The following is a 101,173-nucleotide window of genomic DNA, read 5'->3' as shown; positions in this document are numbered from 1 at the left end:
GCGTTATCTGGCTGCGGCATCAAAGGTGGCCAGTTTTACAATCAGGCTGCTTAGAGACAGCACTTAGGGAGAGACAATTTCAACCCCCCCTCCTTTCTTTCTCCCAGGGAGAGAAGAGGAATTGGGAGTAGTCCAGATTTATTTTATATAAAATGCACAAATCCACACTGTTGGTACACAACAATATTTACAGAAATGCACAGTGGTGGAAGAAGTACTCAATTTTCATACTTCATACTACGCAAAAAATGTTTGAGTAAAAGAAAAAGACATCCAGCATAAACCTGCTCAATTAAAAGTAAAAAATTACCTCGTGCAGTCTCCCCTTCAGACCGTCTGACAGACCCAGAACCCCGTTTGGGAGTTTCGGTATGTAAGAATGAGACAAGGAGGTGGAAACCAAAACTAACTATAAACACTTGTGATCAGGCAGAAATCTCACCAAAATCCAAAGAGATGTTAGCTTCCGCACTGCCGATAAAGTGCAGCTCACAGTCCCAACAGCGCAAGGGTGGCTTCAGTTTTTAGACGTTTAAACAAACTGGCTGCGACTCACAGTGCAAAAACAGAGCCGGTCTGCTGCACGCCTGACACTGCAATATTCTCACTACAATCCTCTCCCTTTAACAAGCCTGAATGGAAAATGGAAACTCTTCTAGAAAAATCCATTGCTGGTTTGAACAGACCTCTGCACACTTACTCAGTCCTCATAGAGTGTGTTGTCTGGAGGACAAACTGCTGGATCATTTGGTGGAGCAGCAACTGTTTCATTAGGGTCTGAGCTGCTTGTATCTGATGCTGGCTGTACATCTCTGGCTGTGCTCATATTGGCTGCTTGTGTTTCACCTGGGTCTGTGGGACCTGCTCTGGACTTGGTCTGTGCTAGTACTAGCTGAGGTTGGATGTGGATCAGCTTTGCTTTTACTGATTGATGATCCAACTATATCTAGATATTTTCTAGATATCAATGTTAACAGCTGCTCCAGGCCCATTCAAACTGGCTCCCCCAGATTCCTTCAATACATTTTCAAATAAAAAATACTAATTATAAAATGACTCGGCTGAATATGTGATGCTTATTATTTACTGAGATGTGCATCCATATTGTCCAGTCTGCCCCACTAATCAACATTTTAATAGCCAATAGTCAGTGTGAATTCATTGCTTTCTATTGTGCATTAGTCCAGAGTTGTAACTAATTCTGAACTGAAAGATTGATAATGTTGTGGTGGCAGCCCGGCTGACGGTGAGTGTCCTGGTTTTTTCTCCTTTTTATCAGTTATTCTGCCTTTTCCTTGGTTTTCTGTTCTCTGCCTGCCTCCCTGTGTTTTCTCCCCTGTGTGCTCTCTCTCCCTCTGCTCCTGAGCCCAGCCAACTACCTGCACCTGCACCTCATCAGCCACCTCGTCAGCCTGCCACACCTGCCAGTAATCAACCTCATCCCTGCCTGTATTTCAACCCCGGTTCTCCACACCATCCTCACTTGATCGTCATTGCTTCATACCCGGTGCCTCCTTCGTGTTCAGGCTTTCATGTTTCTTTTTTTTTTCCCCACACTTTCCCTGTGCCTTGTCGCCGTCCTCCCTAACCCTGTCTCTCTGTCTGTTTCCCGCCCAGGTTCACTCACCCTCGTCCTCCGTTCAGTCGGCTGGGCTCATCCACCGGCCCTCTCCTCCTCAGACTTCCCTCACGCCGTCCTCCCTGTTCTCCCACCGCTCCTCGCTTCCTCAGCCCCAGTGTTCCCCGGCTCCCTGGCCCCCTGTCTCCTTGGTTCCCTGTGCCTGTGTTACCCCAACATCCACCTCTTCCTCCACTCCAGTCCCTCTACCCCTTTCTCCCTCAATAAACCTCCTTCCCTCCGAACAGTGCATTTGGGTCCTCTCTGTCCCCACACCACACAACCCCATAACAGATAATCTGTCTTGATTTCAAATGATGTGTGCCTGTGGATTACCATCACATTGTGTATTATCTGGACTGGGCCACACGGATGTTTCTTGCTAGAATGCGTTTGATTTCAAGCATTTGTATATGGATGCATTTTGATGCGCACTGCGGTTATCTTTTCCGAGCTACAGTTTATAAACACCATGGCCAGTCGGTGTTTATCAAACGTAATAAATAGTTGTATTTTACTCAAACATTGTTCAATCACAGTCTGGCAAGCAACCAGGACACAGACAGACAAGATGCGCTGCTCAGCTCGTTTAGCAGGACAGACAGAGTAGAGAGATTCCCTGCATTACCTTAGAATGAGCCATTTCTATCTACATACACCGCGAGTCCTCATACATTGACGTTGCCATGTTGTGGCGCCACATTTCTATAGTAGCCGAAATGGACAAAAAGCTCTATAGAAAGTGTTTCGTCATTACGTTGAATATGTAGTATGAACAGGGTGGTGCAGTGCTTAGCACTGTCGCGGGCAAAAAGGTCGTGGGTTCAAACCCCGGCCTTTCTGTGTGGAGTTCTCTCTGGGTGCTCCGGCTTCCTCCCACCATGCAGGCTAGGTTAATTGGTGTCTCCAAAATTGTCCTTAGGTTGGGGTGTGAGTGGTTGTCTGTCTATGTGTGGCCCTGCAATGGACTGGAGACCTGTCCAGGGTGTACCCCGCCCCCCGTGACCCTGTACGCAGGATAAGCGGTTGATGGATGGATGTAGGAAGAAGAACAAGAAGTAGTAGTTGTCTGGTTTATTACAAACAGACGTCCAAACGTATTATTTAGCACAAAAGCCGACAGAGCGTGTTGGCCAATGTAGCTTCTCCTACTCACTTGGAAATGGAGGGGGGAGCGGTGCATCTATGTGGTACTGGAATTATCAGAATCTTTTTTTCCTCCTTAAATCTTTCTTACAAAAAGAGAAATAAAGTGTACATGGGACAACCCTCACCATTAGATGTCACTAAAACTTACTCACTGAACCATTAAAATGCAGTAGCTCCTGGTAAATGTTATCAGGGTTCCCACACGTTCTGGAAAACCTGGAAAACAAGTTGTAACATTTTCCAGTCATGGAAAACACCTGGAAAATGACAGTAGAAGTAAAATGTCTTGGAAAATAATTTTAAAGGAAAATGCATCACCTACATGATTTGTGATGATCCAGAATGCAGGAAATTAAGAGTTTAATGCTCAAAATGAAGGTCGGACCGCCACAGCTCCCAACTCGTATATTTCAGCATTTACGATTTCTATAAAGTACTGTTAAAATATTGTCGCATTTCATTCTCGTGACAGCAATATTGTGTGTATCATCACGTCTGGTGAACTGAGTGTATCGTCACACGCCCAATCTGAGCCCTTATGGCCACCTCTTTTCAACACAAAGTGACGCCCTTTTGTGTTTGGATCTTTCTCTTGTTGCAGTAGACAACTGCTCATTATCTACACATGTAAGCTTAAAACAGACCCCTCTTACACTGTTGCTGTGTGTTTCTCTGCTTGCGTATCCTTCTCACCTTTTTACCCCTGACCAGTTTGCATGCCTGATTTTAACATTATGTTGCGGTTGCTCGGTTATGTTGCGACAGTGTTGTGAACACACCTACCAGAAATGTCACATAGCACTGGTTGGATGACATTAATTCGAGTGACTAAAACTCTGATTTATGTAAGTTGCATTATCCTCCAAAGGTGAATATTAGTCACCACTGGCTGGTAACTGTGGTAGTTTTTATTTGGTTTATAGATCACCATATATGTTGAATAATATTCTTTTTGTTTGCTTTGCATGTTTTTCATGTGCAAAATGTCTTCCTTTGTCATTTCCAGCCACAGCCGTTCAGTAAAGTTTGTTGCTGTTCTGATGCTTCTGATTGGTTCTAATGTTTGAATTTTCAGGGCCACCCGTCTGCCAGGTGCCTCTCAAGCTGTCTTTTTAAAATGGTTAAGAGTTGAAAACATTCATTAGAAATTTAGTATTTTAGTTGTTTTTTAGTATTTTTAGTTTAGTTGGGAGAATGTGGTCAACAATGAAATGCTTGAAATGATGTTGACATAAGATGTTTTCTCAAATAGTTGGGTTAAAGTTGATGGTGTAGAGTACAAAGCTGGTCTTGTTGTTTGCAGTGCAATGGAAGAAGACACGCCTGTCTTTTGTCAGATAAGTAACGTACTTTTGGTTGAAGATCACATTTATTTACTACTTATTACTACTCACAGAAAATGCATTCAAAGTATTTAAAAGTGATGAAAGGTTTATAATGAAAATGTCAGAGGTTAAATTTTTATAAAGCGTTTGATTTTCAAAGCTCATACATTCAAATGAAAGTTTGTACATTATATTTATATGCATAATGTTTTGAATAAACGGTCATAAAAAATCGAAAATCACTCTGTTTTCTTCTGAATACGCCGAATCCAAGGCAAAGTCTCTAAGGAGCATGATAGCGATTGTGAGCTAAACTCAGGAGTATTTCCTCACTGCTAAATCCGATTGCAAAGTTTAATCTAACATTCCAGTGCATGCATAGCCTACTACACGGCAGACGTGTGTGTGTGTGTGTGTGTGTGTGTGTGTGAGGTTGCAGCCTTGCAAAGTGAAGTTTCTCTCATAAATGTGTGACTGTCAGAGAATAGGCTATTCAAGTTTTTTTACTTGTAGATTTATCTTGGTAATTAAATTCTGTCTCGGATTATTCCCCCTCTCCTTTTTTTTCTATTGCAATGGACATCATGTGCAGTTGTACCTTTACATCTTATCATCATCAATCATATTACGCATTTAAGAAGAGCCCATAAAATAAATACAATAAGACCACTGTGAAGATAAGTAGGCTACAAATTTACTCAATGCGATGCCTCTCTGGCTTTGTCATCTGCCACGATATTAGATTTAGCCGTTAACTTGTCTTTACATTCATAATTTCCTGACACTACCAATGTGTGTTCCTCTGGAGAAATACGAAGCATGCGCCGTTGTGAAAAAACACAACCCTTTTATGCGAACGCGCACTACCTCTGATTAAGTTAACTCAACTAACCAACATCTTATCCACCGTCGTAGGATCATTTAACTCCCGTGTAGGCGGTCAGAGGTTATCAACCCTGAGTTTGCCTGATAACCCCATGTTAACTCTGAGTAGGTTGAACTCCCTTCATAGTACAGGCCACTGTTTGTTCATGCTTGTTTTGTACACTGAGAGTAATGTAAAACCAGAATCAACTTCCATATATATGAACACATACCTGGTGATTAAAGGTCATTCTGATTCTGTAGGGTCATGCAGATAGGAGAAGTCAAGGTCGCTGGGATGTGTCAGTCTGGGGTTATGATTTGTTGTTATAGTAGTAAACATTTCATTTGTCCTGGCTGCAACAAAGCTAACAGCAGAGGGAGGCATCAGTCAAGCAGTGTCTGTAAACACACATTAAGAGCAGCAGTCTGCCTCTCATTTTTTTTCATCCGTCCAACAAGTTTTATAGGCTTAATTATCACCACATGTATGCAGCCTCACAGGGTCGCCATAGCACTAGTTTCAGTACTCAGTTTTGGTCTTATTTATTTTGCCTCCCTGCATCAACAGGCGTGCAGGTGTTGTTATGCTGCCCTCACATTCATATTTGTTTAGATCATTTGTCATTTAGTTTGAAATGGTATGCAAAATAGCTGTCTTTCCTCGAAACTAGAATAACTGCCCCACGGTTGTATGCCTCTGTCAACCTGTCAAGTTGCAGGTTACATCCATGTCTGTCCAGACTAATGTAGCAAATAGTGAATACTTGGTAGGAATTTAATAAAATATATAATGTGTAGGCTATTTTTTTGGCTAAATGCAAGTTATCACTATATTGATGATCTATGCATTCTTGAATTGATTAATGAAGAAAAATCATAGTTGTATTGGCTAAACAGGTAATATTTGTAGGTATACCTATTTAGCCAATTAGTTTATTACTATGTAAAGATGGACTCTTGTAGAGCAGAGGTACACAAAATGTTTTTGTTTTGTCCTGGCATTTTTAGATGCGAGACCTGAACTGAACTGTAGGTTGGGTGAGAATTCAGAATGACACAGGAAGTGACAGGCGGAATGAAGAAGATAGACTGGAGAAGATGACCTTTTACCTTTGAGTCCAACAGCATGTTAATGCATCAGCCCACCTGGAGCTGTAGCCTACAGTTTCTGACTTTATTTATGTTGTCAAAATGTTTTTATCGTATGCACAATATACACTATATTGCCATAACTTTTAGGATGCCGGTCTTTACATGCACATGAAGGTTAATGACATCCCATTCTTAATCCGTAGGGTTTAATATGGAGTTGACCCATCCTTTGCAGCTATAACAGCTTCAACTCTTCTGGGAAGGCTGTCCACAAGGTTTAGGAGTGTGTTCATGGGAATTTTTGACCATTCTTCTGGAAGCGCATTTGTGAGGTCAGGCGCAGATGTTGGATGAGAAGACCTGGCTCACAGTCTCTGCTCTAATTCATCCCAAAGGTGCTTTACACCACTGCATCTGACGCTTTGCATTGCACTTGGTGATGTAAGGCTTGGATGCAGCTGCTCGGCCAAGGAAACCCATTCCATGAAACTCACTGTTCTTGAGCTAATCCGAAGGCCACACAATGTTTGGAGGTCTGTAGCTATTGCCAGAAAGTTGGTGACTTCTGTGCACCTCAGCATGCGCTGACCCCGCTCTGTGATTTTATGTGGCCTACCACTTTGTGGCTGAGTTTCTATTGTTCCAAATCGCTTCTACTTTGTTATAATATGACTAATATGAGTCAACTGAACAGTTGACTGTGTGGAATATTTAGTAGTGAGGAAATTTCACGAATAGACTTATTGCTGAAAATAATAATAGATATTTTAGTTAAGTATTTTAGTTTAAGTTAATTAAAAAATTATATAGGCCTACAATTGTAGGTGTCGGTCAGATCAGTATGTATGCAGTGTATGTGTGAGTGGAGTGTCTGGGTGTAGAACACAAAGAACCAAACAAAACAGAATTAGTCGGCAGGCCAGCAGAAGAGAGCGAGTCAAATCATCAAACAGGCTCCTTTAATAGCCACCTGAGACCCGTCTGCTCCGGTGTGTTGCATCTCACATGAGTGGCCTGTACTATGAAGGGAGTTCAACCTACTCAGAGGTAACTCAGCTTTATCAGGCAAACTCAGGGTTGATAACCTCTGACCACCTACACTGGAGTTAAACGGTACTACGAAGGTGGATAAGATGTTGGTTAAGTTAGTCCGTGTTAACCTAATTGGAGTGCACGTTTGCATAAAACGGGTGTGTTTGGCCGTGCAGGCAGAGGCGCATGCTTCATATTTCTCCAGAGGAATGCACATTGGTAGGGTCAGGAAATTATGAATGTAAAGACAAGTTAACAGCTAAATCTAATGTCGTGGTGGATGACAAAGCCAGGGAGGCTGGTTGGCATTGCATTGAGTAAATTTGTAGCCTACTTATCTTCACAGTGGTCTTATTGTATTTATTTTATGGGCTCTTCTTTTATGCGTAATATGATTAAGATGTAAAGGTACAACTGCACATGATGTCCATTGCAATAAAAAAAAAAAGGAGAGGGGGAATAATCCGAGACAGAATTTAATTACCAAGATTAATCTACAAGTAAAAAAACGTCTCGGGTTACGTATGTAACCCTTGTTCCCCGAGAAGGGGAACGAGACACTGCGTCGGTGACGACACTATGGGAACGCCTCTGGGCGTGGCAGGGCTGAAAACATGAATGAAACTACTCCAATCCTATTGGCGTTGCTAGAACGGTAGCGTGTGACGGCCTAACTGGAGGCGTATATAAGCACGCCGGCACACCGGACATATTAGCTCTTTGCTATGAAGAAAGGCACTCCAGGCGGGGCGAGGTGTGGCCGACCGATGCAGTGTCTCGTTCCCTTTCTCAGGGAACAAGGGTAACATACGTAACCCGAGACGTTCCCCTTCGAGGGAACTCGAACTGCGTCGGTGACGACGCTATGGGAACGAGAATACCCACTATTCCACGCCGAAGCCTCCGCCTGCCCCCCCAGCGTGCAGAAACCTGTAGGCATGACTAGGAGGAGAGCGCATGGGTGCCGGGTGCAGAAGGAAGGTCCAGACTGTAAAACCGGATGAAAGTGTGAGGAGTGGCCCAGCCAGCTGCCTCACACAAATCCTGGAGCGAAGCCCCTACGAGGAGGGCCTTAGAGGCCGCCATTCCTCCAGTAGAGTGCGCCCTTACGGCCATAGGTGAAGGTAACCCATGCACCTGATAGGCCAGGGAAATAGTCTGAACAATCCTTGCTGATCGTGTGTTTAGAAGCGGAGAGCCCAGCCTTGGGGGACCCGAAACACACCAGCGACTGGCCTGCTTTCCTCCACCGGGAAGACCTCAGAGTGTAAATACTCAGTGCTCTGACCGGGCAGAGCAGATGAAGTCTCCCGTCCTCCGCCGTCACATGAGGTGGGGGATGAAACGCCTGCAGCACCGTAGACCCTGCCAACCTGGACGGAACCTTAGGGACATAGCCCGGACAGGGGTGCAGGATGGCTCTGACCCTCCCCGGGAGATACCAAAAGTGCCTGGAGATCCCCCACCCTCCTCAGAGAGGTGATAGCGAGGAGAAGGCCATCTTAAGGGTCAGGTGCTTGGCCTCAGCCGACTCCAGGGGTTCGAAGGGGGCCTCAGCCAGCGCTTCGAGAACCACCGCCAGGTCTCAAGTGGGAACCCTGGAACGAGTCACGGGTCTCATTCCTCCGTGCTCCACGGAGGAAGCGCACGACCAGTGGAAGCCTCCCCAGAGGCCCATCCCTCAGAGGGGTGTGGAACGCCGCCACGGCAGCCACATATACCTTGAGTGTGGATGGGGAAAGGCCAGCAGAGAAACGTTCCTGGCTTTAGGAACTCCAGTACCATAGTCACCGGGCAGGTAACTTGGTCCACCGCCCGTTCTCTACACCAGGTGGCAAACCCATTCCACTTCAGGCCGTACGTCCTTCTCGTGGACGGGGCTCTGGAACTGAGCAGCATCTCGACTGTCCCCGCCGTTAGGCCCACCTCCAGGAACTGGGCCCCCTCAGGGGCCAGACCCACAGTCTCCACAGGGCGGGGCAAGTGTGAAAGACCTGGCCCTCCGCCTGAGACAGCAGGTCCCTCCTCAGGGGGGCCTGCCATGGCGGGCCCTCGAGGAGCGATATTATGTCCGAGAACCACACTCAGGCCGGCCAAAACGGGGCTACCAGCAGTAGACTGACACCGTCTTGACGGACCCGCTCCAGAAAAACATACAGGCGCAGCCAGGGCCACATCTGTACCATGGCATCCAGCCCTAGTGGGGCTGGGGGCGAGAGGGAGAACCACATAACTTCACCACCTCGGGGTGGAGTCTCCATTCCCCGGGCCTCAGCCCCTGTCTCGACAGCAGGTCTGCTCCCTGATTCTGGGTCCCAGGGACGTATGTCGCTCTGAGGGACAGCAGTCTCTGCTGGGACCACAGGAGGATCTGATGTGCCAGTTGCATAAAGGGCGCAGGCGCAGACCCCCCTGGTGATTCAAATAGGCTACCACCGCCGTGTTGTCGGTCCTGACAAGGACGTGGCGACCGCGGAGAGCGGGCAGAAAACTCCTCAGAGCTCTGAAAACCGCCAACATTTCCAGGCAATTTATGTGCCAAGAGAAATGATGCTCCTCCCAGGAGCCTCTTGCAAAGCGGCCGTCCATGACCGCGCCCCATCCCGTGAGTGAGGCGTCTGTTGAAATAATTGTTCGGCGACAGATTGCTCCCAACACGGGACCTTGGGACAGGAACCAAGATTTCCTCCATACAGACAGGGAACGAAGGCATCTGCTCGTAACCCGTATCAGACGGAGCGGATTTCCCCTCGGGGAGAATCCCTTGGATTTTAGCCACCCCTGCAGGGCTCTCATGTGCAGCAGGCCAGACGGGATTACGCTGGACGCTGCTTCCAGGAGACCCAGACTCACACACACGTCTGCCGTGTAGTAGGCTTTAGATTTGTAGCCTAATTATCTTCACAGTGGTCTTGTTGTAGATCAAATCTCTATGTATTTTATGGGCTCTTCTTTTGTGTAATATGATGTAAAGGTACAACTGCACATAAGGTCGATTGTAATAGACACACTTAGGAGAATTCAATTATAGACTACAGATGGTAGGTCCGGGCACTTCCTGGTTGCAAAAACTTGACATGGCGGCGCCCTATCGGCCAAACTTGAGGCTTCATAACAGCAGTCCACAAATCAACGGGTGACGTCATAATGACTACATCCACTTCTTTTATACAGTCTATGGTTAATGGTAATGTTACACATGAAAACAACTGGTTTTAGATTTGGCTAGTTAGTTGTGTGGGAGCTGTGATTTAGGACATGAACAGCTATATTTAAAGTTTAACGTTTATTATTTTAATTTGATAGGGACGACGAAATTGAACATAATTCCAATACAGACCATGAAACTGATACATAATTTATAGTATAGGTTATAATTTTTAACTTTTGCCCCTAGGCTTTTACATGTAGGCTACAGTGCAGGCTATTTAAAATATAAGCTACACACCATGCATATGCATAGGCTGCCATTTTATTTGGGCCCGAACATGAAACATACAAGGAACCTATTGTTTTTTGTTGTTTTTATTTCTTTTCTTCTTCTTTCTGCAGATGAAGCACATTTTTGGCAGCCTAAACGTGCTGGAAAACTCACGAAACTTTGCATAAAATTCTAGTCCTGTATGTGTATGTATGTGTCATATGCTTTCGTGCATGGGTTAGGATTATTAATTATTTTTAATTGTTAAAATTTCTTTATTTGCTCCTGTTTTTCAGCAGGTTTTGTGTTCATGTTCAAAACTTTCTGCACATTCAATCTCTCTCACTAATAATAATAATAATACATTTTATTTCTATAGCGCTTTTCAGGACACTCAAAGACACTTTAAAGTAAAACCAGAAGTTATGAACGCTTAAAACAGATTAAAAACATAAATAGCATAATAAAAAATAAATATCTGTGTTCTCTGACATGTCGAGAAAAAGTCATAATATTACGAGAATAACATCATCATTTAATGGAAATTCATAATGTTTTTAAGTCTAGTCTATCTGCCCTATCCTTACTCTGCTGTGCATTACATTATTGCTCTGCTGTTATGGTAGTACCCTCTTCAGACTGTTTGACAGACAAAAAACCGTGTGGGACTGTAATGGGTGAGACAAAAAACAAACTAACTGAAAACACTTCAGGCAGAAATCTCACCACAGAGCCACCCACATGTTAAATTAAGCACCTCTGATAAAGTACAACTTACTGGTGCTTCAGTGGGAAACATCCTGGAGCAGTGACTTGGGTCCAAAAAGAGCAATTTTGAGCCTCAGTTTTTAAATTATCGCAAAACTCTACCAGTTATTATCAGCCTGTCACAAACTCACAGCACAAGAGTGAGTCCACTTGATTACTATCACGGCATGCAGCGGTGTTTCAGCTGGGCTGAAATGAATTGCAAGGCAATGTTATCTATCAGTTGGTTTGCACTGCATGACAAAACTTATCTGTGGCAAACAATGTGTGAAAATTGTCAGTTGCTGGAGTCTCACACACATGCTCTCATGCATGAGAGTAGTCAGCACTGATGTCAAGGACCCCCCCTAAATAGACACAAATTAGATCACAGACCCCCATCTGACAGGATCTTTGCTTTAAGATGTTTTACTACAGAAAGCGCATAAACCCCTAGACCGAAATACTAATACATTTTGTCATTATGTTACTTACAGAAGGAATAATAGTCTAGTAATAAAGTAGTAGTAAAGTAGTAATAAATGATTCTTCTTTTCACTTGGGACCCTCTGGAACCCCCTCAAGGCACTTTGAAAACAACATTGGGCAAAATTGAGTGATAGTCTACTGTCTGCTGGGTTTTGCTCTCACTCACAGCAGCATTAGTGAGGTCGGGGAGGACTGTTTGTTTCCGGGCTCACAGCTGGCTTTCCTGTTCAATCAAAGGGTGGTGTTTGGGGTTAAGGGCTGTGGTGTCACCATACTTGTTGTCAAAGAGAGATGAGGAAGAAATCAGCATTTTGTCCTTCACTTTGCTCATATGACAAAACAAAGTGTGACTAATGTTAATGGGTATAGAGGTGCTGTAACCTGTCCCAGCATGCATTGCTTGTAATCCAACTTGTGCATTGTCAGACCATCACAAGGATAGCTTTTTAATACCAGCGCATTCCCAAACACTTTGTTTTTTCTTTAATATAATTTGCTCAAAAGGATGTAGTCATGTACATACATTAGGTATGTAAAGAACACTTGGTCTTTGTTGTCACTTGCATTAACCAGAAAACACTGAGATACAAGTTACAGTCGCTACATCGTGGACAGTATAGCTTCAAAACAGGCTGTGACCTTCTTCCTGTCTTAACTAAGCACTGAAAAGCATTGATCATAATCCAGTGTTTCCTGTGTATGGAGCAATCCCCTGACGCCCTTCCTGGTTTCTCCATTTATGTCTCGTGTCCGTCAGGCATGGCCGTCCAACACCAGCCAGCACAGGTGATGATGGTGACCCAAACCACCCAAAACATTGGGACATGGAGCACCGGCCTCTGCGATTGCTGCAGTGACATGGGCACCTGTAAGTCAACCCATCACTGATGTTGCTCAACAGTTTGTGTTGTTCATCAACACAGACCTAAATATTTCCCCATCATTGGAGAAATATTAGTGGTAGAGGTAATATTCGCAACTCTGCTCGACAAACAGTCACTGATCAGTTTGAAATCCTGACATTTATTAAGCAGATCAGTGGTGTCAAAGCTAAGTGAGCAATATTACATGACAAAACAACTTCTTGGAATAGATGCAGATTTGCCATTAAGGATCAATAGCAGTCAGAGAGTCTGAAGTGAAGATAAGACTACCAGAAACTCTTTTCTGGACAAACTGTCCTAACTATTTTTTTTTTTTTAGGTAGAAAACAGTGTCAACATAAAGTCCATAAAATGTTGATACACTCATCTGAGTCACCCTCAGATATTAGTCTACTGTGTGCTGAAAAGAAATAAGATTAACGAGCAGCAAACATTTTTGGCTCTGAGTAGCACTCTACATGACGGGTAAACTGATTTTTATGCAACTGTGAAACTTTAGATTTAAAGTTCCTCTTTAAATTAGGTTGAAGACCTGGGAGGACAGGGTCACATGATTGGTCATTGTATTTAGGGAAATCAAAACAAGTGTGAGATGAGAAAATGCTGTAAAGTCAGAATGCTATCGAAAATAGAAATGTTAATAGATTATATTTATCAATAGACAAATCTAAATCAAATATTTGGTGTGACCATCTTATGCCATCAAAACAGCATCAGTTCTTCTAGGTACCCTTGTACTATCATCAGGTGTGTGATTAAACAATTATACCAAAGAGGTGCTAATGATAGTAAGTTCAGTATGTAGGTTGAAACACAATCATTAACTGAAACAGAAACAGCTGTGTGGGAGGAAAAAAACTGGGTGAGGTACAGCCAAACTCAGCTAACAAGGTGAGGTTGCTGAAGACGTTTTACTGTTGACACATGGTAGTTATACTGCATCAGCAAGGTCTTTTCAAGGCAGACAGGGGTTTCCAGATGTGCTATTCAAGCTCTTTTGTTGAAGCACAAAGAAACCGACAACGTTGGGGACCACAGACACCATGGTCAGCCAAAGAAACTTTCTGCAGAATGTGAAAGACACGTCATGCTTACTTCACTCCTCAATCAGAAGATGCCCAGCGGTGCCATCAGCTCAGATCGAGCCGAAAACAGTGGAACCCTGGTACACCCATCTGCTGTCCGAAAGAGGTCTGGTGTCAGAAGTGGCCTTCATGGAAGACTTGGGCCAAAAAGCCATACCGCCGACATGGAGACAAGACCAAGCAACTAAACTAAGCACAAAAACACGGGAACTGGGGTGCAGAAAAGTGTCAGCAGGTACTCTGGACTGATGATTTAAAATTTGAAATACTTAGCTGAAGCAGAGTTAGGTTTGTTCGCCAAAGTGCTGGAGAGCAGTACAAGAAAGAGTGTCTGCAGGCAACAGTGAAGCATGGTGGTGGTTCCTTGCAAGTTTGGGGCTGCATTTCTACAAACAGAGTTGGGAATTTGGTCAGAAATATGGTCTCCTCAATGCCAAGAAGTACTGGCAGATACTTATTCATAGTGCACTACCATAAGGGAGGCATGTGAGTGGCCTCAAATATTATTCTGCAGCTTGACAACAATCCCCAAACATACTGCGAAAGTCTTTCAGAACTATCTTCAGCTTAAAGAAGAACAAGGAGTCCTGGAAGTATTCTTACTTTACAGTATGCCTTAATGTTATGTCTTAAATCAAGTCATATATTCTTTTTTTCCCCTCTCCTCTTCTGCCCTCAAGGCTGCAGCGCCCTTTGGTGCTTCCCCTGCATGCAGTGTCAGACAGCCTCTAAACACGGCTGGTGCTGTTTCTGCATTCCACCCATGGACGTCTGTTGTGTGGTGTCCTGCATCCTCCGCTCTGAGATTAGACAGCGCCACGGGATCCCAGTAAGGCTGGATGGGGAGGGAGGGTGGTATAAATGGGGGAGTGGGTGCGCAATTGAAGTGTCAGTTATGGCTGACTTAATTTTTTTTTTTCAGATTAATTATTATTAAGGGGACTATATGTAAGTTGTCAATGGGCTCAAATCTCACTTTGAAATGAAGCACACACCTGTTTACTCCGTTGCTTGCATCAGCGACAACACGGCAGCTAATGACAAGCAGTCCACCATAAAACACAGGCTCCACGTAAAGATACAAAACAACAATAAAGGTTTATGTCTGCCCATCAGACCAAACAGGTTCAGATGATGTCGAGAAATAACAAAGTTAAGCTGGAGAAACACAGAGAAAGTCACGTTAGCTTGCCAGCTAGCGCTGAGCAGATGCTAATGTTATCCGGTGCAATGTTATATAACGTTAGCTTTCCATATTACTTCACCAACTAACGCAACTCGTGTTACTATCCTGTGTACCACTGTTGATTTAGCCTGCAGAAAGGATGTAATGATAAAAAGCAAATGTGGAGCGATTTGTTAACGTTAGCTTATAGTGATGCAGCCAGGAGCAGCCAGCTAACGCTACAGTAGCTCAGACCTGCCGCTGTTTGCTTCGTAACATTCAGTTTATGTTTCTTGTGGTTTTTATATACAGCCTTTACCAATAACTTTACTCAGGTACACAGCTTCTCCACCTCAGTTGCTGTAACTAACGTGACCCACATAACATAAAACACTGCAACAAAATGGCCCAGAGGAAGAGCCATCCACTATCACTAGTTACAGTTAAGTTACTTACTGCGGTCTAACTGTTGTAAAGTTTGACACAATCGTATTATAATATTCAGTCCAGCTCACTAACCGTTTCATTATCATCCAATACATGTAGCTGTGCAGACATTGCTGAGCCTCCGGAGACAGATTCACAGATAGTAAAGATAGTTACTGAAAGCAGCAGGCGCGCTAACGATGTAGCACGTCGGCTAAATGCAGTAAATGTAACGTTATCATGTAACGAGCATGGATTAGTTCTGCATGCAGCTGATAAAACTATTACTGTAACGTTGCAGTGGGAGTTTGCCTGAGTTTCAAGCTCTGTCTGTTCTCCCTGTCGGTCTATATCCGTTGTCACTGTGCCTTTTTTCAGGAGTATTGAGCCGATATTTCTATGAAAGTGGTTGTGTTTCTGATTATGCTCGCTCATGATTTCGAGCGAGCACGCGCTTGAGCACACACCTGGTTGCAATCGCTAGTGGCTGCTGAAAACTACATAATGCCCCTTTAATAATTATAATAATAATAATGAAATATATGCATTTTCCTGATTGCAACACAGTGTCTGTTCCACTCCTTACTTAGAATGAGACATTTTTTTTGCCTTGAATCAGCACTGTTATCCAGCTCTAGTGTCAGCTCACTCAAATTCTGAAGAAAAAAAAACATATAAAAACATATTTTCTTAATTACCTCCAGCCAGCAATAATATCACTAGATGTGAGTGAGAAAATGTAAATAATTTAGGTTTTTGTAATTTAAGGGAATCGACCCTTGACCTCTTAATTGAGTTTAATAAAATAAAGCCAATTCTTACAACAACAAGTTAGCAACTAGCTGGTGAAGATGGTAGAGCATTTGGTAGCTAAAGAGACAGAGACATTGTCTCAGGGATGGATACCAAAACAGAACTAAAAGGAGAGTAAATGTTGGACTCAAATCCACCAGTTGGACGCAAAGATGACTCCAAACTAATGCAAATGTTGCCTCATATCTGTCTGTTATAAAACGTGGTAAAAAATTAATACCGCTTAAATCCAGTCTACTGTAGCCAGGCTCTTGTACATCTTAGTGTGAGTAAATATTCCTTAAATAAAAACAATGTGGCGACAATATCTTCAGTAGGCTTAGTCAATATTTTTTATGTTTATGAGACTTTATGTTTCTGCCCTGTCATTAATTTCACTGACTGTCGGCTTTATCCCTTCTCTCTCTTTCGTCTCCTTCTTTCTCCCGCAGGGCTCGTGCTGTGATGACTGCTGCAAATTATTGTGGTGTTACGTGTGTGTTTGGTGCCAGATGAATCGTGAGGTAAAGATCAGAGGCCGCCGTCCGGTCAGCACCTCAGTGGTCACCACACAGGTCATGACTCGATAGGACGCAACCGTTTTGGTTGAGCGCATATGACATGTTATTATTGCCAACATTTTTCTTATGCTCTTATGTTAAAATCATAAAAGGAAAAAAAGATTTTGACTAAACATACCTACAACAGCCTACAACTCAAAATGCATAGTTTTGCATCACATCATGTACACCAACATACATTTATAATAGTGATCTGCTGTTTGTAGTGGCTGGATTTTGCTTTTTTCTTTAGAATTAATGTTGCTGATCAAAGACTGTTAAAGCCAGATGTTTTGAGATAAATGTTAGCATGTTGCATGTTAATACTGCATGATGTCAGGTTCATGTCCGACCTTTGATTCACTCAGGCCAATAAAACATTGCTATTTCAGTTAAAGGTTCATTGTCTAATTTTTCTGAGGATCTAGTGACAGAAATGCAGTATTGTATCCATATTCGTTTTCAGTGGTGTATAAAGACCTTACATAATGAAGCCTTATGTTTCACTACCTTAGAATGAGCCATTTCTATCTACATAACCGCTCTACAGAGCACGTTTCGTCACTCCGTACTTCTCGTTCTTCTTGCAGTGTAGACGCTCATCACTACATTGAATACGTGCGTTCAAAGTAGAATAAGTAATAATTATGGCAGTTTTAATTGGACTTTAATATTTGAAGATAATCCACAAATGTGTACATTTGTGATGTGTAAAATCATATCCACAAAAGTACAGGGTGATTTGTACATGTGAAATGGGTTTTGCACATTTATGGATCATTTCCTGTGAATTTGAAGGTCATGTCACATTTGTAACTTCCTTTTTACGCATTTGTGGAATTTTGTCCAACGTGTACTGCAAAGATCTGTAAAAAAAATATACACAAATATCTCACTACCCAAAACATGTATTTTTACATTGGTGTTATGGAAAATCATATCCACAAAAATACAGTGTGATTTGCAAATATGCACAATTTAATCTGTACACACATATTTTAATTTCACATTCAAAGTGTTATTTACGCATTTGTGGATCCATTTATACACACAAAATAGTTTTTACACATTCGCGGAGTTTTGTCCACTCTGTCCCGCCGAGATGTGTAAACAGATATTTGTAAGTTTAAAAGCAGTTTACTAGCTACACCAGCAGGGGGCGGTAGCAACATTGCCTCCCATGAGTTGACTGGATATTACTACACTACTAGGGTTGTGCTAGGATAAAACAAGCAAAAGGACTATAGTCCGGTTTATGGTTTCATCTCGACCAGTTCGTGATTCAGGATCTGGTTCATCCTTGTCCTCTCCAGGTAAGTCTGCTGTGCAGTTTGCTAACTTTGTGTCACCTGTGGTGAGTTAGTGTAACGATTGGCCATGTTATGTAACAAGCTCACATGAAATCTGTTGTGAATTCCTCATGTAAAGGAACAGAGCGGATCATGTGGACAACTGCCTAGAAAGCCTTCCCTCCACGCCAGCCGCCAAGGAGCGCGTGGACAAACTATGCAGTCTGCTAGCAGAGGGAGGCTTCGAGCTAAGACAGTGGGCCAGTAACCGACCAGCTGTTTTAACGCATCTGCCTAACGATGCAAGGTCTGTGGCTACAGAACAGTGGCTGGTTCAGAACCGACTCGATCCACTAGAGCCCACTTTAGGCCTCAGGTGGAATTGTTCAAATCATTCAGTTCACTTTGAGAGATCTTATGGTTTTCACAATAATTGGTAATTCCAACTACAACTGCAATTAGCCTACCCATCACTTATATTGCCTCCATTTACCGCTGTTAGGTGATCAGTAAACATTTAGCTTCCACAGAGATGGAATCAGGAGGCCAGGACAGTTGGCCTGATCAGTGCAAAATGATAATAAACCTAGTGACAGTAAACCATAATGTGGCTGCACATTAATGCATTATATTCATTGTTATTTTTTTGCTTCCAATAACTCCTCTTCCGCCGAATTTATTGATTTTTTTTTTTTTTGATTTTTTTTTGATTTTTTTTTTGCTTCTCACCTGGTGTTACATGTATATTTCTTTCACAGATTTTTCTCCTGCTTCTACTCATCTAATTTCTCCCTAAGCAGCACTCTGTGTTTCCTTTGGGCTGTACAAATTTCATTTTTTTCCAGTGAAGAAAAAATAAAGAAAGGGATGATGTTCTTTCAGAGGAGGAGGTCAGGAAAACACAAGAAGAAGGGGAGGGAGATTAGGAGGGCGGCATGTCTTGTGACTGCTCTGTGTAGGTGGACTTGTCAGGTAGCCTACTGGATCACTTCAACACAGTCTAGAACAAAAGTGGTTCTTAAACTAGAAAACATAGAATCCCCATAAACATTATTGTTCTTCAACTTGCACCACTGCCACCTCCGTAGTGGTTTATGAGTTCCTCATTCATCTTCCGGTTTGCATTATCTGACACATGGTACATGAGTCAGCAGTGTCTAATGTTAAAGCTTAAGATGTCTGATTATCCCATTAGCACATAAACACAACATAAAAGCTAAAAAAACAAACAAACAAACAAACAAAAACATAAACAATACTAAAACACATTGTGAAATAGCAGAACTTCCAGGTCTGGATCCTAACCAAAAGCTGATCCCAGGACCTCAACTTGCAAATAGACAAGCAAATGTCTGAAAACACAAATTTCTCTTGGCAGATGTACTGACACAAAACCAGATCCAGTCCCACATAAAGTTCTGTTGTGTTTCTGCTGGTCTTAAGGAAAGAAAAACCGTCTCTAAGTGTGAATAGATCAAAAGAAACGTCTTGTAGAATAAAAGTCAGACGTGACGAACAAGATGAAACAGATACAGACTGAGATACAGATGCTGAAATGGGTGCAGCTCACATCCAGCTCAGGATATCTTACATAGAGATAATATTTATATCTTATAAATCCTATATATTTATATATCTTATATATTTAGATTTATCCATCCATCGTCAACCGCTTATCTTGTGTACAGGGTCACGGGGGGGGGGGGGCTATCCCCGCTTACATTGGGCGAAAGGCGGTGTACACCCTGGACAGGTCATCAGTATATTTATATTTATATATTATATCTTACGTATAACATAATATTGACTATACATTCAAAGTGCTACAAAATTTAAAACTGTGACTCTTCTAATTCTAAAGATCTGGTTGATAAAAGCTTTAAAGATTATCTGTTTCACTGCCAAAACACCTCTTAATCTCTTTCACTGGAACATGCAGCCCTCCAGCGTTTGCTAACGTCACAGACTTATCTCCGCAATCAGAAAGAGCTTTATTACCTAGTAGTGTTTTACACATACGAGGAATTTGCTTTGGTGATAAGGTGCTACACGTAGACAAACATACGGCTGACATAAATAAATGTAGAAATATATAAATATGAAATAGACAAATGCAAGTTATATAAGAATAATAAAAGAATAGAGAAAAATAATACAACTATTTGCAGAGAAAGAACAATGTTGCAGATATTTACATGTGCATTATTCCAGGTGTGTGTTGTGCAGATGTATTGCAACAGAAGAGCGTATTGTGCACATAAACATATAAATTATAACGTAAAAATATACAACAACAAAGATTAACAATTAACAACAAATATGTGCAATGTACCAGGTTTGTGCATGATATGAAATGAAATGAAATAAAATAATATTTACATCTGAGGGTGTTATGGCTACCTGAACATCCTCACCCCAGACACGCACTCACTCACACACACACACGCATGACCAAATAACTATGAAACAGTGATGTATGAGATACTCTCTTCATAATAAATTAATGATTACAAACTGAATGACGAGAGGCCCTTTCCTTGTGAGTGTGTGTTAAGGAGCCAGGTGTTTACTTGATCCTATGGGCAGGCCCAAGAAAAGTAAATTCATTGTCTGCAGAGGAGGAAGTGTAATCATTTTGGTGATCACCCGACTTTTTAATTAGTGGCATCATCTGGTCAAATTGTTTTTATCAAAGATTCTTTGGTTTATCACTAAATATCTACAAAATGAATGAAATCAGCCTCAATTATACATTGTGTTTAGTGCGAATTAGCAAATGTTAGCATGCTACTCCCTAAACGAAGATGGTGAACCTAATAAACATAAGCATGGTAGCATTTTTTTTTTAATTTATTTATTACAGGGACAGTGCATATTCATAAACATTTCTGTCAATATGCCAGAATTAGCCTAAAGGCTATTTTTCATCTGCAGTCCCTAGACAGATGGTAAGAGTCACCCTAAAAAAGATTACATAGTACATAGCACTAAAAAATTAAGATACATTTAGTAAAATATCTATTATATTAGAATATACAATCTAAACACATCAAAACAACAATCGGACAAACATCACGTAAAAACATGACACACACATAAGTCATTGTCATTGTGAGCATGGTAGTATTTAGCTAACATTAGCAAGGCCAAAGTAGAGCCTCACAGAACTATTAGTGTGACTGCAGACACTAAAACGTTAAATCACTGTCTGAATATCTGCGGTGATGGTGGCTATACTGACGATAATAATGATGACAGCCAAGCTTGTTTCATGTCATCAGAGTTTATGTTTGCTGTAACTGAGGGGAGAAAATAATAGACAAACTGGTGCCAGAACAAACTCAGACTCAAACTCAAACACTTAGCCTTATGAAGCTAATGAAAAGAAAAACAGATGGTATCTTGTGATAGGTTTAGCCACAGGAGCCCAGGAAGCCCCAAACTGCTACTGTCACACAACTGCACAGTTGTGGGGTACACAAGCAACTTGCAAAATACAAAAAGAATATGGGAACAAACAAAACTTGGTGCTAAAGGTCTAAATCTGCATCCTGACATTTCTCTTATATGTTTATCTTTAAACTGAAAGAACTATTAGTGATTGCAAACTTTGGAGATTAAACTCATCATGGGCCACAATGCAGTGACACAAGCTGTGCACTTCTCACAGCAGGTTTTGCTTTTATTGTATTCTCCATAAATTAAAACCGGTCGAGGCAGATGGCCGCCCACCCTGAGCCATGGTTCTGCTCGAGGTTTCTGCCTCTTAAAAGGAAGTTTTTCCTTGCCTCTGTCGCCCAGTGCTTGCTCTTGGTGGGAATTGTTGAGCTTCTGTAAATAGCATCACAGAGTACGGTCTAGACCTGCTCTTTTATGAAAAGCGCTGTGAGATAACTGTTGTTGTGATTTGGTGCTATATAAATAAAATTGAAATGAATTGAATTTAATAAATTGGCTTTAAATGAGGAATGTAGACTTTGGTTCAGTCGGGCCATTTGAAGTGCAAGCACTTCCTCTAAGGTTACATTTCCATGTTCAAATATTATTTACTCACCAGTACACTCTGAGTTGAGGCTTAATTTAGCTCGTCTGTAATTTCACAATAGTTTCCGAGACGTTTCCTGGAAAGAGACACAGGGTATCACACAGAGTCTGCAGTACACAGCAGGTCTGCTGATGCCAAATGTTGAATTTTTCTATAGGCATACAATTCAGCATAAAGACTCAAATAACAAGCACATTGTTTATGAATATTAAGTTTAAATGGAAAGCCTTCCCCCCCCAGCATACTATAATTAGTACCAAATGATGAACGTCTTTTCAGAAAACTTTCCAGACCAATAAAATGAAGCATTACCTACATTTCAGATAATGTTTTGGTTCCTTACAGCACTGAACACATTAGTGTCACTTACAGCAACTTGATGCCAGATCCGTGTTTATTTCTGAATATTGTCGATGGTTAAGAAAAATCAAAGCCCCTCTTACTTGTTCCTTCTATTTATTTTCTCTCTTTCTGCAAGAGAACACTGGATGGCAGTCAAATGTAAAACTGCAAAAATCGGTTACTTTCATGAAGACTACTACAAATGATTATTATTGTAATTATGATCAATTATTTGTTTACTTTATTATTTATTTACATAAAAGTTTTTTTTAGTGTTTTTGAGTGTTTTCTGTCACTGTTTTTTATTGATATTGTTAAAAACTGCTAGACGTTTCTATTTTATTTCATATTGTGGGCACATTGCCTCAGTTTTATTCTCTCTCTGTGTGCAGTATCTTGGTTTGTGTCCCTAGTGATTTCACTTAATGTGTTGAAGACAGGGTGAGGTGAAATGTGTGTGAATGACTGTGTACGTGGATGGCATTTAAAACTGATACATGGCTGTATTGAATATATTATAAACTCAGTCACTAATGACTGAACATTTGGAAAGCAGAAAAAGTGCCCATTGCAGGAGGGGACCCTGTACAGTACCACGACTGTGGTTCACTTCTTAACGGGGTAGATCTCCATGGTAACTCACGCTGAACGGTTAACCTGCTGTGGAGCAGGTTTTTTTCCAGATAAGAGATCAACCCTATTTTATGCTTTTGGCTTATTTTTAAGTCCTGCAGGCTCTTGCCCTACAGAGTGGAGGAGAGGTAAATATATTAGTCAATAATCAATACACTATTGTTGGTCAAAACCGCATCATTAAGCAAAAACTAAAATAAATAGTTGAATAAACGAAGTGCGTAACATTCCTCTGAGTTCAAGATCAATTCTAACAATGTTAACATCAGCGTTGGTGTCGATGCTTGTTTGTTTACCGTATTCTTCTTATTCTCTTGCAACGCGGATTTGCCGTGATTTTTCTCTCGCTTCCCCCGGTAACCCCCGTGTTTCACGTCATACCGCTATGAACTGTGGCCAATTCCCTCAGTCTGCAGAAATGCGGACTTACGAAACGCGTCTAAAAAGGTCTCAAAATGTCCACGAGAGAGCCCTCACGCACCTGACGATTTGACAGTGATACAGCCTGTGTTATTTCAGAATGACGGACACACCTACGCACAAGTATAAATGTATGACTACAGACCCTACGCAGGAGTATAAATGGGCCTTAAACCCTCATGGACTTCCCGGGAACGCGCCTCAAAGTCTGTGAGGGTGGACATTTGAGGGTGGACATTGCACCCTCACAGACTTTGAGACGCGTTCCCAAGAAGTCTTCCGCACTGAAGAAGTCTATGAAGAAAGTATGACATATGACGAGTAGATAAAAATGCAGGAAGTCCTGCTAATAACACAGGTTGACAAGAAATGAAAGAGCTCAGACAAAGCTATGTTAACATATGTTTTACTATAGAGGGCAGCGTTAGACCAAAAACAGAAGTCAACATTTAACAGTGACATTGGACACACACACACACACACACACACACACACACACACACGCCACATATATACACTCACAGGTCACTTTAATAGTTACATATGCAACCACTGGTCCTACAGGAAATATCTCAGCGCCTATGGTGCTAAGCGTAATGGTGAACTGTATCAGCAGCAATGACCTCAAGTTAGGCAAAAGAATGAAGAATGAAGCTGTGTTAACATCTGTTTCACTGTAGAGGGAAGCTTGGACCATTAAAAGAGGGTCTTGGTTGACGATCATTAAAGTTTAATGGACACACACATACATAGGCCTGCATTAAAAATAACAACAATAAAAATATATGTGTGTGTGTGTGTGTACGCTAGGGCAGCTACATACTTCATAAATGTAATTTTATTTGTTAATACTACACTTAAAGGTTAAGCTAGTAGCCTACTATTGTTTGATTTCCATAGGTTAAACTGTCTATACAATGCTATATAGCCTACTATTTATACCAGCTATTTTCTCCTGGTAGCTAAATGTCATTAATGGAGACTGATTATTACAATTAAACTCTGACTGATTTAGACATGCTTTATGGTTAAAACAAAAACTGATAATGGTTAGAAAAATCTATGCCCTGATCATTATATCATTATTTTTATTGTTATTATGTAGTAAATTTAAAAAAACAATGGTCGCGTATGAAGCAACCAGTTAGCCATCATTTCACTGACCTAACTGAACTGTTGTGGTGAGGTTTCTGTAGCAACCACATTTAGAGGAAGTGAAGTAGGCTACCAATGTGGGAATCAAACGTCAGGTGCCAGTTCTCACTGGCTTTTACTCGGTTTTGCGCAGACAGGAAGCTGTATTTTCCCCTTCTGAGCATCTTTAACAGAAAGAGGAAGTTTTCTGCTGTGCGTTTGCTCGCTGCCTCTCCAGATCTCAGCCTGCACTGTGAGGGGAAGACTTCCGTGCTCATCGATGGACCTGTACCAGGAGGCTGTGCATTATCTGCAGTCACAGCATGTACCAGGTGAGGGATGGAGACATTGTGTTTTGTTATGTGAAGAAAAGGTTACTTTATAAACCATTATAAATAATTTTGGGGCATTCAGCAGTAGATGATCAAAAAAAGTATCCAGTCTATTCTCGTGCCATAATCTCTTCTAAAAGTGCGCTAATTTTTGAAGAGCAGCTAAGCTTAGACCTTTCTCCCACGTGCTACCGTATTGTGTGTGTTTGTGTCAGTTGTAGCTGATGCAGAGACAGACGTCCTGGAGGAGGATGTGTTCCAGGAGGAGGCAGTGTCCGGTTACCTCTCGCCTCTCCTCTCGGAGAGCTTGGACTTCCCCGATACCCCTGTGAGCTGGCAGTCCTTCACGTTACACATGCAAAAAGAAAAATGTTGTATTTTTCATGTGTCATTAAGCAGTTCTTATGCCATAGTTGTTTGTGAACTCTTGGTAACTTATATAAAAAGGTTTTATAAATGAAAACACCGGAATACACGAGGTTTTAATGGTGGTTAAGTAAAGATGCAACATTTTCAGTAGCTATTAGCAATTCCTCGGGTTATACCTTAAGAGTGAAATAATAACAATAATTGTCTTTGAATATTGTTTTTCTTTTCCTCTGACCCAATATAGAAAAGTATTGAAGAAGTAACACTTCTGTTTTCCACAAATGGTGCTCATTTGATGAAGGTGGCAAAATACAGAAGTGACCATCAAACAGTTTTATTACACCAAATAGGGAAATATTTAATGTTTTATATGTTTTATGGCTTATGCATGAGCAAATATATATTCCAAATAAATTCCCCAGTTATGAACGCACTGTTATTAAACCCCAATAACATAAATCAAATAGACTTTTTTGGGGATTTGAAAAATAATATTGAATGTAACCACGTGTTACAGCGTGGGTCTATGAGATCCCGAACAGAAGAAATGTCAGCTTTCATTTCAAAAGTCAAGATTGCACAATTTGCACTGGCTAAATGAATTGTCATGACACAGATTTTGAGAATGACTTTACTTTATTTTCTACATGTTGTTGAATGTTTGTGAATCAGACATTCTGCAGTCCGGAAGACATGTTGGAGAGGAGGCTCGTGGTCCTGAAAGGCATCCTGGAGAGTGAGGAGGTTTATCTCAGAGAGCTGGAGGCCCTGCTGATGGTAACACACACACACATAACATGAAAACTTGAGGTGCTAACTCATGTTATTCTCTAGGCAAAAACATATTGCAAAATGGGAAACTATCACTGTCAAACTTCCCTTTAGCTGTTCTGTTGTCACCACATAAATATTAGACATGCTTTTTTTTTTATCATGAAAGCTAAAGGAATCAGCAAGAGTTTTTTTTTTACTTTACCTGAACTTAGGTTTGTTTTGTGTGTTTACTGTATCTGACTATGAGCAGCAGTCACGTGCATGTTTTTCAGCCTGTGATCAGTGTCGGGTCAAAAATCACATTCAATGTTTGTTGTTCAGCTTCCTCCTTAAACCAACCTCCACCTGAAATGAGGTTCCCCGTTTTTTCTCAAAACATTGAAACGACTCTTGTGTCTACAGTTTAATATGTAGCCTACCTAACGTTACAGTTAGCAGCAGGTTAGCTTAGCTTAACATAAAGACAAACAACAGGTAGTTTGACTCTGTCCAAAGCTGACACAGTCCATGTCACTAATTAACATTTTATATCTCATTTGTGTTTGTTTAAAAAGTACAAACACCAATGTGTAAAACAACAATTTAATGTAACCAGCTTTGTGTCAAGTCCTGCCCCCTACTCACCCTCTTCTGTTTGATTGCCTAACCCTAAACCCTAGTGCACAAATTGTTGGACTAATTCTACAAGCAAAACTCGAAATATTACTGAGAGTTCAACTTCAATAGTGCACAAAATTGTTGGACCAATTCTATTCTCCTTGTATATGCGCCCTTTGGGCTCCATTTTCTGTAGACACAACTAATCCTACCAATGTTATGCTGATGATACGCAGCTGTATCTCCCGTTAAAACCAAGTGACATTAATTCTTTGCAATCCATCTATGACTGTTTCAATGATATTAAGTGCTAGATGGCCAAAAACTTTCTCCAACTTAATGAGAATAATAGACGGAGGTAATCCTATTTGGAATTTTAAGGTTCTTTTAATTGTTTTTAAGGCCTTGCATGGATTGACTCCACCATATTATTTAGACCTCCTCACGCTGTATCGCTCGTCCAGGCACCTTAGATCGTCAAACCAGCTCCTTTTAGCTATTCCACAGGCTCGCCTGTTAACAAAGGGTGATCGTGCCTTTTCGGTAGTGGCCCCAAGGCTGTGGAATAAACTTCACATTTTCATTGGATCATCCCCAGCTACTGAGACCTTCAAGTCTCGTCTTAAAACGCATTTTTATTCTTTGGTCTTCGAGTCAGTCTAGGGACATTCATCCTTAACTGTCCTGGCTGCTTCATCTTTCTTGTTATTGCTGCATGCTTCATAACTGTCGCATCATTTATTATCGTTGTATGCTCCCTTTTTATCCCTTTTTTATTTTCTTCTTGTTGTTTTAATTGTATAACTTTGTACAGCACTTTGTTCAACAGTGGTTGTTTTTAAATGTGCTTTATAAATAAATTGACTTGACTTGAAATTGACTTGAATCCTAAAAAATTATGCAACCAGTACTGTAACTTCCTGGGGTCTCTGCTGAGAGCGCTATCAATAATCTTATTGAATCTTACAGGCAAGAAAACGAAAGTCGGTGAGAGCATGAAGATGCTCAGGTTGATCAGATTAAAGTAGATCCTTTCTTTAATCTAGTCCTACTTCTGAAGGGTAGAAAATTGATTGACTGAGAGTGTAAATTGCTTCTTTCTCTTCTATTCTATTCACAGCCACAGCAACTCCATGTTTCCTCATTCTTACAACTCATTGAACCAAAAAAAAAAAAAAGGAAACACATGGATGTGAGAAATGAATCAGAAAGTTGATGTCTGGAACGCTGCGTCTTGTCTGTGCTGTTGTCCCTTCAGTAGTACGCATGTAGCACTGAGTGGGTATATTTACCCCTCGTGCAGACGTGCTGTTTACGCTTACTGTTACTTAGCAGTGGTCTGGGTGTATGTGTCAAAGTTGAGTGGCTGGAGAGGAAGTGTGAACTGTGTATCGGTTCACACATTCTTCTTTTTCTCGCCTCACCGACGCCTGTTTTATTTTATCTACATCTTTAACACACCAGCTTGTTCTTCTCACCCATACTGATTAGCCTTTAGCCTCTCTGCTCGTACAGCCCAATTACTTGACTGTAACTGTACTGACAGGATTAACTCAGTATTTGTGTGTGTGTGTGTGTGTGTGTGTGTGTGTACCTTTTCTTGTCTAGCCCATGAAGGCGCTGTGGGCCTCAGCCGGGACCTCCCAGCCAGTTCTGTCCAGTCGGCAGGTCCAGACTGTTTTCTACCAAGTGCCTGAGATCAGAGACATGCACCAAATTTTCCACTCTGGCCTGAAGGCCCGGCTGAGCGCTCACTGTCAGACCGAGCCCAGCCCTGGTGAGGAGAGAAAAATGAGCCTCACAGGCTTTGAGCTCATGGTGGGAGACCTGTTTCTGAAAATGGTAGGTTCTCTAATGTGTCAAGACCAACTTTTAGTGCTTGCATCCTGCGTCAGGCTTTAATTAAGAATCTTTTAATAAACGGTGGCAAAGAAGGATTCCCACATGAGTCAGTGACAAAAAGAGAAACAGAGGGAAGCTGTTCAATGAGTGACAAGACGCCATGACATAAGGTTTTAGACCACGTTGTAACTGTGAGGTTGCTTCCTCTTTTTAAAATGTCTATAAGCACGCCACCATTACCCTCCCGATGAGGAAGTGCACCAAGCTTGAAACACATTTTGCTGTTTGTGCTTTTAAACCTTTTAAAGTCAATGTATGCTCTACGGAGCATTTCAGGGTCTTTCAGCTCATTGTTTTGGTTTTACAGCCTGCAATTTTACTGTTTTGGTTCACTCACAAAGTTCTCGTCAACCTCATTTTCAGCTGCAGCAGGCAGTCTGTCCAGCTCCAGACAAAAGACCAACAAAGTTGGCAACTGGCTGGTGAACATACTGGATGACAGCTTATAAAACACCGGTGCTAGGATAGTACTCTTGATTGGTCTTTAGATTAGTGTGTGTGTGTGTGTGTGTGTGTGTGTGTGTGTGTATGTAAAGGGGGTTAAAGGTCCAGTATGTAATATGTAGGAGGATCTATTGACAGAAATGCAATAAAATATCCCTAACTATCTTTTAAGTGGCGTATAAAGACCTTACATAATGAACTGTTATGTTTTTATTACCTTAGAATGAGCCATTTATATCTACATACACTGCGGGTCCTCTTACATGGACGTCACCATGTTACTCCGCCATGTTTCTACAGTAGCCCAAAAGGACAAAAGTCTCTAGAGAGTGCGTTTCATCACTACATTGAATAAGTACGAAGAAGAAGAAGAATTAATTTTAGTAATAGTAGCTGTTGACTGTTTATTAGAAGTAAGAAAAGAAGAGAAATTTGGACAAATGGAGGACCACATGTATTATTTAGCACAAGAGCCGACAGAGCGTGATTTTGTGATTGTGCCCCCTCCCCCCTCCTTCCATTTCAATTCAATTCAATTAAATTTTATTTATATAGCGCCAAATCACAACAACAGTTGTCTCACAGCGCTTTTCATAAAAGAGCAGGTCTAGACCGTACTCTGTGATGTTATTTACAGAAGCCCAACAGTTCCCACCAAGAGCAAGCACTAGGCGACAGAGGCAAGGAAAAACTTCCTTTTAAGAGGCAGAAACCTCGAGCAGAACCATGGCTCAGGGTGGGCGGCCATCTGCCTCGACCGGTTGGGGTGAAGGAGAGAGAGAGAGAGAGAGAGAGATGTAAGGAGAGAGAGAGGGGAGGGAGGCAGCCCACACAACACACACACAGAGGCACAGACAGCGAAGGCAACGTTGCTATAGACCGAATGAAAAATGGTACAGATATTTATAATAGTGTTAATGGTAACCATCGTAATGTTAATGATTATAATAACAATAATAACAATAAAACTAGCAACAATAGTCGTTGCAGTAGAGGGTGTCGAGCAGGAACACAGGGGCAGCAGGTGACTCGCAGCCACAGATCCAGACTCCACAGCTCCAGAGCCAGAAAACCTGCAGGAAGTGATAGGAGAGAGGAGAGAGACGAGAAAGCACAAGACTACCAGAAAGGGGAGAAGTTGTGTTAGTAACATGCAATAATGGGATAAGGTTGCATACAGAGGGAGAGAAAGTAGAGGAGAGAGGAGCTCAGTGCATCATGGGAAATCCCCCGGCAGTCTAGGCCTATAGCAGCATAACTAAGGGATGGTTCAGGACTCATAAGCTTTATCAAAGAGGAAAGTCTTAAGCCTACTCTTAAATGTGGAGATGGTGTCTGCCTCCTGAACCCAAACTGGAACCTGGTTCCACAGGAGAGGAGCTTGATAGCTGAACGCTCTGGCTCCTAGTCTACTTTTGGAGACTCTAGGAACCACAAGTAACCCTGCATTCTGGGAGCGCAGTGCTCTGGTGGGGTAGTAAGGTACTATGAGCTCTTTAAGATAAGATGGTGCCTGACCATTAAGAGCTTTGTAGGTAAGAAGAATGATTTTAAATTCTATTCTGGATTTTACTGGAAGCCAATGCAAAGAAGCTAAAACAGGAGAAATGTGATCTCTTTTCCTGGTTCCTGTCAGAACACGTGCTGCAGCATTCTGCATCAGCTGAAGAGTCTTAATGGACTTTTTCGAGCAGCCTGATAATAAGGAATTGCAGTAATCCAGTCTAGAAGTAACAAATGCATGGACTAGTTTTTCTGCATCATTTTTAGACAGGATGTTCCTGATTTTCGCAATATTACGTACTGAAAAAAGGCGGTCCTTGAAATTTGCTTAATGTGAGACTTAAACGACATGTCCTGATCAAAGATAACTCCAAGATTCCTCACAGTGGTGCTGGAGGCCAAGGCGATGCCATCCAGGGAAACTAAATCTTTAGATAATGCGTCACGGAGGTGCTTAGGCCCCAGAGCAATAACTTCAGTTTTATCTGAGTTTAACATGAGAAAATTACAGGTCATCCAGGTTTTAACATCCTGAAGGCACATTTGAAGTTTAGCTAACTGATGAGTTTCATCTGGCTTGATCGATAGATATAACTTGCCCGTCAGATCCACAGACCCTGGAATGCTGAGTTCACTTAACAACTGCCTTTGTGAAGTTAAAAAATGGATGTCAAATAATTTCCTCCAGCTGAACTCAGACAAAACAGAAATCCTGGTCATCGGGTCTCAGCAGATGGCAAATCAAATACTGCCATCTGCTGGTTCCCTAGTAAATCACATTAAGCCTGTGGCAAAGAACCTTGGTGTTTGGTTTGATAGTAATTTAAATTTCGAGCAGCACACCACAAAGCTTGTTCAATCATGTTTTTATCAACTTAGAAATATAGCTAAAATTAGATCAATGTTAACTTTTAAGGACACCGAGACCATTTTACACGCCTTCATCTCATCACGCCTGGATTATTGCAACAGCCTTTTCACCTGTTTAACCCAAAAATCTATTGATCGACTCCAGACTGTCCAGAACTCAGCTGCCAGGCTTTTAACCAGAACAAAGAAATATGAACACATTACTCCTATTTTAGCTTCATTACACTGGCTCCCAGTATGTTTTAGAATTGACTTTAAAATTCTATTGATTACTTTTAAAGCTCTTCATGGCCTCTCGCCTTGTTATATTTCTGACCTTTTAGTCCCATACGCACCAGCACGTACCTTGAGATCCTCGGGCAGAGGTCTGTTGTCTGTTCCAGAGTCTCGACTGAAAACTAAAGGGGACAGAGCGTTTGCTGTCAGGGCCCCGAGGCTCTGGAACAGCCTGCCCGAGGAAATCAGGTCGGCTGAGTCAGTGAACTCTTTTAAGTCCCTTCTTAAAACATACTTTTATAGGAGAGCTTTTCCCGATCTTATTTGACTTTATTTTATCCCTTTTATTTTATTATATTTTACTAATTTTATATTAAATTTTCATGCTCTTATCTTTTTTTGTATTATTCTTTACACTTGTTAAAGCACTTTGTAACTTGTTTTTGAAAAGTGCTCTACAAATAAGGATTATTATTATTATTATATTATATAACTGAGTATCATCTGCATAACAATGAAAGCTTATGGAATGTTTCCTGATAATATTGCCTAAAGGAAGCATATATAAGGTGAAGAGGATTGGTCCAAGGACAGATCCTTGAGGAACTCCATGAGTAACTTTGGCGTGCATGGAGGACTCATCGTTAACATGTACAAACTGAAATCGATCTGATAAATAGGACTTAAACCAGCTTAGAGCGGTTCCTTTAATGCCAGTGAAACACATGAGGGCATGGTATACATCCATCCGTTATGTTGTCTTTGCAGGTAAACCAGATCGGCCTGTATGGCGGTTTCATTGCAAACTACGAGAAAGCTGTTGATGTTGTTCGCAAGTGCACACACTCAGACCCTCGTTTCCGAACCCTGGCCGAGGTACTACAAACTCTGCGCTACCACAGGAACACGTACTGTACTGTAACTAGCTGTGTACAATGTTATTCTCACCAGGCACACTTTATCTCTTGCTTTTCCAGAGCATGATGTCTAACAATGGCTCAGACAAAACACGCACCAAATACACCTTTGAAGGTACAATACTCTAAGTGAGTGGATTTGTTTTTGTAATAACTTTGAGTTTTAACTGTGTCTGACTGCTGTCTTTGGTTTTTACAGCTCTACTATACAAGCCTTTGGACAGAGTAACCAAGACCACACTAGTGCTGCTTGTGAGATAATTCATCAAATCCTAATAACTCCAACATCACCTCTCTAGCAGTCACTGTTTTCCTCTGATAGTACTCATCTTTCTTTTGCATGATGAATACATTATTTCTCATGTGGTGGAATTGGAGCACAGATGGCGATGACTTATTTTCTGACTAAGCAACTTCTCTGTGGTCTTGTAGGACCTCTTGAAGACGACTCCAGAGGATCACAGAGATTACGCAGCCTTACAGGAAGCTCTGAGATTGTCTCGCAGCTTCCTGTCTGGTATCAACGAGAGTTCACAGTGCAAACGGGAGGTCACGCTCAGTCACGGCATGGTGAGGCTTACGCTGTACAAAATCTGGCCAAGATAGACATGGATAAGTGTTGAATTGCATGTGCATATACACATATGTATATATGCAGGGGTGTTGGACTGGTGGGGGGGACTGAGTATACCATGCCCTCATGTGTGGAGGGCCCACAAAGATACTAGAACGAATTGCTGTGGATGTTGGGAGGGGCCCATAGAGAATGCTTATGTACAGGGCCTAGATGTACGACACCCCTGTATGTATGCATGTATATATTATGTATATACTGTATGTGTGTGTGTGTGTGTGTATATATATATACAAAGATATATGTGTATATATGTATACTGTCTGTATATGAGTATATAATTGTATTTCTATGTGTATGTTTATGTGTTACTTCAGAGACGTCAGCTGATGCGTGACGGCTTTGTGGTGGATGGGAGTGAAGGGGAACGCAGGCTGCGTCACCTCTTCCTTTACACCGACCTCCTTCTGTGCACCAGATTCAAACATACAAGCAGAGGGTGAGTGTAGCGAGACAAACCCCCGGGGCTTATGGGAAATGTGGTCTACATTTTGAGAGACCACACAGCATGTATGTGTCATATTCACATCCTGAATGATGACGTTTAAGCGTTGCCTTTGAGTAAACTGTGTCTTTGTCTGCATTTGCTTGTTTCTTCCAGGAAGCAGGACCAGTATAGGTTCTGCTGGTATGTGCCTCTTGCTGGTCTCAAACTTCGCTGGGTTGCAGAGCAGGAACGTTCACCAGTTACACACCTTCGTATACACACCATCAGAACCAAGATGTACCTACTCCGACAACAGCTACGGCAACAAGCAGTATGTTTGTGCGAAAGTGACACAATTACAGAGAGAAGAGCTCTGGCCAGTGTTTTTTCAACAGATGAGTGAAATACAATGTGTTTGTGTAAAGACAGGGTCCAGGCTCATGGCTTTGTCAGCTCGTAGCAGGAAGAAACTGGAGCAACTTGAGCTGATGCTGCTCACACACTCCCCTGTTTACAGACTGGAGCTGCACAGCCCCAGTGGCAAGGTACACACACACACACACACACACACACACACAAATACTGAGTTAATCCTGTCAGTACAGTTACAGTCTTGAATAATAGCTGATGAAAATGGAAAAGCAATGTGCTTTGACTCTTTGCAGAGTCACACTCTCCTCCTCTCCTCCCTGTATGAACTTGAAGAATGGAGAGAAGCCATACACAAACTCACCACAGACAGTAAGTCCACAGCTTTTGGCCAATGTCATGGCGTCATGCTGCAGAATACACTTAATTTAGCTGGACATTTATTAAAGCACAATATGCTGGGATTATTCTCAGATTTTGAGTAAAAGGACACTAATACTTATTAACAGAAATGTGAATTCAAGATCAGTCTGTAAGGGAGCAACAGTGCGAAGGCTTCAACACCATGCTGGTTTCTGATGATATGATAATTAAGAGGGGAGATGGTGTGACAATGTACAGCAGCTGCAACAAAACCTTCTTCTAAGGTCACGTAGGGTAGTACTGCGTTATTTCAGTGTGCAGAATGGTTCTTTACTTCATACACTAACAGGAAACGATTGATTCAGAAAGAAGTATGCTCAGAGGCAGATACAGGAGCAGCTTTTCTGGAACATTTGATCATCCCTGTCTTTCTTTCCGGCGCATATCAGCCTCTCCCACCAAACCAACAAGTAGGTGTGGCAGCAGAAGCAACTGGTTGTCGTGCAAAACCTCATCCCAAGACGAGAGTCTTGCTAAGACGCTGGTCCCTAATGCTTCTGGCTCGTATTCTCTTAGCGGCCTAGGGCAGAGCGCAACTGGCTTTAGGGGCAGCTGCGACAATGTCCAACAGCAGGATGAGAGGCTAGTACACCACTGTCCCCCTCAAAAGTTATTCTCCACTGTTTTTCATCATGCCTCTTTGCCACTTGTTCATACAAGTGATGTGGCATTGAACAAAATCAGAAGCTCCGTGTGGAGCTGTTGTTGGCAAAGGAGGGATGGGTGGTTTTTTAATTGCTGATGGTTGTTTCTCTGCCATTGTGTTTGCAAAACTTCTGAAGCCCACGCTGACAATTATGGGTGCTTCTCAATTCCCTTTGTTGCATCCACGTGTCACTCACTTGCGTACATTTGATATAAACACTCAGGAATGATCAGCTTCACATGTGACTGAATGGAAATGACGATAAATGATGTGAAAAGTGTTTTCTTGCTGACAGACTCTCTTGACTCTCTCTGACTTTAATTGTCTCCATGATAAAAGTTAAGTTAAAGAAAAATCTTTCCAATAAATGCAGCAAGTTGTTTGTGATCCATTCGTTGTTCTGACCTGCAGTGAACACAGATTTTAACTAGATGGCGAATCAGAAAACAAGTCAAATATAAAACTTGGGAGTGCTAGCCTTGAGTTTAATGTGTTATGTGTGTGATGCATCAGATCAGCTTCAACATCCAGTCAATAACTGATATCCAATAAGGGGCGTGTCGGTCACTAAAAGCTGCTTTTGTGTTGCCCTGATCATAGCTCCTCAGAGATCGCTCTTCGCTCCTCTGTGCACAAATAAGAACTTTGGGAGGGTCTGCAAGAACATCTGGTTCAGGCGAGGATCAAGGAAACGACAAACAAGAGAGCTGAGAAGCACTCATTGTGTTTGACTAAGTGAGAGCATGCGCGGGGAGGGGGCTGTGCAGGGTGTGCAGTGAGTGACACTGCGTTAAAGACTGGCTTTGATTGGTTGTTTATACCCAGGAGCTGTGTATTCTTTCAAATGGCGTTAGGAGGAGCATGAGGAGCCGGAGGAACCTGCTTTTGCTTTTTACAGCTTATCTGTCTCATGTAATACTGTCAGAATGTAGTGACGGTTTCAGTAAATGTGAGTAAAAGAAGGACTTTCTGCAGTTTTACGTCTAATGCGTTGTTTTTTGAATGAATTACTGTGGTTCTGCGAGCTGACTGGCATCTATAACTTGCTTTGTGTTGTTTCTCAGACATTGAAACCGTCCCCCCAGACCTGCTCACCCTCACCAGCGCATGTGTGAAACTGAGAATGACCCAGCAGCCACCACTACACAGCACAAACGCTGGTACAATCGCCATCTCTGTCTCCCTCTGCCCTCTTTACCTCATCACATCCTGCATCTGAAACACAAGACAAACCTCAAACCTTTTCTGCACTTTCATTTTGTCTTTCTCATCTTGCTCAGTTTCACTTTTGTTCAGGGCGTTTAAATCACGTGATCACATCATCATTTTTGTCTCTGTCTCTCACCAGTAGAGCACGAGCAGTCATTGTGTGGGACTCTGAGTGTGGCGATCCACTCTGCCTACGGCCTGCAGCAACCAGCCTGTATGTTTACATGTTCATTTTTTTATTACAATAAATAACCAATGAACCAAAAATGATAGAAATCTAAATTTGCCTCCAACTGAAGAAACTACAGGTCTCTTAAGTTCACTTAACTGTTGTCTCTCTTTCTTTTTAAGGTGTGTATGTGTGTGTGGAAGTGGATGGCTATGAGTTTTATGATAAACAAGCCCAGACGCACTCTTCAGTCCACAGCTTCAACCCACACTGGGACCAGGTTAGAGTAAAGCTGTTTCTCACAAAATAATTGAATGCATATTGGTCTTTAAACTTGAATAAAGGGGAGTTAAAACTAAAAACTGTAGAAAACCAAACCTTTTTTTTTTTTTTAAGTGAAAGCCGCTGCCTCCTTTTATTGTCATGTAGGCAGGTGATTTATCAGCCAGTCCAGGGGTGGTGAATGACTTCTTCATGTCTAGACAGCATCCGACATGATGTCAGGCTTCAGTTCTACTCGCAGAGGATTAAAAAGTCAGCTCTGCGGCCAGATCAGGCAACGCTTTAAACATGATCAGTGGCAGTAAAATCTACACTAAATCCAACTGGTAGCCAGGATCAAAAGGCTTAAAATAAGACATGAATGCTCCTATTGTGGCGTCAGGACACTGCTGTCGCTGTCAGTGTTAACACCACCTTCTTTCTGTCGAACAGGAGCTGTCTTTCCAGGTGGATGGGGCTCAGGACCTGAGGGTGCTCTGTGTGAGTCAGTCTGATAGACAGGGTGATACTGTCCTGGGCAAAGCTTCTATAAAGGTATGAAGACGGACTAAGCTTGTCATTACATACAGCACAGAAGTGTGACAATGACAATGAACTACAAAGAAATAAAGAATTAAAGCATACAAATCTACAAAATTAATACTGTAATAATCAATATTTTTAGATCAAAAATGGGTTGAATGCGATGTGAAAGGCATCACACATAGTGACCCGAGTGCAGTTCCCCTCAGCTCTACTGAAACTTTCAGTGTCCCATAGCTTACTGTTTTGGTTTTATGGCCCATGACTTAGTTGTTTTGGCTCACTCTCACCCTCTTTTGTTTTCAACCGCAGCAGGCAGCTAAACAGATTATGCCACAGATAAAGTGACTAGCTGGTGAATATGGTTGAGAATTAAGTAGCTAAAGATATTTCCATCAGGAGTTGGTGGACCTAAAAAGTAGAGTGAACACTGGACTAACATTCGTGAGGTGGCCAGAAACGCGGCTCCAAATAAATGCTGCTCCGTATCTGCTGGATGCATGCGTAGGCAACTGTAAATATAAATGTATCGTAAACTATTTAAGGTTTTACTGTATTGTGCTAGCCACTCCGGCCACCAAACACTAAACAACCCCCTTTATCCCTCTCCCCCTCAATCCTTCCATCATAAGTGCTCCTCGTTATTTGAATAAACTGCATTTTTATACCTCACACTGGCGTGGTCTGTTCGTGAATGCTGCTTTAAGTAGTATTTCAAGTATTACAAATATATAAAAGAATACAAATACAATACTGCCTGCTGTTCATATGTATTGCCTGTACAAAGTTAGAGGTCAGTGGTGAAAGAAAAGCCCATTCACTGTACAAAACATTTTATATTTCTTAGATTCATAATACAATTTGTTACAGTTTGTATGTTTTCTAATGTTTTGTATTTGCCCATCAGTTGCTATCTAAAAGCCTGAATACGCGATGGAGGAGACAGACTTTACATCTTGGCCAGGTGGAGGTGACCCTCTCCCTGAAGTACTGTCCGCACCCGCTTGAACCACCGAGATCTGTAGTCCAACAACAGCCTGTCTTCTGCGTCCCCATCAAAACTGTGGCCCAGTAAGTCCCCGCCAGTCTTTGGAAAGTGTTTTCGTATAAGCTCACGGGGGTGTCTAAGAGGCCTGAAACGGAAAGCTGCAGCTCAGTCCAGGGTTTTATTTCCCATGTGCTCTGTTGTTTACTGCTAGTTTGTTTTGTGGGAAGAGTTGGCTGAGGAGAAGCAGAAGTGTAGCAAGAGTGGAATCTGAAATGAAGTGAAACATCTGAGGTGGGGTTTTTTAATGTATTTATTTTTATTCGTATTACTTTCAATTCTCTGTCAGACAGGAGGGAGTGCTTGTCCCCCATGTGGTGCGCTGCTGCGTGGAGGAGGTGGAGAGGAGAGGCATGGAGGAAGTGGGCATCTACAGGATTTCAGGAACCACCAGTGACATCAACACGCTCAAGACGGCATTCAACAGCAGTAAGGAAGTGTTTCTGTAGCCATGTGCTTTTATGTTGCGAGAGTGTGATTCAGACAGGCCAGGAGTTTCACAGCTTGAAAACTGAAACTGCTGTTAAACACATTACACAACTCTTTTCTCTCTTTAGGACTTGTTGTCTGCAGTTTTATCCAGTTTCGTTATTATATAATAATATATTTTGTTATCCAAAAAAGCACTTGTTGATTCCAACTAGACTGAGAGTCTACAGCCATGCAAGCAGTTCTGCGAGGCCGTCCTTAGGCACACAGCAGTGCTTTGAGCTAAATGCTAACAGCCTGCCAACATGCGCGCAATGATAATGATAATTGATATTAAGCATGTATAATGTTTACCATCTGAGTTTAGTGTGTAAACATGCTAACATTTAATTAGTACTAAACACAAATTACAATTATATTTATCTTTGTTAGAACAAAGACATCACTCTGAAGTGTGTTAGCAAATTGTCCAATGTCAAAATCATGTCCGAGAAGAGATGAGGAGTTTGAACTGAGCCATGTTGGTTTTTGAAAAGCTGACTTTTCCGAATGAAACATCACTTTATTTTGGCTTTTTGGATCGTTCATGTTTGATGATTGTTTGATTGTTTATAGTCGCTGTAAAGAAAAACTAAAAAAACCCTCTGACTCATAATTTCAGCTGCACACTCAACACTATGACGAGATGTTTTCTCGTGCTTGTAAGGAAGGAAGTGTGTGTGCCAAAAGAAGCTACAGTAATACTGATCGTAACCATCGTGTGTCGTCCCCGTCACTCAGATCTGCGTGAAGCAGTGACCAGGCTGAGGAGTGCTGAAGTAAACGCTGTCTCCGGTGTTCTCAAACTGTACTTCAGAGAGTTGCCTGAGCCTCTTATACCCACAGAGCTGTTTCAGAGCCTCGCCAGGACGCTGGGTAAGACAGACAACACGTGACAAACCATGTCCTTGTTTATTTTTATTCATTCAAAGCACTTTTGCACCATGGACACAAAGCTTTACACTCTGCTTCCTACTGATGATTTTAATGATATGAACAGTAGTTAATTTTCAGCTTGTCTTTACAGTAAAACAGCTCTAACTGACTCTGGTGTTATTTTATAAGCTTAACCTTAAATTCAAGCCCTTTTAGTCTTGAAATGGCCTCTCAGCAAAGTGAACTGAACTTAAAAGTGATCTGAGCGTCTCGTGTATGTGTTTTTCTCTCCCTTGTAGACATCCAGGACATAAACTCCCGGCATGCCTCAATGTTGTCCCTGCTGCAATCCTGTCCCGACTCCAACCGGCACACCTTCCTGTACATACTGCACCACCTGCAACGGTCTGATTGCAACCAGCTCACAACATAACAAGTCCTGATATATGTCAGGAAATGATTTAGTTTTTGGAAAAATCCCACCCAGTTGGCCTTTATAGCAGGAAAAATAAATCAGTGGAGGTTATGTAGCTGGATTACAGATCAAATCCCCCTGACTCTGGGTGTTTTTAGAGTATGTGATGCTGCTTCCTGTTGACTACACCTCATATTTCTTTTAAATATTTTTTCCCCAGAGTCTCAGAGAAGCAAGAAATCAACAAGATGTCTCTAATGAACCTGGCTACAGTGTTTGGTCCGAGCCTCTTACGCCCCCCTGTGGTTGGACTGGGGTACAACGGGCCCACTGTGGATATTTCCCAGGAGGTGGTGGTACAGGTGGGAATAAAGCAGCCAAAAGTGCTGCATACTGATTGTGTTTTTTGTGCTACAGTTTAACATTTATTATTGAAACAGTTGCATTTGTGAGGATGAAATTTTATTTTTAAACAGAGGTTTAGAAAAAACTGAGATCATGAGAAATGTCCGATTAAACATTTTGCAGTTTTATATTTTATTTATTCAGTTAAAGGTGATGTTTGTTTATGCAACATGAAGATCGAAGATGAAGAAGGTTGAGAAATATACAATTGTTATTTGTTGACTAAAAACTTATTACATGACTATGTCCTTACAGGTAGCTATAGCCCTCAACATAAATAAATAATTCACAAATAATATTTAATTTTGGAACAAAACTCTTTAGTTATGACAGATTTATTCTGTTAAATTAAGCTTCTGCTTTAACCTACTAACTATTTGGAAAATGGAAATGTAAGGAAAACTATTAAATGTAAATGTAAATTCTTAAAGTAAATGTCTTTAATATGATAATGCTTTTGATGTCGTCTGTATGAGAAATAGTCTTCCCTTTTTTAAACTAATGGATAACTGTTCATGTAATGTGCAATATATTATAATGAAAAAATGTATAATAATTTACTTTACTGCAGAATAAGTTTGGCTTTTGAAGGAGTTTTTATTAAGGCAAAGAGGGATTGTTAAGTGTGAGATTTAAAATGTCACAATGATCTACTGTGTTTCAGGTCCAAGTGGTTTTCTGCTACCTGCAGTGCAACAACCTCCCTGAAGCCCAGACCTCTCTGCCACATGACACAGACGCTGAAGAGGAGACCACCCATATGTGAGACCACCATCAGTGTCCCGGCTCGCGGGAAATTCAAACACTTTGTGCAAAACAATTAAATTAAATTAAAAAAGATATGCTATTTTTCACTTCTGAAACCACAGTTGTAACATTTTCAGTGTTAAACACATTTAAATAAAAGCATTTTTTTATTAGTGCAGTAGCATTTGTTGTCAGACGATACAAACTCACTCCGCACTTCTTCCTTATGTTACATTGATTCTCAGAGATCAGTCAGCCTTTAATCGCTGTTTTAAAACCCAATTACACTTACATATTATATATTGTATACTGTACATATTGTATGTGTTACAATAATGAACCACAAGAGTTTTCAGTCATATCACATTATTTTCAACAGCCGATGAAGTCACCCAGGTCCACAATTTATCTTTTTTTGTTGATGCTTTTATAGTTGAGGTTTATTTATGACTTGGAAACAGCTGCTGAGAAAACAGCAATAATCAGTACATAATTATTTACAGTTATTTATTATTTAAGTTAATTTGAAGTGAAATCTGGACACCAGAACACTTTATCAACAGATTGTACTGACTGATCTGTATGTCTAATATATAAATATATGTATCCAGGACTCCCTAGACAGCAGTATTTATATACTGAGCCAATCAACCTTGAGAAGTAAAGTAAATTTAAGTGAAAACTGATCCGTTCCTAACCTTTACTTGAGGTGTTTACTACTCTCAGATCCCAAAAGCTGTAGAACAGGCAAAGGTGATACAGTTGTGTTGCCTGTATTTGTACAGGCAGATGGACTGGGTGGCACAGGGAGTATAACGTGAAGTTAAAATGTGTAGAGGAAAAGTCAGGGGTGCAGATGTTGTAAAAAGGTCAGGGGTCACCTCCCCGAGCCTGAAATCCAATCGGTCACGGTTCAAATCCAACTAGACAGAGTTCACCCGAAGTGTACGCCCCATAAAAGTCATTCACACACACACACACACACACACACACACACACACACACACACACACAAACGTTGGAAGCCAACACACACACACACACACAGCCCATGTTCGACCCATCCACGCCACAGATGGGAGTCTCTTTTCAACGACGCCACCTGGGAAGGCCGGGCTTGTGTTACCCCCCAACCTTTTACCCCAAAACCCCCTCCCTCACTCTTTTGATCGCTAATCCTGGACCCCGACTCCAGCCCTCCACTACTAATAGACTTGCACACTGTGCATGGACGCCATAACAACATCCAGAACAAAACTGAAAGAAAATGGTGTGATCACACCATTGGCCTCTGCGTCATAAATCACCTGTCGCCTCTAACATGGTGGCTGCCAAAGTAAAGTACCGCTTGACGACTACAAAGACAAAATGAGGTTCAGACTACAAAGCTGAGGAAGGCCTGAGACGTCCAAGACATTTGTGACCAAAGACTGGACCAGTTGACTGGTCGACACCTGGGGCTGGTGGGAAACCTTTTCCAGGAAAAGTCAGTTTCTGGACACGTGACAGCACTTGTTCTGCACCGTTTCCACACTCACACTGAGTTTGTGCCAGCTGTCTGTAAAGACAATACAGCAATGTTATTTAAATTCTTTGTTGCATACTACATCATGTGAAATTTTTTTAAGAAAACACACATTGTTTTTTAGTTTCCAGTGGTTTTGGAAAACCAAGGAGGAGCTAATATGTTTCTCAAGCTAACAAAACCATCACAGGCCTTCAATAATGCAAATACTTTTTCATGTTTTCACAAAGCAACAAGGATTTCAATGTAATGAAAATGATCTATGCGACCGCATGCAAGCTACCTCATACAAGCTTCCCAACATTTAGAAGAATCAATACTCACAAGTTGCCAGTAGTCAGATACTACTGTCCCATGAATCATGACATTGTTCGACATTTATTTTATTTACAATTTAACAGACTTTTGCTGCGTCAAGACCCTCTTACTTGTTCTAATGCCCAAATTAAGTGTATTTTCTGTATGTATTTAGAATCTGTGCTGGCACAGTTGTGACACACCAATCTCCTGTCCTACTGGTGACCATGATATTATCTCATGGATAAAGAATGATTGTTTTGGGATCCATTAGATCTACAATTAACACAGACGTCTTGTGGAAGCAAACATCAATACACAGTCATTAAAATGTAAATATATTATGTTATAGTAGTCATGACTTGTAGGAGAAGTTGTAGGGAATTTTAAACAGCAAATGCTGGCGGTGTGCACACGTTTGTACTGTATGTGTGTGTCTGCATGTGTGTGTCATGGTGTTGCTGCCCGGAGCTGTGCCATGCTTGATTAGTCCTAATCTAGCTGGGAGTCAGGTTGCTGTGTCGGCGGCGTGTCTGTATGGAAGGCATGCAGGCTGTGGATCACAGGGATTGACCCTCTGCCTCTCAGGTTAACAGAAGCCCTGTGTGTGTGTGTGTGTGTGTGTGTGTGTGTGTGTGTGTGTATGTGTGTGTGTGTGTGTGTGTGTGTGTGTGTGTGTGTATGTATATGTACGTGTGTGTGTGTGTGTGTGTGTGTGTGTCTCCTGAGAACTTGGACTTGGATTGATATTGAATGATTGATATGAAGAGATGTATAAGCTCTGAGAGGAGAGTAAAGTGACATTTGAAGTGTGAGTGAGAGAGAGAAAAAAAGTAAATAAGAGGATAAAAATAAGAGTGTGGGTTTGCAAGAGGTCTAGTTGAACTTTGGCTTTGGCTGCAGTGCCAGAGGAGTCACCTCTCGTAAAACTCACCCTCAGCAGGTTGTAAACATAATACCACACACTCACAAACACACACTGCGGAGAGAACAAGCTGATCACTTCAGAAAAGGGTGTGCTGTCGTTTAAAGTGAACAAAGCAGCAGATGATGTCCTCCCCCCTGCAGCAAAACGAGCTGCGGGCTTAAGTTGTCTGTTAGTGTCTGTGTAAGTGTGTGTGTTTGGGGAGTTTTAGGATCAAACCCTCATGTCGACAGAGGCTGCACTGAGGAGACGACCGCTGACAGGTGCTTCCTGCAGCAACGCAGCAGGTGCTTCACGTTCTCACACACACACACACACACACACACACACACAGGACAGATATTTTGCCTCTAAGACATGATTGTGCATGTACTGACACACACACACTGTCTGTCCCTCCCCCCTCTCGTTCCCTCTGACACACACACAAGTTTGTATTATACATGTGGGGATGTGAGCAGTAACCCTGCACTCTACTGTATATGCTTAACTGTTATAGCCGCTGTGTTGCTGCTGGGTTTCATCCATTAAAATGAATCACATTCAGTCTTAATTGTTTGAACTTTTTCCAGTTTTTGTCTTTGAATTTTTAAGGTTACCTAACATTATGCTTTCTTTACCTACAACTTGTTCTAATGCTAACCTTACCCGAACAACAGACCACTAGTTAAACATTCCTCAAATGCCACATTCGCACTAGAGAGGCTAGTATCAAACTGGTGGTGGAAATAAGCTGTAAAAACAACACTGACATATTATCACCTTTATAGAAATATTTTTATTTGCAAATCCAGCAGTTATGGAGCAATGCTATCATTCATTTTGGAGTAGTGTTTCTGGCCAGCTGACACGTGTTGAGTCCAATTTTCACTTTCTTTTTAGCTCTGTTTTTGGTCTCCACCGACTCCTGAGAAACAATATCAGGCTCTTAAGCTGCTAAATGCTCCACTATGTTCACCAGCTAGTGGCTAACTTTGTCTGCCTGTTGTTTGGTTCAGCACAGGGAGCATACAGTAGGCTTAATAGATATTTTCTTGCTTAAATCAGCAGACGGTGATGAGAGCGGCAAGAGTGAAGCAAAGCAATGAGCTAATGGACGCTAAAAAGCTGACCTGAGGGGAATCCCGGTGTTAGCTACAAGCAACATGTTTCACATTTAGCATAGTCATGTGATCCATTGTTAGTCTAAAAATATTGACCAGTGCAGCCTAAAGTTTGCCTTTTCAGCTGTTAATCAGCATTTATGATACTTTGAAACAAATAAAACGCATCTGTTCTGGTCATGATCTTGACAACATATTTTAATACTTTTTTGTGTACTAGATAGATAATGTTTACAGCTGCAGGTGTGCACCCATCTTATAAGGTTAATACCCACATTTAAAATAATTGTTTTATTGATCATTTTAAAAACAAGCACAAAAAAGCCATAGGTCTTGCTTGCATAATTTTTTGGGGCAGAGCTATAATTGCTATAATTGAGAGTTATGTTCCCTTCTGCAGCTTAGTGTCAACATTGAGGATGTGTGTCAACACAGAATGTAATGAGTCCCCTGTCCTACTGGTAAGTATTATCATTGTTAAATGGTTTTTGGTCAGCCGATCGTCCTTGTGACGTTATAACTAAGTACTCGGTATAGACCAGCAAAATATTGGAGGATTTCTCTTATGATTTTCTTTACTTGCTAACAGTTTCCTAAGTAAACAAGATTACAATCCTGTAATCACGATCCTGATTCAACAAAATCTTTTCAGTATATTTTCTATTGGTTAATTATGTGGCCATGAAGAAGCTTGTGAAGACATCTGGACCTCATGAGTATAAAAACACCAAGCCCACTGACACTCCCTCAGTGTCATCAGTCAGCGAGTCTATTTTTCTCATTTTATTTTCAATCCCAGGCTCCAAAACAGCGGCACAGCCAATCACTGACCCGGCCGCTACCAAAACAACATGGCTGCTCAACAAATAGGAGCTCGTCCATCTGTCTTAATGTACCTCCCCGGCCACTGACACCATTTCCCCTGGGCTATACCGCCATGTCTTCCAAATGGAAACAGAAGTCATGACGACAGGCTGGACCGATGCTTTTTAGATCCGTATCTGGGCTCCTGACGGTCTATCTGTGGATTCCTATATGGTTAGGAAATGAGGTTGAAGTTAGTTTGGTCTCTGTGTCAGCTGTCCAATGAGGGAGCAGATTGTAGATAGTTTCAATTTCCCCAAATAATGTACAGTGTGAAGGCAAGGCGTGTGTGTGTGTGTGTGTGTGTGTGTGTGTGTGTGTGTGTGTGTGTGTGTGTGTGTGTGTGTGTGTGTGTGTGTGTGTGTGTGAGTGACCTGTGAAGAGGGAAAATCCAGAAAAGAGTCTATTCGAGAATAATGTAAGTTGTGGATATAATACAGGTGCGCAATACTAGGTTTGGAGCATTAGTTAAGAAATACATATACATACATATAATATGCATTTTCAGTTTGCCTCCTTACAGAAAGTTGGTTACCAAAATGGTTAGTCCAGACATGAATACTATGTTTGGTGGAATTTTCCATATTAATATTAATTTTTTTGACAAATTGTAGTTTCAGAGGTATTACTGAACAGAACTGATTAATTTTGTACAACAATAAAAGTCTTTCAAACAGGTATTTTGTTATTTTATGGTAAAGCAAGTGAAGCTAAGCTAATGTATTTCAAATTAACAATCTGCTACAAGTAAAAAATTTTTTTTGGTAATTAGTTGTTGTTAATATCATGCATTTAATGTTATTCTATTATTTATATGCAGAAATCATTGAGTGAGTGAGAATGAGTTTTTATTGTCTAAAAACAAACGTTATTTCATAATATGTTTTATGAAAATATTTACCAGTAAGATTTTTCACCATTTTCTGAGATGTTTTCAAAGTACTGTAAATATGGTAAATATCTAGAATAAATATGTAGAAAGAATGCCAGTATTACTACGAATTCCATGGTAATAAATTGACATATGTTGGTAAACATGTTACTAGCATTGTAACAGTACATGGTTTGTAATTCAGATTTTTATTCTGTTTTACAAATAGTAGATGGACACTAAAAATGTTCTGGTGCTAGGCCACGCACTTTTCTGGCCCTTATACTAAAAAATTCCCAAGAATCTATTCATATTATTAGTATAATTAATGCTATATTGTGAGCGTCTCAACTGTTTGGTGGATGCCTATGTATATATTATTTAAAAACTTGGGGTCTGTTTCAAAACATTGGTTGTTATTATTGCTCCCAGGAAATAAAAAACAATTTTTTTAAAACTTTTTTTCTTGGTGAGGACTATTACATTTTATTTAAATATATGTTAATTTCAAAATTAAATATGAGAAATAAAAATACAAACTCAAGGATATAGTATGGATTTGAAGTAAAAAAATATGTATGTACCATGGCCACTCTTTATTTAAAAAAGGAAACATCACATTTCTGAAAAAACTTTTACATTTTGTTGTATGTCTAATGTGAGGTAGAAATTTTACCCTTTTAATAATTTTGCTAAATCTGCACATTCAGTATTTTAAGTTATTTATTTAGATGGTGAGTTTTCTCTCTTGATTTTTGTGTGTGTGTGAAATGAATAAATATGATTCAAACAATACTTAAAACATGTCCTCATAAGACAACAATACCGCATGGCATTTCAGTCAGAGTTTAGTCAGATTTTAATTTTCAAAAGCTTCTTTAGAAGAAAATATTAAAATTAAAATTTTTCAAATAGCACCAATTGTGCTGAATTTTAGAATATTTTTATCATTGAAAGTTGACCTTTACCCTCCAAGATAAAAGATAAAACAAGAAATGTGTGTTTCTTCACATTTTTAGATAAGCGTTTGAACATCACATAACAGGTGTTAGTGTTTATGTGTGTTGTGGAGTTTCACTGAAGCAAAGTCAGGCCTGTTTCTCCTGAAACCTTCAGGAGAAACTGTAAAAAAAGAGCACTTTTCTTGTAGTTTTTCTCTTTTTGCAGAATATCCAGAAAGTGGATTATAAAAACTCCTGTTATCTCCTTGTGGTTTTTGTTTTTCATCCAGGACCTTGAGTAGAGCACACCAGAAAGGGTAGAGTTGGCGAGGAGGTTGCCTTTGTGGATTTGACCTCAGCGTCTGTGTGAGAGTGTGTGTGCAGCACCACTGAGGTCTGAGTGTCAGCCACGTTCACAGAGTGTGTGTTCACACTGCGAGGCTCCGTGTCTTTCTCAGTCAGCAGGTGAGGGGGGATGTACCCAGACTGGGGCTTTGTTTGTTCCCTGTGATGGTGGTGCTGGTGGTTGTTGGGGGATTTTGGCGGGCAGCGGCCCCTCTTGTCCTGCCCCCGGAAGCCCCTCAGTTTGGGGCTCCAGTGTTCCCGCCACTGGAGGGCCAGGGTGGAGCGGTCTGCCACCAGGCGACTCTCCTCAGGCCCCCAGCCCCGCTGCCCTTCCTCTGCACCAATCAGGAGGAAGGTCCGGCCCACATGCAGGGCGGGGCAGCCGCAGCCAAGATCGCGGTCAGGGACCCAGAGGGAGTGGGGGCCCCTACGAACGCGGGAGGTGGACCCTGTGCGGAAGACGGTTTGGACTGAGATGGAGAACTGCCACCAGGGACCTGAACGCTCCATTCCTCTCACCTGCACCTTCAGCACTGGCAAAGACAGAGATGCAATATATAGAATAACACTGTTTAAATTATATAATTATTAATGTATATATTTTCATAATTTTGTTCAATTATTTTCTTTCTTTTAATCTTTACTTTAAATATTTAGGTTTTACATGATACAAATTTGGTTTCAGTCATTAAATTTACAGTAGTTTACATTTGATTAAAATTGCATTAATTTTATACGTAAATACATTTGTTTTATATTTCTAAATTATCACTTTTGACAAGGTAATAACTTAAAAAAAACACAACACTAACCGTAGTCCTTGAGACAATAGGTCTCCAAGTTCATCCTGACTTTAACCTGAGAGGGCTGGCAGTATGAAACACACTCCTCCGCTATAACAGAGGGAGCGAGAATGCATCAAATGAGAGGGTATCATTTCATAGCAGGCATATCAGCACATGTCTTTTCCCCTAATTACAATATGGCTGCTTGTATTTGTCATCACAGTATCCTGTGACTAACAGATGACCTCGGCTGCAGCAGGTGGGACATTCCTCAAGCCGCCACTAGGAGGGAGTGGTTAGCTACTGCATGATGAGACACAGCAGGAGCTCCCGAAACAGTTTCTCAATTCAAGGACCCCTTGATTAAAAAAAATGTGGCCCATGGCAAGGCTTCAGAGAAGTTTTTTATTTTGATATATGATTCCATAGAAGTGCTTTAAATATGCATGCTGTACACGAGAGGACATCAACTGGTTTAAAAGGAAGTTTACAGAGTCAACTGTTCTGTTATTGTGGTAAAGGCATTATTTTCACTTCTGAGTCTCTAAATAAGAATATACATTTTGTCTAGCACATTTTATAACCAGGTGATTTACAACAAGATCAAAAGAGATAAATAGATATAAGATGGGGGTGATGAATCTGTAGTTGGGCTGAAAGAAAAATAGATTGCCATTATCATACACCTAACATTAGAGGAAATGGTTAAATCATTTATCAAGGTCTTGCTGTTTATACATACAATAACAACAGTATGGGCTTACTTTACCATTGTATAAATAGTCTGATGGTAGATTTTCCATTTAAACTATTTCATCTCACTGTATATATTGTCATATTGCCCAACCCTACTTAATATAAATATGATAAATCATTGTGGAAAAATGCAGGTAGCCTACTATGTGTGTTTATTGATAGGTTATAATATTTAAGCCAGTGTCATTTCTCACCTATGCTGTATTGAGGTTGGTACACTGGGGTCGGAGCGACCTCTTGAATTCCTGCAAACATAAACACAGTTTCAGACAGGTGACAGGAAAAGACACACAGAGAGGCGCTTCAGCCTACCTACATGAGCTGTCAGGTTGTTGCAGACTGCGTGTGTTATGCACACTATGCTTGAATGCCTCTCGGTGCGTGGGGCATGTCTGCACAGAAGATAAGCAAGTGTCAAAAGTGAGTGCGTGTGGTCCCTTTTTTATGGGCTGGAAAACACACTCTCTGACGCTCACAAAGACACACACTTTACTTTCTGTAATTTAGTAAGGTCAAACTATCACTTTTTGTCTCGTTTTGTCTCAAACATTAAACAGAAGGAGTAATAAAGTTTGCCTGAGTGTGTGTGAGTGTGTGTGAGTGTGTGTGAACAACCTGCTGGTCTGCACATACATTATCCAGGCCTCCTATAAAAGTGTGTGTGTGTGTGTGTGTGTGTGAGAGAGAGAGAGAGCGCAGCCATATTTTACTAAGGTCACACACTCTTTCCCCCATCCATGTCCTGTCCTCTCTGACACAACTGGGCCAGTGATACCCTACACCCCCACCCAGCTGACTGTCCCCACTTTTAAAAAACGGGAAGGTCCTGTGGGTTTGTGCGTAGCCTATATATATTTATGTAAATTATGTGAGATGTCAAAATTAGGCAAATGAGGGATGCAGGACTATGGGTACCGAATTTTTTATATACTAGTGCACCTACACAATACCAGAGTTTTTGTTACTGATACAAAGATAAAACATATTTGAATTTCTTGCTGTGAGGAATATATAATGTTCCTGTGTGACTTAAAATATTGTACAAGCAGTTGTACACAAACTTTGGAATACAGTCTATAAAATGGGGACAAATTATGATTTGAACCAAGATATCTGATCAAAATCTGACTATAACATATACTGTATAATACCTAAAATGCAGTTACTGCACTTTGGATAACCTTTAAATGCAGTACCATCAAAATGTACAACTATTTTGTTTAAGAACATTTATTTTATTGATTATTTATGTTTCGTAGGCCATAGAAATTAAATGTAACTGTTTGCCAGGTGTCTTTCCTCCTATTATTGAGATTAAACTAAATTAAATTAATTTACAATGATATAATTTATAAGTAAATTCAAAGGTAGCTCTTCACTTGAATCACAACAAGTTGGTTACGTTAGCTTAGCAGGAGTTTAGCTGCGGGTTTTCTCCATCATGGTTGGATTCAGCTACAGCCTCAATTTATTATGTGGAAAACCAAGTGAATTGCCAAGATTAGTAAGTCAGTTATTCAAAATGGATATTTTTCATTTACAGTTAACAATAAGTAAGCAGTAAGTAAATTAAGTTTTAGCTTTAGCTTTAGCTTTAGCTAACTGTGGCTATCTCACAAGCTATCCTTTTACTCTCTTGCTTTGGTTGGCTTGTTGTCTGTCTTTACCTAAATATGTAGTTACTGTGTTTTACCCTTGTATAGGAGGACTTTAGAGACACATTTAAACATGTGGACTTCCTGTGCTGCTCATGGTGCAGATAAAAAAGTTCAGTGGAGGCTAACTTTAAGTTTAGCCTGTGCCGCTGCGTGCCTTTTCGTCTGTCTGATGAGAGGAGGTGTTAGAGGTGGTGGTGGGGGGAGATGCTAAACATAGCCTGAGATGGTCTGGCAGTAAAAACAAACAAGGTTTTCTTTCACTCACTCCTTTCACTGGGAGAGTTATGAGTCTGGGCCCTGTGATGGGGGACGTTTTGAGCTGCACAACAGGTGTGAAGCTCGCCGCCTCTGGCTCCCTATGTCACCTGATTGGGGCTTACACAGAGTCAGTGCCTGTGTAGTTGTCGGCACTCGTACGATTAGCCGGGAAGCACACGTGGATTAGCGCTCATTGCTGAAGTTCAGTGTTGGCCAGGCAAAGAGATATGAGTAGCAACAATCCACTTGATCTGACGCTGATCACAGATCAGCTGGAGATGAGGTTTCCCTGTAGAGGTCAGCTCATGTTAACGCTGCTATGGAAACCGTCTCGAGGGATGATGAAAAGGGGACACGCTGGGAGATTGGTTCAAATTAGTCTGGACAGCAGCGGCCCCTTTTATATTGAGCTACTACTTGATAAAGGCTCAGGGAGCTTGATAGGAGGTTTAATCCATTTAGGCCACAAGCGAATCAGGTTGAAGGAGAAATTAACTTTGTCATGACTGACAACTAACTATTAAAAGTCTGTGATTTATTTATTTTATTTAAGATTACATGCATCAAACACAAAGATAACTTTTTGTACAGATAAGTTAAGACTCATAATCCATATTAAAACAAGTCATCCAACATAAACAACAAAATCGGCTGGAACTGACTTCCAAAGCTACCCATATTTTCTGATTGGACGCACGGTTGATAATCATAAATGCAAGACTGTTTTCTGATGTGTCCCCTTAATGGTAAAATTTTGGTTAAGTTTAGGCAAATCAGACTCGGGGATTGGGGACCTCCTCTCCAAATGTGTTTTCGGGGCTAAACGTCATGCTCCTTCTGCCATTGCTTCTCGGAGACAGCTGCCATTATTTGTAGATTCTGAATAAACATTGATCCTAGTAGGTGACTTACGTATGCAGGGCCGCAGGGGGGACTTGCCCTGTTTGTATCCCGGGGCACAGCGGTTACACCTGAGGCCGGTTACCCCTTCTCGACACAGACACTGACCTGATGTCTGGTTACACCAGCTACCCACTGCTCCCAAAGGATGGCACTGACACGCTGAAAAAGAGAATGAGAAGCTCACAGATGTGATACTGACTAGCCTTGAGGTAGCAATAATTAATTATTTCTTTGCGCTACTTGGGGGCAACAAACCAAGCTGAAAGTCCAATAGACAAGTTATCACCTTTGGAGTTAATGTAGTGAAGCGTTAGCAACACCCTCCTTTTATCTCTGTATTAGTCACTACCCACTTCTGAGGGAAATTTCTGGCTCTTTAGATGCTAAATGCTCCAACGTGTTCATTAGCTAACTTTGCCTGTCTGCTTTGTGGTGCTGGGCAGGTAGCGTACATTGGTTTGTTACTCCCATTAAAAGATGCTAAAATGCTCCATAGACCAGAGGGAACTGCAGATGCGACAATTCGCCATACAAAGTAGTGCAGCTTTCAAGTAGTAGTCATTTTGGTGGTTCAGAAACCCAGTGAGGGATATCAGTGGCCAACCGCAGACGACTGTGGTTGCGATGGGGAGCTTCCACATGTAAATGTGTTTCATTTGTATGAATATGAAATGGGCAAGCAAGTGTATTTGGTTGAGGTGCCATGGCTTTGTGGAGGAGCGGGCATCGAGAAAGCAAGTTAAAGATATATTAAGCAAGAACATGTGCCTGTGACTACTGCACAAACAACAGACAGGTCAACAGAAGACCATCCATCAAGAACAGGACCCAGATTTAATCCTCCTCGACAGCATCCGTCCGGAGGGAGTGTCCTTGAGAAAAGACCCGAGACCTGTACTCACACCATAAAATCTATTTTGTCGCTGTCTTGTTGGGTAAACAAAGACAAATTCCTCCATTGGGCTATCAACTGAATATCACGTGATGACAGGGATGATTTTGTTCCCTGACAACACTAATATATCAGCATTTATCAGGGATAGAACAATAAGGACCTGGACTTATTCCCAGATGGCTTTAGCCCATCAGTCTTTATCAAGATGGAGACCAATCCCATACTTAAACTTAAATTTTCTGTTTTGTTCTTAATGTTGGCTGTTGTGATGCTGTATAATGATTACTGCCTGGATTTGCTATGGTTTACACTGCAAAGCTTTTTATTTACTAGTGCTTTCACAGGATAAGACCCAATGAGAGAAGACAGATAGAGAGAGGAAGCCGCACTTCAGCAGCTCTGTTCACAGTCTAGTAATGTTTACACAAATCCTTACAATGAGCCCAAACAACCTGACTGGAGAAAATGAGTAATTGGTCGCTGAAGGCTAACTCTGTGAAATATAGCATCACTAAATCAAAGCTGAGATGTAAGACTGTGTGGTAGAAAATTTACAGTTTGCTTTTGTTTCATGCATAAAAAGTGATAAAACATGGGGATGTTTAATATTGGCATATTTTTTTTCATCTCTGTGTCAAGCTCAAAGGGAGCCCATTAACTTTGGATATATTACGCCTGTGGTCAAGCTTCCCCATGAGCATGCCAGAGTGTCACAGTCCCTTAGGACATGTGACCAGTCAAAGGTCAGGGGTCACGGCAGATGCCAACCTGCGGTAATGATGGGGTTACAGGTGGCAGCTCAGTGGGGTGCGTGTGTTTTTGTGTGTGCATCGCTAACAGGAATAGCTGCCCACTCTCACAATGTAACCACCCCATAAACACTTATACGCCCGGACTGAGACAGAGTGGGCACACAGAGACATGTAGTCAGCCCGTCAGACATAAACACTGCCTCGCACACGCTTTTCATCTTTCAGGAATGCACAGTTAGTTATCAAAGTTACATGTTGTTCACCCACACATGCACAAATACAATAATACACTTCCTTCTTCCGCTTCACACACTCATACTGTAAACACACATCTAGTGACCTACATTGGCAGGCCTTGCGGTGGTTCAACGGCTTGCTGTGGTCGCGAGTGTATCCATTCTGGCAGTACTGGCAGTGGCGCCCGGCCGTGTGGTGGCGACACTTCTGACACACACCTCCGCTACGCCGGCCCGACTGCTGGAACACCTCCATGCTGAAGCGGCACTTGTTTGAATGGCCGTTACACTCACAGGCTGGACATGGGAGAGAAATAATAAATACCAATAAAGAAAATGATCATCACAGGATCTCATATCCAATGTTTTGGATTGTTGTGTTGGTTAGTAATGAAGATGCCATCACACATGTGACTTCTTTGGAGTTCATCTCTTTTTTAAAGTATTTTTGGTGCATTTTATGCTTTTATTAGAGAGTCGACAGCAGAAAAATGACAGGAAGAAATGAGAGAGAGAGACTTTATGTGTCTGTGGGGACAAGCCAAGCTATAAAGTTCAGTTTTCTTGTCATGCGGAGTTCTACTAAAACAGGTGTATCGTTTCTTCTGTGGCTGAGAAAATAACCCTGATGATGTTATCTCAACTGGACTTGGAGACTACTCGTTTATAGCAGAAAGCCTGTGTCAGTGTGGAGTTTGAAAGACATGGGTATTCACTCAGTGAGGGTCTATAAAGACACGTGCATTATGGGAAAAGTGGGATCCATTTTGTCCTCTGCTGCAATGATGCAAAGATTGTATCTGTCCCCCAGCTTTATGGAGGGGCAGTGCTGTATCTCTGGAGTATCACTTAAATGGATCAGAGACATTTATACTATAGGAAAGTAAAAAAAACCTATATAACTAAATAGAACATGACACCCCCCCTTTCTACCTTTTGTGTGGTTGTAGTTTCTTTTTGTAGTATGTCTTGTGTTGCGTATGTTTATTTTGTTATCTAAAACCATGACAAGACATGCAATGTGTAAATAACATAACACATTTTTTACATTTTCATTCAGCAAAAGAATCCAGGACTCACCAACACAGGGGTTTGGGTGTGTGGGTGTAGCTCGATGCCATGGTCTGTCGCAGTAGAAATCCTCGCACATGTCACAGTCTGGCCCTGCTGTGTGATGCTTGCACACGCACATCGCTCGGCCTGTGTCGTCACGCCGACACCTGGAAGCATGTCCGTTACATTTACACCGGCCGCCAACTTGCAGGTCAGAGAGGGCTAGAGGAGCTCGGACAGCAGAGGTAAAAGCAGAGGGTGGGGCCACCTGCAGATTCCTGGAGCTTTGCTTTGTGTTGAGCATATTGTTCCTCCTCTTCCTCAGTTCCCGCCCCTTGTTGCTCCTGCTCTGCCCCTCAACTGTCCAATTGCAGTCTCCATTTGGGCAAGGCAGCCAATGATTGTGTTCCTTCTTGCGGCCTCGCCCTCTGCCTTTCCCGCCTTTCTTTGATGAAGCAAATGTGTCCGAACTAAAACTATCGCCCCCTTCTTTGCTGGTCACATTGTGTCCATCTTCGTCCTGACTGGACCCTTTATAATGACCCTTCCTTCCATGTTTGTCCACTTTCTCCCCTTTGTTCCCCCCCCTTATCTCTGAGTTTTTTGTCTCCCTTTCAAAAAATGCCAGTGTATTATCTGTGTTTAACTTGGCGACCTGATCTCCAGTGCGCCCCTTGTGGCCCGATCTCCACCTCAGAAGCCCAGTCCCTCTGTCATCTTCTGCACCATCACGCCATCGTGCTTCTTCTTTCGTATCCATGTTGCCCACCTTGGCGTCTTTGGACACCTGGTGGAAGACCACACGGATGTCCGTGGCCGTCACCCAGTCCTGGAGGGTGTGGCTGTGGTCAAAATCAGGAGAGGATGGCCGTCCGTCCAAGGTGGAGAAGGCCAATACCATGCCGCCCCTTTGCTTTTGCAGTGGGCGAGGGTCTGAGCAGAGCGGCTCTGTTTCTTGGTGCCTTGTCTGGGCCACCGTCTGGGAGGGCAGCCCGAAGTTCCCAAGGCAGTCACTGGAGTAGTGCTGCATTGGTCTCCAGGTCCGCCCATAGTCCATCGACTTGAGGATGGAGATAGAGATGGGGTCTGATGGCTCCCCCTGCTGGCAGAACTGCAAACTTATGTAGGTGATCTCAAAGCGGCGGCCCAGAGGTAGCGTGAGGACCCATTCTCCGGTGTCAGGACCTCTGTGGGCCATCCAGCAGGTGAGGTTGTGGGGGTTGTGGAGGTCCGTCAAGGTGGTGATGTTGCTGTCATAATCAGGCCCTTGTAGCGAGTGGCTAGCATTCACGGGGATGCCATAGGCGGCGTTGATGAACTCCGACAGACAGTGTCGTGGGCGGCCGTCTAGTTGGTAGCAGGGGTCATGAGGCGAAGTCCAGCTCAACGGCGTGTGGGAAAGGGAAGAGGAGACAAGGGATGGAGGAAGGAAAAGGAGGAGTAGAAGGAAAACAGGGAAGAGAGAGGTGTAGGGGGGAGGGGAAAAGGGCAGTAACATCATGTCATCCAGCCTGTGGAAGAAAAAAATTTAAATGATTTTTAAAATAAAACCATGGGAGCTAGATCATAAAACCAAAAAAAAAAAACCCCACAAAGTGATTGATTTATATGACGAAGCCAAAGAAGGAAATCTAAGATAGACCACCTGTGCCTTTATTGAAAACACACGATACCAGCTTACTGCATCACTTCAACTGCATCTTATTGGCTTTCGGTAGAAGATCTCATCCTGTAAAAATGTAATCCCCGATCTTCACAGTACTGTCGGCCACTGGTTTGAACCCATGACCTTGACAGCCTTTAAGAACACATTCGTCTTCAAACTCCCCTTAACCCCCGAAAAGGGTTGGTGAGAGCGGGTGAAGAAGGGCGCACATTTTGTCTGAAATGACAAAAAACATGCCCGACAGCTGGGGCTAAACCCTGAGCTGGGCCACATCCATCACGTTTATGGCTCTCCTTTTCAAATCACTTCACCGTTGGTCAGTGCTGCAGGCGAGCGAGATGCTTGAGCATGAGTGGTGTGTTATCGAGCAGAAAAGAGGGGTATGAGAAAAAAGACAGAACGAAATGAGGGGAGGGAAGGAGAGGAGTTGGAGATTAGTCTTGAGGATGGTAGGAAATGATTTATAGGTGGAAATGTGTGTTCGGTTTGAGCCCCTACACGGATACTTCCGTGGTAAAGACAAACACAGACTTGTGTACGTCCACAGCGCGAACAAATCCCTTCCCCTCTGTTACAACTGGTGATGAGAGTAATTTATTCCTCTGTCAAGTTTTGATACCCGAGAGCGTTAATTTTGGCATGTGGACAAAACGAACAATGTGTGTACTTGCTCGGGAACCAGTGATTTATGGTTTTTACTGCTCACATGAAGCCCAGAAGCACATTCCCAACAAGCAATTCTTTTACTTGTTTCTTGCTGAGAAAGTTCAACGCCTTCCACTTTTGGGTCATTCTTATTTATTTCCTTCCTAAGAGGACTGTCATTTTCTCATCAATAACTACCTTCCTTCCACATTTTCAAACAACTTTCCCTTGCTCTTCCGTCCGCCTGCCCATCTATCACCTGCCCCTTTCATTCTGTTCTGGGAATAATCTTAACTGCTCCGAGATTGATGATGTCCTAACAAGCGTTTGACACTGACAGCAAAGTCAGCAGGGCTTCATAAACCAAACCCGTAGGAGAGGACGGGGCTGAGATCCTCTCCGGGCCGCGTCATCCCGCTCAATTAGCCAACGACCGAAATATGAGGCTTCCCTCGGGGACCACACAGCTCTGAGGGGCATGTGAGGAGGTCTGCTGCCTCGGACAAGCTGCTCTGCTCCAAAAGGCCTCCAAAAGCATAGACATGCTAGAAAGTGGATAAACCAAACCTGGTTGAGGACAAAAGCCAAGATCAGGCATATCAGGCAACCTTATTTGTGATGTTGCTACAGGAAACGCTACAAGCAAAGAGTGCAGTGATGAGCGGTGTGACTGTGACCCTGGTGCCATCGAGCCACATTCCTGGGGTCCAGAATGCCTCGGTTGGTCATTCCTGGCATGTCAAGACATGCCCCCCGGGAATCTGAACGCACTGATAAAAAGCAGGACTTATAAGTTGATCGGGTGATTAATTAGGTCTCCTGTTTCATACGGTGTCAGTGTCCTGGCTGGATAAGAAGGGAAGACAGTGTGAAAGGGATTGTGAGCGGGGTAAAGGTTATTAGAGGATTCAGCGAAGTGGTGGAAGAATGTATTCTGGATGAGGAATGGCGAGTAAGCGTAGGCGGGTGGGGGATCAGGGTTAGGGCGAGTGAAACACACGAGGCTCGAAGAGAAAGGGGGCGGTTGTTTAACATTCCCATGACATGCACTTGCTCTTGTCTTTGTCACATTACATGACTAATTAAACATCGGCCCATTACAACCACTTTGATAAATGGATGCTCATCTCAGAGAGGCCCCTGAGGTTTTTAATGCGCCCCTCTAGGCCAAATCCAGACTCTCCATCCGAAACCAGATCATCTGTCTGGCACCGCCACCGTAACCCTCCGGATATGGTTTCAACGGTTTTTCTCTGCCGCTTTCCATAAATTCACACAACCGGAGTGTCGGAGGAACATGCTGTAGGTGAGCAGCATTTTCTGTAAAGCGCCGTTTGATGAAAAGAAAAGGCAAAAACACATATTTTATCTACACATAGGCTACTGACTTCAGATAATATGTGTTTGAAAGAGCCCCTCACCCACTTATCCTCCTCCCCACTAAACCTCGTATTGAGAAAGGAAACACAACAAATACGCCTCAATTTTGGAGACATTAGGCTTCAGAGAAAAGGTTTTGAAATAACTTGGCAGCAATATATGTCTTTCAAAAAGCTTATACAGCCAAATAGTGGTAAGATGAGATCAACATCTCCGGCGGATGATCTTTAGAAGCAGCTATGCTTGGCTGGCAAGGGGCTGGAAAAATACTTGCTGACAACCTGGGGGCATGTTTACAGCAGTCGAACAGAGTTCGTGCTCTGCAGTCCCTATTTATTCCCCTAATGTAATTCACCTTCTATTCTTCATCATGCTGAAATGTGCCTGGTTACGCCAAAATGTTAATGTCAGGGGGAGAAACAAATGCATTGTTTTATGGTTTGGTGTTTGTTGGAAGTTTTATTGTCTTATGAATTAAAGAAGATTTTAACTGAAATCTTATAATCAAGCCAGTGTTATACTAACAAGTACTATATTTTTAAGAGGTATGGTTATCTGAAAGAAATGTGACTCCGGTAGGTTATAAAACCTAGAAAATGCACAGGAAAGCATGAAGGAGATTTTTATTTGCATGTGCTTGTAGCTGTGTTACCCCGTGGTTAGTTTTTTGGTAATTACTTTACTTTTGTTTCTGGTGCCTATTTGTAGATTTTACATATTAATGTACTGCATAAGGCAGATAATCTAAGAGGAAAGGCACGGAGTAGCAGCACGAGGGATTTAACAGCGTTCTGACCCATGCATGTACACTATTAAAACTTTATTCTGCTGCAATGAACTCATTCATTGTGTTTTAGCAGGAAATTAGGACTTTAAGTTATTAAAATAAAGCGTGGAAACCTCTTGTGTGTGGTTTTCTCTCTTGCTACCTGTTAACTCTCTTTGGCCTGTTCACACTTGAGAGCTGTGGGCCTGTTTGGGTCTGGAGCTGTCCTGGCGAGCAGATGAGCTGGATTTGGCCTGTCTCACACATTTTAACATTCCTCGTCATGGGCAACAGCCCTGGGACAGCGAGACAGAGGCAAAATATGTTAAATTCAGATTGCCTTACTACTTTGTGATAAGTTTCAAAAGACTTAATTGGGGTTTGTACAAATGAATAGGGCAGTTTAAAAAGACAGTTTTATATCAGGCCAATAGTCGCTGGGACGATTTCTCAGGGTCCTACATTGCAGCTCTGCTGTAAGACACGGAGCCTTTAAATAAATATGATCAATTATATAAGCTCTCTCTTATAGCCTGTATGTTTGAAGCTGGACCAAGGCACCTGTTGGTGCATGTTATCACACTGACACCTTTGTTAATTTGCAATTGTCCTCAGCTGGTCAGAAATACAACACTGGGCTTCGGGTGAGAAGAGAAAGGCTACGTATGCGGTCTGTATTCTCAAACTGCATTCCTGCCTGCGCAGTTGAAGCCCATGTGTGTGTTATTCCACACGGAGCAGATTCCACGAGTTCTGTTTTAGGTGTAATAATCTAATTTTAGTGGGGCAGCCCAGCGAGGTGAAAGCAACAGACAGCACAAAATGGATTATCACCGCTTGTATCTTTAGCTAAAGGCCTCTGTCCTTTATGTTTGCACCTCCAACAAACTGCCAATCTGCTGCATGTGCGGGGCCCCCGGGGGCCAACTGCACCTCCACATGGAGGGAGTCTCTGCCTCTGCACTGACCCACAAGACCTGCTTACTTCATTTTTGAATAAAAAAACACATGTCACCCACTTGATATTTGAAAGTGGGGTTTCCTGTCAATTCTCCCCCCTTTACAGCCTCATACAAGTTGGCAGGACGCTCTCCAGCAGCTCCAGCTTCACATGTTGATATTGAGAAACAGATGGAAATGAAATCATTGTGATTCCATGTTGCAGTCACGCCAAAGACAACCTCGGGCATGATGGAAGCACAAGTAAGGCCCCTGGTTGTAATTGTGTGTCAATTAAATCAGGGTTAATAAAGAGGAGCAGGAGGTAAAACAAAAACACAAAAATACTCCAAGGCTGTGCCCTTTATGAGCACAAAACAAATAAAAAGCACCAGTTATTTTTGTTGGCTAATTTACTATTAAAATGGGTTATCAGATTATTAAAAAAATACATAACAGCCTGTTTTAATTAAATACACTAAAGGTCCCTACTGTAAAACGTCATGTCTTAGGCATTAACGCCCCTGTATCGTTAAAATAAAAGGAGCAATCTCATATGTCTGTTAAAGCAAATAGCCCACGGTGGTATATTTTCTCTTGGACAACAAGTGCTGCGAAGGGATTTTAGGGAAACGAATAAACCACAGACGGACCTTAAAAGGCAAACAGCCTACAGTCACACGCAGGTTGCGGGCGTTGCATTTAATGGACCTGAGAATAATGATTCACTTGCCTGGGCTGATTAAACACAAATGGTTATCATATTTAGTCTGATTACTTTGGCAAGAGCAGTGAAGCCCGGAGACTAATTGCCTCCGTTCTGCAGAGCTAATTGTACTTGTTAAACAGAAATTGGCCGCAGTCAATTATCTTTATCTCACAGGGGGAAGGAATAATATTTACAGTGTTAGGCTATCACAGATTGATCAAACAACTTCATTCAGATTTAAAAACAAATCTTGTTAGTCTTATCTGTTTGGCATTAAGGACTCTTTTGTAATCTAAACCCAGTCCAACTAATTAAAACCCGTGTTAGTTTCATATTTTACTTTTGCATATTTAATATTTATTTAATGCGCAACCGCAGGACACACCGACAAAAGTATAGGCTACGACGTGTGCTTAGAATGTATTACAATTATGTCATAATAAGTTGGGATTGTCCCAGAGACAGTAACACTTTGAGTAAAAACTAAGGAGTTTTAAGGGAATTCAGTCCTAGTTTTTAAAGTAAAAAGGTCAAAGATTTATGCGTACGTGAGTTGTAGGGAATGTAATTAATAAAACATAAATAAGACTACACCAAACGCATCATTTTAGCAACCAATTTGAGCTAAAATGTATCAAATACAGTGGAATAAACGTAAATTATCAAATATTTATGTTTAAAAAATAACAGAAAATAAAACCGAGTAATTGAAGCATGTCGGCTGTATTTCTATGGATATGGATAAAGTTGTGCAGCCATGTCGGATTAAATTAATAGATACTTTATACCAAAATACACAAAGGGTGATAAATCATCCTAAAATAAATTTTTAAGTTACATTTTTGCAAATAAATTCTTGTGAATTTCTGACTTTTCTTCGCCCTCTACACAAACAAACACACACTTGCCGTTCATTCGCTGCTTCTCTTTACGCGCGAGTTCAGCAGAGATAAAATCCTCACAAACGCATCAGGTATCCCAGCTAATACATATTGTGAAAGAGGAAGAAATAAACCACAAGAGCTCACCATATGCGTCCCACTGATTCCCCTTCTCCTTACTTCTCCTGCTCCTGCGGTCCCTCGTGATCATTAAGAGAAGCGCAGCAAGTGTCCGGACTTGCAGCCCCGCGTCTGCAGAGGAGCAGGTTTGCAGAGCAGGAGACAAACATACCGAGAGGGGGCAACACACCGGGTACTGGAGGAGGAGGAGGAGGAGGAGGAGGAGGGGTGTGGGGAGATACATTAACGGGGATCAGCTGGGAGGTGCGTCTCTCCATATAGTAACTTAAGTGATCCACCTCGAGAGGAGCCACATCCTGCTTGAGGCGCAGGGCACCTCTGCCAAACTGGCTCACGTGGCAAAATGAATCCATCAAACTCAAAAAAGAACGTTATTAAACTCGCTGATAAGCTCTTATCGTAAATGTTTTGGATAACTTTTTTTTATTTTTGATAGTCTAATGGTGAGACCCACTCGCCTTTATTTTTTCTAATAGATCTTTTTGTCTATAAATGCCCAGTATTGCCCAGTTTTCACTGAATCTCACTGACAAACGTCTAATGCATTAATCAGAAACACAGTACAGTATAGTGGAAAGTACCTAACTGTATTTACTCAAGCATTAAAATGAAACATTATGTTTTTACATACAAAAACATGATCTGCTTATAAAAAACATGCATTACAGGGGACATTGTTCTGCACTTAGGACTTTTACTTACTCTACTTTACTTAATACTTTTAGTACATGTTGCTGCTTATAATTCTGCACTTCAGTTATACTTTCATTTGTTAGAGTATTTTTAAATTGTTGTATTGCAACTTTAACTTCTGATCTGTCCCTCCCTAGTTTGCATGTTATAATCTTTCTCTCTTCCTCTGTGTGCGTGCGTGAGTGCTGTATTCCTCTGAGGCCTGCAGGTCTGGATGGTGTAGAGGAGCTTGTGTGGCTCAGATACTACTATGTGGGCGACACCTGAAGCTGTCCAGTTGTCGTCCTGGATCCATCCTCTTATGTTTTACAATATACATTTTGTATTCATAATTGAATAAATTATTATCTGTTGTGAGTATATTCTGCATATCTATTGCATGTCTGTCTGTCCTGAGAGAGGAATCCCTCCTCTGTTTATCTTCCAGATGTATCTTCCATTTTTTCCCTGTAAAAATGTTTTTGGGGGAGCCAACCACAACATTAAACTGCTTTCATGTCAATGATTTAACGTCTATTTTGCATAATGAGTGTTTTTTCTTTTGACACTCATATATACTCATTTTGTTTAAAGCCCCTGAACATTTCAATCATGAAAATTTCTCTGCAACATTGAATATTTGTCTAAATGAGCAACAAACAACAAGTGAAATATGTATAATTTATTAAGAGTTGAAATCTATAAAAAACAGTTTAATCAGGACTGTGGGCAGCAAGGCCACAGCTTTGAACAATTAAAGTTGACTAAAAGGTGCATCACATCAACAAAAATCTCTGAACTGAAACAACCAGAACTGTTTTAACTTGTGTTCTTGGTAGGATCACTTTGGTCATAATATGAAGCTAATTGAGGAAATGGGTTGTCGTCATAATTTATCTGAAAATAGAACTTTTCTTTTTACTGTATTTGGTGTTTCAAAGCTCTGGATAAAACACTAAATCAAACATACCAACTTGAGTGGGAAAACTTCCTGGAACAGGTTCATCTGCTTTAGAGACAAGTGGTTTTGGTTTTTACTTTCGAGGCAGTTTTTCCTTCTAGAAAACTAGAATTTTAAGACAATTAAACACTGCATGGCTTGTTAAGGAATTTTATTTTACACTCTGCACATCCTCCACCTCCAGGTTTATTACCACTGGCAGACAAATTAAGGACACGGAGGGAAAGCCAGTTTTAGAAGTCTTATCTCGTATATATCTCGTCCAGGCAAAGATCTCACTCTCCAGTTTGTTCCACTTATCCCTCAGTGGAATAGGAAAAATGGTTGAAGTTAATTGGCTGCAGTGGATCGTTCTCAGATGTGAACCAAAACTGATACAGATGGAAATATAAGAAAGAGAATCAAGGAGGCGGGTGGAGGGAGGGAAGACGCTTGATTGGAGAGGAGGGAACTTTCCCAGAGAAAGCCATAAAACTGATTGATGACTTCCCTCGAGGAATGTTTCCCCAGGTGTGCTTTGTGTGCATGTGTGTGTTTGAGCGTGTGTGTATGTGTCTACTAGTTACAGTGCAGTTAAGAAATGCTATCCTTGGACGCAGGACAAGTGCAATAAAGTAAATTGAGGGGTGAAATGGCACGTTTATGCGTCAATATTGCACTTTGGCAGCATAAACACAAAGCCACAAGAGAATTAAGTGAGCTGAGATGGGGGTGGAAGTAAATTGGTAGCATTTAATGAACGATTGAAATAACACAAATACTACTTGATAACAGAAATCATCCCTAAAAATGATACAAGAAAATGTTTAATTGCTTAACAAAACACTTCAGGTGGTCCTTGACAGGTGCTTTGCACTGCCAAAGCCTGCACCCTGCGGCTAAGAGTGTGCTAAGAGACTTGAATCATAATAAATAAAATACCATGGAGGTGTAATTATAAAAGTCAACATTAAGCCACTGTGACAGAATAAGAGCAGATTTCACAATACAAGGGTGTTTATTTGATGGATTAGTTGTGCTGAAATATTTATAGTGCTACAATATGGCATTGTTCTTTGGTTTAAAGATCAGATATGCAGGTGAAGATGCAATATAGAAATTATTTATTTGCATATATTTATTTCTTAATTACTGGAGGAAAGAAGCACCATGAATGTTCTAAAAAACACAAACTTAAATGCATAATTTGGTACCACAAATCGGACGGTGGGCTATCCTGGAAAATGGCTATAACATGTTTACAAGTAATATTAACTCATATTATTAAGGTAATATTAAGGTTTTTTTAAACAAGGAACCAGGCCTTCTGGGCAGGCAAATGGCTTATTGTAAAGCAATCTGTTCATGTAAATTCATGTAGTTTAACATGATGTGTTTCATGTTTCAAGTTAATCATCCAATGTGTGGCCCTTTATTTATTTTATCTAAGTCTGTATGGCCCTTTGGAAAAAAATGTTGCCACCACTCCTGTAAGGGAAAGATTTACTGCAAAGGTGCAGAAAAAATCCAATAATTCACGAAGACATACCCTTGTGTAATGAAAATATGTGGAAAGAAGTGAACTCTAGACAAGAAACAGACATGTCGAATTATAAAGGCCTGAGAAACAACATCATTTAAGAACTGAGATGAACGAAATCTAATGTTGTCACAATATGATGAATGAGGAAAAAGGTAAACAATAATCTGCAAAAATATCAATAATCTTTTAAGGAGGGTCCCAAATTTTTAACTCAGAGCAAAGGAAATATTAATGGAAGACGGTTGTACCTCAGGGATCAGCCTTGGGTCCCCTACTATTTAGCCCACATCTCCCACAACCGTGTCACAGGATGAAGTTGTGAATGTATGCTGACGACACTGTATTTGTAAAGCTAACTGCTTTGCAAAGGAATACACAGTAGCAATAGACAAGACAAATAGTATGTTTTTCTACAAAACCATATACAGCCCCTTCATTTTTAGGCCACAAGGTCTGTTGATGATCAACAATGGAAATAGCTGCTTGTTTACCATGACAATGATGGTCCTGAAACCTTAATGAAGTTGTAGCTTTAATCCAGACCACAATGTTTCCCTAAATCATAACCAATTTGTTTTTTGGCATAATTATTGATCCAAATCCTAATTTTAGGAAACATGCAACAATTAAATACATCTTTACAAATGAAAGTAATGCCGAATTTGAATTTGGATGGAGCAAAGATATTTTCACATAGTATGATCCTTTCCTACATATTGGGGGCAGTCATTAAACTACAAGGGTAACTGTACAAGCAAACCAAAATAAGGGGTAAAAATCTAATTCCATATCATCATTGCAGGATACTGGAGAAACACGATCACCTGAGATTTGAGAAATTTGAGGATATTTACATTCATGTTTTAGGTATAAGGTTTTAAATCACATGACCTCTCCTTTGTTGCGTGACTTTGTCCACCATTGCTAATTTTGCATTATGTGTCCTGTACTGTCATCCTGTATGTATGTTTTAATTGTAACATGCCAAAAGGAAAGATCAGATTTATTCCCCGGGAATTAAAGAAATAACTGCCACAGTAGTTTTCGCCTCATTGTGTTAGTCTTCGGACTTGTCGAGCTGATGGTTCCTCCATGCCGTTAGCACAGCACGATCCTCTTTAAACTTTAACAATTAGAATAAAGAAATTAGCACAATATGGTGCGTGTTTGGCTTGGTGATATCAATCAATGTTCAGAGGCTGTAAGAAGATCCGCTATTAACATGTGAACTGTATCTCACATGTTCTGTACATTTCAGGGATCCCCCCTCTTCGTCTAAGTACATCTTCAAGCAGATCATGTTCCCTCCCCTCTGACCTTCTCCAGTGTATACTATAATGTATAGTATGGAGAGGAAGGAAATGATGGACAGGCTTTCAAACTGTCCTGGACTTTGCAGCAGGCCTCGACTTTGATCCAGATGATCACCTCTTAAAAACAAACAACATGGCATTGTTCTTCCTCAAAAAACCACATAAAGGAGTTTTAATGCTGGTAACCATGATGATTTGTTTTGTTTGTTTTTTGTTTGAATGCAATCAACCTTGACTGACGGCTTTGGCTCTAAAACATGGCTGGCAGAAATAGTAGAGTGGAAAATCATCCTGGTTGCCATGAATCTAAAATGCACTGTTTTTGTTTTTCCAAGTTTCCCTCACTTTGTCTCTGAAGTGTTGACAGGTGCTGGAGGGAGATGGGGAGCGCACTGTTGTTCTGCAGTGAAGGAAAACACCAATAAACCGCAAGGCACCCTGCTGCGTTTAAGGATTAACAGTCAAGAGTCCAGAGTGTTTTACCTTCTGCTTATGATGATATAACAACACCTTGTCCTCAAAGGGGAACATAGAGATGAGGAATAGCTTTTAGCGAGCTATAAATCCAGATATTCCAACAGGCAGATAATGGTCTAAGATGCCCACCAGAGACCTTTATTGGCCAGGAGCAACCACTTGTTTGTAGATAACATGTAGCTATAAGTTTTGGTGCATCATCCACTATAACAAATTAATTATTAGCACAAAAACCTGATTGCAGAAACATTCCTTCATCCTTTTGTTTTGCAGTTAATGGAAAAACAAATTGGAGGGAATGCAGCTCCTACAATAAAAGGAAACTGAACATTTTGTCCAATAAAAGATTAAAAATGGAAGCTTCCACAGTGACAAAATCCCTCAAACGTCAACACTCACCTGCCTGTGAGTAATAGGACAGAAATATTGTGTCATTCATTCATTCATTGTTTTTATTGTCGTGCAGTGGTGTCTATAACGGTGGGTTTTATCATCAAAGGAAGTTGCATGTAATACATTTAAAAAGAGTGGCATTGACAGATGTTGATATTTAAAGTTTTATTATGCAAGGTTGAAGGTCTCACCAGGCAGATTGTGAAGTTGGGTTACAATGCATCTTGCAAAGATGAAAGCTACCGTGATGAAAGAAAATCCAACTGCAGACAAACAGAAAAACTAAAACTTTTTTTAATATATAACCAGGATATCAGCAAAATGCATTAACATCTGAGAAAAAAGGCTCAACATGTGTTTTTTGTTTTTTTTAGAAAGAGAGAGAAAAAAAAGCATAAAATATATCTGAAAACTGGATTTTGTTTTTGGAGGTATTTTTTTTATCAGTTATCATTACATCTGGAAACTATTTATCAGTTGATTGTTAATTATAGATCTCATTGCAACATCCAGTTGAGTTTCATTAAACTGCTGGATTAAACAAAATGTATTAAGCACATTGATATTTCAAATGCATCTGTGGATTTAGTCTGCAAATGAAACAAAAAGTAAAAGCTCCAACAAAGCTTATTAATAAGTATTAAGAAGAATTTCTCTGTCAGGTGGATGGGTTTCCACTTGTGCTCATCATCACTGTCAACGCAGAGTCAGTGTGACAGTTGTCTCTTCTCCGTGCACCAGCAGTGATAGCACCTTGTTTTTACCTTATATTATTGTTGTATTATTTATTGTTGTTTGTTTTTGCCTCATTGCAGTCCTGACGTGTTTTAATCGTGGTAAAAGTTCAAATTGTTAAATGGTGATAGTGCCAGGAAGCACCCACTCGAGTCCGCACATAAAGACAAAACAAGCGAGACTACATTAGGTTTTTCTTGCACGTAAAAGGTGCTTAAACACCATTTTTATTCAACTCAATACCTTCAATACAAATATTTGTGTTTTCCCACTGTAGTCAGCTTTCATGGGAGAAATATTATTGGACCCAAACCGGTTTCCCTGTGCAGCTCTGTAAGAATAAATATAAGTGAATTTAAATAGCTGATCATTTAACTAATCACATACTGCTTGTGTTATATATACATAGTATTCAGTACTAAATACAGCTTGAATAGTAGTACAGGTATTAGATGTAATACCAGTTTGCCTGTACTTTTTTTGCTTCTTAGTGCCCTCTTGTGGTTGGACTTGGGGCCTCTGCTGCTGTGATTTGTCTCTTTAACCCTGCTGCAGCTCTCACAGACGCGGTCGTCACCATGCACTGACGTCCACCTGGCGGATAAAAAAAACAAAAAGAAAATGTGGCTATACCTTTTATATTTCAGCATTTTTTTTAAATGGTGGACAGAAAGAGGATGGCTAAAACAGGAGTTCTGATGAAACTAACCTCCCACTTATAAAAGAACAAGCCTTTTTCACTGGGTCCTTGTTTGAAATGGACTCTGCTTCCAGGTAACATGTTATATATATCTGCAGGAGACAGGACGATACATGCTTAGGAACTTTCCTTTATACTGTACTACTGATGTAAATATAAATACATGTGAAATCAGTGCTGACAGTGTGTCTGTGGTCCTGGAGGAAGAGGAAAGGTTCGAGTTGAATCTGGAGGAGTTGGTCCTGGACTCTGGGCAGGAAACAGGAGCTAGAGCTGTGCAGCTGGGAGTCTGGGAGAAACATCTGCACAGAACAGACATATCCTTATCAGATTTAACTTCTGCCCTCTGCGTTCATTACATCAGCAGTTTGGGTGCATTATATAAAAATGGGATCCAGAAACCAGACGGATTTATGCCGTGTGGTGGTGTGGGCCACCAAAATGCGTTCAAAGGAAGTGGTTTTCATTTGGAAAATTAGTTAGAGGAACCACTCCAGACATTAAAGATACAAGGACTCACCCCTGGTGGTCTATGAAGGGGTATCTGGGGTAAGAATTCACATCTGGGGTCAGAGTAGCCACACAGCTGCCTACATACAGAGAAAGAGGAAGATGGCGGTGATCTACAGAGGCCTCGATGTTGACCGTTTCACCCAGGAACTAAACCGATGACTTTCTCTCACTGCTCCAGTCATCTGAGGAATCATAAGACACACACAACCAAAATATTTGTCAGTTTAATGTGGTTCATTCAGGTAAATGTTATTTTTATTTGCCAGTGAGAAAAGAGGTCAACAAATGTCTTTGTAATTTGACTACAGTATGTTTGCGGTTAGACCATCTGATCATAATCAGCCATTACATTACAGGCCATGACATGAGGCCAATTACATTTCAGGACATTTTAGGAGACTGTTGAAACCAACTCACTCGTCATGAGCCTGAGGTGGAAGTCCAGGTCGAGATGCATTGACTGGATGGGGATCAGGGGACTCCAGGTTGGTTTCAGCGCCCTGCTGCTCACTGTGTAACTCCTGCAAGGTGGAGGGGTTTCAACCAGGCAACATAATCACTTGAGCGAGCATTTCTATTCCACAAATAAGTGGGAAACAGGAGGAAAATTTGTAACTGATTGTAGAAATGACCCAAATACAGTTTTTAATAGTACACAAAGTAATGGAAGTAAAATATAACTTTTTAAAGCATAGGGGAGTAGTGTGGCGAGCGTTAGACAGCAATTTAATGCTAAATAAATTAGGTTTGGTTTTAGGGTTATAATGGTGCATTTCCTCGACTACTATAACACCTTGTTCACCTTCTTCAGCTGATCTTCACTGTCTTGCTGCTGGTCCAGAAGTCTGCAGTGAGACTTAACGAAAACTGAACATGCATCACACATTACACCGGTTTCTCCATCATCTCTCTGCCATATGTAGCTTTTTATTTTTTATTTTTTTCCTCTTGATTCAAGGCATTACATGATCAGCTTTAAATAGTTGTTAGGCCCTTATGTCTTCAGAACAGGGATTTCAGTCCATTTTGTCCCCCGTCACGTATATTAAAATCACATTAAGGGATTTCTTCAGGGCCAGTATAGACAGCAGGAGAAGTGATTACAGCAACGAAAAAATATTTAAAGACTCTGGAAAAGCCTCTCAGACAAGCTATATCAATGTTTCCTGTGGCCTTTTTGTGAATTTATAGGTTTTATTTTGAGGGTTTTACATTTATTTCTCTTTGATTTAGACAATAAGTAGTGTCCTTTGTCTTCTATCTCACTCTTTCCCTGTTAAGCACTTTGTACTTTACGTTTGAAAAGTTTGCTTGCTGTCATACAAACTATACGCAGCATCAGCAACTCACACAAAGCCCTGGAGACCATTTTGTGTAAATTGGGTAAACGCACCTTCCATATTGACACTGGACTTGAATAGCAGCTCGGTCTCCAGGTGATGTTGGAGGAGGAGAGTACAGCAGTAGGTTGTGATACAGCACAGCACTCTGGGTGAACTACATGCAACAGGACGCACAAAGCATTATCATAATAAAACCACTAGATGGCACCATTAAGCAACTATGATCCAAATAACACAGTTTCATATCAACAGTTGCTTGCTCTGCAGCACAACTGACAATCTGTTTTCATTATTTAGAGGCTCACCAACCATCACTTCACTCCCACAGTCAGTCAGACGTGCTCTGATGACGTATTCCCCATTTCCAGACACTCTGGCTGTGCAGTGATGTTGCGCAGCACCAACAGGTCCTAGTCTGAAATGTTTGGGCTCCACAGCCAGGCGAGGGTCAAACAGATAAGCTTTCATCAGGATCTCAATGCTGTCCTCATGACATTTCACCACAAAGATCTTGACCTTGTGATCTCCAACAGGATTCCAAAAGTGAGAGTTTGGCCTGTTTGTCTGATCGAGAGAGTTTGCTTCAAGGGTGGCCAGGTCAGAGAAAGACAGAAAAAGAGGTTTGGTTTGATAAGTGTAGCACCGAATTGTTTTTAATTCAGACAGAATATACAGAGAAACTGTCAAGTAGACAGAAATAAGAGTCATTGTGGTGTTGGGTTGAAAGCTTCTCTGTCAGCAGGAACACACCTGAGACTGATCCTCCTCTATTAGTGGCCTGCAGAGACACTGTAAAAATCACACGTTAACTTACTTTCATATTATTTGAGGACATTTGTCTGTGACAAAATACAGAAAAAAACTAAACACCCAAAAGTGTTATAAAAAAGTATTTTATTCACAATGAAAAATTTTTACATATTCCATTTAAAGACTTCAATTTGGGTAAAGTCAGAAAAAATAATACTGATATGTACCATATACTGTGGGCATAAGGAGAGAAGTAACAGCACATAATATAGCTGAGTGTGTAAAAAGGTGCAGTTCTTAAAAGGCTAACAACATTCATATAAAAATAACAGGAGAAATGTAGTGTCTATAAAGCATCATTTCACAATATTATAACTCCTGACATAAACCAGAAGATTTGGCACCAGAAATAAAATAGTGTCACAATACATCATTCTTTGCAGTGTTTTCCTCAAAGCTCCCCAGCGTCATGAGTCTTTCCCTCCTTCTCCTTCTCATTGGCTACCTCTGCTTCTGTGCTGTCACTTTCTGCCTCCTTGGCCCCTCCTTTGGTTCCCATGTCTCCTTTCCACACCTCCTTTATACATTCTGAGGGAGGGGGAGAAAAAACAAAGAACACACAAGAACAGGTTTGAGCTCCATAGTTTATTTCCTGCAGAAAGCAGAGTTTACTTTTAATGTTTAGATTTCAGTGAGTTTATGTGTCTATGTGAACATGTTTTAAAATTTTAAACACTTATTTATTAGCCTTTTAAAATGATGACAATTTTTTCTATGATAAGTTAGTTTTTTTTCATATTTAACTGTGGGTTTTCTGTCATTATTCTGTTTTTATGCAGTCTTTCTAACTTGGGATTGGAAAAGTGGTCTTTGAGGAAGGCGCTGTACACATAAAGTTCATGATCATGAAAGTTAATACCCCTATTTTTTTTTTTAGTTGTTTGACAAATTGGGAACGGAAATGTTTGACATTACAATCCAAATGTCTTAAAAGCATATGTGGCCAGAAAACATTAGACAACTTCCTTTCTTTGGGTTACCTACCTTGCTCCGATGTCTTGAGGACGTGGTTCACACAGAGGAACTTCTCTAGCCTCTGGTCCTGATGATGGAAGTACCAGTCCTCCACAACCTCCTCATACTGCTCCAGCATCGTCTCACACTGAACAACACGCACACACGTGTTTAGGTGGTCAAAAGTAGGTACATAAATATACACATTTGTTATGTAACATTAACAAGGTGTTTTTTCTGGATTCAATGACTGAATCAGTTAAAAAAACATAATAAATTAATCATTTAGGTTATACTGAGGGGTTGTAAAATAAACAAGTCATCATCTATAAACTTGTTTTCTTTCTCACTCGACAGCATGTACATGAAAACATTTGCACACAACCTTTTGAAATTAAAACACTTAAATGTTTAATGTGTTTCAACAGTTACAGCGGACAGACAGACACACGCACACATCCTCCTACCTGTTTCTTCATGTCCGACACCTCCACAGAGGGTTCGTCCCACAGCTCATAAGGAAGACCCAAGTCCACTTTCACCCCTTTGTGGACCAGGTTCTTCAAAGTCGTCATGGTCTGACTGGCGCCCTGCAATACACACAAACCAGACAGCTGTTAGCTGCACAAATTAAAAATGTTTGCAAGAGCACAAAAATTGAGCACAGTTTAGTGTTAGATTTGTCTTCTAATGTGGAACATACTGGATGGGCAACATGTCAACAGCTTTACCTTGGCATATCGGAGGCTACCAGGCCTCTCTGCATGAACATTATACTGCAGGATGCGTTCACAAAGGTCGTCTACCGCCTCAGTCAGCCGAGTTTCCCTGCAAATCAGAAAAAAGGTTTAAAGGCTGGACGCACACACATAAGACAGAGTTGCAGGCTTTTTTAAGATTAAACCTAAAGCTCATCGGTAATCGGTACTCAGGAGATGAAATAAATTTTTATATATATTTTGTGACGCTGGAGAAGCTTTATTAAGTCTGAAAAAATAACTTCCCTGATGTGAATTGGCTGCATTTAAAGAAAGATCAATTGTGAAGCAGCATTTATTAATAATTTCTCGACTCCAAAGTATGTTATCTTGATATTAAAGTGATATCCCCCAGAGTTAACTTACGAGGTGTTGTATTTTATCTTTCTCCTTCTCTTGCCTGTGTCCAGCACCTCTCCAACCTCCAGGACTTCTTTGGAGCGACCAGTTTTCTCCAGAGCATCCTGCAGCTCTACTGTCAGAAACTTACACACTGACAGCCAAGAGAAATACAGGAAGAAAACCTGATTAACTAGTTCCTTTTCATGTACATGTCAAAGAGTTTGGGCAGACACTCGAGGACACAAACATATGTAAAAACACATGCCACACCGTCACATTAATAGCATCATAACTGAAAACTGGTGCTACTTCTTCGTCCAACCTTCGCATTTATTCGGCAGCCTCTCGTCTTCCTGTGCTGCAAAACACCCGCAGACACAAAACAGAACCAGTATAAAAAGTTTCATTGCTACAGTTTGTTCTTCAAACCTGCAGGAGAAACTGAAGGTTCAGATCACAGCAGCCACATCGGCATGTTTGAAGGCGACTTGCAACTGCGCACGCGTATTGAAGAAGACCAGACTAGTAGATGCCTGATGGTCGGACTTCAGGGAAGATTGTCGACAGAAGAAAACGGCTTTAGCACTTCATAAGAAAAGTAGTAATTTATTACTCAATATTCTTCTAAAAGTCATTACACTTATTTCATGGATATTATTTTTTAATTCTGAACATATAGCCTACCTGTTTATGTTTTAGGTGTAGGCCCTACATGTTTGGTTGCTATCCTGTTCTCAGTAATATAACACATAAATAAACATTTACTGCGTTCATAGTTTAGGGTTTAAAAAAGCTAATAAATGGCCATGTATGAACGCATATATGCGGAAGAAGATTAGGGCCACGTGTGAATTTTTTTTTTTAATTCTGAGATTAAACTCAGAATTCTGACTTTAATCTCAGAATTAAAAAAAAAAATTCACACGTGGCCCTAATCCTCTTCCGCACATATAAATTAGCCTACATAATGTGTACATGGTTTATATATGAAGATATTCATCCCAATCTGTTTTTCAAGTAGGAAATAGTTGCTAATATTTAGCAGAATTATTTGTTTTGTATACATATAATAACCTAGTTATGTAGAAATACATGTATAGCTGTTATATAAAATGTTATATACTTTCCAACGTGTACTAATATATTATATAGGCTACACAACATTAAATGTAATAATGTTGCTGCTTGATAAATATAAAAATATGGTTATGCATTACTTAGTATAGGTGGTATGTATAATGTGAATTACACTATGTAGCTCATTGGGATTTTGAAGCACACATAGTTTCAGTTTGTTTGGCAAAATATCTGACAAATAAATTATGTCTTATATGTTTTGTCTTACACAGAGGAAAGGGAAAGGATGCTGCATTGAGGTATGCAGATAGGTATTATGCAAGTAATCAACCTCTTTACTTACAAAAATATATAAAATGTTTTGGGACGGTCACCTTTGGCAAGAAGTTCCTGACTTCATTCATTCATAAATTCATTAATTTATCAACAATAAATTTTTTTTTTGAAATATTCCCATATTTTATATGGGGAGACTAAACTGATCAGAGGTGGACTATAGGAATATAAAAACAGCAGAGCCATACTGGACATCATTGTGCTTTTTACCTTTATTCACATGTTGCAATGTCAACAGCTTTTCAGAGGTGTTGAATTTGGCTTCTTTGTCCCTGGATGTGTTTCTCAAAAAGGCATGAAATAAAAAAAACAAACCCATTATTTTATCAGTTATTTAATATTAATCCTTGCAGCCATTGTATTCATTTAGCTGAAACAGGCTTATCAGCACTCAGTTGTTGCTTCAGGTTGATCACACAGGAATGGGGGATAATTAGCCAGATATTTGGCAGTGAGGTGGTTAAAAAGGAAGGCGCTTGCCTCTCGGTTTCTCAGGTGTCAGGGGCAACACACTCGACAGCAACAGATACTCCAGGAGTGTGTGAGGGAGAAGATAGAGAGGAGAGGAGGGGAAGAGGAGAAGAGACCATTAAGATAAGACAGAAAAGGAGAGGAGAGGGAGACCGTAGGACAGGAAAGAAATGTGGTGATACACGAGGGGGAGGAGAAGGAAACTATCCAGAGGAGCACACACAGCAGTGAGTGACACACACATACACTCCTAGAAAACACATTTGTTTATGTTCTCCAGCAGCAGAACAGCAGCCGGCAGAGTATCAAGTGTTCATCTTATGTGTCTGAAACTCAGCAGCAACTGCAGTAACTGTGGTATTTTAATGGTGGGGAGCTTCCACAGCTATTACTGTGTTTTGTGTCACTAGGCGAGGTGGCTGTCTGTCTATTGTCTGTGTGGAGGGAGATAAAGTTACACAACGGTGTCACCCTGCTCTGTGTGTCACGGCTGTATGTACATAGACACACACACACACACACTTAGAGGATACACGGTCACACCAGATGGTGTCAGGGAACTTGCAGCGCTCACATCAAGTTATACTTTTATCCCGCACCGGTTTTAATGTCTTGCATTTTACTCACTTACATTTTTTTTCTGATATAATTTATTTCTTGCCTCCAGGTCCAGTGAAACAAATCTCTAACATAAGACTGAGTTAAGTAGCTGGTAGAGATGACTCAAACAGTCCTGACAGATTCACAGGACACAAGAAGATCGTGTCAGTCAGTGTTCATCAGATGGGACAAAGAAGAACAAGAGGAGAGGAGGTGACACATGCTGGCTGTTTTGTCACAACAGAGCATGTGTGATTGTGTCTGAAGAATTAGGATTTCATAAGTGACCAAAGGAGGACATGATCCTCCACTGCATGAACTCCAGGAATAGTTTCATCTCAGGAAAGCAAGTGGAAAAACCTTCAGTCTGACTTTAAGGTAAAAGAATTTACCTGCAGTTTAAACTGGTAACAAAAAGGGTATACAGCTCGCTCTGAATGAACTTTATGATCGGTGACATATCACACTGCGATGGTACCTAATAATGACTTTTTGGATTCGTGTGGCTTAAAAAGACTATAGAATGAGGTCAAATCACACAGGACTGGAACACTTTTAATAAACAGAGTGACAAGACAATAATATATCTAAATGTTTTCTTGTCGGGGGATGCTTAGATCAGTTTGTACATGCTGGAGTAAAACTTGAATCATAAAGCTCATTTTCATATATTTAACATAAGTTATCATTATTCAAGAAACATACACAGCTTATTTTTCATTTATAAGAAAACATCTCTTTAATTATAGTTGTGAATGTACAGTACAGTCAACTTACAACTGACTCGCAGTTAAACATTAAATTAATTAAGAAATTAGCTTCAAGTGGATAAAATCTTTTTTTAAAAGTGATGTTAAGGTGGCAGCAGATTGGCGAAGACAGAATATACAAGTGTCTTTGCAATATCATGCATATGCATGTTTGCTGAAATTGAACTTGAATTTAAACCAACAAATCCAAAAAACATCCAATAAAAGACATTTTTGTAATTTCTTGAGATACAAATTAAAATGACATATTAGTTAACATTAGACTAATCCTTCATAATTGATGGTCTGTTTTAAGTGACCCCATGATCTAATAGAGCCACAGGAGGTCAGCATCTACATTTGGTTGCTGCATTCATTAAAACACAACAAGTTATGAATTTGTTATGCATCTGTTAACCATGGATCGCGAATAAGTGTTCACTCCATGTGTTTTCCTCCTCTTCATGTGTGTATCTGCATAAATTTGATACAAGAAAAACAAAACCTCGCTGATAATTGATGACACTGACCTGCGCGGTATCTGCAAACCCAAGCACCTGCAAGGTTTCATCTCTGTTAGTCCTCTCTGCACAGCAAAGCCCTGAGCTGACCCTACCATGAACACACACACACACTGAACCTCCTGGCATACTCTCGCTGACACAGAATCACACTGCTTCACACACACACACACACACACACAGGCACACCAGTTGATGCTCACATACACATACGCTGCTGACTTAGGGACCCCAGCAGTTCATATCACAGATGACTAAAACGGTACTATTACCTTACTGCTTCCCTAACCCTATCCCCCAACACACACACACACACACACACACACACACACACACACACACACTGACCCTGCAGGACACCCTGCTACCTCTGCCAGGAAATATGTAACCCTTTAGTCCACAGCCGTTTGTACACAAACACAAAAATTGAATGCTGGTCATCCTTGAAGTGTTATCTAACAAATATTATTTATTCATAGAATTATTTGCTAATTCAACGGGGGGGGAAACTGTTGCAGGTTTGGTGCAGGGTGTCACATCTCTAACACATAAGTTACCAAAAACAACACATTTTATTTTAAAAGCTATATCATACACATTACTTCTTAATATTAGTCAGTGTGCACCTGCTATGTTACTGACTATCATTAGTCAGCATTAACATGTTACACACTAGTATATTACTAGCAGAAACAACTTACTGTTCTGAGAAACTATGTAAACAAAGACAGTCAGTGTTTAGATTTTGAGTATTAAAATAGTATTCTCACTGACAAAAGACGTTTTGTAGACTGCAGTGTTGGCCATAGTACCAACAGTTGCGTGAAGGTTGTCTGATCGGTCAAAACAAAATTACTTCTCATGATCTCTGAGTTTGTGTGTACAGGCAGACAAAAACACACAAATGCCTTTCCCATTCAGTAAAGCTGAACTATGCCAGTGAAAGATATTTGAATAGGAGATTAAACATTTAAATCTATTATAGCTGCATGACAGATGAACCTCTGTTGCTCCCTTGTTATTAATTTTAATTCCACCATCTATTTCCATATGAACTAATAATCCGTCCCATTTCTCTTCTTCTCTCCACCTTCCCTGAAGTCTCTCCTCTCCACAATGACCAGTCGAGTAAACTGTTTCCAGGGACAAAGCTTTCACAAGCTGAGGCGGGACTGCTTGCGTCGAGGTGCCCTCTTCAAAGATCCCCTGTTCCCCACAACTGCCCAGTCCCTCTTCTACAAGAGGGAGACCCCGCCGGGACTGACCTGGAAGAGGCCGAGCGTGAGTGACATTTAATGGATTTATGAATCATTGTTTTTGCACATCGTTCAAACCAGTTCAAACAACAACAAAGAGTTATTTTTCAAGTATGTCTTCTCTCCTCCCACATCTAAATTGAGTGGCCCGGCTCAACATGTTACATTTCCATCAGATTAGGGTTAATTAAAGCACTTTCTATTATAGGAGAAGCGTCAGGCAGTGAAACCTTAGCTCTGAGGGAGCAAGTGGCGTGTGCTGCCGCTCTATTGGTGTGTGTTTATACAGTTGAGTTTAGAAAAAGCAGCAGTCAATTTAAATAGTCCAGGTGTTTTTAGCACGGTGTTGAGATGGGTGTAGCTGTGTATAAGTAGAGACAGTTATTAGCTACAGCAGAGCCAAGCAGCCTTTAATGGTTGCAATGAAATAGGAGGTTAAAGTCAAGGTCACAGTATTTATTGTCCAGTGTCAACGGCCAGAAAAATGTTTGTTAAATGCAAGAATTTGGATTATGCATGTACAAACAAAAAGTGTCATTAAACAGTGAATAATAAATGTTTTATTTTAGTAAAAGTGCATAATAGAGACTACAAAATGTCAATGTGTTTTGGTTTCAATGTCCTGGTCATTTGTTATTATTTTGAAAGGATATTTTCTGACACACATTTGTGTAAAACTGGAAGTCAAGTCAAAACCCCCTAAAATGCATTTTTAATACCACAAAATAAAATTGAATGCTTTTTTATTTCCTGTCATACTAGTCACTAAATGATGTAAAACCAGTATAGGCACAACAAGGCCTATTATTTTTACTTTACTTTCATTCCCTAGTAAATTAATCTGACCTGGAGAGAATTGACAGATGGATTAACCAATTGAATAATAAGTTTCAACTGATGTTACTACAGCAGGTTGCAAAAAATATATAAAAAATATTAAAGAGCTTTGGAAATTAAGTTCAATCCTTTCTAAGGCTTTATCTTTAGAAAACTGAATAGAATGCTTTTAAGACTTTTTCTACAGCTTCCCTGAATTCAGCAATTAATCCCATTGTACTCAATAAAGTCAGTTAAACATTCAGAAATATCTCTGTAGTATGATCAGTAGTTCATGAAGTTCATTCAGTATGTGGTCCAAACCTTCAGTGCTCTTAATTTGAAACCCTGCTGGCTTTTAATTTGCTGATTCATGGAGGAACGAAAGGGTTAATGGTATTGTGTTCCTAATGCTCCCCTCCGGTATTTTAAGCGTGTATCAAGTCGGACGCTAGAGTGACATATGTTGCCTCTCTCTGCTGACACACACTCTCACACACACACACACACACACACACACACACAGACTGCATCCACTTACTAACTTCCCGTTAACTGTCTACTTCCCAAGGTGTCCTCATACTGGTCATGAAATCGATATAATCTCAAGGAACGTTCATATCTTGTCTGGGGTTACATTGAAAGGGGTTGTGGCCACTGAGTGTGTATTTTCCTGCATGTTTGTGTGTGTGTGAGTCCAGCAGCACTTCTTCTGTTACCTGACCCTGTCCAAACTGAGATCAACAGGTCCACTAGGACAGGCTCTGTCTCCTCAGCAGTGTTCTGACACTCATCTCACAGGCCTCGTAAAACTCTCTGACGTTAGGCCTATTAACTGCTGCAATAATTAATCAGAGCATATTTATTCGCTATATAATCTTTATTTTCATATTAACAATGGATAAAATGGTGGATAAGCCCACAGAGAATTATGAGCTGACTCTGCAGGTCCTCTCACAAACCCACTGTATGCTACCTGCCCAGAACAAAACGACAGACAGACAAAGTTAGCGACTAGCTAGTGAATGTAGTGGAGCATTTAGCAGATAAAGAGCCAGATATTTCTCTCAGAAGTAGGTGGAGAGAAAAATAGAGCTGAAAGGCGGTCGAATGTTGTCCTTACAATCGTCAAGTGGGCAGAAGCATGACTTCAAGTGAAGGCAAATGTTGCTACTTGACTGTTCGATGTGTAAATGAGCAACTGTTGCTGTCCCCAAGTGGCCAGAGAAAAATAGGTGTCTGTTTAAAGAAAACTTGATAGCTCTTTCTTCTGATCTAACTCTAGGAGATATGTAAGGACCCCCGTCTGTTTGTTGATGGCATCAGCACTCGTGACTTGCACCAAGGCAGTCTGGGTAACTGCTGGATGGTGGCTGCTATTTCCTGCTTAGCATCTCAGCCGTCTCTGTGGAAGAAGGTTGTGTATATGTGTTCCTTCCTCCTTTATCCTCCTTGCCACCTGTCACCCTTTCTTTATTGCTTTCTTCTTCCCCTCCTCTTTCCCTGTCTTTGTTTCTTCATCTCCCTCCTCTCGTCCTCCCAGGTGATCCCCGACCATGTGGACCAGGAGTGGAATCCAAAGCATCCTGACCTGTACGCAGGTATCTTCCATTTCCGGTTCTGGCGTCTTGGCTGTTGGATGGATGTTGTTGTGGACGACCGTCTGCCGGTCAGCAGTGATGGGGTGCTGCTCTTCTGCCGCTCAGCCACGCCACGAGAGTTTTGGAGCGCCCTGCTGGAGAAGGCCTATGCCAAGTAAGGGCCCCAGGACCTACACCTCTCCGTCAACCTTTAGTTGTCTAGTAGGCCTACTATATTTATTATATTTAACAACTACAAACACAGAGCACATCCTGGCAAAACACCCATTATCCCAAGTAATAACATCCAGACTGGATGATTCTATACCCCCAATTCATGTCCAGTGCCAACTCAGGAAGAAGTAGAATCAACGTTTGTTTTTTTATTCACGGTAACGACAGTCTTTCACTACCCTTAAACAAATGCTTCAGTTGCCTTACCCCACACGCCTAGTTTATTTGCTATAACCCCCAGCTTCCTAGCACGCCTGATCCATTTAGTAAACCTTTGTATCCACCCTCTAACATTCGAGAAACATATTCATAACCACATACTGTATGCTAACACATGGAAAAGGCAGTGGAGGGGCACAGCCCTTAATCAATCTATGTGGTTGCTGTCTAGGCTGAACGGCTGCTATGAGGCCCTGGAGGGAGGAAACACTGCAGAGGCACTGATCGACTTCACTGGTGGGGTTTCGGAGCCCCTCAGCCTGGATCGTGAGGTCCTCAGCCTGCACAGCGACCAGAGGAGGGCGTTCTTCCAGACGCTGGCCAGTGCCCACGAACGCAAAGCCCTCATCACCTGCTCCATACGAGTGGAGTATCTCTGTGTTTTAAAACAAGAGAGGTGCATGATATGTTAGAAATGTGGTGACTTAGATAAGTTCAGTGTATTTTACATTTCTCAGCCAGCAGAGGGGGAGACAGTGGAGTCAGTGTTGGACTGTGGTCTGGTGCGAGGACACGCCTACGGGATCACAGCAGTGAGGAAGTTGAGGCTAGGGGAGAAGCTGCAGAAGACCGGCGGAATGTCCCGACTCCTCATGGTGCGCATGAGGAACCCGTGGGGGACCACAGACTGGACGGGAGCCTGGAGTCAGGGGTGAGGGTATTTTGAACTTTGCCTTCGTCTGCTACATGTATGACTGCTGAGTACATCATGCTTTTTGCTGGAGCTGTGGGAATTTAGTCTCTGCTGACATTTAACAGTGTCAGCCTGTTTTACAACATTTTATAGTGCCACTGGAACTTTGTTTGGACAATTTCTGACATTGTACAATAGTCTTTACGAGGGGACATCTGCCTTTTACATTATGAAAGTCTGAGAAATTCTGAAAATGGCCCAAATGGACCAATAAAGGTTTCCAGAAGTTGAAACACTGCTTGTAATTTTCATACGTCATTTCCAGTGTATTGGACCTTGCGGCTCTGTGTTTTTATTCTGCTGCCTTTGACCTTATTGTTCTGGCACGCCCCTGCAGGTCACAGCAGTGGCAGCAGATGGGTCGTGCAGTGAGGGAGAAGATGGGCCTCATTGTTCGAGATGTCGGGGAGTTCTGGTGGATTTTCATTCTTTCTTTGGATCCACATTGCTTTTCCTCAAGAAGCTACTAGATAAAATTATTAATTTTATACAATTTTGAAATTAGTAGAGGTAGCATAAAATGGAATACTAAGTCTCTATAATTTGCCGTGAAAGGAATTTATGCATCTCACACACATCAGCATACACACAGCATCATTTATATCCATATATCTTCTTATTCTGATTTATTTTCCCTGTTGCTCCTCAGGATGGATTTCGAGGATTTCTGTCACTACTTCACAGATGTGGTGGTGTGCCGGCTGGTGGAAAAGGCTCTGCTGTGGCCGAGTTCTCACTGGAGGGAAGTGCGCTGCTATGGGGAGTGGGCTCCGGCTCCGGCTTCCCCGGGAAAACCCCCATCTACTATTGTCCACGGCAACCACGCGCTGAGCTTGGGGAAGAACAACGGAAAACCTGGAGGGACCAAGCAGCGGGGTAACCGGAAGGAGGCCAGACTTGGGGAGAGTCTGCAGAAAGGAGGGAAAGGAGGAAGAAGTGAGCGAGATAAGACTGTGAAAAAAGCGACAAAGGAAGACAATGGTGGAGAGGTGGGAGGATGGGAGGCACAGATGGATAAGAGGAGTCGTTGTGGAGGATGCATCAACCACAGAGACACTTTCCTGTACAATCCTCAGGTAACCCTGAAGTAGAAACCCTAAATACATTGATGAATGAAACCATTTTGAACATGATTTTTCTTTCTGGCTTTCTAGTTCATGTTTGAGGTTAGAGGCAAAGAGGAGGAGGTGCTGATCTGTCTGCAACAGGAGGACAGGAGGATACTAAGGAAAGATGGAGGCGGAGAAAACCTGCCTATTGGCTTTGAGGTGCTGAAGGTGAGCGCTTCATGGGCCAGAATATGAACACGCACCTTTTCAATTCACGCACACAAAACAATAATTGCTGCTGCCTTGTCGTGGCCCCAGGTGGAGGTGAACCGCTGCAGCCGGGTGCAGTGTGTGGTGGAGCAGGCGGCCAGCTCTGTGTACATGGACTCCCGCAGTGTGACACTCAGGGGGACCCTGGCTCCAGGTCGCTACGTTGTGCTGCCCACCACCTTCCTGCCAGGCGCCACGGGACGCTTCCTTCTACGTCTCTTTTCCCATTCTCACATCCAACTCAGGTGTGTGACAGAAGATTGTGTGTGTGCCTTTTTTTTAAAAAGTTGTTTCTTATTCTCTTATTAGGTCAACATAATAGTGTAATCAACAGGACGTCACACAGGACCTCCAGTTCGGTGACGCTGCATCTGGTATGTTCTGTCAATGAGGTTGGACTGTGTCGGAGGCTCTCTTTTATGTTAACTACCCAAAATATATTTAATCATAGCACATATTTTTTCAGAGCAGTGCGATGTAGCAGTGGTTAGCACAGTCGCCTAACAGCAAGAAGGTCATGGGTTCAAACGCCAGTTGCCCTGGCCTTTCTGTGTTGCATGTTCTCCCTGTGTCCGTGTGGGTTCTCTCTGGGTTCTCTGGCTTCCTCCCACCATCCAAAGACATGCAGGCTAGGTTAACTGGTGTCTTTATAATTGTCCTTAGGCGTGGATGTGAGTGTGAGTGGTTGTTTGTCTATGTGTGGCCCTGTGATGGACTGGTGACCCGTCCAGGGTGTACCCCGCCTTTCGCCCGATGTCAGCTTGGATTGGCACCAGCCCCCTGCCACACTGTATGCAAGATAAGCGGATGACAATGGCTGGACACATTGTTTCACTGTGAGAAATGGAAACTGCGTTGTGTGCTTTCAAGTGAATTTTACACCAAAAGTTTTAGTAAATTAATAACTATGGTGAAATAGTAACATATTTTAGTATTAGCCTATACTTTACTGCAAGACTACATAATGTCGATTTACACTTTATTACATATGATAATGATATTCATAATTCTAGCATTCTTACAATATGTGTATATTGAACTGTGAAAGAGAAAATCAGAAAATTAATAAACAAAAATTGCTGGAGTTTCCTCCGCAGTCCCTCTCTTCAGCCTCTCTGTCCCCTGCTCACTTCTCCCAAGCAATGTACTTTCCACCAACTCCCCAGATTTACCGTTCCCTACCTGTCCACCAGAGACTTCCTTGTTCACCTGCTCACCTGTTCTCACTTGCCTCATCAGGACGGAGTTCAGCCCCAACAAAACTTAGCACAATGTCCCTGTGGAATGGATCAAACCTACAAACCGACACACGCTCAATGTGCTACAAGCTACGGTCTCCTGGTTGAAGGACACTGCTGACACACCCACGAAATGAGAAAAAAAAAACATACATCGAAGCATCGTTGCACACCGTTTCGAGGAAACATGTCGTTCAACCTGGAAACCTTAGCAAACCTTTTTAAGTTGAACTTCCCATGCTCAGTTGTTCTCATTTCCCTCATCAATCATTCACTACATATATCATTCCAGATCACATGTTCCATTGTCAATTTGTCCTGGGTCCTATCTTGCTTTGCTTTTCTGCTCTCATAAAAACATCTAATTGATTGACCATCTATGTTAAATAACCACCATTTGATGAAGATCAGTGCTGAAACACAGACTGAATACGTATATGACGTATTATGGGAAATTTTTCTTGCTCTCAGATTTAACTTCAACCCTCATTGCCAATCTTACAGTCATTTATTTTGTTTTATCTTTTTTGTGTGTAGGGAATTGAGGGAGGATTTGCCGTCTCCCTCTGTGTTTCAGTGTTTTCTACCTCAGCCCACTGTGGTGACCACAGTCCATCTCCGCAGGGCGTCTGGACTCAGCTCTCCCAAACAGACAGGTGCCTTAGACACAACGCCAAATGAGTTTAAATCTTACTTATGTAAAAGTACGGAAGCATTATAAACAAAATATAGTTAAAGTTTCAAAAAGTACTTGTCTAGCAATATATACTGTTTATCATTATATCTCACATTATTAGATTATTATTGTTAACGAATTAATGAGCACTTAGGGGTCAGGCCTCTCCCAAACAGGCACAAAGTAAATCTGAGGGATTGTGAGATGATTAATGGGCGAGGAAAGGAAAAACAAAAGTTCTGCTGCACATATTTCTTTTAATATTTTGAACTTTACTCTAATGTTTTTATTGAGATATTGGATAGTTTGACCTCTTAAGGATTTAAACTGTTATTTAAATGAAAACATCTGAAAGGTTTAAATTCCCATCAACAACTCAAAGACATGCAGGCAGACAATGACCAACTTTCCATACTGGTACTGCTTGACTGCTGCAATCGATCACTGCTCTTGGTTGAAGATCTAAATAAGTGGGTTGGTATCTCAAGCTCTGCTCTCAACCGGCTCTCGTTTCTGTTTCAAAAAACAGGAGGTTTCAGGTCCTCGTATACAACTTTGTGTCCTCAACTGCTTACTGCATGTACACTGGAGTTCCGCAGGGTTCAATCCTTGGTCCCATGCTTTTCTCACTCTACATGTTATGTCTATGCAACCTAGTTAGAAAGTTAAATTGCATCTCCCACCATGCTATGCTGACGACTTGCAGCTGTGTTTTAGTTAATCCACATGATCTGGGTAACATTGCTGCCCTTTATGATTGCCTGACTGCTTTTAAGGAATGGATTTACTCAACTTCCTTCAGCTATGTCCAGATAAAAACCAAGGTTCTCCTTATCGGTCCTAACAACTTTGTTTCTGAAGTGAAACCCTGTGTCAGCTCAATGTTAAAACCCGGGTGTAAACCAAAAACTGAAACTGAACTTTTTCGCACATAAAGAAGCTTCTGCAAACATGCTTCTTCCAACTCTGGAACAATGTAAAAAATCAAAGCTATCAATCAGAGATTTAAATTACTAATCCATATCCAATTATTTCACGTCTTGACTACTGCAATGCCCTTGTCTCCAGTCCCAGCCAAGTAGCTCTGTTCCGTCTCCAGCATCACAACAGTCCTCGCATTCCTTCACTGGCTCCCTGTTGAGTATAGACTAGGTTTTAAGATATTGCTTATCACATACAAGGCCCTACATGGTCTTGACTGTTGCAACGCTAGTCCACCTCTAGGCCTCTCACATTGTCAGATCAAGGCCTCTTATTTACACCCCCCACTCTCCACAAATTGAAGGGTTATAGTGCTTTTGCATGTTAGGGCCCCATCTCTGTGGGTCTCCCTCACTCTGTAATAAAACAAATAACTTGGAACTCTAGGTGTCAGATGATTGTAGCAGTAAAATGTACATTTACCTGTAGTGGATTATGAGTATACAGTAGCAGGAAAATAGAAATACTTCATATTCCTTATACCTTTTTGTGCGGTGTGTTATGTTTTGCAGCTCCAGATGTTTACGCCGTAGTGCGCTGTGAGAGTGACACCATAAGGACGCGGGTTTTCAAGGCGGAGGGGAACCCTGAGTTCAACCTCAGGACCCTCTTCTACAGGAGATACCCCAGCACTCATATCTCTATTGAGGTTTGACATGATCATATTCCTTCTCGCATAGACACGCAGATAATATGCACACGTAATCCTAGTCAACGTCTTGTTGTGTGCAGTTATGGAGTCGAGGTCTTCTGTGGGATTCGGTGCTCGGCGGGGCTCAATTCCAGACGGTGGAGTCTGAGAGGAACCGGAGTCATGTGATTGATCTACGAGGTGGCTGCTCCTCCTCAGGATACCGGAGGTGCATCTACGTTGAGACGTCCTCCAGTGTCTGCCTCACAGACTTGTGACAGCGTCCTCTTGTTGACGTTATAACTACATCAAGCATGGCAAAGGAGGCACTCTCAGGTGGAAGATGAAACAGTAGTTTTTAAACCTCCTGTGTTTGACAGTTCCTAAAAACATAAACGGCAAAGGTGCTGTAGTTGCATTACAAATTGTTTTTCAAATAGGATTAAGATTTCCATGTTACCTTTACCTTCTCAGAAGATATCACAGTGTACAGTGTTACAAAAATATTATTATTGAAATGACCCTTAAAGAAATGAAAACAGATAGGGTGTTTGGTTGAACAAGGGCTTTATTAAAATTCACAAACTATTATGTCCTGACAAAACTTGAATCATTTTTATTTCAATTGAAGGAGATGTAAAAAAAGTCCTTTATTAAAAATGAATGCAGTGTTGAGATTCTCCACGCAGTTGCATTTTTTTTCAATACCATAGATAAGCAAATTCCCGTCTGTTTTCCTACTGTGAAACCACTGCAACCATAATATATACTACATTTGAGAAAATATTTTCCCAGCAAAGTGACAGTAAGGATTAGTGAGGTAATCTGCAGACAGACATGCGATTGACATCCGTCATGAATTCAGCAGTCACATTGGAACTGCTGCCAAAAGTTTTGTGTGTTATTATATTTAATATATTATTAGTTCTGCTGTTATGTGTTAATTACTGTTGTTTCTGTCATTTTTACAATTATTTACGTTAATATGCATTTACGTCTTGAAAACATTTTCTTGAGATTAAATAATTAACATTGCGTTTTCATAAGATTATAGATAAACAATTTGTTAAAGTCAATATCTGTCGAGATTTGGAGCATTTAAACTATTAAAATGATTCCACACATTTTAAAGAAAAACTATTTAAGGAACACCTTGACTTTTGCATTCAGCCCGCAGAGATATCTCATATCCTTAAGTGATGATACAGGACTAAAATATGCACTACTGAAGTGTACCCTTGTGAGAGTGAATGTTTGAGCACAGATGGCCAATGTTGCATTTTGAGATACTGTGTTCATCTAACCTTAAAATCACACTTATATAGAATAAAAGAGCATGGACATTTTGCTGATTTACTAATTATAAATAAATGTTCTACTGTTTCTATTGTATCAAGAGATACTGTCACAGACTTGACTGCAACACTACTGCAGCTAACACCATTCAGGAAAATGCAACGTAGCCGCTGCTGCATGTGGCCAGACCACTCCCCTGTTCCAATGCAAGCTGTACAAACTCAAGATAAAAGGCGACGGCTCATTCAACCTTTATCTGCTCTCATTTGACAGCATTTGTATATCATAAGCCTGAGCCTGTTACAGGTGAGTGTTGCTTTTGAAAGTGAGGTATCGTAAACCACCATTACCTGTGTTTGAGGTGTGGTTTGCCAAGTTCTCAGCTGCTGCAGGTGTGTTTAGAACTCACAAGTGTTTCGGTAGTTTTACTTTTTTTGTATAATTATACTGTGATATCATCTTTTCATCAGTCTATTCTATCGAACACTCTAATGATGTTTACAGCTTGGATTTTTTCCTTTAGACTTGTGTGTCAATCCTAATTTTCTTTTTAATTTCTCTCTGTATTATCAAGTAAATCCAACTGGAGCCGACAACCCAGAGCATGTCTAGATTTCAAATGTGGGGGCAAAGCAGAGGTGGAGAAGGCAAGGTCCACTACTACACGTGTGTCTCATTTTTAATGCGGTTGAAACTACCAATATAAGACACTACATCTCAATGTACAGATGTCTAAATCTCATTCTAAAATATGTAAATTTCATCCATGAAAACTTGATATTTATATTAGAATATATGAACCTTATCCAGTGTTATTGTTTCTCCCAACCGTTTTGGCTTGTGACCTCTTAAAATGAGGCAATGTCTTGTGACACCTCATCACATGTTGTGTGGGCTGTAGCATCAGCGTTTATAAAATATATTTTTCCCTTAGATTTGGAAATATTCAGCATTTCACACAAAAGCAAATCTTACAGAAAAGTCAGAAGAAAATACCTGAATAATAATCCCGTGAGACAATAGTTTTATATATATATAATAGTTTTGTCTTACAGGAATGTAATCTTTGACCCCACAGATCTGTCTCAGGACCTCTTGGGGGGTCAGATGCCCCAGGTTGGGAATCGCTGCTCTGAACATCAACATTTTTATTATGAATATGGCAGATTCATGTTGATGTGGAAAGTAACTAAGTATATTTACTCCACTACAGTAGTTAAGTAGCCTACAGGTATTTGTAGTGTTTTTTATTACTTGGCTGATTCAGATTAATCATACAAGCCCCACCTTTCCCAGTAACAAAATTACTGTAATGCATCAGCTGACGTGAATGCCTCTCTGCGCATGCGCACTCCGGTGAGCAAGAGGCTTTGTATAGCTCCAGAGGCGCAGATCAGCCAGCTGTCAGCAGCAACTTTTAGGGGAAGCAGCAGACGTAGCAGACGTGAACTTACTCACAGGTAAGTGTCGGGAGGATAAATAACGATAACATTGTCACTGTCACGCTCACCGGAGACTTAAGGTCAGATTTGTAAACGAACCCGGTTATCGGGCACCAGAACGTTAGTCTGTGTGTTAGTGGGGCGGGGTGGAGAATATTTATCTTGGAAATCAAAATGTAAAAGGCGACGCTGCGGTTTGGCGTCGTGTTGTGGTTTTACAGCTTTTGTTTGGCATATGAACAAAATTTCGTGCCTAGTTTCAAACATGCTTGAGTTGCTTTTAGAACTTTACCCAGTGGAAAGCTGCTCTGAGTCTGTATCTTAGACATTTGTTTTTCCTTCAGTTGAACTATAAAGTAGCCTAATTTAAAATGAAACCAAACCAGTTCTTGTGCCAGCTTCATAAATGTTCTCTAACTCCTAAATTTCCTTCATTTCCTGTCTGTTTTTAAGTGAAAGTGCACAGGTTACTGTTCCTGTCATGTTGGTTAAACTGGCTTTGTGGGGAATGCAGTCAAACATCTAGGTAATTCAAAGAATATGAACTGCCCGCGTGTGAACATAAAGGTCTTGAATGCACACTGTATGCATTCCAGGTAACATTCTCATTCATCTTTTCGGATCAATAATTAATAAGCCAAACGTGTTTAAAACACAAACGACGCCCCTTTACTATTTTTGTGAGACAGACAACAAGCGACAAGCAAATTCTTCTCTGAGCTGCACAATTAACATTAGTCTCTATGTGCAGCTGGCTGTGAGACCAGTGCGCAGGGCCCGTCTACAAAGTGCAAGGCCGAACAGACGCACTGCAGAAATATTCAATAGCTTCACTCTTATACAGTGTAGTGTCTGCAGAATCACCTCACACATTAAAGATGTCCTGCTCGTTATACTGGAACATTTAGTTAGGGAAAAAAGGCTTTTGCATAATTTGGGGGAATTTTAATATTCAGTAACTGTTATAAGGTGTATGGTCACTAAAATCCCCTCATGCATCAGTGGCCTCCTGCTGGTTATACTACAACACTTAGTTTGGAGAAATAAAGTTTTGCATAATTTGGTGGAACTTTGTAATTTCTGCCTCGCCCAACTATTCCTCTCCCTTGTTCAGACATTATTCTTTTTCTTTCTCTTTCTCCTCCTCTGTGTTGTTCTGTATCCACATTAGATAAAATCAACTCCAGAAAGTCCCCTTAATACCGCATTGTGTATGTAACTGAAATGACTTAGACACCTGTCTGTGTCTCTGGTTGAGATTGGAATTACCTGTGGTTGACCTATTTTACCAAAATTACATTAAATCAGCCTTTTCTCAATGACTTCATTCAGAAATGCCACTCACCTGTTGCATTGTAGATTTTGAGCTGCTATTGTAGCAAAAGTAGAGGCTTTATTCATTATTTAAGGTTTTGAAAATGATGTCTTCAGTTCTGACATGTTGTGTGCAAGCATTTGTAAATAAGACAAGAAACATCCATGGTTTTGGTAATGGGTAAGCTTGTACGTAAAGAAAAATGAAGCATTTTATAAATGGGTTATTTTACTGCATATTCTGTGGAAACAACGTGAACTGTGTTAATGGTATGGTTGGGCAAAATTTGTTCAGATTTTTGAAAATGTGACTACAGATTGGACAAAAGGATGTAAGGGATTGAAAAAACTGTAATACTCTCAACGTAAGGTGTAGTGTCTCTATCACCTCACACATCAGTGGTCTCTCAAAATTACAACACACTAGCATGTAATGTAACCAGCAGGAGATCATTAATGTGTGAGGTGATATTTCAGACACTACATTGTATAAGAAGTTATTAAATATTTCTGCGGTACGTTAGTCCAACATCGTCGAGCCTGCTAGCCACATTAGATGGGCAATATGCTAACGTCAAGTTAGCTAACCTTTAAAATAAACAGTAAAACAACACAAAACACGGCAACACTTACAGCTTCCAAGTTTGAAGTGGGGTCACGTACAGGCCATGGCGATATGTCCTTGAACCGTTACAGAGCTTGTTACAGTTGTGAAACTTTTGTGGCACTAATATATTAATTTTACACCCACTGAAGTGTAAAGTATGAACTATTGCATTATAGGAGACTGAGACAGTTAAATATATACTTGCATGGCTATTTTGGGGGTTTAAAGTCTACAAAGATGATGTCACCAGTGTACATTTTCAAATTAAATGCTGATCATTGACTGTTTATAAATGGTTAAAGCCAATTTAGACAATTATAAAGGGCACTCCACAGTTCTGGACTCTATTTGACAGTAGAACCTCTTTTAATCCCACATTACCGGCAATGCAACACAACTGTCGGAGGTTCTGGTGTGTTATGCAAGCAGCAGCCAACGTAGGCTTGGGCTGTTAGCTTTAAGCAGAGTGAGGAAATACAGAGGTGCTCTAAGCACGTATTCTTCAGCCCCAACTGAAGCGAACTCCAGTAAAAGGGAAGTCACTTCGCACGGCTCCCCCTGGGCTAAATCTTTATCATTCACTTGTACGGTTTTCTTTTTAGTATCAAACATTTTTGTGCTTTGAGCTGTAACACATAAATGTGAGAATGTCCAGATGTGAGATTGTTTTCTCAATGAACTGATTATTCATTTTGTCTATAATGTGTCAGGAAGTAGTCAGATTTTCCCTGAATTTAACAATGAAATATTCAGATTGTTTTGTCCAACAAACAGTTAATCGATTATCAAAATAGTCAATTCATTTTTGTCATTTATTTGGATATAAAGATCATCTTAGCGCTGTCCTCCATTGTCTTTAGAAAATGTTACCTCTGTCAATGAGGGACATTCTTCTCATCTTTTGTTTAGATACTTAAAACTTTTTGTTTGCACTTTTTCTTCTTTACTTTGCAGAAAAACCGTCATTTTCCAGACTTCTCCCTTTTAACAACACAACACCAGTCTACACTTTTTCCTCTGTAGGTTATAGTCCTCATTACTGATCATGTCAAACCGTCGGCTTGTTCAAAACATCCGCAACCCTCCTCAACCCCCAGCACCGGTACTAGGTGAGATCCGCTGACAGTAAGAATCACACACGTTCATGTGTGTTCTGTCATTGTTTGATTTTTGCTCAGGTCATGTACAGAAAACAGGCTGATGGTATCTCTTAATAAATATGTTCTTTCTTCTTGCAGGATCTTCAAAGCTGTTAGTTTGTGTCATGCCCATTGCTCAGATTGTGATTGGTGAGTGAGTGATGCACATTTACTGACATTTGTTTCGTGTTGTTTGAATGAAATCTCTGCAGCAGTAAAGCAGTGGTTTCACTGAAGTGTTCTGAATGTGGATCCTGAAAATTGTGAAAGTATGGCACGACTAATCTCCTCCTCCCGTGTCCAACAGGTGCACTACACCTGAATGACTGTCCGCGGCAGCCCTACATCCCCATCTATTTGATAGTGGCGGGAGCTTTTGGCCTGGTGCTGGCGCTGCTCTCCTGCCTGCCCTGCGCCCAGGAGCACAAAGACGGCACCGCCAACCCACTCAGTCAAGTCTGCATGGCCTGGAACTCGTTGACATCTTGCTTCCTCTTCTGCTGGTTTATTGCTGGTGAGTTTAAACAGTGGTATGGTGATTAATGAGCCCACAGAGGGGAATCCTGACTACGGCTGGCTTCTGAACTCCAATATTTGTATACCACTGACAGAATTGCTCTGATATTAACGAGTTTCTGAAAATGCCTTTTCATTTGGGACCAAATTTTTTCAGTGCCACTAACATGATGGTCACACCATTGAATTAACGCCTCTAAATCAGTTTCAGCTACCTAATTAACTGGAAAGGAAGGTTATGTAACTTCTGGTAAGCATAGGAACAAAACTTGGAAAACAGGCCATGTGATGTTCTCTCGAATTTCCTTGGAAACGTCAACCAGTACACAGTGATTTTCACAAGGCCTACTGGTTTTGTCTGAGGTGCAAGTCCGGAGTTAAGAAAATAATGGACTCGTGTTGAGTAATAGCAGGCATTATCTCTTAAGTGTACATACCCTCCCACTCAGAGTGCTCCAGGCAGCAACTCATCTAGCTGTCCCAGGAGAATCAACACACTGTAGTAACATGTACAGTATGAACAAGTAGATGTCCATCTATTTCTGCTAGAGATTCACACAGCTGCACACAAACCCCTTAGGTGAACATGTAAAATGAATTATTTGTTAAAGTCTAGTCTCAGTGAGGCTATGCCGAAACCTCTTTAGGTTATGTGATAAAGTGAGGAAAAACAGCCTCCAGTCCTCTAAACAGCTTTGGTAGCCAGTCCAAATAAGTTTATTTTACATTTAATACATATTTTGAGCTGACTTTCACTTGAAATTCTGCCTCACATTAAATACATGACACTGCTGGGGCCTCTGTCTCCCCTCATTTCCTGTCATCTGTCTTCTACCAGCTGTCAAGCATAAAGTGGCCAACATTAATGGGGCTGAACAATTTATTAGTCAGTTAGATTAGTATAGATGTTTCATGGGGTAAAATAATATCTGTGAATCAGATTATTTGGCTTTAAATCTTTGATTCATTCATTGCGGGCATAAAACCCAAATCTGTAATTGAAGATGTGAATCTGAATATTTATTTTCTTGAGTTTCTTCTTTTCTCCAGGTAATGTGTGGATCTACTCGATTTATCAGCCCAACTACAACAAAAATACAACAAATGTGGACCCCTACTGCGATAAGACCGTCTACCTGTTTGCCTTCTGGACCACCACTTTGGTCTACATCCTGTTGGGCCTGTTTATGGTGGGCGGCTGCTGTTTCCTCCTCTGCTGCTTGATATGTGGCAAAGGTGACTCCAACGCTGACAACAATGTCTAGGGACAAACGAATGAGGAGACAAGGTGCATCTCATTGGGGATGCACACACCGAGTTACTGCTGTAGCGTTCTGTTGCATATGTAACTTTAACATCTGAGAAATGCTCTAAAAGCTATGGGGACAAACAGCAGCACAGGTCATAAATACTGCACTAAAACGAAGTTTGACCTATGGTTGACCTTTTTATGTTTTAGCCTCAAGAGTATGGGAATAACATTAGAGGGAACTTTCTTCATTAAATTTACTCTCATTAAGTCTCAAGTTAATGTTAATAGCACTAGACTAATATGCCTTTTTTTTTTAACACTTATCATGTCTCGTAGTAGCACTTCTAGTTGCACCGCCTTAATTTTGTCTGCCCCAGTTGATACACACTTCGCTCCTGAGATGCTGCAGATTTTAACACTGAATATAAATGTCTGTAAGTTGGACATTCTCAATGCTGTGCCTTTTCTACCTCAGCAGAAGCTGCATTACCTTCTGTTTGTGGGGATTTTCTTGAACCTTCACTGCCTTTCTAAAAGATATATGACATGTAATGTTTACAATGTTGAGCCAAGAATAAGGCTTGATGCAGAGTAAATGATAAAATGTCTGAATTCATTTTGCCTTGTTTTTTATTTTAATGCTCATGTAAGAAGCTGCTCTATAAAACATCCTCAAGTTAGACTAATTTAAGTAATCATACGACACATGTTCTCCATCATGCACTTCAGTAGACAATGATTTCTCATACTGTATGTCATACTTACTTAATGCGGTGGGTTGTTTCCAGGGGGAAGCAACATTTATATATACTAAATGTTAAGGTTACATACAGTATATTACCATGAAACAATCAAATATATGTTGTATTTTGTCATCTCAATCACCAATTAAAAGAGAGAGAAACTTGGAAATGTGTTATATCCCATAGCAAAGCAAAATTGAAGATGAGATCTCCTTTATGTCACATTTACATCTCCTAGATATAAATGAGCACGAATTGAGACCAAATTGGTTTTCTCATTCTTCTCAAATGTCTCTCCTGAGAATTAAGTCTCACATTGAGCACAGTGCAAGTTCTCTAAATTCTCTCACAGCTGTCTCTTTTCCTGATCTCAACTAAGAGAAAAATGAGACATACTGTGCCGCTTTCAAATATGTCTCAATTTGATCTCAGTCATATCTCAGTGAGAAATATGTCTCGTACTGCTCACTATTTGAGTTCTCAGATTCTCTTACAGTTGTCTCTTTCTAGTGTTTCAGCAAAAAGAAAAAAAAAGTAGTGCAAGCTCTCAAATTAGTCTCAATATGAGACATTATTTAATATTATAGCTCAATCATATCTCAGTTTATCTCAGCGCGAAATTTAAGAAAAGAAGTCAATTCAGGCAAATAATTTGAGATGGTTTACATAATGTTCAACGAACAAAATGTGTTGATTTCTGACACAAGCCATAAAATTCATTAATTACAATTTTGAGTTCCAAAACGTAACCCATCAAAACATAAGCCATGATGTGCTCAAAAGACACCTTTGTGAACTTTCTAAATGTTGACATTATGCTGACAGAATTAACAGCAAAGCTCTATTGTATAGAGCAGTAAAAGAGTGTGTAACACATAATAGAGCACATGCTGTTTTAATTCAATTCATTCAAGCACCCTGATAATACAATAGAGGCAATTCATCTTGCCACCACACACCCTGACCATGACCCACTGTTGCATCCAGTATAAACCCAATATTAAGGGGTTAAAACTTTTCAAGTGTGTTTGGGAAATTAGCTGCAAAAACAATGCCAGGCATAGATGTCAAGTCAAAGAAAACAACTTTACCCAATATATGATCCAAGGAAACTACTGTATTAACAGAGGTTTCCAATAGGGGAACAACATGACTGCATGTACCATTTGTTACACTATCATGCAGCAAAGAAAAACCAGCATCTTTGAATTCATGAACAAGGGCCCATTTGGCATATGAATGTTCTGAGGTAAAGAAGAACTCAATCTGTCCATACTTTCTTTATCCATCACTAGAAAAAACGACTGTAAAATTGTTTCTTCTATTGCCTTTCACATAGTGTTTTGATGTGAGATAATTTCTCTTAACTTGTGCCCTGTGAAAGATCCTTACTGTTTTAGAACTGATGCAATGACCAGTATGTCTTTCCAATGTAGAGAGTCGAACTGTGTCCAGTTGAAGTTCACTAGATGCTCCATATAGTTTGGTCCTAGACAAATCATTGTTTTCCTGACAGAAACTATCATCTTTAGTCATCCGTGTGTAAAATTCAGCTATGGCATTCCCTGGTTTTATGATTTGTGAGATAACAGGAATAGACTGCACAAGTTTGACTGCATGGACCATCTGCATAGGTATATTTTGAGTGCCATGTATGAGCCTTAACAAATAGCCATTCTTGTCCTCAAAATGGAAACACGAATGAGTCCATAATGGACCAAGGGCCTTCACACTGTCTGCTAGGTGCACAAGAAGGTGTACATTTGCAGTTTCGTACCGCTCACCATATAGATTAGCCATTTGGGAACAAAAGTTGCACAGTAGTTTCTCTGCATGATCAATCTGTTCAACTGATATGGATTCCATCAACAAAATGAAAATGGCTTCACTTAGTAGAAGGAAGTGCTGGTAGTACAGTGTTGCAAGAATTCCACGGAAAACAACAGGTCCATAGAAGATCAAAATATCCCGATATTCTGATGCTTTAAAAAACATTCTGTGAGATGTCACTGATCGAGGATATCGAGTGGAGGATGGAGGAGAGATATCCTGAAATCGCCTGTCAATTTCCTTTGCATTTTTTGCCATGCTGAAGGGCTGACGAGAAAACTCTGGAGAAAACCACAGAACCATCAGAAGGCGCATTACTCCAAGAAGGACTGAGTGCATGTAATCTATGGCAGTGCCTTTGATAAGGTTATAACATTTAAGTTTGCTAAGCCAACAGGGACCCTTCACCCCTTTAACGGGGGTTTTGGTCTCATTTGAGATTTTCATATCAAGAGCAAACTTTTCATTTGTGCGCAGTGGGCCTTTTGGATCTCTATATTGGTATGGAAATGCATGAACATGTCCCCTTTCCCCTGTCTTTACAGTCTCTCCTGGCTGCTCACATTTATGACATCCAAATTTCCCATTGTATTGCACTGAATTAAGGACTAATGCTTTAGCAGGTAAGTCGCATGTTCCAGCAATGGTGAGCACTTTACACACAAAAGGTTCAGATGTCAACTCTGCAGGTTGCACAAGAATTCCATCATCTGCAAGTTTACTCAGTGTGTCACCTAGTGGTCTAAGGAATGTAACCACGGATGGTTTTGAGTCCCCATACCAAAGTCCAGCAAATATCATATTCTCTCTTTTTGAGCGTTCCGTGAAACTCAGTTCATTGATGATACAATAAAAAGGCCACACTGAAAACTTGGGACGATTTGAAAATAGGTACCCCATCTGTGTTCCAAGTAAGTGAGATGTTTTTAGGGTCACTAAGAGGACCACCCCCATCTACAAGCTGTTTGTAAGTTTCTGCATCATATATATCTTCAATGTTGTTAGGATCTGTCTTCTTCCTGCTTAATCTAAAGTTAAGTTTCTCCTGAAAACCTGACTTGAGAAACAATGACCTTATTTGAGCATCAATTGGAACCTCTATGAAGGATGAGGAGCTTTCTTCTGACACACTGGTCCCACAAGATAGACATTGTAATTGTTCACCTTCTAATGACCCAAAACAAGTACTGCAATATTTATGCAATACAATAGGAGATGATGCAGCATGTGAGAAAAAAAAGTCTTTTAACTTCTGTACACTGTTTAAGCAGTCTGTATTCAGACTATCAGGACAAACCAACTTAAACATTTTAAGCAAATCACTAAGGGCCTTATCAGTTACTTTATGACAGTTTACGTAAGCCATGATGATCAGAAGGCTCTCTGCAACAGTTATTGATGCATTGTCATATAATGGTTTGTGTGTTGTGTCCTTGAAATTTGACTCTTCTGCACAGTCCTCACTCAAACCCTCTTCAAATCCCTCATTGAACAAATGTCCATCATCATATGTCCAATCCCCCACATCAGGGAGAGCTTCCTCAAATAATTGAGATGGATCATACTCAGCATTGCCATGTAGTTCAGTTGTTAGGTCATCAGGAGGATCTCTGAAGGCTGATCTGGAAGATGGTTTTTCATTGTCTTCGATAGAGTTAACAGTTGAAATACTCTCTTGTGCCACGCTACCTTGTGCTGGTAATAAAATAGAATAAAAATCATTAAGGGTCAAAAAACATCTTGTCACAACACAAAACCTATATCGTCTCAACCTGTATATCACTTTCTTACACTCAGATTATTGTTTCATATTTTAGCAGGATCTGGGGTCTCATTTATAAAACTGTGCGTAGGATCCTTACTAAAAGTGTACGTGCGCCCGAAAGCCAAAAATGGCATGCGCAAAAAAGTATTCAGACTTATAAAACCGTGCGTACGCCAGAACCTGCGCAACATTCTCTTTATAAATCTCAGCCAGAGTCAGCGGAAGATTGTGCGCACATGCGTCTCCTCCCCGAAATAACCATATAAGGAGCTTACAATGCCTAGTTTTACTATGCATATCCTCATCTGCATATCATTTGCATATGATTATTCATCCACGTGATCATCTAACATGTTTACCGGTAGGTAGCCTACAAGACATTAGTCAATATGAAATATGGATGTGCGTCACATCACATTAATAAAAATAATTTAGTTTGCCCTTTTTTTAAATAAATAAATGAAATAGTGTAAAATACATTTATTTTTCTCAATCTTTTCCACGGGCGTATTTTTAATTGAAATAGATTTAGACCATGTTGTGCATTATTTGCACGAAGCTATTTTCTCAGACAATTATTCATCCATTCATTTAATATTCAGCTATCATGATAAGCAATTATAGTTAAAACATTAAAGTACAGCATGCCAGAAGAAAAGTGTTCAAAAGCATTTATTGAATATTAAACTTTTTGTCAAGTCAAGTCATCTTCATTTATATAGCGCTTTTAACAGTGTAGGCTGTTTCAAAGCAGCTTTACAGAGACAAATGGATATTACTTGGTATTATCTAGCTATTTATCTAGCTTTTTCTAGCTAAAGTTACTTGTGATTAATTCACTTCCGTCGCAACGTTCATTAGTTATTAAATTAAGGGCCGCTAAGACGACACCGTTCTCTCTACACAGACTTTAATGCGAACCTGTGATAAACTCTGATGGCGTTCACATGCGCATTAAGAAATTATTCTAAGATTATGTGCATTTCAATCTATGTTCGCAGATTATTTCTCTCTCTACAGACCAAGATCAAATGAACTTGTCTGGCGATGTAATGATTTCATGTAGGCCTATTTTAAGTGTTTAACTCCAATGAGAATGGCATATTCAATCTAAATGTTTAATATTAGTAAAACATATAGTTTAGTAAATTAATTTATTTATTTAAACTGTTATTGTGAACATGCACTGTAGCCTATTTATGAATACTACTCATAATGAAGATTTACGGTTTTACGTCAGGCTATATTATGCGTCAGTTTCACTAAACGGCCCAACACGCTCGCTGACGCGGACATTTAAGAATGGATGGATATTTGCTTCAAGTGATATGCTTGGTGAGTGAAATTATTATCTTTCTGTAGCTGTATAATTTTCTTTGATTTTCTGCCTAAAAGTGACCAAAAAGACATTTAACTCCAGCTCACCATCGGTGTCGCCAAACTGCGCCGTCTCCAAAACGTTCGTACGCATGGGTCAGAGTTTGCGTGCAGGTGCGCAAATTATCCCGTCAAGTTTGTTTTTATAAATCACAACTTATGCGTCGAAAGTGGCGTACGCCTGTTTCAAGGCCTTTTTTGTGCGTACGCACGCTTTATAAATGAGACCCCTGCTCAGTGACAAAATATACTGTACATCATTACAGACAGACAGACAGGGTGTGTGCACCTGGCAGGTGGTGAGAGACTTGATGTCCGAGAGTGAGTGGGGTACATCCTGCATGGACACCTGGATGTTGGACGTGTTCCCCTTGTTCCGCTGCTGCTACCTCCTGACACAGACAAGAGGACACATCAGTGGTTCACACCTTTTTTCTAGATCAATATTAGAGTCTCATTTTGCTTAAATTACATTTTTCAGATTTCTCACTCGAAACAGATTTTTGGGTGAGAAACCTTCTTGCAAGAAACTCAAAAGATAAAAAAAAAGAAAAAGAGAAGAATAAGAGAAAGCTATTTTGGCATGCTTGGTTTGACCAACTGTAGACTGCATAATAATGTGATTCTTAAT

General features: G+C 41.0%; 6 protein-coding genes and 1 pseudogene across 9 annotated transcripts; 4 read left to right on the top strand and 3 right to left on the bottom strand.

Annotated features, from left to right (window-relative positions):
- The first annotated feature begins 13,544 nt into the window (after window positions 1-13,544).
- Window positions 13,545-17,049, top strand: LOC119912486 (cell number regulator 13-like). The gene is made up of 3 exons (XM_038731694.1): window positions 13,545-13,944; window positions 14,390-14,538; window positions 16,545-17,049. The coding sequence occupies exons 1-3, from the start codon at window positions 13,668-13,670 to the stop codon at window positions 16,680-16,682; spliced, it is 564 nt and encodes a 187-aa protein (XP_038587622.1). The 5' UTR covers window positions 13,545-13,667; the 3' UTR covers window positions 16,683-17,049.
- Window positions 17,050-24,687: 7,638 nt separating this feature from the next.
- Window positions 24,688-41,257, top strand: si:dkey-33c9.6 (active breakpoint cluster region-related protein). 4 transcript variants are annotated; one of them, XM_038732658.1, is made up of 22 exons: window positions 24,688-24,847; window positions 25,063-25,175; window positions 25,889-25,993; window positions 28,196-28,429; window positions 32,291-32,398; window positions 32,500-32,554; window positions 32,639-32,691; window positions 32,872-33,009; window positions 33,391-33,512; window positions 33,675-33,831; window positions 33,926-34,045; window positions 34,166-34,241; window positions 36,003-36,098; window positions 36,290-36,361; window positions 36,499-36,596; window positions 37,031-37,132; window positions 38,028-38,191; window positions 38,455-38,594; window positions 39,375-39,509; window positions 39,809-39,914; window positions 40,145-40,286; window positions 40,994-41,257. In XM_038732658.1, the coding sequence occupies exons 1-22, from the start codon at window positions 24,796-24,798 to the stop codon at window positions 41,093-41,095; spliced, it is 2,490 nt and encodes an 829-aa protein (XP_038588586.1). In that variant the 5' UTR covers window positions 24,688-24,795; the 3' UTR covers window positions 41,096-41,257. The 4 variants fall into 4 exon arrangements, with proteins under 4 accessions (XP_038588586.1, XP_038588585.1, XP_038588588.1 ...); XM_038732657.1 differs by having other exon boundaries at window positions 36,287-36,361; XM_038732659.1 differs by having other exon boundaries at window positions 24,690-24,847; window positions 25,069-25,175; window positions 36,287-36,361.
- A 3,333-nt stretch (window positions 41,258-44,590) lies between these two features.
- On the bottom strand, window positions 44,591-62,517 carry ntn5 (netrin 5). Its single transcript, XM_038732869.1, has 7 exons — window positions 62,377-62,517; window positions 55,271-56,754; window positions 54,299-54,487; window positions 52,317-52,466; window positions 49,683-49,733; window positions 48,760-48,840; window positions 44,591-48,480 (listed from the first exon to the last, which is right to left on the bottom strand). The coding sequence occupies exons 2-7, from the start codon at window positions 56,742-56,744 to the stop codon at window positions 47,885-47,887; spliced, it is 2,541 nt and encodes an 846-aa protein (XP_038588797.1). The 5' UTR covers window positions 56,745-56,754; window positions 62,377-62,517; the 3' UTR covers window positions 44,591-47,884.
- A 6,115-nt stretch (window positions 62,518-68,632) lies between these two features.
- LOC119913328 lies at window positions 68,633-71,781 on the bottom strand (annotated as a pseudogene).
- A 95-nt stretch (window positions 71,782-71,876) lies between these two features.
- cnpy4 (canopy FGF signaling regulator 4) lies at window positions 71,877-74,356 on the bottom strand. The gene is made up of 6 exons (XM_038732733.1): window positions 74,186-74,356; window positions 73,888-74,014; window positions 73,495-73,591; window positions 73,231-73,353; window positions 72,794-72,911; window positions 71,877-72,337 (listed from the first exon to the last, which is right to left on the bottom strand). Exons 1-6 carry the CDS (start codon window positions 74,268-74,270, stop codon window positions 72,201-72,203), a joined length of 687 nt encoding a protein of 228 aa, XP_038588661.1. The 5' UTR covers window positions 74,271-74,356; the 3' UTR covers window positions 71,877-72,200.
- Window positions 74,357-75,477: 1,121 nt separating this feature from the next.
- LOC119913483 (calpain-5-like) lies at window positions 75,478-87,934 on the top strand. Its single transcript, XM_038732917.1, has 14 exons — window positions 75,478-75,974; window positions 76,415-76,725; window positions 78,719-78,898; window positions 80,975-81,106; window positions 81,233-81,444; window positions 81,895-82,087; window positions 82,181-82,374; window positions 82,754-82,831; window positions 83,066-83,492; window positions 83,571-83,693; window positions 83,784-83,980; window positions 85,511-85,629; window positions 87,143-87,279; window positions 87,363-87,934. Exons 3-14 carry the CDS (start codon window positions 78,734-78,736, stop codon window positions 87,537-87,539), a joined length of 2,154 nt encoding a protein of 717 aa, XP_038588845.1. The 5' UTR covers window positions 75,478-75,974; window positions 76,415-76,725; window positions 78,719-78,733; the 3' UTR covers window positions 87,540-87,934.
- A 1,954-nt stretch (window positions 87,935-89,888) lies between these two features.
- Window positions 89,889-95,443, top strand: LOC119912973 (transmembrane protein 272-like). The gene is made up of 5 exons (XM_038732261.1): window positions 89,889-90,017; window positions 92,875-93,029; window positions 93,159-93,209; window positions 93,367-93,573; window positions 94,626-95,443. Exons 2-5 carry the CDS (start codon window positions 92,966-92,968, stop codon window positions 94,838-94,840), a joined length of 537 nt encoding a protein of 178 aa, XP_038588189.1. The 5' UTR covers window positions 89,889-90,017; window positions 92,875-92,965; the 3' UTR covers window positions 94,841-95,443.
- The last annotated feature ends 5,730 nt before the right edge of the window (window positions 95,444-101,173 follow it).

Source organism: Micropterus salmoides, unplaced genomic scaffold (assembly GCF_014851395.1).
Source record: "Micropterus salmoides isolate LMB-PRFRI ecotype aquatic unplaced genomic scaffold, ASM1485139v1 Ms_hic_scaffold_2, whole genome shotgun sequence".
NCBI lineage: Eukaryota > Metazoa > Chordata > Actinopteri > Centrarchiformes > Centrarchidae > Micropterus > Micropterus salmoides.
The sequence above is the reverse complement of the archived record's forward strand: the minus strand, read 5'-3'. Positions and strand labels throughout refer to the sequence as shown.

What these genes read in the sequence shown, in the direction of transcription:
- LOC119912973 (XM_038732261.1), top strand. Translation starts at nt 92,966, where the DNA reads ATGTCAAACCGTCGGCTTGTTCAAAACATCCGCAACCCTCCTCAACCC. An exon ending in ACCCCCAGCACCGGTACTAG is followed by an intron (nt 93,030 to 93,158) that starts GTGAGATCCGCT and finishes TTCTTCTTGCAG; the next exon opens with GATCTTCAAAGCTGTTAGTT. An exon ending in CTTCTGCTGGTTTATTGCTG is followed by an intron (nt 93,574 to 94,625) that starts GTGAGTTTAAAC and finishes TCTTTTCTCCAG; the next exon opens with GTAATGTGTGGATCTACTCG.
- LOC119912486 (XM_038731694.1), top strand. Translation starts at nt 13,668, where the DNA reads ATGGTCAGCCAAAGAAACTTTCTGCAGAATGTGAAAGACACGTCATGC. An exon ending in GTGCAGAAAAGTGTCAGCAG is followed by an intron (nt 13,945 to 14,389) that starts GTACTCTGGACT and finishes TCTGCCCTCAAG; the next exon opens with GCTGCAGCGCCCTTTGGTGC. An exon ending in GACAGCGCCACGGGATCCCA is followed by an intron (nt 14,539 to 16,544) that starts GTAAGGCTGGAT and finishes TTTCTCCCGCAG; the next exon opens with GGCTCGTGCTGTGATGACTG.
- si:dkey-33c9.6 (XM_038732657.1), top strand. Translation starts at nt 24,796, where the DNA reads ATGGACCTGTACCAGGAGGCTGTGCATTATCTGCAGTCACAGCATGTA. An exon ending in CGGCCTGCAGCAACCAGCCT is followed by an intron (nt 36,362 to 36,498) that starts GTATGTTTACAT and finishes TTTCTTTTTAAG; the next exon opens with GTGTGTATGTGTGTGTGGAA. An exon ending in CCCAGGAGGTGGTGGTACAG is followed by an intron (nt 40,287 to 40,993) that starts GTGGGAATAAAG and finishes ACTGTGTTTCAG; the next exon opens with GTCCAAGTGGTTTTCTGCTA.
- ntn5 (XM_038732869.1), bottom strand. Translation starts at nt 56,744, where the DNA reads ATGATGTTACTGCCCTTTTCCCCTCCCCCCTACACCTCTCTCTTCCCT. An exon ending in CCACCGCAAGGCCTGCCAAT is followed by an intron (nt 52,467 to 54,298) that starts GTAGGTCACTAG and finishes TCTCTTTTTCAG; the next exon opens with CGTGTCAGTGCCATCCTTTG. An exon ending in CCCCCTGCGGCCCTGCATAC is followed by an intron (nt 49,734 to 52,316) that starts GTAAGTCACCTA and finishes TTATGTTTGCAG; the next exon opens with GAATTCAAGAGGTCGCTCCG.
- LOC119913483 (XM_038732917.1), top strand. Translation starts at nt 78,734, where the DNA reads ATGACCAGTCGAGTAAACTGTTTCCAGGGACAAAGCTTTCACAAGCTG. An exon ending in CTGGAGAAGGCCTATGCCAA is followed by an intron (nt 81,445 to 81,894) that starts GTAAGGGCCCCA and finishes GTTGCTGTCTAG; the next exon opens with GCTGAACGGCTGCTATGAGG. An exon ending in CATTCTCACATCCAACTCAG is followed by an intron (nt 83,981 to 85,510) that starts GTGTGTGACAGA and finishes TTTTGTGTGTAG; the next exon opens with GGAATTGAGGGAGGATTTGC.
- cnpy4 (XM_038732733.1), bottom strand. Translation starts at nt 74,270, where the DNA reads ATGAAACTTTTTATACTGGTTCTGTTTTGTGTCTGCGGGTGTTTTGCA. An exon ending in GCTGCCGAATAAATGCGAAG is followed by an intron (nt 74,015 to 74,185) that starts GTTGGACGAAGA and finishes CTTGGCTGTCAG; the next exon opens with TGTGTAAGTTTCTGACAGTA. An exon ending in AAGATAAAATACAACACCTC is followed by an intron (nt 73,592 to 73,887) that starts GTAAGTTAACTC and finishes TCTGATTTGCAG; the next exon opens with GGAAACTCGGCTGACTGAGG.